Source organism: Erinaceus europaeus, chromosome 13 (genome assembly GCF_950295315.1).
Source record: "Erinaceus europaeus chromosome 13, mEriEur2.1, whole genome shotgun sequence".
Classification (NCBI taxonomy): Eukaryota; Metazoa; Chordata; class Mammalia; order Eulipotyphla; family Erinaceidae; genus Erinaceus; species Erinaceus europaeus.
In genome coordinates, this window is record NC_080174.1 from 65,976,539 (window position 1) to 66,098,434 (window position 121,896).

At 48.5% G+C, this 121,896-nt stretch overlaps 2 protein-coding genes across 8 annotated transcripts; one reads left to right on the top strand and one right to left on the bottom strand.

Moving 5' to 3' along the window:
- The first annotated feature begins 16,604 nt into the window (after positions 1-16,604).
- CITED4 (Cbp/p300 interacting transactivator with Glu/Asp rich carboxy-terminal domain 4) lies at positions 16,605-17,967 on the top strand. The gene has a single exon (XM_060206111.1). It carries the CDS (start codon positions 16,883-16,885, stop codon positions 17,441-17,443), a length of 561 nt encoding a protein of 186 aa, XP_060062094.1. The 5' UTR covers positions 16,605-16,882; the 3' UTR covers positions 17,444-17,967.
- A 29,714-nt stretch (positions 17,968-47,681) lies between these two features.
- KCNQ4 (potassium voltage-gated channel subfamily Q member 4) lies at positions 47,682-121,578 on the bottom strand. Of its 7 annotated transcripts, none has more exons than XM_060206132.1 (14): positions 121,255-121,578; positions 76,028-76,118; positions 74,680-74,806; positions 74,379-74,554; positions 73,598-73,723; positions 73,131-73,241; positions 72,874-72,969; positions 67,562-67,650; positions 64,997-65,041; positions 57,879-58,102; positions 56,414-56,513; positions 53,591-53,722; positions 50,630-50,759; positions 47,682-49,800 (listed from the first exon to the last, which is right to left on the bottom strand). In XM_060206132.1, exons 1-14 carry the CDS (start codon positions 121,566-121,568, stop codon positions 49,588-49,590), a joined length of 1,974 nt encoding a protein of 657 aa, XP_060062115.1. In that variant the 5' UTR covers positions 121,569-121,578; the 3' UTR covers positions 47,682-49,587. The 7 variants fall into 7 exon arrangements, with proteins under 7 accessions (XP_060062115.1, XP_060062113.1, XP_007536158.3 ...); XM_060206130.1 differs by lacking the exon at positions 64,997-65,041 and adding an exon at positions 65,415-65,576 and having other exon boundaries at positions 57,879-58,099; XM_007536096.3 differs by lacking the exon at positions 64,997-65,041 and adding an exon at positions 65,415-65,576.
- Between the last annotated feature and the right edge of the window lie 318 nt (positions 121,579-121,896).

A 121,896-nucleotide genomic window follows, 5' to 3' on the forward strand; every position in this document is an offset into this window, starting at 1 on the left:
GCTGTAGGCAGTATCTCTTTATTCATGCAGGACGCAGCACAATCTAAGACGAGCTAAGTTAAACTCAAAGTACAGTACAGTACTCTAAAACTCACAATGCTGTCTTTATATATACTTCCCAAGTAGGGTGGAAACAAGATGTGACGTAGAGAGGGTGGAGAGAAAAGTGACTGGCGAAAATCAGAGTGTGACAAAGAGGGGATCAGGGTGTGACAAGGAGGGGGGGTGGAGCAAAAACATATCATGAAACAGTGGGGATTGAACCAATGCCCTGGAGGGAGGTGCTTGTTAACAGCGGTTATATAAATAGAATAGTGTTAAGCAGGGGGGATTTAAACCAAATGAAACAGAAGGGGTCTCATGCATACCAACACATAATGATTATGCAAAAAGACATTCTTGCCTGAGACCCTGGTGTCCCAGGTTCAATCCCTAAGCCAGATATGACTAGTGATCTGGTAATAAAATAAAATAATTAGAAGCAAAAAAAAATTAAGAAAGCTCCCACTAATAAAGTCACATTTGCACAGAAATTTGAAAGAACAGCTTGCATAGACATCTGGACAGATGACTTTCTGAGTGGAGATAATGGCAAATAGAGGACTTTGAACACTAATAGTAATTTGGAGTGTTGGAAGACTGATCAAAAAGTGGGAGTGGTTGGAGTAGGGCAAGGAGGAGAAGTATGGGAGAAGGCTGATAAGGAGCTTGGGGAGAGTGGGGTCTATCTGCTTTTGTCAGGACCTTGATTTGACTCTGGGGCAATAAGGGCAGCTTTGAACAAAGGAGGGACCTGATCTGACTTTAAGTTTGATTTTTTTTTTTTTTTTTTTTTACCAGAGCACTGCTCAGCTCTGGCTTATGGTGGTGCAGGGGATTGAACCTGGGAAATTGGAGCCTCAGGCATGAGAGTCTCTTTGCATAACCATTATGTTCTCTACCCCTGCCCTGACATAGGCTGCTGTGTGAAGAATAGACTGAAGGAGTTGGAGCAAGGGCAGAGGCGGGGAGACCACTCAGAAAGGGGGCTGCTGTAGCAGTGCAGGCTGTTGGCCCAGCTGACAGCAAGCATCAGGAAGGCAGAGAAGTGGTCAGATGGAGGTTTCAACAGAATCAGATTTAACAAGACCTGCAGAGAGACCAGATGTGGGGAGTCGGAGCAGAGGTGCGAGCAGACAGGGAAACATCCAAGATGTTAGCCCGCACAACTGCAAGGAGGAGATTATGTTTTCTGAATTGGAGGTGCTGGAAGGTAGCAGGTTCATTTGTAGAAATTTTTAGACACACAAAGGCCAACAGTCCTTATTACCCAGGAGAGAAATCAATGGATGTATAGATCCAATAGAGGGTATATATGAGTAGGAGACTTTAACCTACAGGTGGTATTTTTAGAAGATGGTGACAGCACCCACTTTGCATAGGTGTTATGGGGATTAAATGAGCCAAAAACATTTAAGCACTTAAGTGATCACTGTTTTGCCATGTGTGTGACCCAGATTTGAGCCCGGTCCCCATTGCATTGAAGGAAGCTTTGGTGCTATGGTCAATTTCACTCTCCCTCCTCTTGGCCTGTCTCTATAAAAAAGAAAGTAAGCATTTAGAACAGTTTGGTAGGGATAGACAGTGGTACACTCAGAAGAGGGCATACTTTTCACTATGTGCAAAGACCCAGGTTCAGGCCTGCACCTGCAGGAAAGAAGATTTACAGGTGTTGAAGCAGTGCTGCAGGTCTCTCTCTCTCTCTCTCTCTCTCTCCTCCCCCTTACCTCTCAATTTCTGTCTCTGTCAAAAACAAAACAAAACAAACAAACCAGCACTTGGCAGACAGTAGGCAATGAACAAGAAATCACCAGTATCATTTTATGTCGCCTGTACTCCCACTGTTTGTTTCCCAACTGGACACTCTGTTTCCCACCACGGCCACTCGCATGCTATCTTTCACAAGGCTGATCAGAGCAATCTTTGTAAAGGCCAAATCAGACCATCCTTCCCTGCTCAAACCTGTCATGGCTCCCTATTGCCTCTAAGATAAAAGTGCAACAGCCCTCTAGGTCTGCCCTAATCTAGTCACTACTACCCTTACCAGCCCCAATTTTTGCACCCCCCACCTCCCACTGTGTCCTCCAGCAACAACAGAGAACTCTTTGTTCACAGCTTGGTGTCTTTGAACATGCAGCTGCCTCTGCCTTGACTTGTTCACCAGCAAAACTCTGAATGATTCTCACATCCTCTAAGAAGTCTGTCTTCCCACCCAAGGGGGCTGTCTCCCTTTCTTATAGCTCTGCCTCCTACCCTTACTGGTGTTCCTTGCCCTGGAGAAAGATTCTGTGTCTTCTACACCCTTCTACACCCCACCCCCTGCCCGGTTCCTTTCATCCCAGAGCTTTAGGCAATAGGCAGGGACTCTGGTCCATAATGGGTTTTACTGTTGCTACTAAGTTTTAGGTCTGCCAACAGAAACCTAGAAAGATAAAGTCATTTGCTTAGGTTACTCAGCTGGCAAGTATTGGCTAGCAGGGGGCTTTATTTGGGCTTTTCTAAACCAAAGAGCTGAAATTACATGATTTTATACACATGTGCACAAACACATAAAATCAACAAATCAACGCTCTTGATGTACCCGTGGGAAGAGGAGCCCATCGGTCTTTTCATTACCCCCTACCTGGGAAGGGATCCAGGGCTAGAGAGAGGCTTAAAGACTTAGACTCTGAATATGTTTTCACTTTTTTTTCTTCAATAATTTACTCTCATTCATTCTTTCATTCATTATTCATTCACTTAGACATTTACGATTGTGTTTCTACTTTCAGTTTATATTCTCAGCATACTGGGTCCCTGTGGAGAGCTTGGCCATGGGACAAGGTGGCCCCTAAAGGATTTGCTGTAGACTTTGAAAGGTGAGAGGAGTTTATCAGGTAACCCCTGGAAAAGGATCCAACAGCCTGAAGCTATGACATGTGCAGAGGTCCAGAGGCTTGGAAGCACAGCTGGAGGCCTTAAGATCTTCCAGAAGGGGTGTACCTGTGGTTGGAGATGGAAGAGTGGTAAGGGGGTCATTGAGACAGTAGGGGGAGATATGGGCAGGTGTTAAGGTCAAGATTAATTTGTGAATTAAGTGTGAAACAGGAATAAGGTTTGGGTTCGGTTTAGGAACAGAGGTTAGCGCTTGAAACTGGGTTTCATACTTACTAACCTAACTTGTCCAGAAGGATTTCAAGTGATTTCTATCAGTGGCAAGGATCTAGGGTTATGACTAGAGCTGCTAAGAAATGAAGGACCAGGAATGGGCTTTGGAGGTCGGACTCAAGATGAGGTAAAATCCAAGTACTTGAGGGAGCAGACCCTAGGCCTGCTGTCCCTGGGCATCCTCAGCACATGAGCACAACCAGCTTTGCCTGGGCCTGGGGATGGGGCGGGGGGCGGGGGGCGGGGGGGGGGAGGACCGACACTTCATTTCCCTCCTCTGAGCTGTTCTGGCTGTGTAACCGTGGCCTGTCTGGGTTTCCTACAGCCCCCTGTTAAATGCTGAGCGGGTCTGGATGTTTTCTGCTTCTTTTCTGGGTCAGGCCCCAGGGGCCCAGATGTTCTCTCTTCCTGACAATTCCAGGTGTGGTGCAGGAATGAGTAGCCGACCCAAGCGCCCAGCAAGCTGGTCCATGCCAACTAGTGAGCTCCTCCCCCGGGTCTGGGCGGCTGGGGGCGCGGGGACCCCAGCCCGGCCAGCTGCGCAGCGGAATCTCCAGCCTCCCGGGGCCCGGCGGGCCGGGAGCTGCGCAATTACCCTAATTACAGCCCGGCCTCCGCGGCGGAGCGAGCGCGGCCACGCCGTCCCGAGAACGCCCCCGGCCCGGGCCGGAGCGTGGGAACCGCCGTGCCCTCTGCCCGGGGCGGCGGCGGTGGCGGCGGCGTCGCGAGCCCGCCCGCCCGAGAGGCGGCGATGGCAGATAAGCCCGCCCCGCCGCGCAGTCGCGCTAATTACCGGGCCGCGCTGGGCGCGCTCGCGGCGCTTTCATCTCCGGCTCCCAGCTGCCCGCGCCCATTAACCTCGGCCGGCTGCTGCGCGCAGAGCCGCGGCCCGCGGCCCCATTCGCCTGGCGAAGCCGAGTGGCCACGCACTCCCAGACGTTCCCACGCGCCTTCGTTCATTCATTCATTCATTCCTGCTCGCTCGCTTGTTCCTTCCTTCATCCAGTCACTGTGCAGACGGCTACTGACTGCTGAGTACCTTCTTCCTCTGCTGTCTGGAAAGTGAGAAGTGTGCGCCCCACGGGTGTTCTAGGGGTTCAGGTGGTCACGGGATGGCTTCAGATGGTTCAGGATGGCTCGTCTGCGCTAGACCCTTCCAGAGGTGCGTAGCCCTCACCACAACCCCGAGTGGGGAAAAACGACATTTGTTACAGATATAGAGACTGGGGCTATGGGTTTCATGAAGGTCTTACAGTGACAGGAATGTCAGACTTTTAGTTGAAACACGATTAATGCCCCAGCACCAAACACAGAAATAAAATAAAATAAAATAAAATAAAATAAAATAAAATAAAATAAAATAAAATAAAATCTGACATTTTTCGAGTTATTCTGTGCCAGGCACCATGCGAAATGCTTTTCTTCCTTTTTTTATTGAGTGGATTAATGGTTTACGGTATACACAGTTGTTGATACATGTGTAAAATTTTTTAGTTTTCTGCAAAACTCTCACCCCCAGCCTAGGTCCTCCTATGCCATTAAGCACCAGGGCTTGAAAGTCCCCTCCCCTAAGTTTCCCCCACAGTTCTTTACTTCGGTGCAACACACCAGCAAAGTGCTTTCTTTTCTTTCTTTTTAATTTTTTTTTATTTTGTGCACTTCACATTTTCCATAATTCTTGTTTCTTTATTTTTCTTCATTTTTTTCTTTATTGGGTGCAATGGTTTACAGTTGACAACGAGATACAGTAGTTTGCACATGTGTAATATTTCTCAGTTTTCCACATAACAATCTGCCTCCTCCAAGGTCCTCTGCCATCATGTTCCAGGGCCTGAACCCTCTCCCACATCCCAGTCTTTTTTACTTTGGTGCAATACACCAACTCTAGTCCAAGTTCTGCTTTGTATTTTCCCTTCCGTTCTTATTTTTCAACTTCTGTCTATGAGTGAGATCATCCCATATCTATCCTTCTCTTTCTGGCTTATCTCAACATGATTCAGTGAAGTGTTTTCTATGCTTTATCTCATATAATCCTTGCAACGGCTTCAAGCACTGAACGTTAGGAATTTACTCCCATTTAACAGATGAAGAAACTGAACTGAACCTAAGAGAATAAATCCATTGTTCAAGCCCACACAGCTGAAGTGAGGTTTGAACCCATCATAACAAGTCAGAGCACATAGGGTCGCTATTTGGCAAGTAGAATGAGCAGTCTCATCTTTGCACCAGCTCTCACTGATCTTTTCAGTCTCAAGAATGGGCAAGAATTCACCAAAAGCCTTCTTGTTGCCCAGAAGCCTCCCATCCCATGTAAACTGTAGGCACAGTGTGAGGGCAGAGTACCCTGGGGCTGCGCTGTGCTCAGCTTTTTCCCAGCCCCTAACTTCAGGCCCAGGCTGATATGTTAAAGTGATCCTACCCATTGCCTGGCTGGGAAAGCCAAGGCTCAGCCCGGCAGAGGCTTTCCCACAGCATTTGCCATGAGTCAGCGCCCAGGGGCAGGGGTGGGCAATACCACCTTTCCCTACCCACCTGCTGTCTGATCCGAACCCAGGCTACTTTACCTCTCTCTCAGAGCTGCCTCTCGTCCTAGGAGGTGGGTGGGTAATACATAAGTGTAGGAGTGTGGGAGGGTGGCTGTGTGATCTCTAAATTCAGCAGGGTAATGACTGGTAAAGGAGGCCTTTCCAGGACACCTGCCACCCCCCACCCCCTGCGCACACGCACACACACACACACACACACACACACACTTACTTCATCAGGAACTCCCAGTGAAGCAGGTCTCCCCAAAGGCAGGGGTGCCTGTCAAAAGATGTGCTCACCACTGGGTTCTTCACAGTAGTCAGGTGAGGACATGCCAGGAAGAACCTAGAAAGATCTGGTTTCTGAAATCAGGTAGAATGGGCCTGAATCCCCACCAGATCACTCGACCTTGCTGCACCTTATTTTTCTCACCTGTAGAGTGAGAACAATGCCAGCCATCTCCTACTGAAAGCACCATGAATTCAATTCTGATGATAAGAAGAGAAGTCGGGTGCTTGGGACACTCCGGCTTCTTTCTGCCCCTTTACTGGTCCTTTTATTCCTGCTGCAACCAACCTGACTTTAGCCTAATGCCCCTTTCCTCTAGTTCTCTCTTGTTCCCCCAGTCAGTTATCAAAGATTCATAGGACACCCACCATATGTCAGTCTTCCCAGGACCCAAGTGGAGCAGAAATCTCCTGGAGAGATGACTCAGTGGTAGAGAACAGGACTTGCATGTGTGAGGTTGCAGGTTTAACCCTCAGCACCCTATCTACCAAAGCAGTGCTCTGTTCTCTCCATCTCTCTCCCCCTGTCTTATTAATCTATGAGTAAATATTTACAAATAAATAAGTCAGTGCCTCAGTTGTCTCTTTCCCTTTCTGTCTTCCCAATTCCCTCTTAATTTCTCTCTGTCTCTATCTAAAATAAATAAAAATACATAGTTTACAAAAATAAAATATATAGTTTATAAAAGAAAAAAAGAAAGAGATTGATTTACATTTTTTAACGTGCTTAGTAACCATGTGAAAAATTAAAAAAAAAAAAAAAAAAGAAGAAGAGATTAGATTGTTGAACTGCAGCCCCACTCGTCAATAAAGATTGAACTGCGTTCCAGCTCAAAAAAAAAAAAAAAGAGCAAACTTTGGGACTCTACAGACATACGTTTAACACCACCAACACTGACTGGGTAGCAAGAGCTGTTCCCATCATGGCCCCCCTCTGCTGACAGAGAACTACAATGAGATCTGGTAGCTGGGGGCCCTACTTCTTCGTGCAGCCGCCCCATGATGTTCTACCTGCATTAGAGTAGGTCACAGTGATTAACAGCAAGGCCAGGCCCTTGGGAGCACAGACTGGGGTGGTGTCAATGGGCAGGGAAGCCCTGCAACCCCTTCCTGTGTTTAGTCAGGAGAGAAAGGTGGCTGAAGGAGCCCAGAAGTTACGTTTCTATGTTTTCTTTCTTTTTATTTACTTTCACTAGAAAGAGCATGCACTGTTCAGCTCTGGCATATGGTGGTGCTGGGGTTTGAACTTGCAGCCTCTGGGGCCTCAGGCATGCAAGTGAGCTACTGGTGTGATGAACTATCTCCCAGACCTGAAGCTGTGTTTCACTTAATTCTTCTCAGTTCACTCGTGAAATGAAATAATGGGAAGGGTATTGCTTCCATTTCACTCAATATTCTCATTGAAAATAAGCTTTTCAACAATAAGCTGAATTGTTTCAAATTCCAAAATGAATTATTTGCCCCAGCAATTCCATAGGCTCTACAGACAAACTCACATCAAGGAAACAGTCATATGAATATGCAGTCATAGAAGGCAAAGGTTTATGGTCCAATCTTTCTATCTGTGGGGAGGGGACATTTTTGTAGACAGGGACAGATTAGCAAAGAGGGAGAAGGATAGGGATAGGGATGGGGATGGGGGATGGGGTGGGAGGGGGGAGGGTAAAAAGAAAGACACCACAGCACCCAAGTTTCCTTTAATGCACTGGGGCCAGGCCTGAAGCTATGTTGCATGCATGATAAAGACATGTACTCTATCCAAATGATCTATCTTGGTGGCCCTCAAATAATTTTTAACTTTTTTCAGGTTTCAGTGGTTTTGTCAACTGTTCTTCCGTGAGAGAAATCAATAGTTCATTCTGTGATAATATTTCTTTTTATAGGAGGGGAAGATAGAGAGGAAGAGAGAAAGAGAGACACCTGCAGACCTGCTTAGCCATTTGCAAGGGTCCCCCCACACACAGGTGGGGAGCTGTGGGCTTGAACCTGGATCCTTACACTGGGTTTCTTGTGTTTTGTACTAAGTGTGCTTAACCAGGTGCACTATCGCCCACCCCCCTGAGATAATATACTTGAGAATCTTTATTATTATTATTATTGCCTCCAGGGTTATCACTGGGGCTTGGTGCCTGCACCACAAATCCACTGCTCCTGGAGGCTATTTTTTTCCCTTTTGTTGCCCTTGTTGTTTAATCGTTGTTGTGATTATTATTGTTGTTGTTATTGATGTCGTTGTTGGATAGGACAGAGAGAAATGGAGAGAGGAGGGGAAGACAGAGAGGGGGAGAGAATGAAAGACACCTGCAGACCTGCTTCACTGCTCCTGAAGCGAGCCCCCTGCAGGTGGGGAGCTGGGGGCTCAAACCAGGATCCTTCCATCAGTCCTTGAATTTCGCACCATGTGTGCTTTACCCGGTGCGCTACCACCTCACACCCAAGAATCTTTCTTTGATGAAGTGGTGGAGTTGCTGTCAAAATAGTTCATTTGGTCTGTTTGGTTGATTGCTTAGGCTATTCCGTGTGTCCTGGCTGAATGAAATGAAAAAGTGACAACCTTACATCAATGCCTAAAAGCTGTAAAGGGATGATTCACTGACCCAAAGGTCTGGAAACCAATTACTCAGTCTAGCCTCCTACCCCCTATACCTCCCATTGCCCCAAACAGGGCGACCAAGTCCTATAACAAACTTGAAATATCCATTACTTCAGGAGTCCTCATAACCTGACCCTCATGAATTGTCCCTCCAATGACTCAGCTCTGTCATATGTGAAGCATCTGTGGTTCCAGAGATGGCCTCAGACACCTCTGATTCTGAAAAAAAAATTCCTTCTGTTGAATCAAAATCCACTTCCTGGTAATGTCTCCTACTGGCCCTAGATTTACTTCCAGACGTCAGCGAGAGCTGCCTTCTTCTCCTCCTCCTCCTCCTCTTCTTTTCTTTTCTCTTTTCTTTCCTCCTTTCTTTTGCCCTCCTTAGCTCCCTCTTTTCCCCCTTCCTCCTTCTCCTCCCCCTCCTTCCTTTCCTTTTTGCCACCTGTGTTACCCATGAGGCTCAGTGCCTACATGACCACCGGCTATGGAAGACTTCCTTCCCCGCCTCTTTGGTAGAGGGAAAGACAGAGAGAAGGAGAAACATGACAGCTGCAGCACTGCTCTACCCACTTCTAAAGCTTCCCCTTGGAAGTGCAAGTTGAGGGCTTAAACCTAGGTCCTTATGCAGGCTAACATGTGCTCTCTACGGACTGTGCCACCACCCTGGCCCTCCCCGCCAGAACATTCTACTCTCACTTCGCGGTGACAGTCATTTAGAGAGCTGAGGGCAGAAATGTCACAGTCCACTTGAGGCTCTCCTCCTCTAGCCTAAGCATTCCAGTTCTTTCCATGGAGGGCCTCCACCCTGTCTACACCCAATCCTTCGGGTCCCCCAAGATAAGAGACAGAGCAATAGGGTTGTTCAAAGTACGGAATCTGAGAGTCAGACAGCCTTGGCATGAATCCTGGTCACATCTCTTTCTGACTGTGTGAACTTGGACAAGTTATTTACCTCTCCATCCCTCAGTTTTCAGTTTCCATACTTCAAAGCCATGGTAGCAGCTCCACTAGGATTGTCATGTTGTGAGAACGAAGTCACACATGAATTCTTAGGTCAATGCTCTAGGATGTCATCTAGGATCTGCTCTGCCCTCCCTATAGTGTCGCAGGCACTGACCCAAGCTAAGCTGGGTCAAAGGTCTTTCCCAGTGGTTTTCAGACCTGGAATGCAGAAAAAAGAAGAATGCTTTTCTCCATATGTCAAAGGCACAAAGTGCAAAATTCAAACATGTTTTCTACACCATAAAGAAAATCAATGTGTTGTCTAAGAGGGGGAAAAAAAATCAAAATCCAAAGAGACTGAGAGAATCGTGGTTCTCATTGCTCTTAGTGACTCTTAGTGACTAGCCTGACAGTCAACCTGACGCTGTTGACTGGCTACGGAGAAGGGCAAACGCTAGAAGAAGAAGTGACTAGCCTTTCTGATCCCAGCCTTTTCAACAACATCACTATTTATCTCAGTAGACTTTTGCTGTGTAACAGCAACCTTGATACTTAGAGTTTAAAGTGGCTTTTCTTGGCTGGTTCTATAGGCTGCAATTTAATTGGATTCAGCAGGGTGACTCTTTTGCTGCAATCTCCTGGGCTCATTAACACAGTTGTTGCCTGCTGCATCTTGCCAGTCTGGTCCAGGATGGCCTGAAGGAAACTGAACATTTACTGAATGTCTACCTTATGCCAGGTACTGCAGGAGAAGCCAGTGGACAGAAGGAAGATTTAGTGAATTTCTGCTGTTAGGTTAAAGATGGAAATAACAGGCATAGGGCTAAGGAGATAGCATAATGGTTATGCAAAAGACTTCCATGCCTGAGGCTCTGGAGTCCCAGGTCCAATCCCAGCACCACCATAAGCCAGAACTGAGCAGTGTTCTGGTAAAATTAAAATGAAAAAAATAAAAATTGTAGGCACAATTAACTTAATCCTCCTGATTACATGGCCAGGTAGTTGTTACTATTATGTCCTCCCTTTTTTGTAGGTGAGGAAACTGCTCAAGTGGCAAGCCTAATATTTCAAGTGTCAGAGGGGTAGAACTGGAATTCATGTCAAGGACTTGTGGTGTCTGCAGGGCCGATCCCACCCACGTCGGAGATTAAACCTTGACTCTACATTCATGCTGCCTTAAGGACTGGCAGAGGGTCTCAGTGGACATAAACAGCCAATGATGTCAAAGACAATGCCATTCAAAGACAAGTGTGCTCCCCCGTACCTATTCTGTGATGGGCGTCATGTTAGGTACTTGGGATGTGGAAATGATTCAGACACAGGATGCAGTGGCAGCAGCATGGAGGAGGAAATAATTAATCATGCCTCGCTTGGGCTCAGTGTTGACTTGTTTATCTGCCTGGTTATATTTTCTTTTCCTTTCTTCCTTTTCTTTTTTTTTTTTTCCAGTAGAGGCTCTGTGCCTGTGTAGTTTCACTATTTCCAGTGGATTTTTTTTTCCCCTTTAATTTCAGACAGAGGAGCTGCGTGGTGGCACACCTGGCTAAACATTCACGTTACCATGTGTGAAGACCCGCTTTTCAGCCCCGCTCCCCACCCGCAGAGGAGAAGCTTCAAGAACAGTGAATCATGTCTGCAAGTGTCTCTCTTTCTCTTTTCTTTATCTTCCCTTCCTCTCTCCATTTCTACCTGTCCTATCAAATAATAATAATAATAAAAAGTAAAAAGAAAAGGAAAAGAAAAAGTGGCCACCAGGAGCAATGGATTTGTTATGCAAAAATAATCCTGATGATGCAGGTGGCGCAAAGCGCAAGGACCGGCATAAGGATCCCGGTTTGAGCCCCTGGCTCCCCACCTGCAGGGGAGTCGCTTCACAGGCTGTGAAGCAGGTCAGCAGGTGTCTTTCTCCCCCCCCCTCTGTCTTCCCCTCCTATCTCCATTTCTCTCTAAAAAAAAAAAAAAAGGAAATAATCATAATCCCGATGGATATCAAAAAAATTTTTTTCAGACAGAGAGAGATATCACAGCACCACGTTCATGGAGTTCCACCCTTGGTGCCATGCTTAATATTTCTCATGTAGTGCATGGACTCCAAACTGGAGCCTCAAGCATGGTGAAGTATGTGTCCTACTGGCTGAGTCATCCCCCAACCCTAACAGCTTCTACCTGATTCCTAATGTATGGTTGATACAGGTGAGGAAATAACAGTCCAGCCCAAACTACCTATCCTACAGACATGTAGTATCTCAGTACGCCCCTTATAGAGCAGAGGTCAAGGTCACGGTCAAGAGGAAGACCAAGGGCTCTTGGACTGTCCTATAATGGTTAAAATCTGGGCACAGGCTACCTTTTCCAGGGCATCAACGGAGTCTGGGCCAGAAGTAGCTATTTCCAGGCTGGCAAGCAACTTCCTTGCCCTCTTCTTAGTTTATTTGAGAATTCCCAAGCCCAAGGAAGCTATTTCTGCCTGCCCAGAGCTGGGATGCTAAGTGGTCCGTCTACCCAGAGCCCTATGTGTGGTGAGCAGGTGTGAATAGGGGGCAGCAGAGAAGAAACCTGACTCGAGTGAGCCCGCCCCTGCTGCTCACTGTATCAGTCTCTCTGGTGGTGTTCCTATACTCAGTGAGTATAGGAACTCTTCCTGAGCCTCTATCCCACTACTTATATAATAGAAACAAAACTCCCACCTTAGCCTTGTGTTTTTGAGCTAGCACAAGTCAGGTCAGGACTATAACATGAGGAGTCAGGAACTGTCAGAGACATCTAGTTCTAAATTTCAGGAAAAAGCAATCTAACATGCACATGTTACAATGCGCAGGAACCTGGGTTCAAGTCCCTGGCCCCCACCTGCAGGAGGAGAGCTTCATAAGAGGTGAAGTAGGGTTTCAGGTTTCTCTCTCTCTCTCTCCTTCTTCCCTCTCGACTTCTGGCTGTTCCTATCCAATAAATAAAGAAAATTAAAAAAAAATAAGAAAAAGAAACCTAATTATGATGACTTGACCAAATAGAGTGTTTTGTTTGTTGCATAAAGATTTATTTTTAATTTATTAATTTATTTTATGTGATAAGACAGAGAAAATTTGAGAGGGAAGGGCAAGGTAGAGAGGGAGAAAGAGAGACACCTGTAGCCCTGTTCTACCACTCATATGTGAGGACTAGGGTCTTGAACTTGGGTCCTTGAGCATGGCAACATGTGTAGTCAATCAGATGTGTCACCACCCAGCCCCTCTTGTCAATGTTCCTATCTGTAAAATGGGGATAGGGATCAGGAGGTGGCTCACCAGCAGAGCTCATATCTTACCATTTGTAAGCACCTGAGTTCAAGTTCTCGATCCCCACCTGCAAGAGGGGAACTAAGTTTCATAGGTGGAGGAACAGGGCTGCAGATATCTGCTCCTTCTTTCCCCACCCTCATTTCCCCACCATAGCTCCTTCTGTCATTCTCTGTAAAACAACAACAAAAATAAAACAAAATACTGGAATGATGAGTCTGTGCAGACCCTGAGCCCCCAACAATAATGTGGTGGCAAAAAAAAAAGTTTTTAAATGGAACAAAGTATGTTCCTTTTTTCTTTAACACTTTTAAAAAATATTTATTTATTTATTCATTCCCTTTTGTTGCCCTTGTTGTTGTTTTTTATTGTTGTAGTTATTATTGCTGTTTTTATTGATGTTGTTGTTGTTGTTGGATAGGACAGAGAGAAATGGAGAGAGGAGGGGAAGAGAAAGACACCTGCAGACCTGCTTCACTGCTTGTGAAGCGACCACCCTGCAGGTGGGGAGCTGAGGGCTCAAACCAGGATCCTTATGCCGGTCCTTGTGCTTTGAGCCACGTGCGCTTAACCCGCTGCACTACCGCCCAACTCCCCAAAGTATGTTCTATTTGGTGAATGGAACAGGGACTGGCCACTGAATGAGTGTAGTAGCAATCTATTGTTGTGTAACAAATGATGCCAAAGCACAACCGCTTAAAACAACAAACATCTCAATGTCTGTGGGCAGGAATTGAAGAAAGCCTGGGCTGGACCATTTTAGCTTAAGGTCTTCCAAGAGGTTACCAAGAAAATATCAGTTGGTGCTTCAGTCATCCAAAAGCTTGACTAGAGCTGGAGAGTCCACACACACAGCTCTTGGCCACAAAATGGAGTTCCTCAATGTCAGCAGGAAGCCCAAGTTCCTTGTTCATGGTGGTGCTGATGCCTGGGCTCTTGGCAGCAGTGTTAAAAGCCCCTGTTCTAGTTCTCCCCTCTGCCGGGACCACTCTGGATCCAGACATCACCTGGTTGCTTCCCTTTCTTCCTTCAAGTTTTTGCTTAGATGTCAGGGTCTTCACAAAGAGATCATCCTGAATATTGCTGTGAACTGCTCCACTGTACTCCAAACTTCTCCCCACTCTACTTTTCCTTGTTCCCATACTACTATCATAATAATATCACTTTCTAACATGTGGATAATTATTTTACTTATTTTGTTGTTTACTACATCTACCAAGGAGCTAACAGGAATTCTTATCTTAGGCCCCATGAGCCCCTGAGAATCTAGAGGATTTCCCAAAGACCTGCTAACCCACTGAATTCACATGCATTAACTTGTGACTATGAGATCAGTACCTTCACTCAATTCTCAAAGAGAAGTGCTTGATCTTGAAAGCTTAGAAACCACTAGTGGAACAATGCCTGACTCAGATAGGTGCTTAAAATATTTTTTATTTTAAGGGAAATCATTTCTTGACACAGTGGTTTCCCAATTACTAGTGTCCTTAGACCAACTGTGTCAAAAATGGCATGGTTGCTTTTTTAAAGTGCAATTTTTTATGATTCAAAAGATACCTTCAGAGAATCTGAGTCAGGAGGTTTGAGTGGGGCCAGAGATCTGGTATTTTCCAAAACATTCTTCCAACCCCCCCCCACACACACACACACATACATCTGCAAGTGAGTCTGAGGTGCATCTGAGTTTAGGAATTTCTGTGTGAGAGCTTCATTGGAGATAGACTCAAGAGAGTCAATTCTGTGTGCAACTTTCTTTTCTTTTTTGCCTCCAGAATTATTGCTGGGACTGGGTGCCTCCACTACGAATCCACTGCTCCTGGGGGCTATTTTTTTCTCCTTTTGTTGCCCTTGTTGTTTATTGTTGTTGTTATTATTGTTGTTGCCACTGTCTTTGTTGTTGGATAGGACAAAGAGAAATGGAGAGAGGAGGGAAAGACAGAGAGAGAGAGAGAGAGAGAGAAAGATAGACACCTGTAGACCTGCTTCACCGTCCATGAAGTGACCCCTCACTGCATGCAGGTGGGGAACCGGAGGCTGGAACTGGGATCCTTACGCCTGTCCTTGTACTTTGCGCCAACTGTGCTTAACACACTGCACTACTGCCTACCCCACCTCGTGTGCAACTTTCACATTTTGCTAATAAATAAATAAGATCACAGTCATGATCATGTATGATCCTCCCATAGGCTCTCAGGGTAAATAGATATGAACTACAATTTCCTTCTCATGGAGCTAAAAGTTGAGGCTCTAGAGAATCAAGTGACACCCCCCCCCCATGCCCAACTGTCATACTCTTGCGGCTGGGGAAGATATGATTAGAACTTGAGCCTCTGGACTCTCACTCTAAGGTTCTCCCCTCTGCACCAGCTGGATAAACCTAAATTCCAAGAAGTCCCAAGGCCACTGCTGGGAGGGGATCTAAAAAGGAAGGGGCAGAGTGGTGACCATGTGGAAGGCAAGGTTCAGGTTGGACTGTTTGGTAACTGTTGGGACAGATTCCAGTTTCTTTTTAAGAAATATTTTATTTATTTGTATTTTTGTCTGTTTTTATAGAGAAAAAGAGAAACTGAGAGGGAAGGAATAGATAGAGGGGGAAAGAGAGATACCTGCATTACTGCCTCACTGTGCATGAAGCTTCCTCCATGCAGATGGGGACTGGAGGCTTAAATCCTTGTGCCTGGTAATGTGTCTGCTCAGCAGGGTGAGGTGCCCCTCAGCCTGGAGACTCTAGTTTCTTTAAGGACACAGGCATTCACATGCTAGCTCTGAGCCAGAATAGCTACTTTCCCTTTGCATCTGGGTCTTCCTTTCTCTTGCCTCCAAAAATATGCCATGGAAAACACACCACTGTAAACACCCAAAATCACTATTGCTCTCAAGAGAAGGTACAACATTATCCATTCCCAGTGTGGTAAGCACAGAGCTCAATCTTGTCTCTCATTCATTTGGGATACATTTTGAGCACCTACTGTGTGTCGTCGCTGTGCTGGTCACTGGGCATGCATGACCTCATTTAACCCTCATGACAACCCCAAGAGGGTGGTTGCTTTAGTTGCCCAATTTTACAATAAAGAAACTGAAACTCAGAAGAATGAGTTGAAATTCAATGAATTTGTGTTTGTTTTCATACAGACAGAGAGAAACTGAGAGGGAAGGGACAGATAAATGGGGAGAGAGAGATACCTGCAATACTGCCTCACGTTCATGAAGTTTCCTCCATGCAGGTGGGGACTGAAGACTAAAAGCCTTCCTTGGGCCAAGTCCTGAGGATGAGCAGGTGAACAAGTCCTTCAGAAGAGCCCATCATTTACTTTAATGACAACTGAGAGTGCTTCCACAGGCGAGTGAGTGGGAGCTGATGGAGGAGCAGCAACTGGCTCTCTCAGGGCTATGGGGACAGACAACTGGCCTCCTGGGGGACGCTGCACCACCTATGATCCTGTTGCCTCTGTGGAAGGGGCGATTGCAAGACCTGGGCTCGAGTCTTGCTTCCGTCAAAGCCTGGCTATGTATTCCCCTTCGCAGTTTCCATCTCCATTTGGAAAATTAAGAGGGACACTAAAGCTCTGGCTCTTCCCCCCCACCTTCTGGTCAGCTCAGGCTCGGTCCCAGACAGCCCAGAACAGCTAGACCTCCTGGGAGGAGCCCTCAGCTTGGGGAGGGTCGTGCGGTGCACTTGCAGAGCCCTGCAGGGGCGGGCCGAGGGCTCCCGGAGGCGGGCCCGACGCTCCCGCGACTCCCTCCCGCCAATAGGCGCCTGGGGGCAGGGCAGCCCCGCCTCCCGCTATAAGAGGCGGCTGAGCTCCCAGGCTCGGCGCCGAGGTCTCGCAGTGGAGCTGGGTGAGCACCCGAACTTTTAGCCTCCCGGCGCTGCCGGCCAGGGGCGCGCCGGATCCCTCGGCTTCGGTTCCGTGTGGCATAGGTCTGTTCAGGAGCACAGGTCGGGTTCGCTTTTCCTTTGCCCGGCTGGGCTGCGGACAGGCTCGGCGCTGGGAGTCCTCGCCGCGGGAGAGCAGCTGACTCTCCGGGGTCGGGCACCGCTGGCCGACCGCCAGGAAGCCGCCGCCGCCGCCGGGATGGCCGACCACCTGCTGCTCGCCGAGGGCTACCGCCTGGTGCAGAGGCCGCCGCCCGCCGCGCCCACGCACGGCCCCCACGCGCTCCGGACTGTGCAGCCCTACGCCGGCCCGGGCCCCGATAGCGCGCTGCGACCGCGGGGGGCTCCGCTGGGCCCGCCGCCGCCGCCCCCGCCCGGCGCCCTGGGCTACGGGGCCTTCGCGCCGCCGCCGGCCTTCCAGCCCTTTGCGGCCGCGCCGCCGCCCGCCTCGGGGAGCGCGCACCTGCAGCCGGTGGCGGCGCTCTACCCGGGCCGCGCGACCGCGCCCCCCGGCGGCCCCGGGAGCCCCCTGGGCCTGCAGCCGGCGCCCGGCACCCTGGCCCCGCTCCCGCCGCCGCCGGCTCACGCCCTGGGTGGCATGGACGCGGAACTCATCGACGAGGAGGCGCTGACGCTACTGGAGCTGGAGCTGGGGCTGCACCGCGTGCTCGAGCTGCCCGAGCTCTGCCTGGGCCAGAGCGAGTTCGACTGCTTCTCAGACTTGGGGTCGGCGCCTCCCGCCGGCTCGGTGAGCTGCTGAGCGCGGCGGGGTGGCCGAGAGGAAGAGGGGACCCCGCCGCTCGCGGGGCTCTGCACCTGGCGCCCGGGCCTCTCACGCACCCTCCATGAGGGTGGAGGCGGCGGGGGAGAGAGCGCGCAGGGCCCCGCCGGGCTGGGACGCCTGACCTCTCTGCAGGCCCTGCCTCTTGCCCGGTGACAGTCTGGCGGCACCTCTCAGCGGTAAAGTGAAGGGGACTGCACCCCCTCTTCGGAGTCTTGGATTCTTGGATTATGACCTCTCCTCTCGGACTCTGTCCTACCCCAAGCCCCAATCTGAGCCATTCCAAATCGTTGCCCGAGTCCCCCCACTCTCTCTGCAACCCACTGAGTTCACTGGGCCCCTGGATCCACCCACTCACCCACCCTTGGAGCCTCCACCCTTGCTGGGCCGGGAGGTCACTGGGATCCCGCCTGGGCAGGCACGGTTGTCCAGCCTTAACCCCTGTGCAAGTGGAGCGATGCCCCATCTGACCTCCAAAACCAAAATAAAACTGGGTCACTTTACAGACTTGCGTTTTCATTTCCTGATCACTCCAACCTCCAACTATATTTGGCTTCGAAAGTCCTGAGGCTGTTGGTGACCTGGGTGAGATGGAGACCGCAACCCTTGGCAGGGCCTGGGAGAGGAAATTGACAGTTTCTTTTGAAAATATCTTGAGTTGTGCAATTATTATGTCATAATCTGGAGGGGAGAGACTGCCTCCAAGTGGTGGCAGAATAAGACAAGGACATCAGTCTTGGACTTCTTGGTCCTGTGAATGTTAGGGGGAGTTATCTGGTGCTCAGGCCAGAACCTGGCCAGGGGGTGTGGGGTGGCATGATGACTCAGACAGACCTGGCTTCAGACTTTGACTTAAGGGGCCATTCATTTGTTTATTTATGCCTTTCTTTCATGATTTATTTATTTTATTTGTTTATTGGATAAAGACAGAAACCCAGATGGAAAGGGTAGATAGGGAGAGAGACAGCTGCAGCACTGCTTCACAGCTCAAGAAGCTTCCACCCTGCAGGTGGGGATTGGGAGCTGAAACACAGGTCCTTGCACATTGTAATATGTGCACTCAACCAGATGTGCCACTGCCCACCCCCCTCAAGAGTTTATTAATGAAAAAGAAACACACAGAGAACCAGAGTATCACTCTGGCACATGCGATGTCAGGGATCCAACTCAACCTCATGCCTGAGTGTCCAACACTATCCTCTGCTCCACCTCCTGGGCTGCTCATTCACATTCCAGAGCCTTTGTCTTCAGAGACAGCTGGTCCCTGTTTCAGGTGGTTTAAGAGGATCAAATGTAATGCCGGTACTTCAGCACAAAGGCAGCCCTCATGTTATCATGTAAATGACTATCATGGTTATTATTATTATTATTACCAAAGCACTGCTCAGCTCTCTGGTTTATGGTGATGCAGGGGATTGAACCTGGGACTCTAAAGCCTCGGGCACAAGAGTCTCTTTGCATAACCATTATGCTATCACCCCTTGCCCCATCATGGTTATTCTACAAACCAAGGTTGGTATTACTCTGGGCCCTGATGGAGTCACAGTTCAGGTGGGTGTAAGGGGGTGACAGACCTGGAAATCAATTCATCTTGGTACAAGGAAGAGTATACAAAAAAGGACTAGCAAAATGATCCATCCAGGGGAGGGAGGGTTTCAGCTGACAGATCCATGGTCAAGAAAGTGGAGTCAGGGAGGCGGTAAGATTTGACGAGGTGAGCATAGCCCTGAATGATGAGAAATGGCAAGTAAAAAGTCATTCAAAGTCAGTGAGGTATACCATACAGGAATAGACAGGGAAGGCATGGGCTTTTTAGAAGGGCTAACAAAGATCCAGTGGCTTTGTGGTCACTGTGAAGTAAGCATCATCCCAATGCTGTAGGTCAGGAGCATGCAACTTGCTCTGGCCTGGCAGGATCTGGCCTCAGCATGAGCTCCTGACTACCCTCTGCCGTTGCTTTTCTCTAGAAAGATCTCTAGGTGCTTTGGGATTGTGAGAGGCTGAAGGAAAGAGGCTAATGGCAGGAAGGAGACTGGGATGGATATGTTGGACATCTTCCTAGGACAGGGCAGTGGGGCAGAGAGGAGAGCATGCATGCATTCCAGAGGCTGGAGAGAGGAGTTCAGAGCTGGATGGGATTTCCTGGCACGCCCAACTTGCTTGTTGACATGACTCTCCCTCCAGCCTAGGAGTTTTTTCTAGAGTGCCATGTGTCAGCGCCAGCTCTGAAGCCACCAGGGTAGGGTAGGAGACAGGAAGCATTGGGTCTATGAATATAGGTCTCCCCTGAAGGGGCTGAGTAACACACCTGGTTGAATGCACACATTACCATTCACAAGGGTTCAAGCCCCCTGTCCTCATCTACAAGGGAGAAGTTGTAATAACAGCGAAACAGTACTGCATCTCTCATTCTCTCTTCTTGTCTTTTTAATTTTTTTTCTTATTACCTTTAGTTATTAATTGGATAGAAATGGCCAAAAATCAAGAGGAGAGGAGAAAATAGAGAGGGAGAGAGACAGACGCCTGTTTTGCCACTCTCAAAGCTTTCCCCCCTGCAGGTGGGGACTGGGGGCTTGAACCTGGGCCCTTGCACATTTTAACATGTGTGCTCAACTAGGTGTGCCACCACCCACCCCCCTCTTCTTCTCCATTTCCTCCCCTCTCAATTTTTTTATGTCTCATCAAAAGAAAAGAAGAAGGAAGGAAGAAGAAAATGACAAATGGGGCCAGGTGGTGGCGCACCTGGTTAAGCACACATATTACAATGCACAAGGATCCAGGTTCTAGTCCCCAGTCCCCACCTGCAGGACGAGAGCTTCACAAGTGGTGCTGCAGGTGTCTGTCTTGTCTCTCTCTCTCTCTCTCTCTCTCCCACCCTTCTCTCTCAATTTCTGGCTCTGTCTATACAATAAATAAATAAAGAGAATTAAAACTATTTAAAAAATGAAATCTTTCTTTAAAAAAAGAAAACGACAAATGACTGTCAGAGCCGGGGATTCTTTGTGCAGGCACTGAGCCCTAGCAATAACCCTGGTGGCAACAAAAATAAAATAAATCTCCCCTAAGATAATGGGACCTTCTCTAAAGGACAGAGAAATTTCTGATCTAAAAAACAGTCATTTTTGGCCCTAGCTCTCCCAGATCAGAGACAGAAACCAAGGGGGTGGGGCTGTTGAAATAGCTCATTTGGATAGTGTGTTCTTGTACCATGTGTGAGACCTAGGTTCAAGCCTGGCCCCCACTGCATTGAAGGAAGCTTCAGTTTCGGGGTCTCTCTCTCTCTCTCTCTCCCCCAGAAGGAAAGAAGGAAGGAAGAAAAAAACTGGATTGGGATGAGGGGGGTTGGCCCTGGGTTAGATACTGCTCTGATCGCCTTCTTTCTGGGACTCGATTTCTCCACCAGTAAAATGGACAAATATCCCTGCCTTGCTATTTACAAGACAAGAAGTCTCACAACAAGTAGGAGCAAATTTAGAGGTGGGTTGTTAAATAGTCTATAAACTCTAAAGCATTCTTCACATAGAAAGAATCACTATGCAACCCCACGCCTGCCTCCTAGAGTTGAGAGGGAACCCGACAGCTGAACTCTTTCCTGCCCTTCCCCCTCCCAGAGGAACATGCAGATAGTAAATTGGGGGGGGGGGGAGTGGAGCAGCACAAAGTTTGGATCCCCAAATCTCCAAACATCTTTAGGGGATTCTGACCTTTCTAGTGTGTGTTGGGGACTGCAGTCTCTTTCCCACCAACACAAAGGTGTATAGCCTCACAGCCTCAGGGGCCAGTTCCAGAAGCAGCTCTTAGTAACTGTCCGACCTGAATGAAGTCTTCCTGCCTTCCTCACCTTACCTTCTACATCTGTATTTTCTGGTAGTGCAGCAGCTTGCTGCAGCAGGAGCCTATACACAGCTATCTCTCACCGCTCTTCTGGGGCTACCTCCCAAAGCAACCTGTTGTCCCAAAGGTCCATGGATTTCACTCTCAGACCTGGGCTGGGTCTTTGAGTTGACATTCAGTCTCCTTAGGAATCAGGAACTGAGTTTTGGGAGACTAGACATGTTTTCATATCCCCTCCACCATTTGTTTGTTTTGTTTTGTTTTCCACAATTTTTCTTCTTTATTGAAATTACCCAGACTAAATACGAATTACTTCATTTTCTTGTTTCATTTCTTTCTGTCTGGCTTTTAGGCCATTAATTCAAGTGTGTAAAACTGTGGTTCCCATGCAAGGAATTTGGTTCAAGCCTCCGGGTCCCCATGTGCAAGGGGGAATCTTTCTTTTTTAAAACATATTTATTTTTATTCCCTTCTGTTGCCCTTGTTGTTTTATTGTTGTAGTTATTGTTGTCATCATTGATGTCATTGTTGTGGATAGGACAGAGAGAAATGGAGAGAGGAGGGGAAGACAGAGAAGGGGAGAGAAACAACTTCCCTGTAGGTGGGGAGCCGGGGGCTCGAACTGGAATCCTTATGCCGGTCCTTGTGGTTTGCGTCACGTGTACTTAACCCTCTGCACTACAACTCCCGGAATCTTTCTTTTTAAGGTTTTATTTATTTATCACTGAGAGAGCTAGGAGGAGAGTGAGAAAGAGAACCAGACTTCACTCTGGTCCATGTGCTACCAGGGATTGAGCCTCATGCTTGAGAGTCCAGTGCTTTATCCACTGTGCCACCTCCCAGCCCACTCCTCCTATTTTTCATGTAAACATTTCCCTGGGCTGAAGTTCTTCATTTTGAATCACTTCTGCATTGACTGAGTCTCACCACTACATAGTTTCTGGGATTTTTTTTCCCTTCAAGAAAAATTATTTCTCCTCTCAAACTCATAAAGATGCTAATAGTACTTCCCTCATATAGAGCTGCAATGCAGATTAAGTCAATTAATTCTCAGAAGGCACTTAGAACAGTGCAGTCTGTCATTTATCATCCTCAGCTTTTGTTTCTCAAGGATGCCTTTATATTAGAGTAGAAAGGTTGTGTTTCCAGTGGGTAGAGCACTGGACTCATAAGTATGAGGTCCTGAGTTCCTTAGCATCACATGTGCTGTCATAAATAAATAAATATTTAAAAGAAAGAAAAAGGTTGTGTGTTACCAGGCAAGAAGTGAATTCTCCCTTGGGAGTGGATTCTGAGACTGTGTGTCATTTGTAAGAGGATTTTTAGGGAGCACCCCTGGATCAGCACCTGTGGGAGTAGGGGCTGGAGCATCAGCAGAGGCAGCTACAAGGTGCTTGGTCAGCCCAGGGGTTGGGGGAGGGGGGCAGCCAGAGTTATAAAGGCTCTTCAGAGTCATCTTGAGTTGGGTCACACTACCTCTACCTCTTCCCCCGTCAGTCATGGGATGTGGGCTGCTCAAGGAAGTGGCATGACTGTGGGTGAGGCAGCTCACAGAGCTGAGCAATCCCTGGAGTCACTTCCAGGGAAGGCAGGCTGGGCAGGAAATCATGCCATGGAAGGGGGGACCGGGTAGCACATCACCATATCTGCCACAGCATCACTGGGATGGGGACAAGGCTGAGTGGCGTAAGAATGATAACAGCCGATACCTCCTTCTGTTTCTGCTCAGGGTGCTTCATTTGTCTCTTCTCCCAGACTTGACTATTGGGGGGAGCATTTTTATTATTTAAAATATTGTATATTGTGGTCCAAGAGGTGGCATAGTATATAAAGCATTAGACTCTCAAGCATGAGATCCTGAGTTTGATCCCTGACAGCACATGTATCAGAGTGATATCTGGTTCTTTCTCTCTCTCCTCCTAGCTTTCTCATTAACAAATAAGTAAAATCTTTAAAAAAATATTGTATATTATTTATTTATTCATTTATTGGTAGAGACAGAGATAAATTGAAAAGGATAGAGAGATAGAGAGGGAGAGAGATAGAGAGACACCCACAGCATTACTTCACTGCTTGTGAAGCTTCTCTCCTACAGGTAGGGACCAAGGGCTTGAATTCAGGTCCTTGTGCATGGTCACGTGTGCACTCAACCGAGTGTGCCACCACCAGCCCCCCCCCAAAGGACATTTATTTATTTATTTATTTATTTATTTATTTATTTATTTATTCATTTCCAGGACTCTACTGTGCTGGGCCAACTTATTCAAGTGGGAGAGAGACCACAGCTCTGACACTTCCCCCAATGCTGTAGTACCGTTCCCCACAGATCATCTGTTTAAGGATTATCAGCCTTCTAGAGTCATAGATGAGACTCTGTGAAGAAGCTGGTACATGGTCAGTTCTTAATAATTGAGCGCCACTGTCATCATCATCATCATCATCCCAGTGCAGGTAGGCATTCAGCAGTCATTTGTGAATTAAATGAGCACTCTGAGCCTGGTCTTTCCCAGGCAGCTTAGGCAGTTTATCTGATTACTAAGTAATCCTCTTGAATTCCTTAATCCATCCTTGCCTAACTCTTTTACGCCCCACCACCAGCTGTGCTGGGTCAGGATCACTGCCAAGGGTAGGGCTAGGACGCTGTATGCCCACTGTGTGCAGGTGAGGTGGGAGCAAGCAGTGCCCACAGGTCCCACTAGGTGCTCTTGCTCTTGCAAACTCTCTTCTCACTGCCAGGCAGTGCTACAAATAGCACCCCTGGGCAGTTTTACCCCCATTCCAGAGAATATTGGGACTCATAGTAAGTTTCCCTTCTAAATCACACCTTTGAAGTGATGGAGTAAATAGCATGTTCACTCCAGTCTACCCGGGGCTCCTCCCATTGGCTGGGGCTGACCAAGAACCTCAGTCTGAGTGGAATAAGAGGAACAAGTACATGGCCTATGTTCTACTCCTGCCACTTTGTGACGTCAGGATGCAGAGGAAGCCTCTTTCAGGCCTCTGTTTCCCCTTCTGTACAATAGAAAGTATAGCCCCAGCCTCAGAGACCCATGTTCAAAGCTTCTAGCCCATTGCAAACAGTTCAGTGCTTTGTGGTTGGGTGAGCTAGGAGGTAAACAACCAGGCTCCCTACCCCACTATGATCTGGAGAGAGGATCCTACACACACTCGGGCATCCTACACACACTTAAGATCTGGGTCAGCCTGGAATGTGCAGCAAAGCAGGTTGAAGTCTGGGAAGCCCTGGGAGCTGGTGATGTTAGAAGGATAGAGTGATGGTCAACTTGGAGAAAGCCTCCAAGGAAGAGGCCCAAGGGCCAGGATATACCGTATCTGAGAGAATACAGAGGGGGCAGGGGAGACAGCATAATGGTTATGCAAACAGACTCTCATGCCTAAGGCTCTGAGGTCCCAAGTTCAATCCCCTGTACCACCATAAATAAGCCAGAGCTGAGCAGTGGAGAGAGAGAGAGAGAGAGAGAGAGAGAGAGAGAGAGAAATGGGAGAGCGCAGAGGGAGTTCAGCATTCCCATCTGCTGAGATACCACAGGCATCCTCAGGAGCTGCTCAAATGGGAACTGTTGTGGAAAGTAAGACTAGGACAAGTCCTGTCCTATCATCTAGTGTCCTTGTAGCTTCTCACCATGACCCCAGGCTCCTGACAGTCTTGAGTCTTGGCCTAGGCTATTCCCTCAACCTGAAATGCCCACCCTGGGGCCTTTTCCAGCTGTGAAAGAGCTAATTCATCACAGGTCAGGGGCTAGAGCCTTTCCTCCTAGATTATAAGGATGTTTCATCAGCATTCCTACCCCATCACCCTGTGACTCAGCACGGATTGGAAGTGTTGGAGTGAGTTGCTAGTCCCTCACCCTGAGCTGGGATTGGAGGCTGAATCATGACCTGGGGCTGGAGTTCCAGCTAGAATCAGGAACTCTGCACTCTCCTCCCAGCTCAGCAACAATATGTGACCCTGAGCAGGTCACTGAAACTCCCCAAGCTCCAGGTGGCTACATTCCTCACCCCTCTGACCTCACAGTGGCCAGGCCAGGCAGTGAGTCTGGGGCTGAGGGTAGAGGGCAGGGAGAGTCCAGATTTCCCTAGCATTGGGGTGCACCAGTTCTTTCTCCTTCTGTCCTCACAGCAGGTGAAGTGGTGGGTTTTATGACTGACCTCATTCTAACTCTGCTTGCCTTGAGTCAGCTGAGGCTCAGAGAGGTAAAGCAAACTCCTCAGCATTATACAACCCAGCTGGGTCATATGAGACAGCCATATAAACCAGGTGGTGATCTTGGGGAGAGATGGCTCTTATTTGTAGAATGAGAGATTAGACATCAAAAAGCAATGGGACTCACTCACCTCCTCCCAGTGAGTTGGAGGCTCTGCTTTGGCATATCCAAGCAGTCTCCGCCACAAGCCCCAACCTCCACCCAGACCACTCAGGCAGCATAGAGAATAGGAGGCAATTATCACTTGCTTTTTTGTTTGTTTGCTGCATTTTTATTTTACTTTTTTTATTTACTTCTTTTTTCCTATTTCTTTTCTTCTTTCTTTCTTTTTTTGCCTTCAGGGTTATTTTGCTGGGCCTGTACTATGAATTCACTGCTCCTGGAGGCTATTTTTTCCCCTTTATTGCCCTTCTTATTTATCCTTGCCATTGTTGTTATTATTGTTGTTGTTGGATAGAATATAGAGAAATCGAGAGGGGGGAACAGAGAAGGGGTGAGAAAGACACCTGCAGACCTACTTCACCACTTGTGAAGCGACCCCCTCACAGGTGGGGGGCTGGGGGCTCGAACTGGGATCCCTATGATGGTTCGTCACACCATGTGCACTTAACCCACTGGGCTACCGCCCAACCCACTGTTTACTTTTTCTTTTCTTTTCTTTTCTTTTCTTTTTTTTTTTTTTTTTGCCTCCAGGGTTATTGCAAGGGTTTGGTGGCAGCATCATGGATCCACTGCTCCCGGAGGCTATTTTTTTCCTTTTTGTTGCCCTTGTTGTTTTTTATCGTTGTTGTGGTTATTATTGTTGTTGTTATTGATATCATTGTTGTTGGATAGGACAGAGAGAAATCAAGAGAGGAGGGAGACAGAGAGGGGGAGAGAAAGATAGACACCTGCAGACCTGCTTCACTGCTTGTGAAGCAACCCCCCTGCAGGTGGGGAGCCAGGGCTCGAACCAGGATCCTTACACCGGTCCTTGCGCTTGGTGCCATGTATGCTTAACCCACTGTGCTATCACCCGACCCCCCCCCTTTACTTTTATTTTATTGCTACCAGGGTTATCATTGAGGCTTTGTGTCAACACTACAAATCCACTCCTCCCAGCAACCATCTTTTCCTTTCTGTGTTATTTGATAAGACAGGGAGAAATTGAGAGGGTGGGTGAGATAGAGAGGGAGAGAGATACCTGCAGCCCTGCTTCACCTTTTATGAAGCTCCCCCCCCCCCCCGCAGGTGGGAACTATAGGCTTGAACCTGGGTCTTTGTTACCATAATGTGTACACTCAATTGGGTGCACCACCGCCCAGCCCCTACATTTTTTTGTGTGTGTCTCCAGGGTTATTGCAAGGGCTCAGTGCCTGCACTACAAATCCACTGCTCCTGGAGGCCATTTTTTCCCATTTTGTTGCCCTTGTTGTTACCCTTGTTGTTGTCATTGCTGTTGTTGTTGTTGTTGGATAGGACAGAGAGAAATGGAGAGAGGAGGGGAAGACAGAGAAGGGGAGAGAAAGACAGACACCTGCAGACCTGCTTCACCACCCGTGAAGCGACCCCTCTGCAGGTGGGGAGCCGGGGGTTCAAACTGGGATCCTTATGCTGGTCCTTGCGCTTTGTGCCATGTGTGCTTAACCTGCTGCGCTACTGCCTGACCCCCGGGCCCCTACAGTTAAAAAAAAGATTTGTTTGGTGAAATCTACAGCTGCTGGCAGCCATACTTTGCATTTTTTTCTTTCTATTTTATTTTTATTTGACATGACAGAGAGAAATTAAGAGAGTAGGGCAGATAGAGAGGGAGAGACACCTGCAGATCTGCTTCACCACTCATGAAATTTCCCCACTGCAAGTGGAGAGTGGGAACTCAAGCCCGGATCCCTGCCCTTGGTGATATGCACGCTTAGCCGAGTGTGCCACAACTTGGCCCCCCTCCTTTCTATCTCCCTTCCCTCTCAATGTCTCTCTGTCCTACCAATATAAGAAAAATAAAGTAAAAAAGTTTAATAATTTGAAAAAGAAAAGGTTTCTCCAATCATGTTATCAACATTCCAGCCGGAAAGAAGGGGAAAAGAGAAACAGAAGAGCATTTTATGGCAGTTTCCTATCCTTAACTGCTAAAAAGGCTCAGAAATGCGGTTTTTATTCAAGGTGGCCATGCATGCCAGCAGATTTGGAGGCTCTGCTACCATAGAAGACGGTGGGAGTAGGCACAGGGGTAATCTACCATCTTAACAGTAATGTATGGAAATAGAATCTACGGGGAAGAGAGAAGTTAAACAGTAATTTCCAGGAAGGTGACTCAGAGGTCAGGGTGGATTCCCCGAGGTGGGAACAGAAGGAGGAGAGAGTTGGGGAGAATAGGGTAAGATCAGAAGGGACATGCTGAGTCACCAGTGATTGGTGTGGAAATGGTAGGTTAGTGTGGTCAAGTGCTCACTAGAGAGATCTGGACTGACAATAAGCATGTTTGGGAGTGATCTGCATAGAAATGATGCTGCAGAGTATTAAGAGGAAGTGGCCAGGGGGAGGACCATGGGGAACCCAAGCATTTAAGAGAGCAGAGGGAAAGAAACTGAGAAGCAGCAGCAAGGAGGAAGAGAAAGACGCCCTGAAAGCCAAGAGATGGGGTTTCCCAAAGGAGGTGTTGTCAGCAGCACCTAATGCTGCTGAAAAGCCAGTTAGGACACTGATAAAAGACTCTTTACTGTGGCGAGCAGGAAATAAAAACTAATTTTGTAAGAACTCTTTCAGGGCAGTGGAGGGGCAGGAGTCAGACTGTAGATGGGAGAGAAAGAAGGCTCAGCAAAGGTAGAAGGAATGTTAAGTTCTTTTTTGGACCTCAGTGTTCCCCTTTCCCCCTCTTTAAATTTTAACTAGATGTTACTGTGCAGCTGGGGAGAAAACATTGTAATTATGAAAAAAATAACCTTCCGTTTCTTTTTCTTTTAAGCTTTCAAGATATTTAGTGAGAAAATTGGTTTTAGAAGAAAATAAAATACAGGATTTTCCCTCTTAAATGTGTTTGTCAAGCATTTTGTTCCTCTTGTATTCATAAATCAGTTCTCTTCTGAGTGATTATAGATTATAGAAATAGAGCATTGAGGTAGTTGTGAAAGACTGGCTTTTGGAAACATGTAAAGTGGTAACCAAGGAGTACAGGTTTCAGTTATGCAAAACAAGTAAGTTCTGAATATCTAATGTACACAAATATGACTAAACAAATGCATTGTATTCTTGAAAGTCAAGAGAGTAGCTCTTTTTAAAATTTTTTTTTATTTATAAAAAGGAAATATTGACTAAACCATAGGATAAGAGGGGTACGACTTAGTCTGTGAATTGAAAAGTTTGAGACATTCAATCAATTTTTCCCCTCTCATATTAATTAAATAATGATTTATATGACTACAAACTGATAAGAGTGTACATAAACACCATTCCCACCACCAAAAGACTGTGTCCCATCCCCCCCTGCCTGCCCTGTGAAGCTGAACATCCATCCTCACCCTCAGCCGAGGGTAATCTTTCATTTCTAAGGTTCTGATGCCCCAGGTTCAATCCCCAGCACTATCATAAGCCAGCACTAACAAACAAACAAAAATTCTACTTTACCACAGATTTCTCAAGACTGAATTGCATTCTCTTTTCTTTCCTTTTCATTTTTTCTTTTCACCTAATGACCTATAATTTTTATTGGATTTTGCTTGCTTGCTTGCTGGCAATTAAACCTGGGGCCTTTAGTGTCTCAGGCATCAAAGGCATTTTTCTTAACCACTACACTCTCCTTCCCCAGCACATGGTCTATGTAACTTTTTTTTTAAATATTTTTTATATTTATTTATTTATTCCCTTTTGTTGCCCTTGTTTTTTTTGTTGTTGTAGTTATTATGGTTGCTGTTATTGATGTCATCGTTGTTGGATAGAACAGAGAAATGGAGAGAGGAGGGGAAGACAGAGAGAGGGAGAGAAAGATAGACACCTGCAGACCTGCTTCACCACTTGTGAAGCAACTCCCCTGCAGGTGGAGAGCCAAGGGCTCAAACCGGGATTTTTATGCCAGTCCTTGCACTTAGCGCCACCTATATAACTTTTATCTCCATGTCTGGATCTCAGCAATACCTACCAGTGAGGCTGGTGGGACAGGCCGCTGGAGTTGGCTGCAGCTGCAGGAATCTCTGGTGAGCAGGGGTTTTGTCTTTGCTAGCACTTCTCAGGCTGGGAGCAAAGGCACAGGTTGAACCTAGTGTTTTGAAATGACCCATATTTGGGATGCTTTGCTCATGTTCAGTAAGCTTGCTGCAATACCCCCTTTGCTCAGAAGGTGGCAGCACCACACCAAGTGACACTATCTGGGGCCAACACATGACACCTGAAGGTGTTTTCAGAGGAATGAAGTTAACTCCCAGCAATACCAAAGCTTTCATCATCTTGGAGAAGAACCTAAGCACGGGAAACCAAACAGGGTTTCTGATTCGAATCTTGTTTCTGGCACACTTACTGCCTGTGTGGCCTTGCTTTCTGACTGGTAGCCCTAAGCCTGCACCCCAAGTGACAGGGATTCTAAATGAGTGTGTTTGTGTCTGATGGTCTTGTAAGCAGATTCCAGGGTGGGCAGTGGGGCTGGACTCATGAACAGAGGGAAGATTAGATAAACCCTGCAGGACAGGGTGTCCCTGTGGTCTTACCACGATGGATGGAGCAGTGATTTTGGTCAAGAAAGGTGGGTTTAGGGGTCGGGCGGTGGCGCAGTGGGTTAAGCACACGTGGCGCAAAGCGCAGGGACCGGTGTAAGGATCCCGGTTCGAGCCCCCGGCTCCCCACCCGCAGGGGAGTCGCTTCACAGGCGGTGAAGCAGGTCTGCAAGGTGTCTATCTTTCTCTCCCCCTCTCTCTCTGTCTTCCCCTCCTCTCTCCATTTCTCTCTGTCCTATCCAACAACAAAGCAACGTCAACAATGGCAATGATAACCGTAACGAGGCTGCAACAACTAGGGCAACAAAAAGGGGGAAAAATGGCCTCCAGGAGCGGTGGATTCATGGTGCAGGCACCGAGCCCAGCAATAATCCTGGAGGGAAAAAAAAAAAAAAAAAAAGAAAGGTGGGTTCAGATTTTGCAAAGGAAGAAATCAAGACTCCCAGGGAATTGACTGTCTCAGAGCCACATTCTCAGGCAGGCAAAGTAGAAGCACCCAAACCAACATCTGGAAGATGTTGATATCTAATTTTGCTGCTGTTGTTATTGTTATATATTTAACCAAAGCACTGCTTGCTCAGCCCTAGTTTATGATGGTGCTGGGGACTGAATCTGGGATGGCAGAGCCTCATGTGTTAAAGTATTTTTGCATAAAAAGTCCCTTTCACCCCCCCCCCAAAGCAGGGTGCTTCAAGGGATAAAACTTGGAACTTTGGAGTCTCAGGCATTAGAATCTGTTTGCATAAAAATTATATTACCCTCCACTTCCCCTTTTTTTAATTGAAGAAGTATCATGGGAAAAATCATAATTCTGGACTTCCTGATCACCATGACATATGAGCTCATGTTTTCTTTTTATAAACATTTTTTATTTATAAAAAGGAAACACTGGGCCAGGTGGTGGCGCACCTGGTTGAGCGCACATGTTACAGTGCGCAAGGACCCAGGTTCAAGCCCCCAGTCTCCACCTGCAGGGGGAAAGCTTCACAAGTGGTGAATCAGGGCTGTAGTTGTCTCTCTTTCTCTCTCCTTCTCTATCACTCCCTTCCCTCTCGATTTCTGACTGTCTCTATCCAGCAAATAAATAAAGATTAAAAAAAAAAAAGGAAACACTGACTAAACCATAGGATAAGAGGGGTACAGCTCCATACAATTCCCACCACCGGACTCTGCATCCCATTCCCTCCCCTGATAGAAGCTCATGTTTTCTGAACTTAAGAATTTTATGGGGAATTGGACGGTAGTGCTGCGGGTTAAGCGCACGTGGCACAAAGCACAAGGACCGGTGCAAGGACCAGTGTAAGGATTCCGGTTCAAGCTCCCAGCTCCCCACCTGCAGAGGGGTCACTTCACAGGCAGTGAAGCAGATCTGCAGGTGTCTACCTTTCTCTCCCCCTCTCTGTCTTCCCTTCCTCTCTCCATTTCTCTCTATCCTATCTAAAATATATATATAATAAATAACAAAGAAAAAAGAATTTTATGCAAAGATTTGTTTATTATGAGAAAAAAAAAGGGAGAAAGAACCAGAGAATCACTCTAGCACATGTGAAGCTGGAGCTCAGGCTTTAGGCCTCTTGCTGGAGAGTCCAATACTTTATCCACTGCACCATCTCTTAGGCCACCTGAATTTAAGATTTCCTATGGTCTCTATTTGGCTCCCATGTTCTGAGAGTGTCCTACGACTGTTCCTCCTTCTGCCCCCCTCCACCTCCAGACATGAAGCAGGTTAAGAACTTGCGAGAAGGGAAGCCACCCAAAAGGATGAGTTTGACAGAAGACTTCGGATCATCTCTGACTTACTTTGCCTCAGTTCCCTCATCTGTAAAAGGCAGCTGTTGGGCCAGCCAGTCCCTAAGATCCTTGGAAATCATGACTTATTTTTTCCTAGTGGAGCCAGGTCTTATGCAATGCAGACCACTTCTCCCCCCACCAAATCAGATAGAGACAGAGATTGGGAGGGAGACAGGGGGACAGAGACAGGGAAGAGAGTTACCACAGCACTGGGGAAAGCCTTCTCCAGTAGCTATATCACCACTGTGATACCAGCGCTCAAACCTGAGCTAAGAGCACTGCAAGGCACATGCTCTATCCAGTGAGCTATCTCTCCAGCCCAATTCTGACTTTTCCTGAAAACCTTCCCTCCCTCCTGCACTTGCCTGACCACCCCCTCTAAAGCTGCTTCCCCAGACCGCTGCCACTATCTCAGGTTTTGTTTTCTTCACAGCACTTAGCACTCTCTGAAGTTATCTTGGTTTTGTTTATTTTCTGTCTAGACAGTAATCTACTGTCTACTCCAAGTGAGTAGAAACTTTGGGAGAGTTTTGAAGAACTGCTATGACCTTGGCACCTAGAAGAGTGTTTGGCACATAGTAGAAGTGAATAAACAATTGTAGAACAAATGAATGAAGGGTAGGGAGCTCAGCAGCTTACCCACTGATGCAAGTCCTGGAGTCCCCATTTCTCAGGCTCAGCTCAGCTCAGCTCCTCCCCCATCACTTCCTTTCCTGGACACACTGGTTCTTACACTGGCCTTTGTGGTGAGGTGTCCTGGCCCTGAAGATCCAGCTTCCTGCCTACCTCCAGGCTGGCACTGCAATACAAAGGTCAGATCTTCACTGATACCTTGTGATGTGGGGACATAACAGGGGCCAGGAAGATTGTCAGGTGGGAGAGAATGGACCCCAGATGCCACTGTTTCTCTTCCTTCTCACCAGTCAGTGCTGATTTTCACTGCCTGTGTGCCCAGGGAGGGACAGCAGTGTGTGTGTGTGTGTGTGTGTGTGTGTGTGTGTGTGTGTGTGTGTGTGTGTATGTGTGTGTGTGTATCCATAGACATATTTCTTGCTCTCTAGGAGCTGAAGGGACACTTGGAGGAGAGAAGAGGTATGGAGGCAAGGGTGTGAGGACAGGAAAGAAGCTGAGCAGGAGTCTGCTGGGGGTGTGGGTTAGACATTAGGATGGACTCCACCTCAGTTCTGAGCAGACAGGGCAACCTGGTCTCTGGCTTTTGGATTTTGGCCCCCCCCAAAAAAAAAAAAACCCAACTATTTCTTCACACTCTTCTCTTTCTTTTCTTTTTTCTTTATTTTTCCCAATTATTTTTTATTATCTTTATTAATTTATTGTATAGAGATAGTATATTTATATATTAGATAGAGAGGGAAGGGAGAGACACTACAGCCCTGCTTCACCACTCGAAAAGCCTTTCCCCTGTAGGTAGGGACTGGAGGCTTGAACCTGAGTCCTTGTGCATTGTAACATGTGTGCTCAACCACCACTAGGCCCATACTCTTCCCTTTCTTCCAAGAAATTATCCATGTCTCCTGTCCACTTTAAAGGTTGTGGGGGTGGGGAGGGGAGGGGGGGTCTGGTGCTCAGAAAGCTGTATCCCTCTTATCCCACAATCTTATTGATCATTATTAAATCACTAGTAAAAAAAAAAGAAAGAAAGAAAGAGAGAAAGGTGCTCGTAGTAGAACTGATCCAAGAAGGATGACAGAGGACCTAGTGGGGGATGTATTGTTATATTGAAAACTAAGAAATGTCATGCATGTACAAACTATTGTATTTACTGTCTAATGTAAAACATTAATTCTCCAATAAAGAAATTAAAAAAAAAACCTGTTTGTGACAAAAGGATGTTTGAGGAGGCTTGTGACTTGCAGTGTAAAACTTTAGGCTCATTGTGTTTGAGAGCAAACCCCAAATCCAGTAATCTGCAGATTCAAACAGTGCACACTCCCCAGGCTCCTGGTGAACTGTGGCTCCGCTGGTGTTGGGGCCAGGCTGGTGCAGGAGTGCCTCACCTATACTCCAGTGCTCTGCACTCAGGACCTGGTTGAAGGAGCTTCAGATTTCGGAGGCTTCAAGCAAGGGGAGGAAGGAAGCACCAACAGGGCAGAATGTGCTGCGCCTCTTGTGACTGTCGGGTAACAGGCGCGCCTCACTCCACAGACATACAGTGCAGAGCAATGAGGTGGTGGAGTGGATGCTGGGCTGCTGAGTGCCCCCCAGGGTCCACACACCCAGCCCCCTGCCACTGGCTCAGAGATGTCACTCACTGTGAAGTGGACTTGCCCTTGACCTTAGAGAAAGAACTTCCTCATCCAAAGCCACGCTTCTCCCAGGGTGGGTCAAGACCAGTGGAAAGTGCATGAGAACAAGGGGGCTCTCCTCTCCTCAGTATGGCTCAGCTCTGAGGGCCTTTCTGGTCTCCAGAATTCTGAGGATGAGCAAAGGCTTCAGTTGAAATCACATTGCAGATCAGCCTCTCCCTCTGTCCTGCCCAATTCTGCTGACCCCCCAACTCCTCCAAGAGAAAACAAAGAAGTTGCAGGGTTTCTTATTTTGCTGGGGAAGGGAGCGGTCACGTGTGTGCAATTTCATTCTTCCTTTTTAAAATTTTTATACATTTTTTTGTTTATTTTCCCTTTCATTGCCTTTTTTAAAATTACTGTTGTAGTTACTGTTGTTGTTGATGTCATCATTGTTGGATAGGACAGAGAGAAATGGAGAGAAGAACGGAAGACAGAGGGGGAGAGAAAGACACCTGCAGACCTGCTTCACCACCTGGGAAGCGACTCCCCTGCAGGTGGGGAGCCGGGGGCTCGAACTGGGATCCTTATGCTGGTTGTTGCGCTTTGTGCCACCTGCGCTTAACCCACTGTGCTACCGCCCGACTCCCAATTTCACTCTTTAATACAGATAAGAGAGGCAGAGGGAGAGAGAGAGACAACAGCACCAGAGCTGTCCCCAGTGCACTCATGTGTGTGTGTGTGTGTGTGTGTGTGTGTGTGTGTATGTATGTATTAGAACTTGAACCTGGGCCATACACGTGGAAAAGCAGGAACCCTACCCAGCGAGCTATTCCTCCTACCCAAAGAAATTGTTTCAAAAATTGGAACTGTCCATGAACTAATCAGTTAGGAAATATGCAGCATGGTTGATGAGTCACATGGAGCAGAAGCAAGGAGCAGCCAGAGTTCTGACAAGCCACATCAAATGCCAGGTATGTGCATGAACCCCAGTTCAGATGTCAGATGACTGCAGTTCACCCCTGATCCTAGGTGACCAGTAGGAATCAAAGCAAATAAAATGCTGGGTCTAAAGGAGCACACTAGGTAGGGTACCTGTCTTGTCATGCACATGGCCCAAGGTCAAATCCTGCTACCAAGTGGGAGTGCCAGGACACTGGGGGATTCTGCTGCTGGGTGTCTCCCCCTCTCTCTGTGTCTTCCTGTTATTCCTATCTGAATGAAAATTCAGCCCAGTAGTGGTGGAATTGCACATGGACTAGGCCTTGACTCCTCCTCACCCCCAAAAGTAAATTAAATGGTCCTTGTTTCACACAATTAGCTCTGGGTGTGAGTTGTTACATAGCCAGAAATAAATGACACCAAGTTTAAAATTGTATTTGCTCTCAAGGCTGTAGGCGGTAAAAGTTGGGGCACTCTTGGCAGCCACCCGCAAACCCTCCTTGCTGAGTCAGACAAATTCGGAAAATAAAGAGCAGCATGTGCAGTGGTTGACTGTGCATCTGTTTGCCCTGGGGGCTGGCTGACCTCGGGGTCATAGCTGGGTTTCCTGCGGCTATTCATCCTGTGTGTTTGCTGAGCCAGGCTCTGACACACAGCAGGTGCTCGGTAGACGTTTACTCAATTAGTGAATCGCGGGGGACTTGTCTAGTTTACCAGCATCTCCCGCTCTGATTACTGCGGCAGTCTCCTAGCTGGTCTCTCTGCAGCCAGGTTTGCTCCCTGAAATTCATCTTCCATCCTGGGAAGAAACTCTAAATCATAAATCTATCCTGACTGGTTCCATGGTCAAAACTTTTTTTTCCCCTTCTTTTCTCATCAGCATGATTCTACCATTCCTAGTGGATTCTCCCCTCTCTTTCCCCCCAGATACAGGGTGAGAGACAGGGAGAGAGAGAGAAGGAGACATGCCACAGCACCATTTCACTGCTTATAAAGCTTCCTCCATGCATAGGGCTTCCCATGTGGTGGCCAGAGGCTGGAGGCCAGGTCTTGCAGTGTGGTAAAGTGTGCCTTCTTTTTTTTTTTTTTTTTTCTCCCCACCCACCCACCCACCCCAGAGTCTTTTACTTTGGTGTAATACTCCAATTCCATTTCAGGTTCGACTTGTGTTTTCTTTTCTAATCTTGTTTTTCAACTTCGGCCTGAGAGTGAGATCATCCCATATTCATCCTTCTGTTTCTGACTTATTTCACTCAACATGATTTTTTCAAGGTCCATCCAAGATCGGCTGAAAACGGTGAAGTCACCATTTTTTACAGCTGAGTAGTATTCCATTGTGTATATGTACCACAACTTGCTCAGCCACTCATCTGTTGTTGGACACCTGGGTTGCTTCCAGGTTTTGGCTATTACAAATTGTGCTGCCAAGAACATATGTGTACACAGATCTTTTTGGATGGGTGTGTTGGGTTTCTTAGGATATATCCCCAGGAGGGGAATTGCAGGGTCATAGGGTAGGTCCATTTCTAGCCTTCTGAGAGTTCTCCAGACTGTTCTCCACAGAGGTTGGACCAATTTACATTCCCACCAGCAGTGCAGGAGGGTTCCTTTGACCCCACATCCTCTCCAGCATTTGCTGCTGTTACCTTTTCTGATGTGTGACATTCTCACAGGAGTGAAGTGATATCTCATTGTTGTCTTGATTTGCATTTCTCTGACAATCAGAGACTTGGAGCATTTTTTCATGTGTTTCTCGGCCTTTTGGATCTCTTCTGTGGTGAATATTCTGTCCAATTCCTCCCCCCATTTTTGGATGGGGTTATTTGTTGTCTTGTTGTTGAGTCTGGTAAGCTCTTTATATATGTTGGTTATTAAACTCTTATCTGATGTATGGCATGTAAAGATCTTCTCCCATTCTGTGAGGGGTCTCTTGATTTGGGTAGTGGTTTCTTTTGCTGTGAAGAAGCTTTTTAATTTGATGTAGTCCCATAGGTTTATACTTGCCTTAGTCTTCCTTGTAATTGGAATCGTTTCATTGAAAATGTCTTTAAAATTTATGCGGAAAAAAGTTCTTCCAATATTTTCCTCTAAGTATCTGATAGTTTGTGGTCTAACATCCAAGTCCTTGATCCACTTGGAATTTACTTTTGTATTTGGTGAAATACAGTGATTCAGCTTCATTCTTCTGCATGTTTCAACCCATTGTTTCCAACACCATTTGTTGAAGAGACTCTGCTTTCCCCATGTAATAGTCTGAGCCCCTTTGTCAAAGATTAGATGTCCATAGGTGTGGGGCCTCATTTCTGGGCTCTCAATTCTATTCCACTGGTCAGTGTGTCTGTTCATGTTCCAGTACCAAGCAGTTTTGATGACAATGGCCCTATAATATAGTTTGAGATCTGGCAGTGTGATGCCTCCGGTTCTGTTCTTTTTTCTCAAGATTGTTTTGGCAATTCTAGGTCTTTTCTGGTTCCAGATAAACATTTGTAGCATTTTTTCTATTCTCCTAAAAAATGTGCTTGGGATCTTGATGGGGATAGCATTAAATTTGTAGATGGCTCTGGGTAATATATTCATTTTGATGATGTTAATTCTTCCAACCCATGAACATGGAATATCTTTCCACTTCTTTGTGTCTTTTTCAATTTCTTTGAGTAGTGACTCATAATTTTCAGTATACAAGTCTTTCACTTCTTTGGTTAGGTTTATTCCTAGATATTTTATTGTTTTTGTTGCTATAGAAAAAGGAACTGATTTCTGGATTTCAATTTCTTCTAACTTAGTGTTTGCATAGAGGAATGTCACTGACTTTTGAATGTTAATTTTATAGCCTGACACATTACTGTATTGCCTGATGATTTCCAAAAGCTTCTTGCTAGATTCCTTAGGTTTTTCCATGTATACTATCATGTCATCTGCAAATAAGGAGAGTTTGACTTCTTCTCTTCCAATCTGTATTCCTTTAATTCCTTGCTCCTGCCTGATTGCTATGGCAAGAACTTCCAACACTATGTTGAATAGTAATGGTGATAGTGGGCAGCCCTGTCTAGTACCTGATCTGAGGGGAAATGCTTCCAGTTTTTCACCATTGAGTATGATGTTGGCTGTAGGTTTGCTATGTATAGACTCCACTATCTTCAGGAATTTTCCATCTATTCCTATTTTTTTGTAGTGTTTTGATCATAAAGGGATGTTGTATTTTGTCAAAGGCTTTCTCTGCATCTATTGATATGACCATGTGGTTTTTGGTCTTGCTTTTGTTGATGTGGTGGATCACATTGATTGATTTACGTATATTAAACCAACCTTGCATGCCTGGGATAAACCCCACTTGGTCATGATGAACAATCTTTTTGATATACTGCTGTATCCGGTTGGCTAGAATTTTGTTCAATATTTTCGCATCTATGTTCATCAGAGATATTGGTCTGTAGTTTTCTTTTTTGGTTGTGTCCCTGTCTGCTTTTGGTATCAGGGTGATGTTGGCTTCATAGAAGCTGGCAGGGAGTATTCCTGTGTCTTCAATCTTCTGGAAGACTTTTAAAAGTAGAGGTATTAGTTCTTCTTTGAAAGTTTTGTAGAATTCATTTGTAAAACCATCTGGTCCAGGACTTTTATTTTTGGGAAGATTTTTGATAACTGTTTCAATTTCATTAGCTGTGATGGGCCTGTTCATGTTATCCACTTCCTCTTGACTTAGTTTTGGAAGTTGGTAGGTATCTAGGAAATCATTCATTTCTTCCAGGTTCTCTAACTTGGTGGCATATAGTTGTTCATAGAAGCCTCGCATGATATGTTGAATTTCTGCAGTGTCTGTTGTGATATCACCTCTTTCATTTACTATCCGATTTATTTGGGTCTTCTCCCTTTTTTGTTTTGTGAGTCTGGCTAAAGGTTTGTCGATTTTGTTTACTCTTTCGAAGAACCAACATTTACTTTCATTGATCTTTTGTATGGTTTTCCTATTCTCAATGTTATTTATTTCTGCCCTAACTTTAGTAATTTCTGTCCTTCTGGTTGCTTTAGGGTTCCTTTGTTGTTCTTCTTCTAGGTCTTTAGATGTGCAACCAGGCTTTTTATTTGTGCCTTTTCTTGTTTCCTAATGTGTGCTTGTATAGCTATGAACTTCCCTCTTAGGACTGCTTTAGCTGTGTCCCAAATATTTTGATAGCTTGTGTCTTCATTTTCATTGAACTCTCGAAACATTTTGATTTCTTCCTTGATTTCCTCTTTGACCCAGAAGTTGTTAAGAAGTGTACTGTTGAGCTTCCACATTTTGGCACTGTTACTAATCTTTTGTTGATTGTTAAGTGTTAGTTTAATTCCACTGTGGTCTGAGAAGATGCTTGGGATGATTTCAGTGCTCTTGAATAGGCTGATGCTGTCTTTGTGGCCTAACATATGGTCTATCCTTGAGAATGATCCATGTGGATTTGAGTAAAATGTGTATTCCAGTTTCTTGGGATGAATGACTCTGAAAATGTCCAATAGTTCTAGTTTATCTATCTCTTCATTTAGCTCCCTTATGTCTTTACTGATTTTCTTCCTGGGTGATCTGTCAAGTTGAGATAGTGGGGTGTTGAAGTCCCCTACTATGATTGTGTTACTGTTAATATATTGCTGTAGCTCTTTCAGTAGAAGTTTGATGTATTTAGATGGCTTCTCATTGGGGGCATAGATATTAATAATTGTTAAGTCCTTTTGATTGACTGATCCTCTGAGCATTAAGTAGTGTCCATTCCTATCTTTTTTAATCTTATGTATTTTAAAGTCTATCATGTCAGATATGAGAATAGCTGTTCCTGCCCTTTTTTGTGGGCCATTGGCTTGTATGATAGTTTTCCATCCTTTCACTTTAAGTCTGTGTTTGTCTTGTTGCGTTAGGTGAGTTTCCTGTAGACAACATATTGTTGGGCTGTGTTTTCTGATCCATCTTCCTACTCTGTGTCTTTTAATAGGTGAATTCAGGCCATTCACATGTATTGATATCAAAGATTGAAGATATTTTAACGCCATTCTTGTAGAGTTTTAGAGTGTTTTGATATATGTTCTATTTGTGGTGGTCTGGTTGTTTATAGGAAACCTTTCAGAACTTCTTTCAAGGCAGGCTTGGTGATGGTTGCTTCCTTCAACTGTTGCTTGTCTGAGAAGGTTTTGATGCTTCCATCTAGTCTGAATGACAATCTAGCAGGATATAGTATTCTTGGCTGAAAGCCTTTCTCATTGAGCACTCGATAGATATCTTGCCATTCTCTTCTGGCCTGTAGTGTTTGGATGGAGAAGTCTGCTGCTAATCTTATGGGTTTTCCTTTGTAGGTGACTCTTTGTTTTTCTCTTGCAGCCTTGAGGATCCTTTCTTTATCCTTATTCCTTTCCAATCTAAGTATGACATGTCTTGGTGTCTTTAGGTCTGGGTTAATTCTGTTTGGGACCCTCTGGGCTTCTTGAATCATATGTCTTTGGTGTTGTCTAGACTAGAGAAATTTTCAGCTATTATGGCCTGGAGAATGCTTTCTTCCTCCCCTTCTCTTTCTTCCTCTGGTAAGCCAATAATGCGTATATTGTTTCTTTTGAAGTCATCCCATAGGACTCTGTTGTTGTTTTCAGCATCTCTTAATCTCTTTTTGAGGTCTCTTACTTCTTTTTTAGTTGTCTCTAATTCATCCTCAATCTTGCTAATTCTGTCTTCAGCCTCATTGATTCTATTCTCTCTGCCCTCTACTGCTTTCTGGAGTTCATCTATTTTGTTGCCCTGCTCTGATACTGTTTTAGCTTGTTCAGCTAGTTGCCTTCTTAGTTCAGCAATTTCAGCTTTCAGCTCTCTAATAACCATGAGATTATTAGAATTTTCTTCCATATTCTCATTTGTTGTTCCTGCAGTTCTGATTACAATTTTTTCAAATTCTTTACTCACTCCTGTTATTATTTCCTTAGCTAATGTTTGGATGTTGAACTCGTTGTTTTGTGCTTCGCCCTCTGGAGGACTTTTAGCTGGACTCTTGTCCTGGTTCGAGTCTCCATTATTTTTTCTTGTTGTTTTAACCATTTTATATAAGTTAACAGTTTTTTCAATCCCTGAGTTGGAGTTCAGTGGTGTAAAAGCCTTTTTTTTTTCCCCTGTAGGCTATGGTAGCCTGAGGACTTTTAAACTATCAATAGGCTTCTTGGCTTAATCAATGACTCCTGACCAAGAGATAAAGCAGGGTGTGGCAGAGATAATCCAGTGGTTATGCAAAGAGACTTTCACAGCCCTTCAGCTATGCCACCGAGGTATAGGTCTTGTCCTGAGTTTCCCGGTTAGATCTCTGTGCCCTCCCTGTTGCTGCTCCAGATTCTGAGGGTAGTAGCAATGGAGACTCAGAGTTGTACTTGGTGAGTCTCTGGGGAGTCCTTTCCTCCCTTCAGCTGTCCCCTTGTTGGTGGAGCAGACTGGAGGTGGTGTCTCCACTGACAAACTGTCGAACTGTTAGCAGTCACTTAATCTCTCCTTAGGCCCCTCTCTCCTCTCTGTCACCAGCCATGCGTGTTTGTACTCACGGGTGATTTACTGGGTTTCTGTGGTCATTCTAGTCCTGTCTTGTTTCGGTCCGGGTGGTCTCCTTTGGTATTCCTAGTTGATCCGGGAGAGGAGAGGAGAGGAGAGAAAGCGATCTGCTGCTCGTAGCTCCGCCTCCGGAAGTTGAATCAAAGTGTGCCTTCTATTGGGTGAGCTAAGTCCTGGTCAAAACCATTGGCTGTTCTCATGGTTAAGGCCCATTTCTTTGGAATGATTTATGAAATCCTGAAAACCTTGATCCTCCTCTAATTATTTTGTGTGTGTTTCTTTTTTAATTTTTTTTTATTTATAAAAAGGAAACACCAACAAAAAACATAGGATAAGAGGGTTACAACTCCGCACAATTCCCACCACCAGAATTCCGTATCCCATCCCCTCCCCTGATAGCTTTCCTATTCTTTATCTCTCTGGGAGTATGGACCCAGGGTCATTATGGGATGCAGAAGGTGGAAGGTCTGGTTTCTGTAATTGTTTCTTGCTGAACATGGGTGTTGACTGGCCAATCCATATACCCAGCCTGTCTCTCTCTCTTTCCCTAGTGGGGCAGGGTTCTGAGGAAGCCTCCAAAGCCCTCTCCTGTCCCATTCTCATCTTTGTTCCCAGGGTCTAGTGTCACCAGGAACTTTTTCTGTTTCTTTCCACACTTTCTATTCAAGTCTCTGGACTTTTACACAGGCTATGACCTCTTGTTGCAGTGTTCACCACCACCCAGTTCCCATGCCTGGCAGTAGCCTGTACATATGTGGTTATGTACTTTGCCTGGCTAGAACTAGGACAAGAAGTATGAACCCACACCAGCTTCCAGGCAGAGGCTAGTAAATTGGCTGGATTGCCAAAGGCTCAGAAAGCACAGAAGTGGAGGATCATTGATAAAGAAAACTGGAGATATATATTTTTTAAATATTTAGTTATTATTATTATTTTTTTGCCTCCAGGGTTATTGCTGGGCCTCAGTGCCTGCACCATGAATCCACTGCTCCTAGAGGCTATTTTTTTCCTTGTGTTGCCCTTGTCGTTTTATTGTTGTTGTGGTTATTATTATTGTTGTTATTGATGTCAATGTTGGATAGGACAGAGAGAAATGGAGAGAGGAGGGAAAGACAGAGTGGGGGAGAGAAAGACAGACACCTGCAGACCTGCTTCACCACTTGTGAAGTGACCCCCCCCTGAAGTTGGGGAGCCAGTGACTCAAACAGGAATCCTTATGCTGGTCCTTGCACTTCACCCCATGTGCGCTTAACCTATTGCGCTACTGCCCAACCCCCTAGTTATTATTTTTTTTATCTGATAGGACAGAAATAAATTGAGAAGGGAAGGGGAGATAGATAGGGAGAGAGAGACAGAGAGATATCCACAGCACTGCTTCACCATTCATGAAGCTTCCCTCCTGCAGGTAGGGACCAGGGGGTTGAACCTGCGTCTTTGTGCATGGTAATGTGTATGCTCAATGAGATGCACCACTGCCTGGCCCCTGGGAAGACATATTTAGATGGACTTTCAGAAATGGGCAGAGGTGTATAGATAACCATGTCCCAGGTGAAATCTCACCAAGGGTAATGATGGCAGAGGAGGCTCTAGAGGGTCACATGACTAAGATGGCACATGAGCTTCTTTCTGCAGTCTCCCCAATACTTGCTCAACATGCTGTTGTACAGCTCTGTTGTATAGTGGCAAGAATGGGGACAATCTGGATTTACTTCCCCCAAGCTGACCTGCCTAACACTACTTGTGTAGGTTTAACCTACCATCAGCAGAGATAAATGCTGGAGACACAGCAGGCCACCATTTATGGCACCAGGTTGATTCCACTGGGTGTTTTCCACTGTGGCGGCAGCAGCAGTGTATCCTCGGTGACCCAGCCAGACTGAGGTTCCAGGAATCAAAGGCAGGAAGTAAGAGAAACTGGTCTTGGGGCAGGGGGTGGCACATGTGGTAGAACATACATGCTACCAAGCACATGGTCCCAGGTTCAATCCCCAAGTCCCCACACGCAGTGGGAAAACTTTATGAGCAGTGAAGCAATACTGCAAGTATCTCTTTTTCTCTCTGCCTCTCTGTCTTCCCTTCTCTCTCAATTCCTCTGTCTCTGTACAAAAATAAAAGTAAATTAATTTTTAAAAAGAAAGGAAGAAAGAGAGAAAGGAAGGAAAGAAGTAAGGAAGGAAGGAAAAAAGGAAAAAAGAAAGAAAGGAGAAAGAAAGAAAGAAAGAAAGAAAGAAAGAAAGAAAGAAAGTGGGGGGTCCGGTGGCAGTACAGAAAGTTGAGCACATGTCACCATGTGCTAAGACCTTGGTCCTCACCTGCAGAGGAGGGGGGAGCTTCATGAGCAGCAAATCAGGGATGTAGGTCTCTCTCTTTATGCCTCCCTCTCAATTTCTCTGTCCTATGAAAGAAAAAATGGCTTCCAGGAGTAGTGGATTCATTGTGCAAGCACTGAGCCCCAGCAATAAACCCAGGGGCCATAAAACACACACACACACACACACAAACACACACACACACACACACACACACACACACGCAAGAGGATCTCCAAGGGTAGCTTGTCTCTGTGCTACACAGAATAACTCATGGTATTAGTTTATTGTGACTACTGTAACAAATGCCTGGTAAGTTAAAACACTGGGGACTTATTGTCTCAAAGTTCTGGAAGTCAGAAGTTCAACATCAGCTCCACTGGATCTAAATCAAGGTGTCAGCAGAATTGCATTCCCTCAGAGCTCTAAGAAAGACTTCATTCCTTGACTCTTGCAGATTTGAGTGGCTGCCGGCATTCCTTTGCTGTGGACAAATTATTCCAATCTCTGCTTCTGTCTTCACATTGCCACCCCTCTTCTCAGTGCGTGAGATCTCCCTCCATCTCTTTCTTTAAAAGATGCTTGTAATTGGATTCTGGGCTCAATGAATAATCCAGGATAATCTCCCCATGTCAAGACCATTAATTGAATTACGTGTACAAAGATCTTTCTCCCTTATAAGGAAGCGGTAGGTTCCAGCGCTTAGGATCTGATATTCTTGGGTGTGAAATAAGCCTATTTCACACACTCACAGAATTCCTGCTTCTTATTCCTTCAACACTGGTCTTTGCTAACACTGCTTATGTTTCACGGACTTGGGATGTGAAGTGTCTCACTAGTCATTCTGGGCTCCTGATGCCACTAAGCCTACAGCTGATGTACTGGCTGGCTGGCTGGTCCTCGTTACCAAGGAGAAATTGAGCTGCTGTGTGCGACACAGTAAGGGTGGAGAGGCCAATATCTGCAACTCAGGGGGAGTCTTTCCATCCCTCTTAACCCTTCCAGGTACAATAGTAAAAGTTAATAAAAAACATGTAGAACCACTGAGGATTCAGACCTTTCAGGAATGATTATTTGGTTCACTACACCACAGAAAGGGTCTTAAGCAGCTGAGGCCCTGACTGGCAAATACCTAAAGTAGACCTACCAACTTTTTCCCAAATGGAAACCCCAAAATTTCACCTGCTATATTCATGCCTTTAGGCCCTAGATTATTAAACAATTTGTTCTGCTTTATATCTTAATACTTTTTCAGACACCAAGTTGCAGATGTGACCATGATGCCAATCTGACTTCCCTGGGCAGATGACCTCATCAGTGTGTCTTGGAGCCCCGCCTCCCCAGAGCCCTACTCCACTAGGGAAAGATAGAAACAGGCTGGGAGTGTGGGTTGACCTGTCAGTGTCCATGTTCAGTGGAGAAGCAATTACAGAAGCCAGATCTTCCACCTTCTGCACCCCATAGTGATCGTGGGTCCATACTCCCAAAGGGATAAAGAATAAGGAAAGCTTCTAGTGGAGGGGATGGAATATGTAACTCTGATGGTGAGAAATATGTGGAATTTTACCCACCTTATCCTATGGTTTTGTCAATATTTTCTATTTTATAAATAATTAAAAAAAAAAGGACAGTGAAAGAAAGATGATAGACAGATGGTTAGGTAATTAGGTAGGTAGGTAGGTAGGTAGGTAAATAATCAACTATGGTACTGTGACCAGTTAGTTACCAGAAGGTCTATTGCAGCTACACATATTTTGTTCTTTTGAAGTGTATGTTACTAAGTAGTTTATTTTCTCTTTCCTTCTGTTGCCCTTATTATTTTATATAAATATTGTACTGAGGGAACCAGCAGGTAGCTCACCCAGTAGAGCACGTATGTCACCATGCAGAAGGACCTAGGTTCAAACCCTGGGCCACCACATGGGAGCATCTGCAGAGGAGAGCTTCACAAGTGGTGGAACAATGCTATGGTATCTCTTTTTGTCTTTCTTGATCTCTCTTTCACTCTTTAGCTTAAAGAAAGGGGGGGAGAAGTCAACTGGGACTAGTAAGGCATGAAGGCAAAGCCCCATCTCCTATGATATTTGTGTTTGTGTGTGTATGTATATATATATGTGTGTGTTTGTATATATATATATGTATATATATGTTTGCTATACTATATTTGCATATATGTGTATGTATGCATACATATGGTAAGTGAATGCTAACTTCACAACTTAGTGTTTAATTGCAGATGGGACCTTTACGGAATCAGAAGAGTAATCAACTCTTATCAAAGAGTTAGACTAACTCTTAGAGGTCGATACATCCATCGGATAGTGGGATTTCTTCACTAGGGGAGAGAAGTAGAATGCCTTCATTTGTTTGCAAGATCATGTCATCTTACTAAATGGGAGCTACTGCTGCTAGAAGAATGTTAAAATATTGTGAATGGATGTGCGGGAATACGGAGTAACCAAAGAAGTGGACTGTGGCAATGTTTTTGGTTTTGCCTCCAGGGCTCAGTGTCTGCACCATACATCCACTGCTCCTGGAGGCTATTTTTTTCCCTTTTGTTGTCCTTGTTTTATTGTTGTGGTTATTATTGTTGTTACTGATGTCATCATTGTTGGATAGGACAGAGGGAAGTCGAGAGAGGAGGGGAAAACAGAGAGGGGGAGAGAAAGACAGACACCTGCAAACCTGATTCACTGCCTGTGAAGCGATCCCCTCACCCCCGCAGGTGGGAAGCTGGGGGCTCGAACCGGGATCCTTACAGCTGGTCCTTACACTTTGTGCCATGTGCACTTAACCCGCTGCACTACCGCCCGACTCCCCTGTGGCAATTTTTAAGCTATTGCCTTTTCCTTCCAAATGCAGTCTCTTTTACTCTGCAAGATGACGCTGCGAGCCACATCCTTGCCAGCTGGCCTTGACATTGAGGACTCTAGGGAAAGACTGGAAAGTAGGAGTGGAGATCTGCTTCTTCCTCTGTCTACTCACCTATTGATCATAGTCCTCAACTTTTGTCCCTGAACTTCCAGACAAGCTTTGTTGTACAATAAGAGGTACAAACACCAGCAAGATAGCCCCCTCCCCCCACTCTTCTGAGTCCCAGCACTACAGGGTTCACCCTGTAACCTTCTAACCCCAACCTCTTTTCTAAGTTCCTCCAGTCTGAGGGCTTCTGCTTCCTGAAGTGCTTTTCTAAGTTCTCTCAGCATTGTCTTTTTGTTCTTCCAGCCCACAGACATCAATTAACCCATTACTTAGAGTAAATTCTCTTTGTTGAAGAGCCTAGTGCATTCTCTGTTTCCCTAACTGGACCCTGACTGGTACAAACTACTGGGTAAGAGATACTCACTTTTCATTGAGGTGCTAAATCAAAGGAAATAAATATGGAAATATTAAGGGTCCTCATGAGAGGCCAGCCTGAGAGGAACACAGACAAATGACAGCGCTCTGTCACATGCAAGTACTTAGACCTAACTATGCATGAAGCGAAATCTCTCCCCTGGACTTTGTCTGGGCCAGTAAGTTTCTATTTTATTTTAATTTTTGCTCAAGCTATACCAGATTGAGTCCTGACTAGTCCAACTCTCCCTATCCTCCACCCCCAGATCGGATGCCCCATTCCACCACCACTGAAGAGCCAAGGCCAAGCATATCCTACTGAAAACTTTAATGAAACCAATAAGTTAATAAGTTAACAAAGTGAGGTACTTGCATCCGAGAACTGGGTTGGTGGGAACCTCGATGGTAGATGAAGGGAGGGTTTCTTTCCAAGTCTCCTTTGGTCACAGGGTCATCCGTTCTCCTACCACTCTCCACAGCTGCTCCTAAGGGAGCTGGGGGGGGGGACACCTCTCTGGGGACAGTGCAGGGCAGGTGAGACAAGCCAGGACATTCCTCCATCTAGGGCACGATAGTCACATGCAGAGGGCACGTTGGGGCAGAGGCTAAGCACCACGAGGCTGAGCAAGATCCAGCCCCGGCCCTGGTATTGGTATATGCAGGTCCAGTAGTGAGACGCAGACATCTGGGCCTGAACCCCTTGTCTGCTGGCACCCCACAGAAGCTCACTGTGCATCCATTACCCATCACCCTACTGCCACCTGCATTGGCTCTGCAGAAGAGGAACAAAGGGCTTGGGATACCAAAGAGGTGCTAGAGGCCTGGAGTGAGTGGAGACTTATGCTGGCATGGAGGGGCTGCCAAGAGCAGTGAAGAGTTGAGGATGGAAGGTGGGGAAACACTGCGTGTGGGTGGGCGCCAGATACACAGCTGCTGCCTGACAAATGCTAGTTGCTAGGTGCACTATTATTTTCTCTGGGAGTCAGGATGCCTAGGAAGGAGCTAGCCTAGACTGATGTAGGCCTGACAACCACACTGAGAAGGGCCTGGGGTCTTTCCAGTGCTGTTCAGGTCCGAGGGCTAGGCCTGAGTTGTGCTGTGGGGACTGGGAAGAGGGTCCTCTGGGCAGGCAGAGGGAGCAGTTAAAGGCTCCGGGACAGGGGAGGATGAAATCTTACTGAGAAAGACGCAATGGAAAAGTTGTAGGGTGGAGCTTGGAGAGACATGGGGTAGATTGGGAAGAGGAGTCTCTCAGTGGGCACCACCCCTACAAGACCTATGTGCTGGCAGCTGAAGAACAGATTGAATGTGTCCCAGAGTGTGTGACTCTGTGTGTCAGTATAAGTATGGGACTCTCTGCAGGGACATGTCTGTGTGACCGAAGGAGTACTGTCTGGGAGAGTGGTGGAGTATGAATACAGAATCTTGTGCTGTCAAAGGTGTCAAGAGGTTACAGAGGGGAGTGGGCATCCAGCAAGAAGAGGGGGCTCCTGGGAGGGGGCACCTGCACACAGGAAGGCCCAGGCACTGCCCTTGGGGGAGGCAAGGGAGAAATAGGCCCCATGCTGGGTGGGGAGGAGGGTGATAAGCCAAAGAACAAGAATAGGGATCATGGCTAAGCAGCCTGAGACCAGCTACTGCTGGGGGCCCATCTCCCACGACGGGAGGGGCAGGAGAACCCCATAGGGGTCCCCAATGTTGCATATTTAACATAGTTTGCATACATGGTGCCTACCTGCTTTGCAGCAGGGTCCTGTGCTTTGTGGGTACCTGTAGGGGCACCTTGGGCCCACCCCCAGGTGGGGCGAGGCCTTGGCGGAGGACTTCCCTGTTTTGTCCTAAGGGTGGGCGGCCAGAGCGCTCACCTTGCATAGCTGGAAGCTGGGTCTGGGCCCACCGTCCCAACGCCCTTCTTTCATTCGCAGGTCAGCAGCCCTGCCAGGTGGCCTCAATGGACCGGCAGGGAACTGGGGGGCCCAGAGGCAGCAGGGCAGCAGCTGCTGCTGCTACAGCCTTTTGTGTGGCCTGGCATCTCACGCTCCTGAGGGGAGGGGGCAGGTCGCTGGCACCCACTGCTGAGTATCTCACCCACCCAGGCAGCTGAATACTGCGTGTGGCCTCTCTCCCCGAGAGGGAGCGAGTTCAAGTAAGAGGCGAGTCCGGGATCTGAGAGCCAGGCTGACTGAGGCATGAGTCCTGGCCCACCCTTGAGAGGCCCCTCAATCCATGTTGGTGCTGACCGAGCGGGAGATACTGAGGGTCTGTGCAGAGACCGAGATGTCCTCATGGTCCACGGGGCTGTGGTAGTCAGAGGTGATGTCAGGGTCGAAGAGTGGTACTTGAACGGTACCCAGGCTGGCTGAGGTGCCAGAGCGCAGGCAACGCGAGTAGAAGCCCAACAACAGGTCCAGCTTGTGCTCGATGGACTGCACCTGCCAAGATGGGGGGGCCAGCTGGGGGCAGAGCTTGTGCCTGAGCAAGTGTGGGGGGCAGGAAGTACTGGGAGATTCAATACCTCTAGGGAGAAAGATGAAGTTGGACAAACTGGAGAGCTGGGGCTTGTTCCAAATAGAGTGAAATGGATCAGGGAGACAGCATAAGGGTTATGCAAAAGACTTCCAAGTCTGAGGCTCCGAGGTCCCATGTTCAGTCCTCAGCCCCACCATAAACCAGAGCTGAGCACTTAAAAAAAAAAAAAAAGTCTAAACGGCAGTGGTGTACCTGGTTGAGCGCCCACATTTTAGTGCTCAAGGACCTGGGTCTTCATCCACAGGGGGTGGGGTGAAGCTTCAGGAGTGGTGAAACAGTGCTGCAAGGCTGGTTCTCTCTCCCCCCCTCTCCCTACCTCCCCCTTCCATCTCAATTTCTGTCTCTATGCAAAACGTATAAAAAACTACAAATTAATTCCAGATAGAGTGAGACAACAGAGGCGGATTAAATGAAGTGGATGGGACTTTGACAGACTTATGAGGGTCTTAGCTCCCTGGGGGGGGGTCTTGCCAGGAGGGTCTTGCCTAGGGGAGGGTCTTCACCAGGTCTTTTTATCAAAGACCCAGATGGAATTCCTAGGAGGTGATGCTAATCTATGGGGAGGAGATCAGTGGGCGTGGGTTACGGGTTACGTGGACCCAGCTTGAGCCTCCTAGTGCTCTGAGCTGCGGCTAGAGGCTCATCCCAGGCCTTCCAGAGTTTCTCAGTTCACAACCAGCTCCACAACTAGCCCTGCTTCCAGGAGCAGAACTCCATCCACCCTATACTCACCTGCTTCTCCACCTTGACCACACGTCCCATCATACTGATTTCATCCACTGCTTCCATGTCTGAAGGTCCCTTGTCGCCCTTCTCCCGGTTCTTTCGGTCCCCAGGCCCCCGGCCTACAATCTGGTCGACCCTATGAAGAAACAGAACAGTCTGAAAGCCCAGACACATGCAGCCTCTCCCTTCCACAGGAACTCCAGGTTGTTTGTTGAAAAGGAAGAGACAGCGGAGCTGGGTGGTAGTGCACCTGGCTGAGTGCACGTTTCGAAGCACAAGGACCCAGGTTCAAGACCCCAGTCCCCACCTGCAGGGAGAAAGCTTCACAAATGGTGAAGCAGTGCTGCAGGCATCTCTCTTTCTCTCTCCTTATTGCTCCCTCCTCTTTCAATTTCTCTCTGTCTCTATCTAATAAAGAGAGAGAGAGAGAGGGAGAGGGAGGGGGAGGGGGAAGAGGGAGGGGAGGGGGAGGGGAGAGGGAGGGGAGGGGAGGGGGAGGGGGAGGGGGAAGGAGAGGGAAAGGGAGAGGGAGAGGGAGAGGGAGAGGGAGAGGGAGAGGGAGAGGGAGAGGGAGAGGGAGAGGGAGAGGGAGAGGGAGAGGGAGAGGGAGAGAGAAAGGCCTGGGAGATGGGGCCAGGTAATGATCAACTCTTAGTCCTCTTTACACCTGATCTGCACTTTCTCCATTTGGATTCCCAGACATTATCCTCTCTCCCTGTTCTCCTCCTACCTCACAGACCACTCCATCTCAGCCTCCTCTGTTGGTTCCTCCTTTGTTTTCTCAACCTCTAAGTGTGGCAGGAACCAAGGCTTACTCCTGGAATGTCTTCTCCAGTTATCCTCACGTGCTAACTCATGCTCTTGGTTCCATATTTTCATTTCTTCTCTATATGTTATTCACACCAGATGTATATTTCCAGCCAGAACTGCTCTACCAGACTCCACACTCTTCTGCCAGATCAACCCTCCACGAAGAAATCCAATAGGCATCACAGACCCAACTCTCCTGCTCGAAACTTGTCCACTCATGGCCTTCTCCATGTTAAATGGTAACTTTTGTCCAACTGCCCGAGCCAAACATCTTGACTTCAACTGTACAGATTCATTTTCCTCCAATGCACCTGGTCAGAAGGTGAATCCAGCTCTACCTAATGCTGCATCTAGAATCTGACTGTTACTTCTCACTCCTGCTGCTGGTCCAGATGCCCACCATCCCTTTTCCTGGGCATCTAAAGTAGCTGCCCTGCTAGCTCCCTGCTTCCACCCTGGCTCCCTTACAGGCTATTCTCAACTCAGCACTCAGGGTGATTCCTTTAAAACACAACTTAGGTCTTGTCAGTCCTTTGCACAAAGTCCTTCAGTGCTCGCAGCTCACCCTGAATGAAAGTCAAAGTCTTCAATAGCCTACCAGGCTTCGTGTAGTTTAATGCCATTAGCCATCTCCCCTCACCTCCTACTTATGTCACCCCAGAAACGGACAACACTGGGACCTATGCTTTTCCTTTAAAAATAAGTTATTTATATCACTGCCAGGGTTACCGCTGGAGTTAGGTGCCTGTACTATAACCCCACCGGCTGTGGTACCCTTTTCTTTTTTCTTTTTCCTTTCCTTTTCTGACACAGAGGGAAGCAGAAATGGGGGCGCAGAGAGAAAGGGAGAGAGACACCTTGTGCAGAGCTCCACTGCTAGTGAAGCTTCCTCCCTGCAAGTGGGGACGAGGGGTTTAAACCCAGGTTCCCCCTGGGAAGGGGGATTGTAATGTGCGCACTCTGCCAGGCGTACTGCCGCCTGCTCGCCATCCTTCTCTCCCCAAAACAACACCCCAGCTGCTTGCCCATTTCAAAATCTTCACACTCACTATTCTGTTTAAATAGTCACTGGGATGGCTGGCTTCACCTTCCACTTTTTCTCTCTTAAGTGTCACCTCCTCATCTATTTAAAAATAGAAACCCCAGCACTCTAACCCTCACTATTCTCCTTACCTTTTATCTTTATCTGACATATTCAGTTTCATGCAACATCTGTTTACCCTCTTCTAGAATGAAAAGCTTCATGCAGACAGGGAGACTGCCTGGCAAGTAGCAAATGGCCAGTGACTATATCTTGAGAGAATAAATAAGCAGTGACAGTGGGTCAAAAGAGGAGAGGGCCAGGGTAGTGGTGCACATAGTAAAGTATACATGCCACAATCTATAAGGACCTGGGTTCAAGTCCTCAGTCCTTACCTGCAGAGGGGAAGCTTCACAAATGGTGAAGCCATGCTGCCGGTATCTCTTCCTCTCTACCCCCCCCCCCAGTTTCTCTTTTTTAATAAAGGTTTTATCTTTATTTTATTTTCTTACTGGATAGAGTGAGTCAGAGAGAAATTGAGAGGAAAGGGGAAGAGAGAGAGGAAGAGAGAGAGACACCTAAGACATCAGCTCCAGTTTCTGATGATGTGGGAGACTGAACCTGGACTTTGAAGCCTCAGTCTCTTTGCATAACCATTATGCTATCTACTCCTGCACACACACACACACACACACACACACACACACACACACACACACACACATTTATTTGTCTCTACCTAAATAAATAAACAAATAAATAAATAGGAGAAGACTTAAGTGTTGGTGTATGTGGGTTTGGTGTGACTATTCTTCCTCTATTCTGGCTGACCCTGTGCAGCATTGAGGACAGTGTCCCCATCCCTTGAGAGGTAGGAGATGTACAGGGCTATTATTTTAGGGTCAGGGTAGAGCCATTCTAAAGACATCCCCAGAGAACTGTAGGTCTATAGGGTTGGCTTGCACAGAGGGCCAGCTGCTAGGTCATTTTATTCCAGCTCTCCCAGCCCAGAAACTACAGCTCCCGAAGAGGCCCCTAGGGGGCGTCAACGGTCCCACCCAGGTGAGGGGTTGAGCTTCAGTCCGCAGACCTCACCAGAGTTGGGCTCCCCTCTACTCCCAGGCAGGGGCACCCACCGAGTCTGCAGGCTCTTGATCCGGCCCAGCATATCCAGATGCCCTGCCGAGTACTGCTCAATGACGTCTTTCACGTCGTAGGGCCGCAGCGTCTCCTTGAATTTCCTTTTGGCCACCAGGAACTTGAGGATCCTGTGGGGGAGGGGGTCTCAGAGAAAGCATGGCTCTCTAAGGCTCTGTTAGCTGGGATTCCTCTCCTGCCCCTCCTCCTCCCTTTGCTAGGCCCCTGCCCCGCACTACACCACCTCCTGCTTGGGCCACTACTGGCCTCCCAGCCCAGGATCCTGCGGCCCTGCCCACAAGCCCCCACTCCCTTCCCCAGGTTTATTTTAGCACTTTGTAAATCATCGATATCTGCAGTTATCTCAAGAGGGCAGAGACTGGACCTGGTTTCTCCCAGCTAGCTTAGGCAAGGACAGGCATCTGTGAAGGCTATGATGGTGACAGCTTGGAGGACAGCTTTTAATTTTTTTAAGAATTAAAAAATATATATTCATTCATTTATTTTGGATAGAGATGGATAGAAATTGTGAGGGAAGGCGGAGATGGCGAGGGAGGAAAGCCTATAGCATTTCACCACTCCTGAGGCTTACCCTCTGGAGGTGGGGTCCAGAGGCTTGAACCTGGGTCCTTGTGAACTGTAATGTATACACTTTACCAGATGCAACATTGCCTGGTCTCCTTATAAGACTTTTTTTTTTTAATGTGTTGTTTATGAGGAAAGCATTTCTGCTTGCACATGCTTGTTAGAACTAGGAAGCTGAACGTTGGACACCCAGAGGGAACCTGGTCTACAGTTGGACACTGCAGGAAAACAGTCATATATGGAGTGGCAAGGTTCATGGAGTGGAGAAAAAGGGCTGGGGGACATGACGAGGCAGCCCACAGCTGAGATAGTCAGCAGAGAATAGAGAGGGCTTTCAGTGTAGTTAGGAGCAGTCAGAGCAGAGCATGAAGGCCAGAGGCCACCTGGGGAGGGGGCAGTGTGGGAAGACAGGGAGAGCTAACTGACTTTGAGAAGGAGGTGGGGGCAGGGATGCTCTCTGTGGCTCTGAGCATCTGGCAGAGACTGGGAAATGAAGATTTGCAAAGTTGTGAGGGAGGAAGTCTGGCTCTCTCCTCTTTGGCATGGCAGTTCTGTCAGCTTGTGAGGAGAATGTCTTCGAGGGGCAGAGTGTTGGGCACAGGGGTGGGTCTGGGCTGGGTAGATGCAGTTGGGTGGCACTATGGGCCATCTTTAAGTGATTCAGGAGACTAGACTAAAGTCTTCTGAGGCTGTGCCCAGGATGATCCCCATGGCCTGCATGTCAGGGAAGGTGATGGTGCCACTGCCTGAAGTGGGAAGACAGGAGGAAGAACATGTATAGGATGAGCCTGGGGGTAGTCAAGGAGTCAAGGCAACTCAGATACTGTTCTACAAGCTGATCACACAGAGGGTTGTGAGGGGGTGCGTAAAAAGAGGGTAGGAAGGTCAAGTGGTGGCAGACCTGCTTGAGCGAACATGTTGCCATGTGTAATGACCCAGGTTAAAACCCCTGCTCCCCACTTGCATGGGAGAAACTTCATGAGTGGTGAAGCAGTGTTGCAGGTGTATGTCGTGCTCCCTCTTTATCACCCCTGCCCCTCTCAATTTCTCTGTTCCTATCAAATGAAAGAATACAATTTTAATATAATAAATAAAAATTTTAAATTCTAAATTTTAATAATAAAGAGGGTAAAACACCTCAGACTCTTTAGTGAATGGGGAAGTTGGGCCTAGCAGACTATTTTTTTCCCCACCAGGGATTCACTAGGGTTTCTTGCCTTCATGGTTCCACCACTCCTAGTAGACTTTTTTTTTAGTAAGATGAAGTGTGAAATACAAGGAGGGAGAGAGAGAAACAGATAATTATAATTATCTTATAATTAAAAGAAAAAGAAGACCTGTCATAAGATAAACATTTTACAGTAGACACCAGTATGTAACAGGTCATATGTAACTAAAATGTACATTTCATAAACATTATTCATCCTAATCATGAGGGGTATACTCTGATGTTTCCTATTCTATTCTATTTTTCCCACTCTATGACAGTCTTTTCAGATAGAGGCAGAAACAGAGAGAAAGACACCACAGCACTGGAGCTTCCCTCAGTGCAGTGGAGGCTGGACTCAAAACTGAGCCCCACACATGTCAAAACAGGTGCTGTCCCAGTGAGGTATCCTGACAGCCTCTTTTTTTTTTTAAATGCTGGCCCTAACCTACTAAATTGATCTATGTGAATTTCCAGCTGCTATGACCTGTAGTTTTAAGAGCACTGCTCTAGAAGCCCTGGGAGACACACACTGAGGCCAAGACAGAAACACACTTTTGACTAGGAGAAACACAGACACAGAGGCAAAAGGAGGGTGAACTGAGACAGAGATGAGGGGAAAAGTACAGAGACAAAGGTGAGGGAAGACACAGACACACACACACACACACACACACACACAGACACACACACACACACACACACAGAGGCATTCAGTGAGGGGGGAGCAGAGAGAAGTATGGAGGACAGAGAGGGTATGAGAGGAGGGCCTGTGATGGGCAGCTGTATCCAGCAGCCCACCTTTCAGACATGATGAGTTCCAGCAGACCCTACTAGGAGTCCTATGCCACCTCCCCACCCTACCCTCACTCCAGGGTCCTAGCCAGCTGCCTCTACCAACAGTGCCAGGTGGGCAGCAGCTGGCATGCCTGGGAGCAAGGCCAGGTCTGGCCATAAGGGCAGGCCCCAGATGGGGAGCAGCAATGTGTGGCAGCCAGGTGGAAGGGCTCACCTCGGGCTTCATTCTCACCTGACGGAGCGGATGACTGTCTTCACGGCAGGCATCACGTCGTCCACTGTGAGCTCACACTGGTAGCTCTTCTCCTCTGCCACTTCCTCTGAGGGTCCCTCTGGAAAGTTAGGTGCCCACGTGGTGGTAGCAGAAGGGGTCAGTCTCAGTCCCCTAACACCACAACCTGAACGAGACTTAGAACTACAGGTAGGGAGACAGTAGCCCAGAACCTTCCTGGGGCACCAGGACAGGGCAGGCTGCTATCTCAATGGCTGCCCCATTCAGGGCAGAAAACTCCAGTTAATTTCATTCTCCATCTACCCTGTGGGCAGTCAGAGAACACACTTTCCAGATGTCTAGGGGCTGGGGACTGACCTAGGGCACATCTGGTCTGGCCAGAGAGAAACAGCACATAGTCCTAGAGGAAGCCACAGTGCTCCCCCTCCATCCCCACTGATCAGACTCCCAGAGAAAAGGGGCTTGTTGCTTCTGCACATAATCATGTGGGCAACCTTATCCCTCAGCCAGAAGGAAAGGAAGTTCCAGACCCAGCTCTGCTATTGGGCATGGTCCCTAAAGCATTCTCCCCTAGGTAGAAATGGTTACTTTAAACAGCAGAGAACGATAGTCCTCCCCTGGCCACAAAGAGACAGGAGTGAGTAGGAGGCCAGGTACTGCCTGGGGCAGGAAGAGAATGCCCAGTCATACCCAGGCTCCAATGGGTCAGCCTCCCAAAGACTGTGTGGGATTCTAGAACTTTCCGGTTAAGAGCTATCTCAGTTGTTGGCCAGTAGCATCTTGGACGAACACAGCACAGACAGGAATCTTGGTTGGGTTCCTTCCCTCCAAAGTTGAAGGGGCTTCCTCCCCGTCTCTTATCTTTGTCCATCCACCTTTCTCTCTCTCCACCCAGGAGCCTGAAGCATGTCTAAGCTGGGAGGAAATCTTCCAGGGGGGTCTTGGTCCAACCTTTTGTTTCCAATTTTACAGATGAGAATGAGCCCCAGAGGATGTGGTTATTTAGTATTATGATGATGATGATGATGACTAACAAAGAGAAATTGAGAGAGGAGAAGGAGACAAAGCAGGAGAAAGAAAGACACTGCAGCACAACTTCATTGCTTATGAAGCTTCCCCCTGGCAGGTGGGGAGTGGGGGATTGAACATAGGTCCTTGTGCATTGTAACATGTGCATTCAACCAAGTGCACAACCACCCATCCTCTGAAATCAGTTATTTGCTCAAAGTAAGTGGCAAAATCAATATCCCAGCCCAGGTAGTGATTCCAAAGCCAGTGCTCTCAGTCACTCCAACACCTTCTGCATTCTCTCCCGGCAGGCAGCAACGCAGGTATGATGGTGCCTGTCTCAGAGACCGAAAGCAGCTGTAGACCTGTAGCCAGGTCTTTCCAGCCCCCATCCAGGTTCCATTCCCCAAGCCCTGCTGCCTTCTGTGATGCTGGGCACCAAACCCCCAGGGCTCACCCTCAGCACAGGCACGTGGCTTGAGTCTCAGAGAGGCCCGGAAGCGGGTACGGTCATTGAAGCTCCAGCTCTTCTGCACCTTGGTGGGGCTGCTGGCCTCACCCACCTGCTGCTCACTGCTGGGGGAGGTGGGTATAGGTGGAGGTGCCAGATGCTGCTTGGAGGGACCCGTTCGTCGCTGGGAGCTGCCCATGCGGATGCGGTCTTTAATGCCCATTCGGCTGCTGGCAGGGCAGGTCAGGTAGGGAAAGAGAACCAAGTCAGCTGGGGCTAGCCTAGGGTGGGCATGAGCGGGGATGCAGCTGACTTAGGACTTGTGGGTGGCTACTGGGTCTTGATTCTCCACGAGTGGAGACTTCCAGGGAAAAGACGGGGGTTTGGTGAGGGGTGGGCCCTGACTCAGAGGAGAAGCTGATCCAGGATCAGTGTGAGCCCATGCCCTCCCCTCAACACCCTTCCCACCCCATTTCCCAGACAGATAAGGGATATACAGCAGACAGATGTCAGACTGTAAGGAGTAAGAGAAACCAAGGAGGGGTTCAGAGACAGACAAGAGGAGGAAGAGCTGGACCTGGCGCAGACAGGTGGGTGGAGGTGGTGGCCTTTGGGGCACAAATGGGCTGCTGAAGGATGGAGGCGCTCACCTGACCATGCACAGAGACGGGCCTCCAGCTTCTCACTTTGCACTAGGGTGGGGCGAAGAGAGCTGATGCTGTGTTTGCACGTGTGCACGTGTGTGCGCGTGTGCGTGCTGTGGCTCACAGGTACAGTGTGTATACACATGTGCTGATATGTGGGCACTATCAGTTCTCTTGTCCTCCTTTGTCCAATACTAAAGCTAGTTGACCCCATGCTCACTCTGAGGTCAGGGCAGCAAGACCTGATACAGTGGTCCAGGAGATGATGCAGTGGGTAAGGTTCTGGACTCTCAGGCATAAGGTCCAGGGCTTGATCCCTAGAATTGTAGGTGCCAGAGTGGTGCTCTGGCTCTCTCCCCAAACCCTTCCCCGCTCAATTTCTCTCTGTCATATCAAATAAATAAACAAAAATAAATAAAATCTGATACAGGTGGATAGGCAACATATTGCAAAACTCCAAAGGTCTCCATCATTCAAGCTTTGGTGGAAATGATGCCCCCTGGAGTTGTGCTGTGTGCTTGCTTTGACCTTGTATGGCTAGCTGCAGGGCCCATATGTCAGCCAGGGCATGCCTGTGAGGGTGTATAACCCCCCCAAAAAAAAACTCTGGCCATGTAGCTGTGGAATCTGCTCTCCTAAACTTATACTCTACTCCCTACCATGCACCAGTTCAAAAGGACTTGCACATGATTATGAGCATGTGAACACACATGGTGTGTGTGTGTGTGTGTGTTTGTGTGTACGCACACTCGAATGCACACAGTAGCTCAGATTTTTCTTCACAAGCCCCAATTCCCCACCCATCTCCCAAACCTCAGAGCAAGATAGGTGGGGGAACTCAGACCCTAGTTGACCAATACCTGGTAGAGAAACTCTGTGTCCAAGAGGCTCAAGGACTGTTTTGCTGTTCGAGTAGGACCTATGCAAACGTTCCCCCATTCTATACCTGGGGTATCACTGCTGCTTCCCTGCTACAGCTTGCAGACATACTTGGGGGAATTTCCACCCCAAATGCCTGAGCTCCCAAATCAGACAAACACCAGTCAGTCCCCAAGGAGACCCAAGGTGGGATGAGGGTTCGGGGGAGGAGACTGTGTCACTACATTAGGGGACTTTCAGATCAAGAGCAGAGCAGAGAGCAGATACTGGTTTCAGGGTTGAGTGGGAGCCAGGGTTCTCCATGCCCAGAGCATGGGGTACAGGGTACACAGCCAAGGTGCTCAAGTGAGGGAAACCTCGAAACCAGGTGCACATTCAGGAAGGTGGCCGGGATGTAGGGCCATTGTTGTGGGAACCTCTGCCTGGAGGGGTGAGGTTATGGGCCAGGGGCTGGAGCCCTGAGGATATCAGAGGGGAAGGACTATGCAACCCCCTCATTCCAGCATGCTGCTGCTGGCCCAGGCCCACTCAAGACAACCCAGAGACTCCAACCAAACTTCAAGGGTGGCTCTCCCAATTTTCTTCTCCAGAGCCATTCCTTGGGGCTCTCTTCATGCTGGCAAGCACCACCACCACCACCCCCAGACAGCTCATGCAACCCTCCCTCTATCCTCGGCTCCTTCATGGAAGGAAGAGAGGAGCGTGGAACAGTCTCTGACACCCAGATCTCTGTGCCCAGCACCTTAACTCCAGCACAGTGATGTTCTGGGTGGATGGGACAGCCTGCCTGTCACAAGAAACAGCACAAGCAGGACAGAGCTTGGACTCAGCGGGACTTGAGGAGGGGGTTCCTGGGGGCTTGCACTAGAGGCCTTGAAAGGTCCCTTTCCAGCTCTGATTCTGCAATGGTTGAAGGAGCTCTCAGCCAGGTTTGTGGGGCTCGGTAACTTTCCAGGCAGCCAGAGGCCCTGGGCTCCTCTTCCATGTAAGGAGGCACTGTTTTCCCTGGGGGCAGCCCTGAATTCGAACTTCTTGGTCAGGGCCCAGCAAATGGCTCACATCAGCCTTTCTGGAGCCTAGAGGCTCAAGGAAATGAAAAGAAACCTGGCACACGGTGGACAGAGAGAGCGCTCCTTTCCTCCCCTGTCTGACTGTCGTCACTTCTCCACACCTCTCAGCCACGTTCAGTGGTGGCTTCCACACTTACTTCCTGCTTATACCTGGGGAAAGAGTTGGGATATCTTTGCCCAAGGTCACAGAGATCCTATGGGCAGAGAGAAAACTGGCTTCCAGTTTTTCTGATTTCGGAGACTGTATCTTTTCTCTGGGACAAACCATCTGGATAGGATCTCAAGAAGTGGGTCATTTTGCTGGCCATGTGACACTGGTGCTCTTGTTTCCTAGTGGGTTTTGAGTGTTTTCTAGAGGCCAGGACCTCTGATAAAATCCTACAATATGTAGGAAAACCCACCCCACAATAAAAGATCAGCAGACTTGAGATGCTGGTGGTGCTGAGGCTAGAACTTGACCTGAGTGGTCAGCAGAGCTTTAGAAGATAGCTGGGATGAGTTTGACTAACATTGTCCAGGGAGCAAGGGCTCTGCCTTACTGGACGCACTCCTTCTGCTGCTGCAAACGGGTCTCCCTCCCTGTGGGACTATTGACACAGCCACACCGCTGGCCTCTCTGGCCTTGCCCTTCCCGACTATCATGGTCACACGAAGTCACCTTATAAATCAGCAGATTGGACCCAGAGACTCCCCATCTCAACCTTCTCTCCTCCATCCATGATTTCTAAGCTCTTTTTCAAAGTAAGCACTTAACTGCTTGATATATCAGATGAGGCTAACATTTTCTGTGAGCCAGCAGTTTGAACAGAAGCAGGTCTTATTATCATTTGTATTTTATATCAGAGGAAAGTGAGGCACAGAGGGCTTATGCCCAAGGTTCCCTGGCTAGCGAGTTCTGGCCAGGTTGGATCCACAATCCACATTTCTTTTTCAAAAAATTTTTTTATTATCTTTATTTATTGGATAGAAACAGCCAGAAATTGAGAGGGAAGGAGGAGATAGAGAGACACCTGCAACCCTGCTTCACCACTCGCAAAGCTTTCCCCCTGCAGGTGGGGGCCGGGGGTCGGGGGTCGAACCCGGGTCCTTTCGCACTGTAACATGTCACTCAACCAGATGTGCCACCACCCAGCCCCACTATTTTTTTAATGTCTTTTAAAAATTAATTAATTTTCCCTTTTGTTTCCTTTATTCTTTTTCATAGTTGTTGTAGTTATTGATGTCATCGTTGTTGGATAGGACAGAGAGAAATGGAGAGAGGAGGGAAAGACAGAGAGGGGGAGAGAAAGATAGACACCTGCACACCTGCTTCACCGCCTGTGAAGTGACTCCCCTACAGGTGGGGAGCCAGGGGTTTGAACTGGGATCCTTACGCCGGTCCTTACACTTTACGCCACGTGTGCTTAACCTGCTGTGCTACCGCCTGACTCCCTCACAATCCACATTTCTAATAAGCATTGTCTCTTGAAAGCTCCAGAGGTGTTTTGGGAAAACCCACAGCTCCAGAAACCCAGGTTTCCAGGCAGTGCCAGAAGAAAAAAACTCATCCTGGGCTTCTGGGCTCTTCAGCCCCAGCCCTGCACAGCCTCGGCACTTGACACACACCCTCACCACCACCTCCCAGCCTTGATACCTTGCTCCCTCAGTCTGGGATGCCCTCTCTCATGCCCACTCCTTTTGGAGTCTCCTCTGGGTGAAATGCCTGGCCCAGATTCCACAGCCCTCTGCTACCTCCTTATTTTGTACTCATCATATGCAATAGCAACCTCTCTTTTGCAGTTCTCCAAGCACCGCGCTTTACTTCTCACTGTGTTGTTAGTACAGGGCCTGGCACAGGACACTTATCAAGTGGTCGTGTGGCTGCAAGGTCTGGGGCTCTGGAGATGGCAAGGGGAATGCCAATCCCAGCTCCCTCAGGCATCTGTAAGGTCTGTAGGTAGGCAGTGGGGGAGAGCTGGGAGAGAGTATGCTAAGCCCAAGGCCTGGCAAATGTCAGACTGGGAAGGACCCTTAAAAGAGCCTCTAGTTCAATCTACCCATTTCCCAGATGGGAAACAGATTCATAGAATGGAAGTAGTCTAGCCAAGTTCATACAAGGAGTGAAGGACATAGCTAGAATTCATGCCAAGGCTCCTATGAGGGGCCCTCCTGACAGACCAGGCACCAGGCCCATGTCTCCCAGACCTGGAAGGCAGCTCTAGGAAAGCAGGAGCCTCGTGGAGGCCCCAAGGCAGACAGCAGGCGGCAGGCACATGCACCTTGTCCTTGGCCCATCCTGTCCCCTTCTCCAGCCCCAGAACTGGGTGGGGCAAAGAGAAGCAAGGACAGGAGGAGCAGGTGAGGGGGTACCTCGGTCTCCAGCTGGCGTGGATCCGAAAGAAACTCCGTTTATTACTAAACATCTGGCTGGAAAGTTGAGAACAAGACACGAACAGAGATTAGTGGAAGGAGGCAGGTGTGCAGAGTGAGGGGAGTTGCCAGGATGGGGCCGGCCTCTGGTGGCTCATGGGAGGAAAGGGCCCGCAACCCAGATCATTCTTCAGCCTGCATCCGCAGATGCAGAGTCCTCCAACTTTGCCTAAGGATCTCTAAGTGGCATGTTACAGACCTCTGTGCCTCTCCCCCACAAATTCTGACTCTGCACTTGGTGAGAGGCCTGGGACTCTGTGTCTTGAACCAGAGAGTGCCCCTTGGGATACTGATGCAGGAGTTCAGAAGACCATACTTTGAAAAACACTGCCTTAGAGCTCATGGCAAAATCCCAAAGAGAGAAGGTGGTGGCCCCAGCAATGCCTTCCTCCAGGAAGCCCTGTTCTTCATAATCCTGGGTACATGTCCAGCCTGGCTCCATCCATAGGCACTATGAAGAGTGAGACCAACCAGGAGTGCATGGGTGTACGTGTGTAAGTGTGGCAAGTCCTTTCTGGAACACATACCATTTTGGGCCTAGATAGCCAGGACCTGGGATATGGCCATTTGGCCTGAGTGAAGAAACTTAGCTTTGAGCAGTCACAGTTCAGCTCCCTAGGTCCCTGCAGTGAAGAAAGGAGATGCATCCCTGCCACAACCATGAGCCCCAATCACACACACATTCCTGTGCAGATAGATGTAAGGCTGGGAGTTAGTGTCCGCCAAGCCCTCCAAAGTAATAGGCTCCATGGCCTCGGTGCATCTACAGACTGGGAGCAGCTGGGCATACAGCTCCAGCCAAACTGCCATTCCCAGAGCCTTTATTCAGGCTAAGTGAGGCCAGAACAAGCTGGAAGCTACAGACTGTCTGGCTCAGGCCCTGGACTGGGTTGTTCACTGCCAAACAGTTTCTGCAGCTGGAAAGATAGTGCAGCTGGTAAAGCACAGTACTTGATTTCTGAGTCTCCCAGGTGCTTTATGTACCAGAGTCATGCTCTGACCTCTCCCTCCCTTTCTGTCCCCCCCAAGTAAATATATTTTTAAAAATAAAAACTGACTTTCTGCCTTTTAATCTGTGGTTGGATGGGGGTGGAGGTAGTCATGCAGTGCTTCAGGCAGTGACAGGATCCAAGTGGGACCACACCATGAACTTCTCCAGGGAGCACCTGGCCTGGCCAGTCAGGTTCCTCCCCCTCCCTCCAGCCTCAGCCTGCAAAGGCTTATCCTCTTTACCTATTTCCTACTTAGCCCCTGGACAGAAAGAAGAGTCCTCCCTGAGAACAGCACAGGGATGCTACTTCCATTTACATCTGTAGTTCCCAGACTTTACCAGCCAAGAAACTCACAGCACCCAGAGCCCTGCTCACCCTAAGCATTCCTGAGACTCAGAGTGACTTGTTGACTTTCTTAAGGATGCACAGCGTCAGTGGCAGACAAGCTTTTACCACACCTCCTCCTCTTCCTCCTGATTGCTGAGTGACTCACCTCTTCTCCCACCCCCTGTCCTGAGCCAGTAGGCTCAGAATTCCACCTGAGACTCAAGGTCTAGATGTCCACCTGACTGATACAAGGATGACATGTGAAGATGGGCAACACAAAGAGATATGCAAGGGACATGGGAGGGCCAGGTGGGGACTGAACCCTTGACCTCAAAACTACACCTCCTCAGGAGCAGCCGCTCTCCCATTCTGTGAAGGAAGGGGCTTCTCTTATCCAAACATGCCCAAAACTCCACTATTTGTGAACAGCTGTGTGGGGATAAGCATTGTTCTTTCTTTGTTCTTCTTTCAAGATGTTCACAAGCTCCAGGAAAGACAAGTCAAGGGGAAAGAGACTGTTGGGAGCAGCAAAATGTACCTCAGCGAGGAAGAAAGGCATTGTGGGAGAATCCCAGGAGGACCCTCTGGGATTAGCAAAGCTGCGGACAAGGGTTGCACAAGACAAGAGCATTAGTCACTGGCTGGGTTTACGTAGGTCCTACAGCAGTGCTTAGTCACAGAGCTCTCTTTCCAGCTGGCACCTGGGCCCCCAGAGGCAAGTTCAGCGTCAAGCCCCTTGTAGAGGAACATGCTGGGGGAGGGGGTTCCCTGCCCTCACACCCCGGAATGGTGCCCACGATTACCTGAGCCGTAAGCACCTGTGGCCAGCGGCCTCCTCCTCTCTCCAGCTTCCCGGAAGGGATGGGGGTGCAGGGATGGAAGAATGAAGGGGATGTGGAAACAGAGAAAGAAAGAGGACAATGGCATAAATGGGGGAGGTGACAGGAAAGGATGGCATGGACATCGCCCCTACTGAGACCCTTACAGTCCTTGATGACAAAAAGGTGAGTCCAGCCTGGCCTCTCCACAGAGGTGCTCAGTCTGTTCCTGTTAGGCTGTCTGATGACAACTGCCCAAGCCTCACGACAAGACCTGGAAGTCCCCCCAAACAGGCCCAGACACGCACGGAGTGGCTGGAGGCAGGTCTGAGAGAGGATGAGACAAAGAGTAGAAAAGGAAAAGGAAAAACAAGAGGAGGTGGCGGCCCCAGGGGGCCCCTACCTTTCCCCAGGGCAGAAGGAGGCGCTGCCTGGCCGGTGGCAGGTGGCAACGGGCGGGTAACGGGAGGGTGCTCCGTCAGGTACCGGCGCCCGCCGCACCTCTAGGGGCCGCAGGCCCCCATTGCGGGCCCGCTGCACATGCTCAAACAAGAGGGCCAGCTCTCTGCAGGAGAGGGTGCCATCAGCAGTGGGCAGAGCCTGGGCCCTGCCCCCTCCTCCTCCAGTGGGCACTGAACTCCTGCTTGCAGGTTCTGCCAGGCCCCACCGGGCTAGAGGTGCTCAGCAAACACCTCAGACCAGAATAGGCAGGGCCAAGAGTGAGAGAGACTAGCTTTGCTCCCTCCCCTCTATCCCAGTGCCTGGGAGAGGCTCCAGGATGCTGCGGGTGGTTGTGCAGGCTGGACACAATTTGAGGGCACCCTCCCAAGTGGCAACCCCCAAATCCTGCCCTCAACCTGACTGCATTTTAGAGGGAAACAGGCTGAGGAGGGCAATTGCATAGGGTGGCCAATCCAGCTTCTTGCCCCCACAGTACTGGGTTCTTAGTGTCAGTGCTGGGGACTGAGTGTCGTCCTAGCCTGAAGCCATTGCCTGCTCTCACGGCATGAGGAGGAGCAGGCTGGGGAAACTGCTCACTTGGATAGCGCGATGCTTTGCATGTGTGCAGTCTTGGTTCGTGCATGGCTCCCACCACACTGAAGAAAGCTTTGGTGCTGGGTCTCTCTCTCCTTTTTTTTCTTTTCTTTTTCCTTCCTTCCTTTCTCCCTCCCCTCCTTCCTTCCTTCCTTCCTTCCTTCCTTCCTTCCTCCCTTCCTTCCTTTCTTTCTTTCACCAGGGCACTGCTCAGCTCTGGCTAATGGTGGTGTGGAGGACTGAACCTGGAACTTTGGAGACTCAGGCATAGCAGTCTATTTGCATAACCATTTTGCTATGTACCCCCGTCCCTGGGGTCTCTTTCACCCTCTCTCTGCCTCTAAAAAAATTTAGGAGAGAAACAAAAAAAAAAAAAAAAAGGAAGGGAGGTCTCAGTTCCCTTTCTGCCTTCCCATCCTGAGGAGGAAGAAACTGAGGTCTAGGAGTTGTGGCGGGTTCAGAATCTCCAGAGCAAGCTCTGTCACTTTCACAAGAGGAGGCAAGGCCTGCTCAGCCCCCCACCACCATCACCACCTCACATTTCTAACAAACTATCCCCTGCCCCAACTCCCTGAGTGCTTGCAGCTTCTAGACAGGGAGGCAGCTTCTGTCTAATCTCCATTCCTGCCTCTGAGCAAGTCTCTGCCAGGTGAGAGACAGTGGGGGGCAAGCTTTGCAATTTTGGGAGCCCTCTTGCCAGCCCCTTCTCTCTTGCTCATCCCCTGAGAAGGCCCTGAGGCAGGGAGGGAGCAGGAAGTGGGGCAGTAAGGTGTAGGGGTGAATGGGATCATGCAACAGCTGCTCCTGGAAAACTAATGAGGCAAAAAAAAAAAAAAAGGCACCAGCAGAAGAGCTGAGCACAGCAGCCTGGCCCGGCTGCTTGCTGCCTGCCCGCCCAGGGGAGTGAGCTGGGCTCTGTGGTCTTCCTTCCTGCCCCAGGGCCTGGCCAGACACCTGGTTGCAAGAACCTTAGTGATGCTATTAATAAGCCCTTGTGTGGAGCTACCCCCCTGTGAAGCCTTACCCAGACCTGGGCCTGTGAGGTGAGCCCACTTCTGCTCCCTAAGGCACAGTAAGAGCAGGTGTATCTTCAGGCACAGTGGTGCTGGGCTGGGTCTTTGCACCCAACTCTGATACACACCACTCTTTCCCTAGCCAGCAGCAAAATGCCAGGCTGGCACAGGCAAACAATGCCCCCAACTCAGATTGGCTGGGAATGAGCTGGCTGTGCCACTGCCCTGAGTGGCATCTTCCAAGGGTGAGCATGAGAACTGCCGCAACCTAGCAGCCACGGCTCAGACAGTGGGGCAGGACTCCACCCCACGCCCTGTGTCCAATGTCCACATCTTTCCCGCACATGGCGGTTAGGACACCCCAGGTTCTGCGTTGTCATGTAGGCTCTGCTGAGCCAGCCCCAATGCCCTCCAACCCAAGGCTGAGCCCCAGCCACTTGGTCTCAAGGGCAATACTGCCAGCCACTCCCCTACCCCCACCTCCCACCCCCGCAGAGCCTACCTGAAGGATGGGAGGATACTGTCGTAGTAGTACCAGGTGGCTGTCAGGTAGGCCCTGCTCGTGTCTGTAGAGTACAGGCGCCAGGCAGCCTGGTGGCATGAAGGAGGGAAGGGAAGAGGCCTCAGTCACAGTCCCCTATGGCCCTCTGCCCCTGAAAGGGCCCAGTCCTTGGGCCAGTTGAAGGGTTCCAGGAGCCAGAGGCCAGTTCCAGTTCCACAGCTGCTGACAGAGACAGCCTAAGAAAAGGAGGCCTAGGGAGAAGTGATGTGCCACAACAAAGTGAGCGTCAGTCAGGGGCATAAGAGCACAAGCATTAAGGTGGGGGTGGGCAACACAGCTCACCTGGATAATGTGCCTGCTTTGCCATGCAGACAAGCCAGGTTCGAGCCTGACCTCCACTGCACTGCACTGGAGGGAGCATCAGTGCCACAGTGTCTCTCTTTCTCTCCTGATCACTTTCTTTTCTTTCTTCCTTTTTTTTTTTTTTTTCTTACCAGAGCATTTCTTGGCTCTGGCTTGTGGTGGTGCTGGAAATTGAACCTGGGACTGTAGAATCTCAAGCATGAATGTCATTTGCATATCATTATACTAATACTAATTTCTCTATCTGAAAAAGCCAGGTAAGGGCAATGAAGTACTGGTAACGACAAAAAAAAAAAAAAGTTAAAAGCTGGGGTTTGTCACACAGTCCAGCTATTCCAGCACTGGTATTTCTCCAAAAAATTAAAAACACTAATTGGAAAAGTCAGATGCACCCCTCCATTCATTGCAGTATTATTTACACTAACCAAGATTTAGAAACGACCTAAGTGCCCATCGACGGGTGAGTAGATAAAGATGTGGTGTATATGCACAATTGAATACTACTCAGCTATAAAAACAATATGAAATATTGCTGTTCGCAGTAACATAAACCTTAAAGGGATTGTGCTTCGCAAAATAAATCGAAGAAAGACAAACACTATGTGATTTCATCAAATGTGGAAGATACAGAAACAACAACAAATAGATACAGATAGCTGGTCATGAAGGAGAAAGAAAAAGGGGGACATACGGGAAGGAAGTAAACAGGGAAAGTAGGCCAACTGTATTGTGGTGGATAGAAACTAGACTTTTGCTGGTGCGCCCAGGGGTTTTGTACTACTGTACACCTGAAACATACACTGTTCTAAAGCAATGTTACTCAACAGAAATTAGACTTATGTAAGGACAGGCAAAGCAGTTCACCTGGATAGTGCACCTGCCTGGCTATGCACATTACCCACCAGGTTTGTGTCTGGCCCCTGCTGCACTGGAGCAAATTTCAGTGCTGTGTTGGTATATATATGAGAACCTTGACCCAGAGCCATGAAGCCTCAGCAATGACCAGCAATTTATTAAAAAAAAAAAAGGGGGGGGAGTCGGGCCGTAGCACAGCAGGTTAAACACACGTGGCACAAAGCGCAAGGACCGGCATAAGGATCGTTTTTCAAGTCCCCGGCTCCCCACCTGCAGGGGAGTCACTTCACAAGCAGTGAAGCAGGTCTGCAGGTGTTTATCTTTCTCTTCCCTTCTCTGTCTTCTTCTTTCTCTCTGTGCTATCCAACAACGACTACAACAATAAAACAAGGGCAACAAAAGGGAAAATAAATTTAAAAAAATATATATATATAAAAAGTCGGGGGTCAGGCGGTAGCACAGCGGGTTAAACACACGTGGCACAAAGCACAAGGACTGGCACAAGGATCCCGGTTCGAGCCCCCAGCTCCCCACCTGCAGGGGAGTCGCTTCACAATCGGTGAAGCAGGTCTGCAGGTATCTATCTTTCTCTCCCCCTCTGTCTTCCCTTCCTCTCTCTATTTCTCTCTGGCCTATCCATCAATGATGACAGCAATAATAACAATAAGGATAAACAGCAAGGGCAACAAAAGGAAAACCGGCCTCCAGGAGCAGTGGATTGGAGTGCAGGCACTGAGTCCCAGCAATAACCCTGGAGGCAAAAAAAAAAAAAAAAAGTCCTGGGGTTTTCTAGTCAAGTAGAGGTGTGGTTTCTAGTCGCAGCTTTGCCCTGTATTAGTGTTTTGACAAATTAAACAAAGCTTCAGAGTCTCGGCTTCTTCATTTCTTCAAAATGATTGCAACCGCTACTTACCTAGCAAGGTGTTCTAAGGACTGGGTGGCAAACACACATTAAAGGTCAAGTGCAGTGTCTGGCACATAGAAGACACTCAATGCCATGCTCCCTGTTAAATACTCCTGCTGTCTCTCTTCACATAACTAATGAATATCCACTCACTGTGCATGTGATTAATGCTTTTTTCTCTCCCTCTACTGTAAGCTGCGGCCTAGTCACCACCGTATTCTCTGGCACAAACATTTTGGCTGACTGAGTGAATTATTATTACTAATAATAACCCTCCACAGCTTTCCCAGCTGCCATGAGGCTGGGGTGGGGGTGTGGGGGTTAGTATTATCTACAAAACCCTTAGCACTCATGGACTTGCAGGGTTTCCCTCTGCAGCAGGAGGGACAAGGGTCAGACAAGAAAAAGGACTGTCCCTTTTCCTCCAAAGCATAAAAGTCAATAAGGGACCATGTATGGTGATCACTGAGGATAGAGAGATGTGGAACCTGTGAGTGAGAACAAAGCACAACTGGGCCCTAGTTGCCCCCCTTCTTTGAGTGCCTCTTGTCCTTAAGGGACTGCCTACTGCTGACCTCACCAGCCAGGCACCCTCCCAGGACAAGAATATTTTTACTTCCTGCTTGCCTAGGCCCCTGGCTTGGGCTGGGGAGCAACTGCCAGAGCTGTCTCATTAATTATGGGCACCACAATACCAGCTGTCTCTCGGTGTGGTTAGTGCCAACCGCCTGCCCCTACAATGCCCATTGGAGAGCCAGCTCCCAGGGGACAACAGCCATTGTGCCCCAGCGGACACTGAAAAGGGAAGTCTGTGCTGGTGGCTGGAGATAGCAGGGACGGGGAGATAGGTTCACCTTGGGGGGAGGAGGTGGGCAGAGAAGGAGCAGTTGAGTTACACACACTTGGGGAATCAGAGAGTGGAGTGCTGGGGAGCAGGCCAAAGTATACTGTGCCAGTACCCCCACATGGTTTCCCACAAGGACTTCTCTTACACACAACCCTAGACTTGAGGGAAGCCAAATCTGAGTCACAGAGTCACAAACCTCAGACCTCGACTTAGCCTGGGGACGCTGGGATCACGGTCCTGGGTTTTTCCCATCAGCTCAACTCCATCTGCCCAGATACTAAATACTGAGGCTCCTAAAAACCAAGATCTTTTGTTTTTCCTTTCTCAGTCCAGAGATGCTCATCCTGTGCTCATGGATTACTAGAGCTCTCTCTGCTCTCTTCTTTCAGCTGCAGACGTGCATGTCCAGCTGCCCCATTCAACATCTCTACTCGGGGCATCAGAGGCCCCTCTGACTCATGAGCTCCAGCCAAACTCACATTTCCTGTGCCCACAGTCTGGTTCCTCTCCAATGGGCAAGGCCATCAACCTTCCGGTTGGGCAAGCCAGAAAAATGGAGGTCCTTCCTCTCCCTCGCTACTCTTTAAATTTTTTATTTATTTTTACTGTTAGGACATAAATTGAGAAGGAAGGGGAAAAGAGAGAGGGGAAGAGACAGACACTTGTAGAACTACTTCACCACTTGTACCTCACTACTCTTAAATATCATGTGTCAGGGGGTCGGGCAGTAGCACAGCGGGTTAAGTGCACAAAGCACAAAGCCCAAGGACCCGCAAAAAGGATTCCAGTTCGAGTCCCCAGCTCCCCACCTGCAGGGGAGTTGCTTCACAAGCAGTGAAGCAGGCCTGCAGGTGTCTGTCTTTCTCTCTCCCTCTCTGTCTTCCCCTCCTCTCTTGATTTCTCTCTGTCCTATCCAACAAGAACAGTAATACATCAATGGCAACAATCACAATAATAACAAGGGCAACAAAATGGGAAAAATGGCCTCCAGGAGCAGTGGATTTGTAGTGTAGGCACTGAGCCCCAGTAATAACCCTGGAGAACAAACAAAAAAAAAAATTATGTCACATGGACTGGGAGCTGGTGCAGAGGCTAAAGCACTGAACTCTCAAGCATGGGGTCCTGAGTTCAATCCTCAGCCACAGTGATGCTCTGGTTCCTCTCTCTCTCTCTTTCTCTTCCCCATTAATTAATAAGTAGGCAATCCTGGAGATGACATAGTGGATAGTGTTGAATTCTCAAGGGCAAGGCCCCAAGTTCCATCGTCAGCATCATATGTACCAGAGTGAGGTTCTGGTTCTCTTTATCACTCTCTTATTAATAAATAAAAAAATGTTTTGAAAAGTCATGAAATGTATCAGGGGGCTTGGCAGTGACACACCTGGTCAAGCACACACATTACTATGTGCAAGGACCCAGGTTCAAGTCCCTGGTACACACCTGCAGGGCAAGTGGTGAAGCAGTGAGGCAGGTGTCTCTCTTTCTCCTCCTAACTCCCCCTTCTCTCTCAACTTCTCTCTGTCCTATAATATAAAAGAAAAGAAAAAAGAAAAATGCCACCAGTAGTAGTGAAGCAGTGGGTTTGTCATGTAGGCACTGAGTCCCACAGAGAATCCTAGTGGCAAAAACAAAACAAACAAAAAAAAAAAACCTTTCCTCAAGGTATTGATCTGTTTGTTTGTAGCCATGACATCCATTTGTGCAAATGCTTGTGAAGGAAAGCACAAGCACAGACTAAGTATTGTGACTGGAGCAGGTTTTCTGATGACTGCATAGCAAGACTGGACCCCACCCAGCAAGGACCTCGCATCTCTTGCCCAGGCTGTACCGTAATTCAGACCATGAAGAGCTGGGGTGGAGTTGGTCAGTGGGGCAGACCTGGTTGGCCCTTACATGAATGTCTGGTGTAGAGGAAAGCTTTGACAACCTCTGTCATCAACCCAAGTCTGTGCCTAACTTGACACGTGACCCCCCCCCCAAAAAAAAAGTCACATCTCCTTCAAAGTGGAATCACAGTTCTGAAGCTGGATAGATAAGCCAGTAAAAACAGGCAGTATTATGGACTGGGGAGAGAGTATTGGCTCTGCAAAAAACTTTTATTCCTGAGGCTCTGAGGTCCCAGGTTCCATCTCCAGCAACACCACAAGTCAGAGCTAGGCAGTGCTCTGGGGTCTCTCTCTCTCTCTCTCTCTTTCTCCCTCTCTCTCCGTATGTGTGTGTGTGTCCCTCTCATTAAAATTAACAAAATATCTTTAAATGAAATAAAGAAAAGAAAAGGCAAAGAGAAAAGAAGAAAAGAGGTGACACCCCAGCTCAGTTCACAAGCTCCCTGGTGTCTGGTACCTGGATGAGGTTGGCTGCTGGCATCCTCCGCTTCTCAAAGTGCTTCTGCCGGTGCTGTTCCTGGACTTTAAGGGCAAAGCCAGAGCCAAGGATTCCCTAGGGATTATGCTTGGTTGAGGGGAAGTGGCAATGGTGGGCACAGAAAAAGGTGGCAAAGGGGCCCCATGCCTCCCAACCACTAATGCAAGATAAAGGGTTAGCAATCACAGGACCTAGCTTCTCCCAACTTGGGCAATGCTAAACCAAGGGAGACTCACAGCAGGCAATGCAAAGAAGGAGATGCCAAGTAAGGCGAAGCCGGCAGCCAAGACCCTGCCCAGCCACGTGTGTGGTGTCTTGTCACCATAGCCAATGGTTGTCAGTGTGATCTAGGGACACAAATAGGTTATTCACAGGGCTAGTTGAATGGGGCCATCCATAGGAGTCCATTGGGGTCACAGGCATGTGGGAGGGATCATGGAAGGGGGGTCTCTGTGGCTGCCCATAGAGGCTGGCCACAGAGGTTGATTAAGATTATAAATGGACTCTCCTCACCCCAGAGCTGGTTGGAGGGGTTGATAGTGAGACTAGTTTGGGGCACAAGCAGGAAAGGGGGAACTGGTGACAGACTCTTGGTCCTAGTGGAAAGGACCAGCCCCCTCAACCCTGGATTGGGTCAGTGGTCAGCCAGGCTGAGAGATGGGGTCCCAGGTTGAAAAGCAGCTCTGCACAGACCCTCACGCACCGTGCCCCACCAGAGTGAGTCAGCGTAGGAGGAGAAGTCAGAGTTGGCATCCTTCTCGGCCAGATAGACCAGGAAGGAGGCGAAGATGAGCACCAGGAACCCGATGTACCAGGCGGTGATCAGCTCCTGTGGGGGCAGCAACAGTCAGATCAGGGAGGACAGGGAGGAGGGGCGTGAGGGGGTGAGGAGGGGAGCTGGAGCATCCCCAGCATGGCATGTGGGGCACGCTGTGGAAGGAGAAAAAAGAAACCCCCAACTCAGAGTTCCCTGGCTGCAAACTCTGCCCTTCACTAAAGAAGACCTTGCCTGGTATTTGCCCCAAAGGTCATGCCCAGTTATGACTCCTGTCCCATGCTCAGGCCTATACCCTCAGGTCCACCTTGCCTCGTGCCCCACATCCCAATTTCAGGCGTATTTATTTATTTTATTTTCCCAGAACACAGCTTAGTCCTGGCATATAGGTGGTGCCAAGGACTGAACCCGAGACTTTGTAAGCTCAGGCATAAAAGCCTTTTTACATAGCCACTATACTATCTCCCAAGCCCTAATTGCAGGATTATACCCAACCCACATGAAGCTCCATCCCAGGCCCACCCTGGGACCTGGCCCAGTTCTCCAGTTTGCTGTGGAACACCCCTTCTAACCCTGAAGATCCCAGGTGAGCCCCTAAATCCTAGCTGTCAGGCCCCGCCTCCTGCCCCCTGGGGCCCTGCCCCCTGGCTGGGTCCAACCCACTCCCGGACCCCAGCCAGAGTGTCTCCCTGGGCCGGCCGCATCTCACCTTGCTGTGCGCATAAACCACCGAGCCCAGGAGCTTCCAGGTGCCCCCGCGGCGGTCCATGCGCACCATGCGCAGGATCTGCAGGAAGCGCATGCTGCGCAACGCAGACGTGGCGAAGATGTTGCCCTGTGTGCCCGCGGCGATGACGGCCACCGAGGCCACGAACACAATAAAATCTGCGGGGGTGGGGGGGATCGTTCACAACCGCATCTGGGAACCGACCACCCACTGTCAGGACCCACCAAGGTCCTGGGTTCCCATGTCAGCAGCCAGGTCAGGGTGTGGGCACAGGCCTGGTTACCGATGACACAGAAGGGCTTTCTGGCAAAGCGAAAGCGGCCCTGCCATCCTCGGTAGCGGCAGCAGCAGCCAGCGGACCAGACGCGGATGATGTACTCCAAGCCAAACACCACGATCATCACGAATTCCTGTGGGGACAGGGGCCGAGTTCTGCAAGGTCCCCATTCTCCAGGGCCAGGTTCCAAGTCACATAGCTCAGACTGGCCTGTGCCGGCCCTGGATTGGGGGTAGTGGAATTTCCTTAATCACCTAGGGATTCTTAGACATGGGTAAGTCTTGAGAGGCTACCAGAAGACAAATGCCCTCCTTTCAGAAAAACATTTTATTGGGATGGGGAGACAGTATAACGGTGATACATAAAGGCTTTCACGCCTGAGGCAGCAAAGGTCCCAGGTTCAATCCCCAGTACCACCATAAATCAGAGCTGAGTAGTGCTCTGGTAAAGAAAGATAAAAATCTGTTGGGGAAATAATGGTTTACAGGACAACTGTTGACATGTGAGTACTGTTTCTCATCTCCCCGTGATAGAACCCCATGATAGATGTCTGCACACCACTGCCACCACCAACTCAAATCCTTTACTTTCGAGTACTGGATACCATGCCCTCCCCTTACCTCCCCCTAATCCAGAGTGCTTTGCTTTTCTGCAGTACTCCCCACCCTGGAAGGAAGACAAACTTGGACTTTCTTGAAAGACATAGAAGGGGTTATGCACACCTTGCACTGGGTGAAACTTGCACTGGGTAGAGACAGAGAGGCCGAAAGAGAGAGATGACAAGCACTGATGCTTCCTTCAGTGCAGTAGGGGTCAGGCTCAAACTTGGGTTGCACACATGGCAAAGCAGTACACTATCCAAGCAAGCTATTTGCTAACCCTCCTTCTGTGTCATTCAAAGAGCCTAAAAGACCAAGTATGTCTTCCTCCTTGAGCTTTCCCAGCCCCAAGAGCTATCCGGTTCTTCTGCTCCTCTCCTGCCCATTGACACCTAGCCAGCTCCGACTTTCTAACCCCAAATGATAATGTAGGGTTGCCACCTCTGACAACTTCTTTTAAGGGCGTGGGAACAAAACCCATCACAGCAAGGATGGAGTAAACAGTTCTGTCCTGAAAAGGAGGGGGCCTCTTCTTTGGGGCCACTCATCATAAGCCCCGCAAGGAAGCTGAAGTTCTCCCAACACTCAGTATAAAACAGGAGCTGAAGTTCAGAACAAGGAAGACACCAGTTCAGGGAAGACAACCCAGCACAGCCACTCTCTGAGCCCTGGCATGAGACACTTCTCTCCACCTGTGCCCTGAGCTTGGAGGTGCTCTCTCACAGCCTCCCTCAGCCTTGGATTCCGGCACTCACCAAGATGAGGAGACACTCATTGGCAAGTTCCTGGTGTTCCTGGATAGTGGACAGCACAGACAGCACCAGGCAGCTGAAGACCAGCAGAAATCTGCAATTGCAGCACGAAGGGAAGGGTTAGACTGCAGGGTGGAGAGGACAGCTGAGGAGCCAGAGGGGTGTGTGTGTGTGTGTGTGTGTGTGTGTGGTGTGTGTGGTGTGTGTGTGGTGTGTGTGGTGTGTGTGTGTGTGGTGTGTGTGTGGTGTGTGTGTGTGTGTGGTGTGTGTGTGTGTGTGGTGTGTGTGTGGTATGTGTGTGTGGTGTGTGTGTGTGTGTTTGGTGTGTGTGTGTGTGGTGTGTGTGTGGTGTGTGTGGTGTGTGTGTGTGTGGTGTGTGTGTGGTGTGTGTGTGTGTGGTGTGTGTGTGTGTGTGTGGTGTGTATGTGGTGTGTGTGTGTGTGTGGTGTGTGTGTGTGTGCAGGGGAAGCACCAGCTCTTAGTAGTCAATAATTAACCACGGAGAATACAGTGGCAGGACCCCTGAGGTGGCACAGTGGGTAAAGCATGGACTCTAACATGTTTAATTGCTGGTATCACATGTGCTGGAGTGATGCTCTGGTTCTCCCTCTTTTCCCCAACTATTAATAAATAAATGAATCTTAAAGAAAATACAGTACCACAAAAAGAGAGAGAGAAAGAGAAAGAAAGAAAAGAAAAGAAAAGAAAATGCAGTGCCACATCCACTGGAGACAGAGAGTGCCATCAACACAGGGCTTGGGCTGGGAGAACCTTCTGAGGTCACTCACCTCAGTGAGCCCTTCCTCTGCGAGGCACTGCTATCAAGTCTTGATGGCACTTTAAACTTCCCCAGACAGAAATCCTTCAGCCCCACTGCTTGGCTGACCGGAGACCCTCAGCTACATATAGGCCATGCTAAGGGAATTTTTTTTTCCATAGGACTTTTCTTTCTATATTAATAGTTAAACATCTAGAAAATGCCACTTCAGGGGGCTGGGTGGTAGTGCACCAGGTTAAGTGCACAGTACGAAGTGCAAGGACCCACTCAAGGATCCCAGTTCGAGCCCCCACTCCCCAGCCACAAGGGGAGGTCACTTCACAAGCGGTGAAGAAGGTCTGTAGGTGTCTTTCTCTCTTCTCTGTCTCCCCCTCCTCTCTCGATTTCTCTCTGTCCTATCCAACAAAAACAACAGCAGTAACAACAATAACAATAACAAAAAAAATGAAAAAAATGGCCTCTAGGAGCAGTGGATTTGTATGCAGGCACTGAGCCCCAGAAATAACACTGGAGGCAAGAAAAAAATTGTTTTCTTTAACTGGTAAAGTAAAAAAATATATATAAAACCTGCCTGATCATAGCATTATGATATACCAAGAATCAGCAAGGCTTATCTGTGGGTGGCAAAATTAAGATGTAGCATATTTTGCTTTTTGTTTATCTGTATATTTTCTAATGTTTTAAAAAATAATGTGAGGGCTAAGGACCTGGCATAATGGTTATGCAAAAAGCCTTTCATGTCTGAGGTATCAAAGGTCTAAGGGCTAGTCCCCAGAACCACCATAAACCAAAACTGAGCAGGCCTCTGGTTAAAAAATAAAATAAATAATATAAAAAAATGAAATAAACAGATATAATTTTTTTTTCCTCCAGGGTTATTGCTGAGGCTCAGTGCCTGCACCACAAATCCACTGCTCCTGGAGACTATTTTTTCCCTTTCTGTTGCCCTTGTTGTTTTATCATTGTGCTTATTATTGTTGTTGTTATTGATGTCATTGTTGGATCAGACAGAGAAAATGGGGAGAGGAGGGGAAGACAGAGAGAGGGAGAGAAAGATAGACACCTGCAGACCTGCTTCACCTCTTGTGAAGCGACCTCCCTGTCGGTGGGGACCCGGGGGCTCGAATTGGGATCCCTATGCTGGTCCTTGCGCTTTGTGCCATATGCACATAACCTGCTGTGCTACCACCCGACCTTCAACAGATATAAAATTTTAAGTGTATTTCCTTAAAAACAACAGGAAGGAGAGTCAGTAGTAACCCCATCCCACTCCTGGAGCACAACAGCCTTTGCCAACCAGCAGATGTGATATGAGGGTGCGTGCGACAGGCAGCCTCTCTGGAGCCCAGCTCACATGTCCAGCCACATATTCCCTGTCTCTTCTTGCATATCTGGTGGTCTCTCTAACACAGTATGTCCAAAATATGCCTCAACTGGCCTTCAGGTCTTGCTCGTTTCCAGTCTTCCCATCTCAGTAATGGAACTACTGCTGCCCAGGCTTGAATGAATGTCTGGGAATTTCCAGACTCTTCTTTTCCCTCATCTTCCACATCTTACCCCTTAGCAATTCCTATTGGCTCTCTCGTCAGAGTAGATCCCTGGACAGACCTCAGGTCACCTCCTGACTAAGCCACCATCTCGTTCTTGAGTTGTCTTCCCCCAACTCCCTCCAATCTGGCCCCACTGGAACCTAACCATTTCAAAGGAGCCAGCAATCACCCTACAATGCAAAGCTGGAAACCACCACTCTCCTTGCAAGTCTCCACTGGCTTCCCATAATACACACAGAGCTAAAGTCAGACTTCTTGGAATGTCCAGCAGGACCCTGAGACACTGCTCCCTCCCCTGCCTTTTGAGCTTGATTTCCTCCCCTTCCATCCCTCAATCACTGGGAGTCAGCCCATTTGTCCTCCTCTTCTCCAGCCTTGGCAGTTGCTTTGCTGCTTCCTTTGACAGTTGATTTTTTTTAAATTTCTTTATTGGGGAATTAATGTTTTACATTTGACAGTAAATACAATAGTTTGTACATGCATAACATTCCCCAGTTTTCCATATAACAATACATCCCCACGAGGTCCTCTGTCATCCTTTTCTAGGACCTGTATTCTCCCCCCCTCCACCCACCCCAGAATCTTTTACTTTGGTGCAATACACCAATTCCAGTTCAGGTTCTACTTGTGTTTTCTCTTCTGATCTTGTTTTTCAACTTCTGCCTGAGAGTGAGATCATCCCATATTCATCCGTGTGTTTCTGACTTATTTCACTTAACATGAATTTTTCAAGGTCCATCCAAGATCGGCTGAAAATGGTGAAGTCACCATTTTTTATAGCTGAGTAGTATTCCATTGTGTATATATACCACAACTTGCTCAGCCACTCATCTGTTGTTGGACACCAACAGTTGATTATCTATTGCTCTCTTACTCTTTCATGTCTCCAGTCAAACATCACTTACTTGGAGAGACCTTTCCGAGTCATTCCCTCTCCAAATCAGTGGTTCTATCCTACTCTCTCCCTATTCTGTTTTATGTATTTTTCTCATGGGTCTTTGAAAGACTGAGTAAGTGAATCACAGAATTTCACATTAAACAAGTAGTAAAACATTGTATCACCAAAGTCTCCAGATTGTGCCCACTGAAGATGCTCCCAAAGCATAAGCACATCTGTTCCTGATCCGTCAAGTTTCCCCAGCATACTCCTGAGGAGGAAAAGAAGGCAGGCCTTGGCAGGCAAGATAGCTCACCTGACAGAGTAAGTACTTTGTCATACATACAACACAGGTTCAAGCCTGGCTCCTACCATACTGGGGGGAAGCTTTGGTTCAATGGTGTCTTTTCTTCTTCTTCATTAACTAAGAACAAAGTACTGAGATGGTATGTATTTGCTAGTGAGAAGGAAGAGTGATAAAGGAAAACAGCTACAAATAAAGACAATCACTTCAGTCCTGTGAGAATGTCGTACATCAGAAATGATAATAACAGCAAATGCTGGAGAGGCTCCCGGGGTAAAAGAACTCTTTTACATTGTTGGTGGAAATGTAAATTGGTCCAATCCTTGTGGAGAGTAGTATGGAGAACTCTCAGAAGGCTAGAAATGGACCCGCCCTATGACCCTGCAGTTCCTCTCCTGGGGATATGGCCTCAGGAATCAAACACACCTACCCAAAAATATCTGTCATAGCAGCACACTTTTAAGAATATATATTTAAGATTTTATTTATTTATTAATGAGAAAGATAGGAGGAAGAGAGAGAGAAAGAGAGAACCAGACATCATTCTGGTACATGTGCTGCCAGGGATTGAACTTAGGACCTCATGCTTGAGAGTTGAACTCTTTATCCACTGTGCCACCTCCTGGGCCAGGCAGCATACTTTGTAATAGCCAAACCCTGGAAGCAACCCATGTGTCCAACAACAGATGAGTGGCTTCATAAGTTTTGTATGTATATGTACATAATGAAATACTACTCAGCTATTAAAAAGTGTGAAATTCACTTTCTTCACCTCATTTTGGATGGAGCTTGAAGGAATCATGTTAAGTGAGATAAGCCAGAAAAAGAAGGATGAATATGGGATGATTTCATTCATCGACAGAGATTGAGAAATAAGAACAGAAAAGAGAAATACGAAATAGAACTGGGTTTGGTGTACTGCACCAAAGTAAAGGACTTGGGTGGGGGTGGGGGCAGAGGGTTTTCAGGTCCTGGTGTATGATGGTGGAGGAGGGCCTAAGCTGGTGAAGACTGTTTTGCAGAAAACTGAGACATTTTACACATGTACCAGCAATTGTATGTACTATAAACCATTAATTTCTCCAATAAAAATATTCTTAAAAATAAATAAATTGAAAAAAAGAAAGAAAAACAACATCATTCTGGTGCATGTAATGCTTGGGATTGAACTCAGGTCCTCATGCTTATAAAACCATTACTCCGGGAGTTGGGCAGTAGCACCGTGGGTTAAGCACATGTGGCACAAAATGCAAGGACCAACGTAAGGATCCTAGTTTGAGCCCCTAGGTTCCCCAGCTGCAGGGGAGTCGCTTCACAAGCAGTGAAACAGGTCTGCAGGTGTCTATCTTTCTCTCCCCCTCTCTGTCTTCCCCTCCTCTCTCCATCTCTCTCTGTCCTATCCAACAATGATGACATCAATAACAACAACCATAATAACTACAACAATAAAACAACAAGGGCAACAAAAGGGAAAATAAATATTAAATTTTTTTTAAAAAGCCATTACTCCAACCACTGAATAACTCCTTGAGCTGCAAGTGTTATATCTCTCTTTCCTTCTCTCTACCTAAAAAGAAAGGAAGGAAGAAAGAGAGGAAGGGATTGGACCAAAGCAATGATATTCTGGTGATGACAAAAATAAATAAATAAACAAACAAACAAAAATAAGGAGGAGACAAGCTTCGGACCATGACCAGCTTTACTTTGTAGTTCCTGTTGTTGTTTAATGCCGTGCTGAAGAATGAACTCAGAACCTTACACATGTGCAGTACTGCTGAACAGTTTCTCTGGTCCAGTTTTCTTTCTTTTCTTTTTTTTTTTTTTGAGGGAGAAAGAGAAATAGTGGGGAGAAGAAGAGATACAGACAGAATAGAGAGGGTGGGATAGACAGCATAAGGTTGTGCAGGAAGACTCTCATGCCTGAGGCTCCAAGGTCCCAGGTTCAATTCCACCCTAAACCAGACCTGAGCAGAACCTGGCATGAGAGTCTTTTTCTTTTACATAACCACTATGCTATCTGCCCCACTCCCCGCTGATACTGCATTAAAAGCCCTTGAACTTCACTTCCCCTACCTTTATACACTGGCTGGAAGTTTTTCCACCATAGATGCTCAATATAGTAGAATAGATTAACTTAACAATTTGTGTTCCAGGTGCCTGGATAATTATCTCTACCTTCCAGCTGAGGAAATGGGGGCCAGGACACAGCAGACTTGCTCAAGATCATAGTCAGCCTGTAGCAGAGTTCAGGGTCCAACTCACACTGACTGCCAAGCTCCCTTGGCCTTCCTGAGGAGTTTCTCTCACCTACACAAACACTTCTCTTTTTAATATTTATGTATTTATTTATTGACTTGGCCAGAGAAATTAAGAGGGGGAGGGGAGCTAGGAAGAGAGAAAGAGAGACACTTGCAGACCTGCTTTGCTGCTAGTGAAGCTTCTTCCTGTAGGTGAGGAATGAAAGTTTGAACTTGGATCCTTGTGCACTGCAATATGTGTGCTCAACCAGATGTGCCACCGCCCAGGCCCTATACTTATTTTTAATTCCCACCAGTATTACTACTGGGGCTCAGTGCCTGCATGACAAATCTGCTGCTCCCAGTGGCCTTTTAAAAATGTATATTTCTTTTATCTGATAGAAGAGAGAGAAATTGGGGGGGGGGGGAGATAGACTGAAGAGAAAAAGAGAGATACCTGCAGTACTGCTTCACCACTTGTGAACTTCTCTCGTGCAGGTGAAGACCAGAGGCTAGAACCTGGGCCCCTGGGCATGATAATGTGTGCATTCAACTGGGTGTGCCACCGTGTGGTATAAATACACTTCTGGGGCAGCAGACGGCTCAGTGTCTAAAGTCTGTAAATGGAGGAGATCCGGGGTAGGGAGGATGCCTGAGCTTGGAACTGTCTGTGTCTGCCAGAGCCAGTGTGTGACTTCACTCACTCGAGTATGGACCATCTCTGAGCCCTCTAGGGCCCGTGCTTCTCCAGCCATACACAGACAAGCTAGGTGGCGTCAGCCCTTGTTAACTGCCCAAGCAGAGAGAACACACTAGCTGCCACTTTCTTTCTTTTAAAAAATTAAATAATAATTATTTATTTATTTATTGGATGCAGAGAAATCACCTGCTTGAGCACACATGTTACAGTGCACAAGGCCTTAGGTTCGAGCCCCCAGTCCCCACCTGCAGGGGGAAAGCTTCACAAGTGGTGAAGCAGTGCTGCAGGTTTCTCTCTGTCTCTCTTCCTCTATCTCCCCCTTCCCTCTTGATTTCACACTGTCTCTATCAAATAAACATAATATTAAAAAAAAAAGACTGGATGTAGAGAAATATGAAGGGGGGGACAGAGAGAAAGAGAGACACCTGCATCTCTGCTTCACTGCTCGTGAAACTTGCCCCCTGCAGGTAGAGACAGGGACCCGAATCCTTGCTCATTATAATTTGTGCATTCGCCTGAGTACACCACCACCCAGCCCCCTGGTAGCCACTTTCTGGAGCATAATGTCCATCAGCCTGCTGCACTTTGGCTCCACGTCCCCCCTCATCCTGCCCAGTAAGCAGAGATGGGGCTACTGGTCCACTCTCCTAGCTCAGGCTCCTCACTCCGTCTGCCACTCTGGGACTGTCTCTTCCATTCAGGAAAGCAGCAAGGAGACTTAAGGTGACTAGATGCATGGTTTGCTGAGATAGGAAGTTCTCAAGAGACTGCAAGCATCAGAATCAATGGAAGAACTTACCAGAATACAGATTTGGGGGGCCAGCTCCTAGAATGTCTCATTCAAGAAGTATGAGGTATAACCCAAAAATTCACATTTTTTAAAATATTTTATTTAGTATTGGATAGAGACAGAGAGAAATTGAGAGGGAAGGGGGGAAGTAAAGAGGGAGAGACAAAGAGAGACACCTGCAGCCTTGCTTCACCACTTGTGAAACATCCCCCCTGCAAGCTCAAACCCGGGTCCTTACGCACTGTAATGTGAGTGCTTAACTGGGTACACCACTGCCTGGCCCCAGAATTCACATTTCTACAAAGTTCCTCAGCAATACAAATACTACTCTTCTGGGGAACACACTTTAAAAAAATCACTAGTTTAACTGATGGGAGTGGCTGTGAATTTTAATTCGATTACTAGACAGTTCAGGACTTTTTTAATAACTGCAATTATTACCTGCTCCCCACACTGCTCTGAAGTAGTCACAGGGCAGGGGAGGTGAGGAAAGCCAGATGGGGAAGTAGGGCTCCTGCCAACATCAGCATCACCTCTGGTTTGCTGTGTGACCCTAGGTAATAACCATAACCGCTCCTGCTGGCCAAGGCCTTCCTATCCGCCAGGCGCTGTGCCAAGCCCTCTCCACTTGGACTCTTGCTTCGCACAACCCGCATGCTCAGCAGCATGGGCGCCCAAGGTAGACTAGTAAGGCTGCACTACTCTGTGAAGCTGCTAGGAACCACTGAATCCTATACTTTGTATGTTTCTTTTCTATGTACTTGTTTTATTGGCTAGAGACAAATTGATAGGGAAGGGGGAGATAAAGAGGAAGAGAGAAAGAGAAATTTGCACCCCTGCTTCACTGCTTGCAAAGCTTTACCCCTGCAGGTGGGGACTGGGGGCCTGAACCCAAGTCCTTGTGTACTGTAACATGTGTGCTCAACCAAATGTGCCACCACCCACCCCATCCCCTGCTATGAAGTCTCTTTTAAAGTATTTATCTAGGCTCTTCTTCTCTTTTCTCTCCCCTGAGTCCCGACCTGGAGAAGGGCTGGCGTGCAGAGCGGGAGGTGGCCATTGCGGTTTGGCGCCACGTGACTTAACCCGCTGTGCTCACACCTGACTCTGGGGCTCTGCATGAATAAAGAATTGTATTATTACGCTGCCATGAGTTCCTGATCTCTTGCCCGTGATGTTTGCCTGGCAATTCTCCAATAAAGAAATAAAATTTTAAAAAATAATAAAGTAAAAAAAAAAATATATATATATATATATATATATATATATATATATATATATATATATATATGGTTGGTGAAATAGCTTATTTGGATAGTGTGCTTCTTTGCCTTGTGCATGACTCAGGTCCAAGCCAAGTCCAGGGCTTCAGGTAGGCAAGTCCTGAGCTTTACCACAAAGCCACCTCCTCAGACACTAAATTACACATTTTCAAATAGGGGGAGAGGGTTGGTGGTGACTCAGCAATAGAGTCCATGCTTTGGACGTGTGGGACCCCAGTACTGCATTGGAATAGATCAGTGTCCTAGCCTGCTTTTCTTTCCCTCCTGCTCACACACATAATAGAAAATAAATAAATAAATAAATGGAGCAGCAGGGGAGATAGTATAGTTGTTATGCCAAAGATGTTCGTGCCCAAGGTTCTCTGGTCCCAGTACCATCATAAGCCAAAGCTGAGTGGTTCTCTGGTAGTAAATAAATAAATGGAAGGAACTTTATGGAATGTGAATTATATTTCAATGAAGTGTTGTTTAAAGTACAGGAAAAAGGACTACAGAAAACATAATGGTTATGCAAAAAAGACTCCCATGCCTGAGGCTCAATCCCCAGCACCACCATAAGCCAGAGCTGAGCAATGCTCTGGTGAAAAAAAAAAGTAATGATAATGAGTTAACTAAATAAATAAAATGCAAAAAGAGAGCTGGAGAGATAGCTCATCCAGTAGGGTACCTGCACTGCCCTTGTGTGAAACCCAGGTTCAAACCCTGGCACCATGTGAAAGGTGCTATGATAACAGAGAAAATTTCAGCACTGCCATATTTTTCCAGCTCTCTGTCTCTTTTTGCATGAAAAAAAAAAAAAGACCCAGAACAAAGGTAACACCCACGTACAAGGCCTCAGTTACACCAGACACACACACACACACATTAATAAGTAAATACAGATAGATAGATATAGTGGGTTGTTCAAAGTGATGAAGTCAGAACCTGAATCCAAGTTATCCTGGACTACCAAGGCCTCAGTTTCCCTCTGTGCAACACGAATGTGGGAGACAGCTCAGTAATGGCTAAGATTCTGCCAACCCTGCAACAGTCCAGCATTGGAGCAGGAGGGAGAGGGCCAGCAATGAGCTCAATTCCAGGTTCTCTGGGGAATGTCCCTGGGGAGACAGATGCCTTGACACAGAAGAGATGGGGATATGGCAAGGGGAAGGGTGTCACACAACAGAAAAGAGGTTCTCACCTAACTTCTCCCAACTATAGTTTTTTTTTTTTTTTTTAAAAAGCTTTATTTATGTGTACCTAGCAGTACAAATTGTAATAGCCCAAACCTGGAAGCAACTCAGGTGTCCAACAACAGTTGAATGGTTAAGAAAATTGTGGGGGCTGGGTGGTGGTGCACCTGGGTGAGTGCACGTTACAATGCACAAGGACCTGGGTTCAAGCCTCCAGTCCCCACCTGAAGGGGGAAAGCTTTGCAAGTGGTGAAGCAGGGCTGAAGGTATCTCTCTGTCTCTCTCTCTCTATTATCCCCTCCCCCCTCGATTTCTGGCTGTGTCTATCCAAATAAATAAAGACAATTTTAAAAAATGCAAAAAAAAGAAATTAAAATTTAAAAAAGAAAATTGTGGTGTCTATATACACAATGGAATACTACTTAGCAGTACAAAATGATGAAATCTTTTCTTCTTTCATTTTCTGGTTGGAACTTGAAGGAATCATATTAAGTGAGATAAGCCAGAAGGAAGAGGACAAATACTGGATGGTCTGGCTTAGAGGTGATACTTAAGAAGGAAGGCAAGAAAGGGGAGACACAGGGAAAATTCTGGATTGAGGTGAGATGTAATTGCAGCAAAGCAAAAGATTATAAAGTAAGTGGAGAGGGAAAGAAAGAATGTCGGGTCCCCAGGACATGTTGGTGAAGAGAGACTTGGGTTGGTGGTGGGAGTGGTGTGCAGATACCTATCATGGGGAGATAAGACACTGTACTCATGTATCACCCACTGTCATGTAGACCATTATTTCCCTCAATAAAATGACTTTTAAAAGATCTTTATTTCGAGAGTCAGGCGGTAGAGCAGCGGGTTAAGCGCACATGGTGCAAAGCCCAAGGACCGCCTTAAGGATCCCGGTTCAAGCTCCCGGTTCCCCACCTGCAGCGGAGTCACTTCACAGGCGGTGAAGCAGGTCTGCAGGTGTCTGTCTCTCGCCCGCCCCCCCCCCCCCGTCTTCCCCATCCTCTCTCCATTTCTCTCTGTCCTATCCAACAATGACGACATCAATAACAACAATAATAACTACAACAATAAAACAACAAGGGCAACAAAAGGGAATAAATAATTTTTTTAAATCTTTATTTTTTGTAATTTTATTTATTTTCCCTTTTGTTACCCTTGTTGTCTTTTTTTTTGTCGTTGTAGTTATTATTGTTGTTGTTACTGATATCATCGTTGTTGGATAGGACAGAGAGAAATGGAGAGAGGAGGGGAAGACAGAGAAGGGGAGAGAAAGACAGACACCTGCAGACCTGCTTCACTACCTGTGAAGCGACTCCCCTGTAGGTGGGGAGCCAGGGGCTTGAACCAGGATCCTTATGCCGGTCCTTGTGCTTTGCACCACGTGCGCTTAACCCAGTGCACTACCACCCGACTCCCAAAATCTTTATTTCTTAGGGTCAGGTGGTGGTGCATCTGGTTGAGTGCACACATGACAGTGCACAAGAACCCAGGTTCAAGGCCCTGGTCCCCAGCTGCAGGGGGAAAGCTCCACAAGTGGTGAAGCAGGGCTGCAGGCGTCTCTGCATCTCTCTTCCTCTCTATCTCTCCCTACCCTCTCAATTTCTCTCTGTCTCTATCCAATAATAAATAAGTAAATAGATAAATAAATAATTTTAAAAGACCTTTTAAAATCTTTATTTCTTTAGTTTGTGCAAGAGAAAGAAAGGGAGAAGCAGAGAATCACTGTAGCTTATATAGTTCTGGGGACTGAAACTGGGGCCTCACACTTGCAAGCCCTGCACTCTACCCACTGAGCTTCCTCCCCCACTATTAAGCCATAATCTCTTACGAAACAGTAATCATCCCCTATTCTCATCCAAATTTACAATAAAGTCAGAAATGAGTAATCCTAAGAAAATGAACAAGTATAATCCCACAGTGAGATGATGGCAGAAGTGAGGACACCCCAAACAGAGAGAGCAGGATGGGCAAGCAACAGAAATGTGGGATCCTGTCGGAACCCAGGATGGCCAGTAGTTTGAGTGGTGAGTGCTTGACATGAAGGGGCAGTGGAGAAACCAGAGATGATCAAATCTGGAGGCCAGGGGTGGCCCCCTTGGGCATTTTGAGCATTATCCTAAAGGGATTAGGGGTGGTCCAGGAGGTGGCATAGTGGTGGAACTTTGGGCTTCCAAGCATCTAAGCATTTGAACCCTGGCATATGCCAGAGTGCTGTTCTGGCCTCTTTCTCTCTATCCACTCATTTCTATCTAATTCATGAAATAAATAATAAAGCTTTAAAAGTAAGTAAATCATCACAGTGACTGAAGAAAAAATATGGCAGCCCGGACCAGGATGAAAGTGGAAGGAAGCAGAGAGAATCCAATGGATGGAAAGAGCTTTAGGATAAGGCTTGCTTGACAGTTCACTGCAAGGACACTGTGGGAGAACGAGTACTCTATATCTCTGTGGAGAAAGACACCTTGAGATGGAAATGCTGAGATGGAAAACCCTGGTGGACAGCAGTGGGTGGGTGGGGTGGCATTCTGTCCTACACATGACAAGAGGGGCAGGCCTGGGGGACACAAGACAAATACTTGCTGGGTATTTGGTGGGTATCAGCATGGAGGTTGTGACTCAAATCTTAGGAGCAGCCAAAATAGTCCAGGGAGTGAATCTAGAAGAGGACCAGGAAATCAGAAGGTACAAAAGGAGGAGACATCCTGAGCTCAGGCCATAAAGCATCCAGAACAACTGCAATGGAGCTAGGCAGTGTCATACCAGGTGGAGTGCACACATTACCATGCCTAAGGAGCCAGGTTCAAGCCCCTATCCCCTACCTGAGGGGTTGGGGGGGGGGAGTGTCACAAGTGGTGAAGCTGTGCTGCAAATGTCTGTCTTTTTCTCTCCCTATCTCCTCCTTCCCTCTCAGTTTCTCCCTGCCACTATCTAAAATAAATAAATAAAATATTAAAAAACAAACAAACAGAAACCTGTAAGGAGTGGCAGCACAGAAGCCAAGTGGAGAAAGTGTTACAGGAAGCTGGGAGTGGACAACAGACAATGTGTCAAATGTGGCTAAGAGGTCAATCGAGATAAGGCCTGAAAAATGTCCATTGGGTCTGGTGACAAGCTAGTCACGGGGTATCTTGGCAAGGGTGGCTTTAGATGGAAGGGAGGAGTGGAGCAGGCCCAGATGAGGTGATAAAAGGAGAAGGATGAGGGGGCCTTGGAGACAGTGACTATTTAAAGAACTTTGACTGGAAAGAGTAGAGGCTGAGATCAGTAGCGGGAGAAGGAGCACAGAGAGGTGTTCTTTTTTTTAAGATGAGAAAGCCAGAGTGGAAGGAGCCAGGAGAGAAGCAGCAGCCCAAGATGCAGGAGTGTGGGAGAGAGGGGGAGTGATCAATGGAATCAAGTCCCCAGGGCAGCGGACAGGCAGGTGCTGGGCAAGCCAAGCGGGTGCTGGGCAGCAAGAGCCCAGTCAGCTTCCATGGTGACTGGACGAGGAGGCTGGGGGTCAGGTGGGAGCCCAGAGAGCTCCCACCTGGGCTTCCTGTGTGAAGAGGAGGCTGGGTCTGCTTATGTGGGGTGGGGCAAGTAGAAGGTCTACAGAGGCACCAGAGGTTGGAAATAGCTGGTGGAGGATGGGAGAAGGAACTGATCAGGCCCTGGGGGGGAAGGGGGGCTCTCAAGAGGACACAGGACTAATGTCTCCATCCGAAAGGATGGGAGGAAACGCCTGGAGAGAGAACCAGAGCATCACTCTGGTACATGTAATGCCAGGGATAAAACCCAGGAGCTCATGCTCACAAGTCTGGCAGTCTAGCCACTGCTGTTTTGCTTTTAAGACTTGATCATCTTGAGGGAGGGATGGGCCCACCACCACCAGTGGAAAAAAAAATGCAGATTCAGGTTCCTCCTCTTTGTCCTCCTGAGTCTCCTACCTTCCCCCTCTCCAGCCTCCCTCTTCCTGGATTGAGCCCGGCAGTGTTCATTGCCTGCCTAGCCACCAGCTGGCTTCTTCATTTCTGTATTTGGCCTTGGAATGTTTGTGACCCCTTCTTTGTACCCCACCTCCCCCAATACTAGGACCTCAAAGGCAAGATTCTATCTTCCCTCTGCTGGTGGACCCTGGGCCAGTCTGTCCCCATTCCAGGATCCCTATCGCCTCATCTTTGAGCAGGAAAGAGCTTACGAAGTCCCACAACTGAGTCAATGCTGAAGACAGGACTTCAGATGGAGCTGAGAGGCACTTCCTGAAGCAGGTGGGAGGTAGCTGGCCTGGAGGGCCCCTGGCTCCTCTGGGCAGAACAGACTCTTGTTTTCCCTGTGGGGGTAGGGATGGGGGTAGGAGTGGGGGGTGAGTAAAGGGGCAGGGCAGTAAGCCAGGCCTCAGAGCAAGGCTCTTTCCAAGAATCCTCAGGGGCTGGGACGAGAAGTTTTCTCTGATCCAGCGATTCTAAATATGGCAAAGGGAGCACAAGCACGTGACTCCTGGCCCCACACCAGGGCTGCCGCCAACCAACACTGCCTCTCTGGACCAGAGGCCTGCGTGGGGGCTCAAGGCAAGGGATGAAACCTTAACAGAGCCTCAGTTTACCTGACCATGACATGAAAGGGGCAGGGGAATGACTCTAGGAGTGCCAAGGTCCCTTCAACCTGATGATCCCCCAGCAGTGGGGTGAAAGGGAGAGGATTGGCTTTCAGCTCAGCTCCAGATTCTTTGAGGAAGTCCCTGGAGGGACAGCAGCTTCCAGAACACTATACAAACTATGAAAAACATGCCCCACCCCAACCCCCTCCTGGATAACGAATTAGAGAAAACCATTCCCTTTAGCCTGGAAAATTAGAAAACGCTGGCCCCCTCTGGATGGGCCTATTAGAAACAGACCTTCCTTGCTCCGGGCTGAGCCAGCCAGCTCGGACACACACTGCTGACAGTGCTGCCAGGTGCCCCTTTGCAGTACATGGGATACAAAGGCTCACACAGTCCAGGAAGGGCCAACCCTATATGGTCCCCAAGGCTCCAGTCCCTCTCCTGTCTGCCACTAGACTGTTCTAAAGCTGAAACTGACCCCAAGAGAGCCCGCCACCCCCACTCCCAGAGGTTGCACTGAGCCAACTGAATTGTCTTGGTCAGGAACAGAAGCAAAAACCAGAGGAGAAGCTTAGCAGAAGTGCAGAGAGGAGAGAGGAGGCAGCACTACATCTGCATTGCCTCCCTGCTTCTCTCCTATTGAAAGCCCAAGTGAGCTCTTGCCACAGAGCCACAGTGGAAGCCTTCTGTTTCCTTCAGGAAGTGTCCCCCATGTTCATAGGCCAATTCTTTTGTGTTAGGGCAAATGGCCTTGGTGCACCAGGATGTGGGGGGTGGTGTCTGCTGGACAAGGTACTCAAGGAGTCCTGAGCCCTCCTGCTCCTGCTCGGCCCAGATCCAAACTTGTTCTTGCTATTTCTCTCTCCCAGACCAGCCAGACTACCTGGTGCACCAGGTTAGTGGGCCGAACAAGAGACGAGGCTGGAAACCAAGGGACAACGGAAGCCATCCACCTGCTCTAGGCCCACCAGACAGCTGACGTCTCAGATAGATGGAGTGTGGGCCCGGCCAAACAGGAGACTAGCAAAGGGGACTTGAGCGAGGACGGACTACTGGCAGACCAGACTTGAGAAACTTAAATAAGGTGGCCAGGGGGGAGAGCTCCATGTGGATTTGGGTGGCTCAGGTTTACATGCTAGATTTGGCATATGATTCCACTGGGACAAAGAGCTTTGATGCTTATGCGAGAGAAAGTGTGGGGGCCAGGTGGTGGCACACCTGGTTAAGCGCACACGTTACAGTGCACAAAGACCCAGGTTCAAGCCCCTGGTCCTCACCTGCAGGGGGAAAGCTTCACAAGTGGTGAAGCAGGGCTGCTGGTGTCTGTTTCTTTCCTTCTGTGTCTCCCCATCCCCTCTCAATCTCTGTCTCTATCCAACAACAAGTAAATTAATAATAAAACCCGTTTTTAAGTGTGAGATCCACTGATATGGGAGCTCAGGCCCTAACCTTTTAGCATGGCTGTAAAAAAGGGCCTTGTCCAGCAGCCACAGCACACTCTCCACTCGGGCCTGGCCCTGACACTGCTCCACTGTCAGCTCGCTACCCTCGCAACAGCAAGAAAAGCTTCCCCACCACCACATTTGCTCATGCTCTGTCTGCTCATCTGGCTGGATGAAGTGGGAGCCCCCATCTTCTGCTCACTTGGCCCCATCCCCAATCACCCAGTCCCATCTCTATGCTCACCTTCCTCCTGGATTAGTGAGTGGAAAAGCTCCGAGTGTCTGCCTTTTCCTATCTGTCTCAAGCTGGCTGAGGTGTCATCCCTTTCACCTTCGCTCGTGCCCAATGCAGAATGGGTGCCCAGTGAAAGTTTCTTGAGGAAGTAGACAGCCATAGAACTGGACCTCTGAGTGCTACTACCCACCTCTCTGTGTCCATAACCTGCTAGCTGCTCTTGCCTCAAGTTCCCTGCAGCAGGTGGCACCATGAGGGAGTGAGCCATACAGCCCAGAGACACAGAACACTGACTCACTCTTTCATTCATTTGGTAACGTTCCTCCTCCTCAGAGCTCTCATCTCATGGTGGGAAAATGGACAATAAACCAGTAGTGAAGGCAGAGAGGGCTGGGAGAAAGCATAATGGTTATGCAAAAAGAGATTCCAAGTCCATGCACCAGAGATTCCAAGTTCAATTCCAGTATTACCAGAAGCCTGAATTGAGCAGTGCTCTAGTGTCTAGTGGAAGGAAGAAAAGTAGGAAGGAAGGAAGGAAGGAAGGAAGGAAGGAAAGAAGGAAGGAAGGAAGGGAGGGAGGGAGGGAGGAAGGGAGGAAGGAAGGGAGGGAGGGAGGAAGGGTTAGTGGTTTGAAATGTCAGATAACAGTGGAGAAAAATCAAATGAGAAAAGGGGACAAAGACTGTTGATAGAATATGTTTTAATTTATTTTTTGTGGGGGCTGAGCAGTAGAGCACTCAATTAAGCACAGATATTACAATGTGCAAGGATCTGGGTTCAAGCCTCCACTTCCCACCTGCAGGGGAGACACTTCACAAGCAGTGAAGCAGATCTGCAAGTGTCTATCTTTCTCTCTTCTTCACTATTCCCTTTTCCTCTCAGTTTTGCTCTGTCCTATCAAATAAAAATAAATAAATAGGGAGTCGGGCGGTAGCAGAAGCAGGTTAAGTACACATGGCGCAAAGCGCAAAGACCTGCATAAGAATCCCGATTCGCACCCCTGGCTCCCCACCTACAGGGGAGTCGCTTCACAAGCAGTGAAGCAGGTTTGCAGGTGTCTATCTTTCTCCCCTCTCTGTCTTCCCCTGCTCTCTCTGTTTCTCTCTCTCATATCCAACAACAACGACATCAATAACAATAACTACAACAATAAAACAACAAGGGCAACAAAAGGGAATAAATAAATATTTAAAAATAAAGAAATAATAAAATAGAAAGAAATAAAAAATAAAATAAAATGGGGAAAAATGGCTGCAGGGAGCAGTGGATTTGTAGTGCTGGCACTAAGCCCCACTGATAACCCTGGTGGCAATAAAATAAAAACATTAATAGAAAAATAATTTTTTAAATAAAAATATTTACTTATTTCCTTTTGTTGCCCTTGTTGTATTGTTGTCATTGTTGTTGGATAGGACAGAGAGAAATGGAGAGAGGAGGGGAAGACAGAGAAAGGGAGAGAAAGACAGACACCTGCAAACCTGCTTCACCGCTTGTGAAGCGACTCCCCTGCAGGTGGGGAGTCAGGGGCCCAAACCAGGATCCTTACATCAGTCCTTGTGCTTTGCACTTATCCTGTTGTGCTACAGCCCGACTCCCAAAAAATAACATTTTTTAATTTATTTTTTCCTTTATTGGAGGATTAACGTTTTACAGTTGCCAATAAATACAATAACTTGTACATGCATAACATTTCTCAGTTTTCCACATAACAATACACCCCCACTAGGTCCTCTGTCATCCTTTTTGGACCTGTATTTCCTCCCCTCCCCCCCACCCCAGAGTCTTTTATTTTGGTGCGATACACCAACTTCAGTCCAAGTTCTGCTTAGAGTTTTCTTTTCTGGTCTTGTTAGAAAATTTAATTTAGAAATAGTAATAACATATTTTAAGCTAACAGGGTTATCACTGGGGCTCAGACTCCATCACTCCTAGTGGCTTTATTTCCTCTAGATAGTGAGAGGGAGACAGGGACAAAGAGATGAGACACAGCAGCACTGTTTCACCACTTCCCTGCTGCAGGCATTCCAATATGGTCGCCGAGGGTTCAAACCCAGGTCCCTGTGCATGGTAACATGCACACTATACCAGGTGAGCCACCTGGGAAAAGGCTACTTTATAGATTGATGAGGGAAGATGTTTTGAGAAGGTGACCTTTGACAGATCTGATGGAAATGAGGGGATGAAACACTGGAGTAACTAGAGGCGTGGGTTTTGAGCAGGGAGAAAAACAACTGCAAAAGTTCCAAGCCTGGTGGCTAGTGTGTTTCAGAGCCACCAAGAAAGGAGTGACTCAGAGGGAGTCAGCAAGAAGAGTGCAGGAGTAAGAGCAGAGAGGCAGTGGAAGTAAGGAGCAGCTCATGTACTGTGAGGTTGTTTTTTTTTTTTAACTTGAACTCCAATAGACATGAGGGATTTATGGCCAGGCAGTGTTGCACCTGGTTGAGCACGCACATTACAGTGCACAAAGACCCAGGTTCAAACCCCTAGTCCCCACCTGTAGGGAGAAATCTTCATGAGTGGTGAAGCAGGTCTGCCATGGTCTATGTGTCTCTCTCCTTGTCTATCTCCTCCTCTCTTCTGAATTTCTCTGTCTCTAATAAATAAATAATACTTTAAAAACCAAGATTTAAAAAAGAGATGAAGACTTTAGAGCAGAGGGTAACTTGATTTGATTTATGTTTGCAATAGAGCACGCAGGTTGTTGAGTAGAAAACAGACCATGGTGGCGGGGGGGGGGGGGGGGGGGGACGGCGGCACAGCTGATGAGTGCACTTTACAAGGTGCAAGGACCCAAGTTCAAGCTCCCAGTCCCCACCTGCAAGGGGAAAACTTTGCAAATGGGGAAGCAGTGCTACAACTGTCTTTCTCTCTCCCTCTCTACCCTCCCCCTTTCCTCTCAATTTCTGACTATCTCTATGCAATAAGTAAAATAAAGAAAATTATATATATATATGTAAATATATATATATAACCATGGGGCAGAGATGGGTTTGGTGGGGGTGGGAATGACATTTGCTTAGAAGTGAGCTGGGAACCTAATGCTATAATATAAGCAAGAGATGATGGTGACTTGTACTAGAGGCAGTGACAAGAGATGGCCAGGTAATGACTGAATTTTGGCACTCAAGGATACCTTAAGTAAACCAGTCCTGTCATTGATAGATGGGAAACTTGGGCAGTGGTTATGCAAAAGATTCTCATTACTGACATCCAAGGTTCAGTCCTGCACCACTGTAAATCAGAGCTGAGTAGTGCTCTGGGAGGAAAAAAGTCATATACAAGAAACGAAGTCCCAGAGAGGGGCACGATCTCCTGTGAACACAGTTGATCAGAAGCAGAATTGGGCCTGGACCCTAGATTTCCTAGTTAATTAATTATTTTTTATTAAGACTGGGGTTGACTTTTCAGATAGAAAAAGATAAACAGAGAGAGGAAAGGCAAGACAACACAACTCTGAAGCTTCACCTAGTATGGTGAGGACCAGGGTTGGGTCATGTGCATAGCAAAGCAGGCAATCCCCCCCCCCCCCATGAACTATCTTGTCAGTCTGATTTCCCAGTCTTTCTCTTTCTTTCTTTCTTTCTTCTTCTTTTTTTCTTTTCTTTGTCTCTTTTTTTATCATTGCGGTTTCACTGTGCTGGGATGACTCTTTTTTTTACTGGACAGAATAGAGAGAAATTGAGAGACAAGTGGGATACAGAGAGGGAGAGAGAAAGATGCCTAAAAGACCTGCTTCGCAGCTTGTGAGTTGTGCCCCCTGCTCCCCCCTGCAGATGGGGAGCTGGGGGCTTGAACCTGGATTCTTGCATGGGTCCTTGAGCTCTTGTCCTTAGTACTATGTGCGCTTAACTGATGCAACACCACCCAGACCCCTGGGATGACTTTTTTAGGTAGAGCAATATAGAGGGAAACGGGGAGGAGGGAAGGGGAAAGGAAGAAAGGTCACAGCACTGAAGCTTCCTTCAGTGTAGCGAGAGCTAGGCTTCAGCCTGGGTTGTGCACATGGCAAAGCAGCATGCTATCCAAGTGTGCTATTTTGCTGGCCCTAATTTCCCAGTTTCTAAGTAAATGTTCTTTTGAGTCTTCCTCTTTCTTTTAACTTTTTTTTTTCTAGTTATTTTTTACCAAAGCACTGTTCAGTTCTGGTTTACAAGTGGTGCAGGGGATTGAATCTGGGACTTTGGAGCTTCAGGCATGAGATTCTCTTTGTATAACTATTAGGCTATTTACTTCATTTACTTTCTCTTTCTTTGAAGGACTCAGGCACTTAGATGCCTACAGCTCACCTCCATCTTAAAAATTCCCTCATCCTGACATCAGGGTGTGTATGTGTGTAGGTGGGGGGGTTGCCCCTGTGACTGGGGGGGGGCGCAGGTGGTTGCCCCTATGACTCTTACATTATGTGGCAGTATAACACTGGCTTTGAAGATGGGCTAGGTCTCCAGCTGCTTGAGTCTGCTGGGGGTTAGGTTCATCTTTAAGGAGTCTTCTGTACTCTGAATCAGCAGAACTTATGCAAAGGTGGGAGCAGGAGGGAGGGAGGGAGCAGAGAGAGGATCCAGACTGGGAGAAAGAACTCAGCACTCCTGGAGCAGAGGCTACCAAGAGCTGACAGTGTGGAAGTGGAACAGGAACTGGAGTGCAGGTGCTGGGGAGTGCAAGCTCCAAGACTGAGCCCAGCCTGGAAGTCCTGCAAACTCATCCACTGAGGACCCCACACTATGGGAGGCAGGGATGGTGGAAAGGAATGTTTCAGTATCTTTGCTTCTAATAAGCAAAGCAGCATGCAAACTCACAGGCCACACCTGGAGCAGCTGGTTACAGTCACACTATGAGTCTTGCTCCCCATGAGAATCCCACATCCAGGTCCAACCAGACTGGATCAAGAAATCCAGACTGACACGAGTGGACCCTGAAAGATGAAAGGCTTGCTGTGTGATAGTGAGCCAGGAGCATCATTGCTCTGGGTTTGTTCTGCAGCCCTGGCTGAAAAGCTGCTGGTTACAAGAGTCTTAGGTTGGAGGTTGGAAGTACTTCCACAATCTCTTCAGTTTCTGGAGAGGTTGTCCAGCCATATTTCCAGCTGACTCAAGAGTGTTCTAAAAGGCAGGTGTCTGCTTGGTGGTTCTGAGAGGAGTCAGGGTTGGGGGCAGAAGAAGGAAAGGCACAGATGTGTAGACAGATCTGGAAACCTGGCCACCTCCTCTCTCACCTTGTGGCTGAGGATGTGGGAGGCTGTCTCAAACTTTGCATCTACTCCTCAGTGAAAAGAAGCACTTGAGGATGGGGTCTACAAAGGTTTTGGTTTTCCACCGCTCTATATGGGACTGGTGATTTCAACTTCCCAAATGGGAAGGAGGCCCGAGGTAACTTCTGAAGCTGCCAGTCTTGCAGGACTCCTAGGAGGAGAGTGTTTTACATTTTATTTGCGTGTTACTTATTTGCATGGAAAGTCCAAAGGGACCTCCTTCTGCCTCCAAAACTCCTCTATAATAATAGCAGTGAAAGGCCAGCAAGACAGGTCACTTTGGACAGTGAACTTGCTTTGTAAAGGGCACGACCCAGGTTCTGTCTCTCTTTCTATCTGAAAAAGTCAACCTGGGGCGGTGAAGCCCCAGTGATGAAAGAAAGAAAGAAAGAAAGAAAGAAAGAAAGAAAGAAAGAAAGAAAGAAAGAAAGAAAGAAAGAAGAAAGAAAGGAAAGAAAGAAAGTGCAAGCAAGCAAGCAACATGGAGTCACAGTAGACCAAAGCAGATCTTCCAGCAGCAAATCCACCCCACAAAGGGAGTACAGGAAAGGGAGACTGCACCTCTATTCTCAAGTCCGTCCCTCTTTTAACATGTCAGAATAACAGGCTTCAAATTCATCTCTGACCCTGATCCCTGCCAGACTTCAGAAGTCAGCCTAAGTTGTGACATCTGGAGCCAGCGCACAGTCCCTCCCCGGGACTCAGTTTCTTCCTGTCTGAGGCGGCCCATGTGCCCTTGGTCCTGGAGGTCTGGGTCTGGCTGAGGGGTTGCAGAAAGGCTTGAGTTCATCTCGGGACACAGAAGTTGACAGCAGGCGGGACTCCTCGGGAGAGAATGGGGTTCTTGGGGGAGAAGGGCTCCTAGAAGACTCCTCCCTCTCCTGCCCCCCCCCCCCGCAAACTCTCATTCGCGGCCCCATTCTCCTCCCCGCGCCCCTGGGGTGCAGAGCGGGGTCAAGCAGAGGGGGCAGGGGCGGGGCTCGAGGCCGGGCCTCGGGGTGGGTGGGGCCTCGGGGCCCCGCAAGGCGGGGCTTCGCCGCCAGCAGGCGCCGCGGCTCGGGTTACCCCCTACAACCTCCCCCTCCTCGCCGGCTTCTTTTTCGGTTTCCAAATTAACAATTGAAAACGCCGCGGCCTGAAAGGCGAGCAGCGGGCCAAGCGGAAAGTGTGAAGGTGCCGCCGCATCCCCGAGGACAGGGGTGGGGAGGGGGACACGACACCCAGCGACTCTCTGGGGCTGGTCCTCCCACTAAGCTGACTGAGTGTCCCGAAACCCCCAAGTGCTGAGTCGACCTTGGCCGATCTGGGCCCTGGTCCTGCCTTGGCCAGTGGGGCAGCACCCAGTGCACAGGCTCGGGTGGTGCCATCTCCCCCCCGCCCCCCCCCCCCCCGGCGGGGGAGAGGGCCATTAGGACTAGGCTACTATTCTCAAGGCTGGGTGCCCAGAAGGGGCAGGTGCCAGGCAGCACCTTCCAAGAACGTCCTCAAGGGCTCCCAGAGTCAGGTAGGTTTGCAGTTGACCTCAAGCAAGTCATTTCACCCTACTGAGACTCAATTTCCTCATCTGGAAAATGGGGAGGGACACGCCGACCACACAGAGCTGCTGGCGAAGAATAGATTAAATGGGCAGTTGCATAAGGCCCGCACGATAAACCCAATAGACAGAAGCTGTTATCTGTTGTTGATTATTGTCTATGTGTTTGTTAATTGCTGATGATAATGATAATAGTCTTTGACACCTCTCAGCCTCCACCCACAGCACAAAAGGTGTCTGCCATTGGGGGATACTGGAACTGAATTCTTTTTCTATTCTTTTACTTTCTCTGAGTCTCCCGGAAGCTCCACTTGGCATATTAAAACAAAAACAAACAAACAAGCAAAACAAAAAAAACCTGAAGTCGCATGACCAGGAGGTGGCACAGTGGCTAGCTCCTGTCATGGCTTATGCCAATGATGCTCTGTTCTTACTCTCTCCTTAAACAAACAAACAAACAAATCTAAGAAGAAGAAGAGGTGGGGAAGGAGAACAATAAGAAAGAGAATAAACGGATACCAGGAAGGTCAGTTTGTGAGTCCAGAACCGCTCCCTCAGGTCTCTTCTCCTGAAGACAGGAGGTCCCTGAGATTAGGGCCCTGGCACTGGCCCCCTTCCTTAGTGTCTTTTTTTTTTTTTAACATTTTTAAATTTTTATTTTAAAATTTATTTATTTTCTTTTGTTACTTTTTTATTGTTGTAGTTATTATTCTTGTTATTGATTTTGTCTTCGTTAGATAGAACAGAGAGAAATGGAGAGAGGAGGGGAAGACAGAGAGGGGGAGAGATAGATAGACACCTGCAGACCTGCTTCACCACCTGTGAAGTGACTCCCCTGCAGGTGGGGAGCCCGGAGGCTCGAACCAGGATCCTTACTCCAGCCCTTGTGCTTTGTGCCACCTGCGCTTAACCCACTGTGCTACCACCCGACAACCCCTTAGTGTCTTGATATAAGAGCAGCTAGAACAAATGAGAGGTTCATGAAGAGTCCCTGCTTCCAGGCATCCAGGGTCATGGGCCAGAGAGCTGGAGAGTAGACACCAGGGGTCCATACAAATACTGCTCCCCAGTCTACCCCCCCACCACACCCCCCAATAAAGTAAGCTCCACAAATGCAGTGCCTTTTTCTGTCCTGTCTACCACTCTTTCTCTCACACCTAGGGCAGGGCTTGCTGCCCTGCAGGCTCTCAAATATTTGCTGAATGGATGAAGGAGAGGGTTCCTTCTCTGAGATCTATATGAAACAATCTGCTTTGGGGACACATTTGAGGTGAGATTTCTCCCCTCCCCAGCCTTGAGATTCGGGCCTGCGACATGGGTGGGAGGAGACAAGAGCTGACACAGAGACAGCAGCAGTTCCAGAAGGCAGGACTGAAACTACCTTTCTTCCCAGCCCCCCACTTCCCACTTCTGTGCAGCCTAGAATTCAGCCTGGAAGACCATCCCCCATTCCTCCAGCCACCTTTTCAGTGAGCACCAAGATTCTTCTACCTAGCCCCTCCCTCACTGCCAGTCCATTTGCCATGCAGGCTGAGGCCGCCTCCACTTACAATCCTCAATGGCTCCCAACTCTTCACAATCTAAAGCCCAAGTGTTGCATCCCAGAGCTTGAGGCTGTGCATATTCTTGAAGCATCAAGCACACACAACCCCTCCACACCCCCTGCATGTCCACCTCAGTGACTCTGATGTTCTCTCTTCTCCTTGAATATCCTTCCACCTCAGTGACTCTGATGTTCTCTCTTCTCCTTGAATATCCTTCCTTCTTTGCAAGCACCCTGGCTGCCTCTGTGGACCTCAGAATCCCCTTGTGCTGAGGCTGCAGTTCCTACCTCTGCCAGCCCCTTCCCCCGATTCTCCATTAGTATCTGTCACCAAGGGTAAAGCCAGTTTTTACCCCTCCTCCACCCCAACATACATCCCCCTTGATGGCCCAGTTGATGGTCAAATGGTATCTGGGAGGGCCAGAAAGACACAGGCCTTGAGCACTGGGAATTCCCACTGCAAAGTACAAGAGTTCAGGGCTAAGGGAATGTTGGGATGGCTACAGAGGTGGGTGGGTAGGTGGAGGGAGGACTGATTAAAGGCCACACAACACAGGAGGGGGGGCAATAAATGGAGACCCACATGCTTTCAGTCTAAACATTTAAAAGTTTAAATCACCCGTGTGTCAACAATTGTACTATAAGCCATTAACACCCCCCCCAATAAAGTGATTTGAGAAAAAAAAAATTTAACCCCCACCTGCAGGGGAGTCACTTCACAGGCGGTGAAGCAGGTCTGCAGGTGTCTATCTCTCCCCCTCTCTGTCTTCCCCTCCTCTCTCCATTTCTCTCTGTCCTATCTAACAACGAGAACATGAGTAACAACAACAACAATGAAAAACAACCAGGGCAACAATAAAAAAGAGTAAATAAATAAAATTTTTTTAAAATTAATAAGTTGTTAAACAAAATATATATTGTCCTTCCTGATTATATATATATATCTTTGTAGCTATCTGGAAGACTTAAGTTTGAATTCAAAATCCTGGACTCAGTGATCTGGGTGGTGACATAGTGAATAAAGTATTGGACTTTCAAGCATGAGATTTGGAGTTTGATCCCAGGCATCATATGTGCTAGAGTGATGCTCTGGTATGCATTCCCTTCCCCCCCTCCTCTCCTTATTAATAAATCTGTGCAAAAAATAAATAAAATCTTGGCCCCAGCGTCATCTGCTGTCCAGGAGAGAGACCTTGCTACCCTCCCATCCCTGGCCTTCTCTACCACACTGAGATGGGGCTGCCCACCTGCCCTGCCCCCATGCCCCATCTGCACTGCTGCAGTCAGCTGCCCTTGGGTCCAGGAGCTCATATAGCAATGGCTCTAGGGAACAATGGAACTAAGGAAGAGGCCTTTGCAAACTCTGTTCTAGAACACTGGGATATGTTCTAGAACAAGGAGGGCCAGCAAGTCACCCGGCTGGTGGAAAGCAGGGCCATAAAGGCTGAGTGGGCAGAATTCTGGATCTCTCTCATGACTCCACCTAGAGCAACTCCTACGTCATCGTTCTTCTTTCTTCTTTTTTTTTTTTTTTGGGAGGGAGGGGGAGACTGGGGCCTCATGCACATAAGATTTCACGTCTTCAGAGTCACTTTTCCATTCAGGTAGATAGAGAGCAGTATAGACACTGCAGGACTAGAACATCTCTTAGTTTCAGTTGTCACTGGAACTCCCATGTCCTGTCATACCCATGCAGTGCCACAGCTCAAACCTGGGCAGCACACATGGCAAGGCAGGCATCCTACCCAGTGGGCTATCTTTCCAGTCCCTGTAATGTTTCATTTAAAGAACCAGGTCTCCTACTTAACGCAGACAGCAATACCATTGCTCTAGACTCCTCCCTCTTGTCAAGTACAGAGGAAACTGGCGATCCCAGGGGCCTCAGTCCTGTAGCAGCAGGTTACAGCAAACCTCGGGCTCAATCCCAAGTCTCTCCCTTCCTGCCCAGGTCTTGGTATCTTCCTATCCAGGAGATATTCAAAGTCTGGAGGCACGTTTCTGATTATAAGACCCAGTACACCTCCAATGGATGGTGGGGCACCTAGCCTCTGGTGGGATGTGAGCAAGCCTTCCTCAGGGACTTCCTGACGGACCCTCAACTCAGGTCACTCAGCTCAGGAGGGGAATGAGACCAGACCAGGCTGGGGAAGGAGAGGGAGTCCTGGTATAAATAACTGTGGGGGGGCTGGGATGTTTGGGCCTGTCTCCTGGGCGACGACTGTGTTTACTGCCTAGCAAAGGGGGGTATGGCCCACACATTTGCCTCCCTGACTTGTAGCCAAATTTTTCTTTCTTTCTTTCTTTCTTTCTTTCTTTCTTTCTTTCTTTCTTTCTTTCTTTCTTTCTTTCAGACCAGAGCACTGCTCAGCTCTGGCCTATGGTGGTGCTGGGGACTGAACCTGGGACCTTTGATGCCTCAGGCATGAAAGTCCTTTTGCATAGCTATTGTACTTTCTCCCCAGCCCTGTAGCCAAATTTTTCCAGGAAGGGGTGGCCAAGGATTAGCCCCAAACATTCCAGCTATATGCCCCATCAAGTCCTCCCTCTAACTCGACCGACCACCAAATAGGCCCTAAACCTCTACTACATTATTTCTCCCTCTCCCCCTCCCCCCTCACCAGCCCCTCTGCTCCAAGTACTGCACAGACAGGAGTCTTTATCAATCCTCAAATCTGCCCCTTAAATCCCAACTCTACGCAAACTGTGGGAGCATGGGGAGCAAAAACAGGGCAGGAGAAGGCCTGGAGCAGAGTAGCTGGGTGTGTGCCAAGGGTCTGGCCTGGGGCCACTGACCATGGGGGCTGGGAAAACCTCTCCCACGCCTGGGTCCAGACAGAGGGAGGGCTGCAGCCTCCAGATTAGGAGCGTACAAATCCCTCTCCCAGCCCAGAGCCCACCCCATGCTTGTCATGTGCAGGGCATTAAATGGCTGGAGCCCATCATGGGAGCCACTGGCAGGTGCCATGTTGGCCTTGCCACAGCCAGCTAAGTCAAAAGAAAAAGGCTCAGTGCAGAAAGCAAGTTGACTGGTTCTTCTCCCTACGGGGCAGCAGCTGCAACCTCATCCAAACATGGAGGTACAAGGGTTGGTTTGAGCTGAGTTCCAGCCTTCAGGCCAAGCTACACACACACACACACACACACACACACACACACTGATTTTCTCTCTCTGCCCAGTTAACCCGTGGGTCTTGCTCAGGGGACACTAAATGAATTCCACTGAGATCAGACGTTCAGAATTGGGGCTGTCTACAAGGGCCCCAAGACACATAATGTTTGGACATGTAGGGTTCAGGCCCAGCTCGGTCACTTCAAGTCATGCTGTTTTCAGTCTAAAATGGAATGGTAATTCCTTTTTCCTGGGTGGTTGTGAGCATCCAGTGGGGTTTACTAAACAAATATCAGCAGAGCCCCACACTGGGTCAAGCATGTGTTAAAGTCCTTTGTGGAGCCTCAAGTGGACGAGGGGACTGACTGCCTTCATAGGATAAAGTAGCATTTTGGACCCAGAGGCTGAGGTTCAGAGACTTGAAGAGACCAACCCATAGTCATCCAGATGGGACCGGGGCCAGGCTAGTCCCCAGACAGTTCGGCAGAAAACTCCTTGTTGGGCACAATAAAGTGTCCTGGACTGAGACTGGGCTCTGGTTTGACCACTCAAGTTTAGACCCAGCCCTGTTTTGAGCTTCAGTGTCCCCATCAATGGCATGAGGAAGCTGAGACCAGACACCTATCTCCTTGTTCTACTGAGCTGTGAGAAGAACAGGGAGGAACTGGGGCAGGCTGAGCCACCTGGGCTCTGCCCCTTTCTCCAGGGCACCCCATCATTAGATGGGCCAAATCCCTAAGTGCTCTCTTGGGGCTGTCTTAAGGTAACTCTTCTGGGGACAACCCCCAGCCCTATTGATCCCATGTCCAGATTATTCTCTCTGCAGACAGCCTCTTGGCCTACACCTACCCCCTCTGCTCTCAAGGCCTTCCTGGCTCAGCCACACACACCTTCCCCCAGGCAAGGCTTTGCATAAGCAGCTAGACTTTCCCTACAGGCAAAGTTCTGGGGCTCCAGGCCAGATTTGGCCCTTCTGGGGTTGGTGGCAAGCTCCAGAGGAGCCACCCAAGGGACTGGGCCCTGGGGGAAGGCAGAGGAAAGAGGAGGCCAAGTTGGACAATGAACATCCCTGGAGCTCCCTGCCTGAGTCTAGCTCGATCATCCTCTGCCAGATAGAGAGAGGTGTTCCTAAAATACATATCTACCCATGGCAAGCCTGCCTGCCTGCCTTTTGTCCTGCTGGAACTCAACCTCCTTCTCCAGGAAGTCACTGTTCCTGCTCCTTTGTCTGTTCTGCTTATTCCTGACTCAGTCTTTTCTCTATACACCTCCTGCCTTTCTTTTATTTTATTTTTTAATTTTTACTAGAGCACTTCTCAGCTCCGGCTTGTGGTGATGCTGGCGATTGAACTTGGGACCTCTGGTGCCTCCAACTTGGAAGTCTTTTTGCATAACCACTCGGCTATCTCCCCAGCCCCTCCAGCCTCTTCTCTAAGAGGCTTCTACCTGCCCCTCCTTGGGCAGGTCTTTATAAATATCTAGTTAGGCCCCACCTCTGGGCTTTTACTCCCTGGTCCCCATTTCTTTTTGCCTGATTGACTTCTACTCTTTGTTTTTCAGGTCTCAACTTCTATCTCATATCCAGGACACTTTCCCAGCTATGCCCAGATGGAGGATAGGTTTGGCCCCTCTGTGCTAGACTTTTACAGGACTGTGTGCTATGACACACCTGCCAGCCTCCTGGCCCGTGTTCTCTGAGGAACAGGGAAGGTTCTGATTCACTGCTCTGCCCCCAGCATCTGGGATAAGGCCTGGACTCAGGGCAGAGACTGCCAGTGAAGACTTCTCAATGAGACGGCAAGAACTAAGGGATGAGGCTCCCCATTCTGTACCATCTCAGGCCAAGGAGATGATACAAATGTAGCATGCCAGACTTTCATACCTGAGAGTCCAGAGGCCACAGGTTCAATCCCCTCATCATCACATGCCAGAACACAGCAGTACCTGGTCTCTGTCTCTCTCATGAAAATTAATTAATTAATTAATCAATCTCCCAGCTGGTGAAGCCATCATAATAAGTCATACAGAATATGGCAGTTAGGGTCCAGGCCCTAGAGCTGGACTTGTGGCATTGGAATCCTGGCCTCATCACTAGTACCCAAGCAAGATGCTCCATCTCTCTGTCCACCTCCTCACCTGAAAAGGAGGCACACAGTAGGACCACTTCCAAGGGGCACTGGGAGAAAAAGGTGAGTGCAGGCATAGCAGATTCTCAGAGCTGCATCTGGCACATGGTGAGCGCTCGATATGCATTTGCTATTATTATCTTTAGAATGACTGAGAGCCACAATGGGAACCCCAGCCCAGCACTCAAGAGAAGAGGATACCTATCTTGGGGGAGATAAGAATATTATAAGCATGGGGGCTGGGTGGTGGTGCACCTGGTAGGGCACACTTTGTTACAAGGCAGAAGGAGCCTGGTTCAAGCCCCTGGTTCCCACCTCCAGGGGAGAGAAGATTCATAAGCGCTCTCTCTCTCTCTCTCTCTCTCTCGCTCCTCCCCCCCAAATTTATTAATGAGAAAGATAGGAGGAGAAAGAAAGAACCAGATGTCACTGTGGTACATATGTTGCCAGGGATTGAACTCAGAACCTCATGCTTGAGAGTCCAGTGCTTTATTCACCAACCACATAAGCAGTTATCTCTCTCTTTCTCTTTCCCTTTCTATCTCCATTTCCCTCTCAACTTCTGCCTTGATCAAAAAGAAAATAAACTATTTTATTTTATTATTATCTTTATTTATTAGATAGAGACAGCCAGAAATTGAGAGGAAGGGGAGACAGAGAGAAAGAGAGACAGAGAGACACCTACAGCCCTGCTTCACCACTCGCAAAGCTTTCCCCCTGCAGGTGGGGACCAGGGGCTCAAACCCAGGTCCTTGTGCACTGTAATGTGTGCATTCAACTAGGTGTGCCACCATCCAAATAAACTATTTTAAAAGAATATTACAAACACAACCTGCACTCTGTTCCTCTGCCTGGCACCAAAGGAGGGAGGTGTCAGCTATAAATCACCCAGCAGAAGTGTAGCCTCTCACCCTCCCCTACACACACCCCATGTGCCCTACCGATGCCCCAACTATCTCCCTCCCTCTCCCTCACAACCACTGAACCTTCAAGCTTACAGTCCCCTCCTCTGGGCTCGCACATCTCCTGGCTGGATGGCAGGGAACATACTTGTGCTTTAAGCTTCAGTGTCCTCTCCTGTACAAAGGGGCAATGATAGCACCTATCTGCTAGGGCTCTTAGACAGATTAAATGTAGCAGTGTGTGGAAAACGTCTGGCGTAACACCTGGCATAGAATACACTATGAATCTCCCTCCTCAGTACAAGACTCTGCTAGAACTCTGGGCTTGGCTGTGCTAAGTACACCGTAGTCTGAGAGCTAGCCCCCGGCCTCCCGTCTGGGCCTGTCTCTGAGCCTCCTGCTGCCAGGAGCTCCCACGTAAGGATTTGCCAGAGTTCCATGAGCTCTTACAAGGTCTGTGGACCACCCCTATGTCTCCATCCCAGCACTCTAACCAATATAGGTGACAATGAGTGAGCCTGGGACCAAGAGGAAAGGGAGTCTGTGTTTGGAGATAAGAACAGTCAATGCAATAGCTCACTTGGATAGTGTGCTGCTTTGCCATGCACAAGAGCTGGCTTCAATTCCAGCCTCCATAGCATTGAAGGAAGCTCTGGTTCTATGGTCTCTTTTAATCTGCCTTGGGGGGGTGGTGAGAATATTCACAGGGGAAACAGCATAGTGGTTATGTAAAGTACATTCATGTCTGAGGCTGTGAGGTCCCAGGTTCAGTTCCCATCACTACCATAAGCCAGAGCTGAGCTATGCTCTGGTTGAGGTGCTCCCTCCTTTCTTTCTTTCTCTCTCTCTCTGTATCTCTTATTAAATAAATAAAATTTTATTATCTATGGGGGTGGGGATGGGGACACAGACCTTTGGAGCACAAGAGCGGTGAAATAAAAAAAGGCCAGACTGTGGGCCGGGGTAGCTAGCATAATGGTTATGCAAAGAGACTCTCATGCTTGAGGCTCCAGAGTTCTAAGTTCAATACCTCATACCACCGTAAGCCAGAGTAAAAAAAAAAAAAAAAAAAAGACTAGACTATACTGTAAACCACTATTCAACAAAGGTCTAAAGAGAGAGAGAACCCTAATATAACTCATGAACTGTGGTTAGTAATAATGTGCCAACTTTGATTTATAAGTAACAACTTCACCACACTGACACAATTAATTAATAAAGGAAACTGGGAGGGGTAGTACAGGTAGTACATGTGAATTCTGAACTTGTTGAGTTTTCTGTAAACCTAAGCTGCTCAAAATATTACTAAATAAAGAAAAGCATGCAAGTATGTAAGTATAGCTTAACAATCATATTCATCCATAAACAAATGTCTATGGAAGTTTTAGTTAAAAAAAGAAAAAATTTAAAGAAAGAAAATTCAAAGGTCAGGCAGTGGTGCACCTGGAAAGTGTACACATTACCATGCGCAAAGACCTGGGTTTGAGCCCCGGAGCTCCACCTGCAGGGGGGAGGCTTCATGAGCAGTGAAGCAGGTCTGCAGATGTCTATATTTCCCTCTCCCTCTCTATCTCCTTCTCCCCTCTCTATGTCTCTCTGTTCTGTCTACTAAAATAGAAAGTGGAGGGGTGGGGGGAGGAGGAAGAGGAAAAAGGGAAAAAATGGCCTCTGGGAGCAGTGGATTCACCAAATTCCAGTGACAACCCCAGTGGAAAAAAGAAAGACAGTTCAATACACAATCTGTTCTTCACAGCACTTTGGAGTGGATAAGGGACTTGAGACAGCTAGCTTCCTTGTCAGGTGGGACTTGTCATTCTGTATGCAAGAGGGTAGAGTCTCAGAGAGGCTGGTGACCTGTCTGGGATCACACAGTGATACATGAGTTGAGCCCCACTTGGTGTAGTGAATCTTTTTTTTTTTAATTTTATATTTGTCTTCCCTTTTGTTGCCCTTGTTGGGTTTTGTTGTTGTTGTTGTTGTTATTGGTGTTGTCATTGTTAAGACAGGACAGAGAGAAATGGAGAGAGGAAGGGAAGACTGAGAGGGGGAGAGAAAGACAGACACCTGCAAACCTGCTTCACCACTTGTGAAGTGACTCCCCTGTAGGTGGAGAGCCGGGGGCTTGAACTGGGACCCTTATACTGGTCCTTGCGCTTTGCGCCACCTGCACTTAACCTGCTGCGCTACCTCCCGACTCATGGTGTAGTGAATCTTTAAGTAAGGGGTGAGCCCTGATTCTGGCTGACCCTATACCTCTACTGCCAACTTCACCACCCCCCACCCCACATCTTGTAAGAGTTCTGAGCTGGTAATTCTGGTCCTCTGTGGTGAGTGACAGCTCCTCCCCCAGCCCCTACCAGGTTCCTCCTCTTTCTGACCTAAGAACTCAGGAGGGAGCAGGTGGGTGGTGCCCACTCCTACTCAGGTATTGTACCAACTGATAACATTTCCAGAAACACTTTGGGGACTGCCTAAGGTTATCAACTTTTTATTTTGCCAAGTAAGGACTTTTTTTTTTTTTGCCACAGCCACATCATTTCATAAAAGGAAGGATATAATCTCAGACTAAAAGACAGTCCTTTACATAGAATAAATTTAGCTTTATGAAAAAAAAAATCATTATGTTGTCCTTATTTCTCTCTGATTTGCCTTAGGCCACCAAAAACCACTGCAGCTTTGACAGTGTGTCTGAGAATCATTTCATGTGTGAGCTGGGAAGTCACAGAAGTATAAATTCAAGTCCTGGCTCCACCAGGAACAAACCGCAATTCAGCACACATTATTTCCCTGTTCGGAGTGTCTGTTTCCAGCCTGCAAAACAAGAGTAATAAGCATGTCTGCAGCACAGCAGCACTGAAAGAACTAACTCACAGGGGAGGTCAGTCCAGCCCTGGCACCAGCACCTTCCTCCCATGCCATCGCCTGGGCTCCCCATTGCCCACGGAGGAAGGCCCCATTCAGAGCCCTCAGGACGAGGACCCTGGGACACCCAGGACCGTATCTCAAAGCTTTTGCTCTGGCTTTTGATTTCAGCTGAAGTTCTCTCAGGACAAAAGCCAAGAGAGCCACCAGCTCTCCAGTGCCTGGCCCTGGAGAATTCCAGGGTCCTTTCTCTAATGTCTCCCTAGCTCCTTTCCCCTACACAGAGTCCCTCTAGTCCTTACAACACAGCCTCAGTGCAACCTTCTGGCTCAGCAATCATTCACTAATTACCAACCATGTGTCAAGCTCCTCATCCAAGTCCCAACATACAGACCTCATTGTTTGCTGGGGAGATGAGATGAGAAGACAGAGCTCTGGGGGCTCTTGGAGTGCCCCCCAAGTCAGCCTGGAGTGAGACAAGCAGAGTGAGTCTCAGAAGAGGTGGCATTCAAACTGGGGTTTGAAGGCTGAAGGAGAGTTGGCTAAATGATAGGCTGGGTAGAAGAGAAAAGGGAGTTCCAGGTAGAAGGAACAGCAGCCAGAGCATTAAGCAACACACTGGGTGGGGACACTGCAAGTTTTTTCTTAGGGAAAGGAGCAAAGAAGGGTTGAGGGAACGGGACCCTGAATGAAGGGGATAAGGGAGTGGGGATAAGGGAGGAGGGCAGGTTTGGAGGAAGGTGCTGAGTTTGCTGCATCCAGGGGTTGTGGACATGAGGAACCAACAGGTAACTCAGGGATGAAACTGCAGAGGAAGAGACTGTTATCACACAGGTGACCTCCCCAAACTGTGTACAAAAAAGAGGGCCCAAGACAGAGTCCCAGGAAACCCCAGCATTCAAAAGACAGCAAAAGGAGGCAGAGCTGTTGACAGAACTGAGCAGGAGGGCAGGAGACAGCTTACTCTGTAGAAAGTGCACCTTACTATGGATCAATCTGCCAACACCCGCGTCCAGTGGAGAAGCAATTACAGAAGCCAGAACTCCTAACTTCTGCATCCCCAAAACAGCCTTGATCCATACTCCTAGCAGGGAAGAAGTGACAGGATGAAAATAAGAGGGCTCCGCACTCCAGCTCCATCAGCACCCAGAGAGAGAGAAGGGAAAGGAGAGGGACATATGGTAGTAGCTACGATGTTATGAGTGGCTTAGAGGTGAAGACAAGATTGAATCAGGAGAAAAAGCAGCAATTATGTATAAATATGGACAGATAGTTGTAGAGAAGATGGTCGGCCCATGTCTACAACTTTAGGGAAACTGTGTTGGATGGCAGTGGGGAGACTGAAGATTCAGAACTCTAGTGGTGAGAATGGTGTGGATTCAAACCCCTGTTGACATACAATTTTGGAAAATAAAGATTTAAAAAAAGACATTTATATACTTTCCTCATGTTTGGGAGCTACTCTCTGCCCCAATCCAGCTCTCTAGTCCTATTCTCAACTCTGACACCATCTTCCTAGACAATACGTTTTTCCACTTTTTAAAATTTCTTTATTAGGGGATTAAAGGTTTATAGTTGACAGTAAAATATAATAGTTTGTACATGCATAACATTTCCCAATTTCCCATAAAACAATACAACCCCCCCATTAGGTCCATCTCTGCCCAGACAATATTTTTAGATCACCTGCATGTTAGATATCAGGCTCAGGGAAAAATTAGTAAAGTCATGGGCTCTTTGGAACATACTTGAAAGAGACAAAGACCCCTAACTTCATCTGCTTTATTCCTACCTTTGGTTTCCTGTTTACTAAACAATTTTCCCTGCTTTGTATCTTATCAGCTTTCAGCCCAAAGGTTACACATGCTACCATGATGCCATCTTGACTTCCCTGGGCAGACAACCTCACCAATGTATCCTGGAACCACACCTCCCCAGAGCTCTATCCCACTAGGGAAAGATAGAAACAGGCTGAGGGTATGGATCTCCCTGCCAATGCCCATGTCCAGAAGAGAAGCAAACACAGAAGCCAGAACTCCCACATTCTGCACTCAGTAAAGAATTTTGGTCCAGGGGCCAGGTGGTGGCGCACCTGGTTGAGTGCACATGTTACAATGTGCTAGGCCCTGGGTTTAAGCCCCTGGTCCCCACCTGCTGGGGGAAAGCTTTGCAAGTGGTGAAGCAAGGTAGTAGGTCTCTCTCTCTCTCTCTTTCTCTCTCTCTCTCCCCTAGCACCCCATTCCCTCTCAATTTCTGGCTCTTTATCCAATAAATAAATACAAATAATGATAAAAATTTTTAAAATAATAATTTGGTCCATATTCCCAGAGGGATAAAGAATAGGAAAATTTCCAATAGAAGGGATGAAATACAGAACTCTGGTGGTAGGAACTATATGGAACTGTACCCCTGTTATCTTACTATCTTGCTAATCATTATTAATAAATCACTAATGAATTTTTTTAAAAAGAAAAAGAAAGTGCACCTTACCATGTGTAAGGACCTGGGTTCAAGTTCTAGAACCACATGGGAGCACTGGGTGAGTCACACAAATGGTGGAGCAGTGTTTAGTAGCCTCTCCTCTCTCTGTATTTCTCTCATTCTAGACAAAATAATGAAAAAGTGGGCCCAGGAGTCTGCTCAGCAGTATGCCATATGCATGAAGTCCTGGATTCACTCTCTAGTGCCATATAACAGAATAAAAACAAACAAACAAACAAGCAAGCAAACTGAGAAGAGCCAGCAGGGGCAGGCTGAACGCAATCAAGAGAAGGGCAGGCTCTAAGAGGGAGAACACAACTGGCTCAGACTCTAGGAAGGCAACATGGCGGCATTCCAGGGAGCCACATTCTGGGTTCAAGTCCCACCTCTGCAATGCCTTTCTTTCTGTCTTTTTCCCCCCCTAGATTTTATTTACTTGTTGATGAGAGAGATAGGAGGAGAGAGAAGGAGAACCAGAGCATCACTCTTGTACATGCACTGCAGGGGATAGAACTTGGGACTGCAGGCTTAAAAATCCAATGCTTTACCCACTGAGCCACCTCTAAGACTGAAACCACTTCTGTAGAGTATTAACTACATTGACCCTGGGCCTTAGTACCCTATTGTAAAATGGGACTGATTTAATTTTTAGCAAAAAGGAAGCTAGAGGACAGGGAGGTGGCTCCACGGCAGAATATATGCCTTGCACGCATGAGGTCCTGAGTTCTGGCAGACAGAACATCCTGGGAGGTAGTGTAGTGGTTCATCCACCAGACATGCTGACATGCAAATGTGAGGCCCTGAGTTCAAGCCCCAGCATTCCTATGCCATATTCTGGCATGTTTTCTTCTCTCTCTTTCTCTCCCCCCCAAACACACACACTAATAAATAAAAATAATAAAAAAGCATGTAGAACACCAAGAATGATGGAGCAGGTCTCTGGCCTCTCTCATAAGTATATGTGTGTGTGTTATTAATTTTTATTTATTTTTTATATTTATTTCCCCTTTTGTTGCCCTTGTTTTTTATTGTTGTTATAGTTATTATTGTTATAGATGTCATCGTTGCTGGATAGGACAGAGAGAAATGGAGAGAGGAGGGGAAGACAGAGAGGAGGAGAGAAAGACAGACACCCGCAGACCTGCTTCACCACCTGTGAAGCAACTCCCGGGGACTCGAACGGGATCCTTAAGCCTGTCCTTGCGCTTGGCTCCACGTGTGCTTAACCCACTGCGCTATTGCCCAACTCCCGTGTATAATTAATTTTTTAAAAAAGAAGAATAAAAGTTTGGAGGACTGATGCCCTTATTGGCCTTCTGAGCATCCCAGACTGTCTTCCTATCTCTCTCACTGGTTCCACTCTCCTTCCCCAACCTCAGCTCCTCCCCCGAGGCTGCCATTATCAGAGGTCGGGGAAATTAGATGGACAAACGCCTTTGCAGTGAAGAGTGGACCTGGGAGGCAGAATTCCTGGGCTCTTAGATACCCCTTGACTGATGGAGGTGGGGGAAGCCCCCTGTGTGCTGTGGTTCTTGCTCCTGGCCTCAGTTTCCCCATCTATGAAATGAAGCCTGGGATGTGCTTGAGCTCTGAGACCCTTCTGGCACTGATACCCTGGCAGCAGAAGGAGGGGGAGAAAGGTCAACTACAGACCTGTCAGGGAGGAGGCCTCACAGGGGGTCTGGGTCCCCACTGTGTCCAGCTACTGGTCCTTCTGGAAGAGGGTGGCAGCGGGGCCAAGAAGGGCAGGAGCAGAGGCGCCTGGGATTGTGCTGACAAAGCTGTTCTTTCTCTTTCTCTCCCCAGCCCCTCCCCTCCCGAGGGACAGCCGAGCCCAGCAAAAAATAAACCCAAAGACTGTGACCTGGAGGGGCCTGCCGCTCCCAGAGAGGAGCGACAGGGAAGGCAGCAAAGAAAGGCACTTCCCCACCACCACCCCGTGAAAGCCAAAGGGTGCTGGTCTGACCTCACCCTCCCTCTCCTCTCCTCTCACTTGGTGGAGTGACCTGTCATCGCCACAGGGGAAAGCCACCACTTCTGTAGAAGGATGATGGGCAGAGCAAACCTTACCCAGTCCAGCCAGATCTCGGTTCTCAAGTTGGGAAAAGAGTCTCCCAGTACTCACTCTAGCCTCCTGCTGCCTGGTCATTATCCTCTCTGCATCAGTGGGTCCTCTGATCCCCAAGTCTGTCCCACCCATGCCTGACTGACCGAGATGTCAGAGGACTCTCAGGAAAAGTCTCACCCTAGATTTCCCTACAGGGACTGGGGAGAGCTCCTGGGCTAGATACCCTGCTCTACCCACTGCTCCTCAAATCTGGGGGGAGGAAGAAAGAAGGAATCACTGAGCTCCAGGCCCCTTCACCTCCCTCCCTCAGGCTCTGCCCATGGATTTCCAGCCCGATTAGTCTGCCACCTGGGGCTTCCCCCCCCCTTCTGCACGCAAATGCCAACCCGAGACACGATGATCCTGCCCTCCAGACAGAGCTGCCCAGAAGGCCTAGAGTACTGGGGGGCAGGGCGACTTACAGGGGTCCCAGAGGTCTGATCAGCATTCCACCCCAGCCCCTTTAAGCTGCATCAGGGTCACGCATGCTCCTGGATGCTCTGTTCAGTGATTCAGGGTCCTGCGAGTGGTCCAGTGGGATGGTGCCAGAAGAACCCCATTCACCCACCTACACACACCCTCAGCGCAAACCCTAAAAGCTCAAGGCCCTGAGCCAGCAGCGCTTTCCATTCAGCCAGCATCATTCTCTGCCAGGCATCCCTGCACCATTCAGCTTCCTGCCTTGCTCACTTCACAGAGGGAACAGTGAGGCTGAGGTTTGGAGGTACAGGGAGGTGGGCATCTTCCCAGCTAACACTGGATCTGAGTTGTCCAAACCTCCTTTGAGACGACTCCTGTCCCCACCTCCCAGGATCTTCTTAGAAGAGAAGGGACCACCCCCCTCTCCTAAGGCTCCCTGGCTGACCCCCCCCCCCCCCGCCCCACTCAGCACCCTGCTCCACTTCATCTCCCAGAAGCCAGGTCAGCCACAGGGGAAATAATGAGGCCCACACCTGGTAGTACAGTGACATGCACAGTACTGTCTCTCCACACCCAGAGACACACCACTGCCTGCACTAGGTCTCTCAGAGTCCTTGGGGAGGAGGGAGACCAGTGGCTAGGTTGTAACCCCTTCAGTGCCCACCCCACCCTGACCATACTTGTCAAATGAATTAACACCTGGATGAGGTCCTGGCAACCTAGGTTGAAGTCCCAGAGTCACCATTTGCTAGCTGTGTGGTCCTGGGCCAATGGTGGCATTCCCTTGCCAGCCTCACTCTCCTCAGGTGTGACATGCGGACAGAAGTCATGATGTGTCGTGGCCGAGAGGAATGAGGGAGAGGACACAGGTAAGATGCGTGGGGAGGGTTGAGCATGCCTTGGGTGCTCTTTTGGCAGGTCCACAGGGACACAGGCCCCTGCAGGCTGCGACATCCACAGTCCCAGGCATGCCAGACACACTCTCAGCTGCTCAAAGACCCCCACCACACTTCTGCCCAGAGAGCAGGGGGATGAAAATGACAACAGCACAGTGACCAGATGGTGATGACAGCGACTAACATCTGTACCCAGTACAGGGTCAGGGTTTTAATTCAGTTAGTCCCCACAGCCCTTCTCATCGTGTTTTTTAACTGGGAAAGCTGAAGCTCAGAGAGGCTGAGGAACTTGCCCCAGGACGCATAACTGCTGGAAGGAGATGTGAACTCAAATCTGAACTATACCCCTTGGGGGAGAATCAGTCCCACCTCTTCCTGCAGCCCCAGCCCCATAACACCCACACTCGGGGTGCCAGGGAAAGGCTCCTCCAGGTCAGATGCTCAGCTGGGCCCCCTGACCCACAGAGGATGGGCCCTGTGCAAAGGCCCACACAGGTGCCAGGTAAGGGAGTGAGAAAACTCCTGATGGCTGCTGGGTCTAAGGCCACTCCCTGCAGGCCACCTCCAGAGGAAGGGCCGCCAGGGCCCAGGCTGCAGCCTCCCTCTCTCCCATCCCTCCAGGCAGTTTCAGTTCCCTCCACTAGCTCAGAGAGCCTTAAATTAATCACTCACTCAAAGTACTGCCACCAGCCCAAGAATAATCACTTCTGGAAGCACTCCTGGCTATAATGCTGTGAGGCTCTAGGATTCTGCAGCTGTAGGAACTGAAGTCAGACACCCAGCAGGGCTTCCTTGAGGAAGGGAGGCATGTACTATGCTTGGGGGTGGGGGAGCAGATAATGGGAGACCTGCCCAGTTCCAGTGATCCCCCACCTGCCAAGGAGATCACAGGAGGAAAACAACAAAGGGTGTACAGGGTAGGGAGAGGGGTAGAAGGCAACTTAAGAATAGAAAGTTTGGGGGCCCGGTGGTAGCACAGTGGGTTAAGCACACATGGCACAAAGTGCAATGACCGGCTTAGGGATCCCAGTTCAAGCCCCCAGCTCCCCACCTGCAGGAGGGTCGCTTCACGAACGGTGAAACAGGTCTGCAGGTGTCTTTTTTCCCCCTCTGTCTTCCCCTCCTCTCTCGATTTCTCTCTGTTCTATCCAACAATGATGACAGCAATAACAACAATAGTAACAACAACAATGATAAACAACAAAGGCAACAAAGGAAAAAAATGGCCACCAGGAGCAGTGGATTCGTAGTGCAGGCACCGAGCCCCAGAAAGTTTACAGTTCAGGAGGTGGCACAGTGGGCATAAGGTCCTGACTTCAATCCCCGGTGTTGAATATGCCCGAGTGATGCTCTGGGCCTTTCTTTCCATCTTGTATTAATAAATAAATACAATCTTCATTATTATTATTAATTTTCTTTATTTTTAATTATATTTATTTATTGGATAGAGACAGCCACAAATTAAGAGGAAAGTGGGAGACAGAGAGGGAGAGAGACAGAGAGACACCTGTAGCCCTACTTCACCACTCACAAAGCTTTCTCTCTATAGGTGGGACCAAGGGGCTAGAACCCGGATCCTTGCGCACTGTAACATGTGTGCTCAGCCAGGTGCGCCACCATCAGGCCCCTCAATCTTTGTTATTTTCTAACATAAAAGAATGAAAGGCTTCTGGTCAGGGCAGTGGCTAAACAGTAGAGCCCAGGACCTGCACATATGAGACTTCTATCCAGCCCCCTAGATTCAATCCCTAGTAACACAGTTGCAAGATGTGCGTTGTTCTCTCTAATAATAATAATAATAACAACAACAACAACAATAATAATATCTCTCCACTTGCTCCCTTCTAAAAAAATAAAACTAAACGCACTGGCTAAAAAACAATAGCATGACCCATCCAAGGCAAAGTTCTTGAAGCAACTGTCTTCTGCATCGACTGGGGTGAAGAACACAACTGTCCTGATGTAGGAGGCAGAACACCTGGGCTCTTAGCACAGTTCTAACCAGACTCACCAGATATGATCTTAGATGAAAATTGGCCCCACCTGGGCTTTGGGGGTGTCTGGCAGTGCACCCTGAGTACAGGCATTCTGACCCACAGGCCAGCCCTGTGGTTGTGGACTCAAGGATGGCCCAAACAATGGGGTCAGCTCTGCTCTGGCCTGGGGACTGTGCCTGTAATGTCAGTGAAAAGGCAGAGCAGCCATGCAGTAGATTGCTTTCCCTCAGACGCACACTACCTGTGCACCTGCAACCCCGTGGATTCATGTGTCCACACTGCAGTAAGTGTGTTCCTGAGACAGGCCCACGTGCAGCTGCATTATGTGGCTGTGCAATGCCAGGTGCACACAAAAGTGTAACACTACGGGTGAGGCTGGGTAGTGCCCACTGCAGTCTGCTCTGCCATTCCAACCAGCCCCTGCTGCCTGCCTGAATGCTGAGGTTGAAGACCAAGACAATGGCTCCTAATGAAGCCTGGCTTTGGGGCCACTGGCTGAAGCATCCATGCAAGAGAAAGACAACTGAGTCAGAACCAGCTTTGACCTCTCCTGAGCCTTGGTTTCCTCACCTGGCAAATGAGGGAGAGGCTCCAGTGAGAAGGATTTGATAGTTAGTGCTCAATACATTTTCCAAAATTTCAGCTTTCATTCCAAGAGCCAACCCAGGTGGCTTCAGAGAATTAGGAGGTCCTGCAGAGAATCTGGAATCTTGGGGTTCGAGGCCTGCATCTGCCAATAACTCACCAAGTGACTTGGCTTTCTAGAATCTCGATGTTCTCCTAAGCACAACAGGGTTGTCAAAATGTTAGGCCCCACCTAGCAGGTACACCTGAGGGTTTTGGGCACCACTTACTTGATGTCATTTCCAATCAGATGACATTCTTCTCCATTGGTGGCAATGGGAACTCAGGGGGCTGCAGAGTTCAAAGTCTAAGGGCCCCAGGAGCTGCCATCACCTCCTCCCCTCCTCATTCCCACAGCTTCTGACCCCAGGGTCAAGGCTGACAGAGGATGTTTACACAGCGTAAACCTTCACATAGAGAAAGTTCGCTGGGCGGCTGGGAACACGAGTCTCACAATGGCGTGGGGAAGACAGGAGATGGGGCCTTACGCAGCCCCTTCCAGCTCTCTAGCTTCCAAAGAGAAGCTGGGCAGCATTTCATAGGATACAACAAGAAAGGGAGCGTTTCTCCTGAAGGCTCACAGGGTAGATGGGCAGCAGTGTAGCATTTCTCAAAACTCAGAGAGCAGGTCCTGTGAAGGGTCTATTATCAGGGACCAGGACGTATGGAGGGGCAATGGGGTTGATGACAGGACCATGGGGCTAAGAGGAAGCCGTCTCTAAGCAAGCCCTCACTGAGGACCTCCATGAGACCACAGCAGCAGCTCCCACTTCCCAGAGGCTGCAGCTCCTGTGGGCAGAGATGGGCAAGGGCCTGTCCTCTGAACACTTTCCCACACATCACTGCCAGTTAAGGCAGAGTTCCACGTAGTTCCCAAAGGGGCTTGGCTGAAAGGTGTGAAGTAGAGGTCCCCTGGGGTGAACAGGCTCAGCTCACCACAGTTTCTTCCTTTCCGAGCCCTTCTCTTCCAGACTCTTCTACTGGGACCCCTTCTACCAGGAAAAGGAAGAGTATCCTAGCTAACTGAGTACCCTTGACTCCCCTCATGTGGATTGCCTTTGAGGGCCTTGGTGGAGGGGGAGAGCATTTGACTTGAGGTCCATTGGCAGGAAGGATTTCCTGGCAAGAACATCTAAATCCCTGCAGTGAGTGGCCAAAAAAACCCCAACACTAGAGCTTCTTAAGAACAGGAGAGATGGGCCTGGGAGGTGGCACAGTGGATAACGTACTGGACTCTCAAGCATGAAGTCCTGAGTTTGATCCTCAGTATTCTCTTTGCCAGAGTGATGTTTTGGTTCTCTCTTATAAATAAATAAATACTTTAATTTTTTTTTTAAAGAGTCACTAAAGCAGATGGAAGTTTACTGGGAAATCTAAGTATTGAGATGTTTTGGTGCTGCATTTCCTTCTGAGCTGAGAGATACCTCGACCCTGGGCTCCTGGGGACACGTGGTCAGAATAGGCATGCCCCCTGGACAAGGCATTCCTGGCATCAAGAAAGGGCAGGATGTGGGGCAAAGGTGCCAGCAGATTTAGCTCCTGCCGAGGAAGGAGAGGCTCATACAGAGGAGGTGAAGACAGTGACTGGCCAAAGGTCAAGAGACAGGTTCTTCACCTCAAGTGACCCCTGCGGGGGCTGAGAGGCCAGTGTTGGGGAGTAAGGACCTCTATATAAGGTCTGATTTCCCTAGGCTCAGGCATTCCCTACAAGCCTACTCCCAAGAGGAGGCCAAGGGGAATTCAGCTGCTCCCCAAGGCAGTGTCTTGTCCTCCTTGGGTACCTAACGCTACAGTGTGGGCAAAGATGCCGCAGTGCAGCCACTCTTAATTAACAGTCCTTTGCCACTGGTTCCCATCCTTTGCACCCTAGCACAGAACCTTCACTACTCCAACAGTGGGCACTGGGCGCTGAGTTCCACCTGACCATGGAGCCTGACTATAGAGGTCTGACTACAGGCCCTGAGTAGTCCCAACTGTCTTCCAGTGGGCTGAGACCCTAGCACAAAGTCAAGGCTGCTACATCCAAGAGCTTAAAGACCAAGAGTATGAGTGCCCTCCCTCTGACCTTCCTGTGGCCAGGAGACTTCCTTGCCAGCCTTTCCCTCCTCTTTACTTCTGAAATTCTGAGTATGCAGATAGGACAGGGCAGGGGCAGGCAATCAGGTACTAGAGGGACAGGCAGGAAGATGCACTGACGGGCAGGAAGAGACAAGTGAAGTGAGACAGTCAGATGGACAGGACAGGTAGGCACATGGAAAAGTGGACAGACCAACCAAGGGGTGAAACATACCAGCAGGAAGATTGCTGGACAGTTAGGGGCATAGAATGAATAGACAGGCCCAGTCACACACAGGTGAAAACTCAGTCTGGCAGAGGGGACAGCTAGACAAACAGAAGGACTGTTTTGTACTCAAGTGGTAGGGGCAAGGAAACTATTACCATTCATTTTTTTTGGGGGGGGCTTTCTGGTGGCAGCAAGAAAGAATTAACAGCAGCACATTTTCCAGTGACCGCAGTCTCTCTCGGGCACCTCTAAGCGTCCCAGTGCCAGGCCCAGTCCTTCAACTGATATCTGCCTGGCCTCTCATGTTCCCGGCTGGGCCAGGCTGTCCCCCAAGACGAGCTGGGAGCTGCCAAAATTCACTCTTCACATTCAAGAGAAGTCAGTGGCTTTACAAACTGGAGGGGGGGGGGCACGATGTGTCACAGTTCCAGACCTCTCCTCTTTCTTTTTCTCTCGGTGTCCAGAGCCAGGCCTGCTGCGGCCGCCAGCCCACCCTGACTGGGAAGTTGAGGGTGAGGCTATGTAGACTGAGTGCACACACACACACACACACACACACACACACACACACAGGCATCAGGGCTCACCTGGGGGACCTAGAGAGGGAGTCAGTCGGGCCATGGTGGAAAAGAGCATCTCTAAGGGGAGCTCAGGTGGGAGTTAGCAGAGTTCTTCCACAAGGGATGCGTGTGTGTGTGTGTGTGTGTGTGTGTGTGTGTGTGTTGGGGGCGCTAAGTGGGGATCCATTCTGAGTCTGGGACACAGAGAGAAAGATGGGGGAAAGTGCAAGGGAGGCCTCACAGTAGTAGTTCCAAATTGCAGAGGTTGGGGGGACTACTGGGACAGGAGTTGAAGATGAGGATGGAAATATGGTGTTGAGGTGAGGCCGGTCATATACAGGGTCAAGCAGGGATCAGGACTGAGTGATGAGATGTTGGGGAAGTTGGGGGGATGTGGGGGGTGGTGGCTTGATGAGAGATCCAGCTCTGCCCTGGGGATGGCGGTGGAAAAAGACGAGGGTCGGCCTAGGGGGCAGGAGGCGGAGCTAGGGCGGGCGGTCGTCCCACGGGAGACCGGGTTCCAGCCCGGGGCCCAGCAGGGCGGGAGCCCCGGGGTGTCGCGGGGGACACGGGGGGCGCAAACTCACATGAAGACGTGGTAGACGAAGGCCCAGCCGCGGGGTCGCTCCAGCACGTTGTAGACCCAGTTCTGCAGACGGCGGTAGCGCTTGTGCGCGGCCGAGGAGCGCTGGCCGCAGGCGGAGCCCGAGCCGGAGCCCGGCCCAGGGAGGGGCGCGCCCGGCGGCAGGGGGCTGCCCAGGAGGCCGAGGCGGCGCGGGGAGCCGCCCCCGCCCGCCTCGCCCTGCTCGCTCTGCACGGACGTGAGCGCCACCAGCTCGGCGCGAGGGGCGTCCCCGGCCGGGGAGACCAGGCCCAGGCGGCGCGGGGGGGCCTCGGCCATGGGCGGCGCCGGGCGGGGGGACTGCAGCCCGGGGCAGGTCCGGGGCGGGGGTGCGCGCTGGGCTCAGCGGCGCATAGCTAGGACCCGGGGCCCGCGGGGCGGCCCGGGGCGGGAGCGGGCGGCAGGGGCTAGGGGCCTTGCTGGGGCCGGGGGCGGTGGCTCGGAGCCTGGGGGCCGCCGGAGCCTGCACTGACCGCCCGCTTCCCCGGCGACTGGGGCGGCTCTTTCCGACTCCAACTCTCTTATTACGCGCTCCATGCCGCTCGCCTTTCCACCTGCCGCGGGCGCGCCGCTCACATGTCAGCCTCCCCCGCCCCGCCCTCCCCGC

Coding starts and splice junctions, on each gene's coding strand:
- CITED4 (XM_060206111.1), top strand. CDS start 16,883: ATGGCCGACCACCTGCTGCTCGCCGAGGGCTACCGCCTGGTGCAGAGG.
- KCNQ4 (XM_007536096.3), bottom strand. CDS start 121,568: ATGGCCGAGGCCCCCCCGCGCCGCCTGGGCCTGGTCTCCCCGGCCGGG. Junction 73,724..74,378: donor TGGTTTATGCGCACAGCAAG/GTGAGATGCGGC, acceptor CTGCCCCCACAG/GAGCTGATCACCGCCTGGTA. Junction 56,514..57,878: donor GCCACGTGCCTGTGCTGAGG/GTGAGCCCTGGG, acceptor CTAACTTTCCAG/AGGGACCCTCAGAGGAAGTG.